The following is a 136,131-nucleotide window of genomic DNA, read 5'->3' as shown; positions in this document are numbered from 1 at the left end:
AAGTTTGGTTCGTAGCCCTTCTCCAACATGTTCTCGCGCAGCTGCCTCGCCTTGCTCAAGCCATCAACCTGACTGGGTGCATTGGCACATGCATTGAAGAGGGAAGTGTAGGTTCCCCCAGTGACTTTCAGTCCATGTTGACGCATTTTTGTGTACAAACGGAATGCTTTGCGAGTATAGCCCGCCTTGGCGCACCCGCTGATTAGCAAATTGTAAATATAGTTCTCTGGCTTCACACGATCCTCCCGCAGCATGCGCACTTCTAGCACAGCAATGGCATCATTAATACGGCGCGCAATTAAGTGCTCCTTTATCATGCGTGCGTATTCTTTGGTTCGAAGTTTTCGTGAGTGTCGCGTGGGTCTGCTAATAAACTCTTCTTCCTGCGCGTCGCCGGGATCTTCTGGTTGTGTACTGCTGAACTTGGCATCGCCAAATGTATCTGGATCTCCGAAATTTGTCACCGTTTCCTTTTCTTGCTTTTGCTTTACTTTTTCTTGTTTCTCGGTCTCCTTTTCGAAATGATTAGAGCTTTTGAATTTGTTTCGGTGAGCGCGCTCAGGCGACTGCCTTCTCGGGTCCTCATCTAAAATTGTATCTTGAAATGGATTTGTCGGCCTGTTTGCCTCCCTTTTCGTCTGCAAGCCGGCATCCTGATCCGTAATACGCACGTGTAGCAGAGATATTTGTTCCCACTGCAAAACCGGCAATCTTGATTGCAATTGAAGTATGTTCTTTAGTTGTAAGCCATGCTTCGGTGTGCGTTGCTGTATGCGGCACATATGCGGTCTCAGCGTTAAACTGAAAAAACGCAACGCCATTTTAAAGTGCGGTAATTTTCTCTGAATTTTATGTAATTTAATAAGTTTTTTAAATGTGCATGCCGCTGAACTGTTACTGCTGAGTGGAAGAACAAGCATTGTCATTCGATTGCGTACGTTGCATGTGAATGGCATACAGATGTTTTTAATCAATGTGGCAACATCAACATTCCCTTTGCACTGCTAAATAAAATTTCAGTTTTTTCACCTAATCTGCTCGACCTGAAAGCATAAAAAAATGAATTATTCTGTTGATCCGCGTAGAAAAGAAAAAATCAATCGCTACAAGGCACCGAAGAACCAGGGACAAGGCGGTGGTGCCAATGAGGACATGATGCCGGACTATATGAATATTCTGGGAATGATTTTCTCGATGTGCGGTCTGATGATGAAGGTAATTTCCGCTTCTTAATTGACATCAATATAAATTTACATGATGTGCTTCTCCCCTAGCTTAAATGGTGTGCCTGGTTTGCACTCTACTGTTCTTGCATTAGTTTCTCCAGCTCACGCGCCAGCGACGATGCCAAACAGGTGCGTACAAAGACTATAGTATTGAGGTCACTGTATTAATGAGCAATTTGCAGGTGTTATCTTCCTTCATGTTGAGTGTAAGTGCTGTGGTCATGTCATATCTGCAGAATCCAGCTGCAATGACGCCGCCTTGGGCTTCGTAATAAAATGTGTATCACCATTTGGTTGCTGCTAGTTAAATGAATGAAACTTTATTATCCAAAAACTCAAAACAATGGCTTGGATGTGTAGAGAGTAAAGTTTTAAATAAATTATCTGCGGAAGTTGGTAAATTGTAAATTTAGCTAAATAATTTTCAAATATAAATAGTTGGCTCTAGCTGCGAAACTCTACGTTGTGAGTATGTAATAAGCAAACAGAATAAAAGCCAAAATATAAATGGTGCCAAAAATCAGTACGTATTAAATTTCTCCAAAGTTCGCATGACCCGTAGCTTTGGCGTGCTGTTGGGCCTGTGTTTGGCCCACAAGCAGTAGATCACACTGTAAGCAGCGAAGATTGAACTTATCGACATTTGTAAATTGTCGCGAGGACTTTGCTTCGTTTGCCAGCTGCTCCGCTTGCTGGTAAACGCCCAGCTCCTCTACAGGGAAGATGGTAGCTGGGGAGGCGCTTTGTGATGTCTCCATGTAAAGTGGATCATAGTGTATGCCATCGAAGAGTAGGAACACTCGCAGCCCGAAGTTCTTATCTTCACCAAATCGATTGATAATGGCATTTTGTATATCAACAACGTCGATTTCTATGCCATAATAATTAGATAAAATCGATACTTCAATGGCACCACCCCATGAGTCCGCCTTTTGTATCCAGGCGCAATACTCGGCATTCGATTTACCAAGGACGGCATCATTATATTGCTGTGGATCGGCAGCTACCTCCTGGGCGATTATATGCCGCATCATTTCGCTGCCTTCGTTATCGACTTTGCCATTCAGCACGAAGCGTATGCTCGTAAAGAGACATGAGTTATCCGCTGGCACAACCTTCTTCAACAGAATCCCATTGAAGTCGCCATTGGGCCCGGCTTCCGTGGGCGCGGACACAGTTGCGTTCTCACTCCCACTGTTGCTGGACTGAGCGCCAGTGCTAAGGGCGTTCAGTTCAGTATTGCTTGTTGTTACCTGACGCAGATGCTCTGCATCTTCCTCAGCTTGAAGACGACGCGCCAGCGCTTCGTCATCCTCCATGATTGCAGAATGGTCGACTACAGGCGCCACCTTTTCTTCCACAATCAACGTCTCGCCACTTTGGATACCAATGGAGCGCAGATTACGTTGCTCATCATTGAGGTCCAGCGGTCGCGGCGGAAAACCCACCAGAACGTGCAATTGTGGTTGCTTAATTTCCGTAGCTTGACATATCCGTGTTTTAAGTTCAGCTATTGTTATATTTTCGTTTAGGTCATTAACAATGAATTGACCTTTCTTCGTTTTTAGCTTTACACTAAATGATCCAGTCATTATTATGATTCGAGGTTTGTTTTTTGCCGAAAATTAATTGCGTGGTATTTTATAAATTCTCAATTTTGAGGTTTTGGAATTATGCCCTGATTTGGTTAAGAGTGTTTATTGTCTAATAACTTTTATTTTTATCGTTCTTTTGCTTATTGTTTAATGCGAGCTAGAGATGGGGGCAGAAAATATTATGTGGCTATCGCGAGTCTCAGTGCTGCCACACTGTTGCCATATTGATGGAGGGACAGCCGATACGCATAACCATAAAAATGCACTAAAAAATCCCTTGCAGCATTTTTAAAGCGGTAAATATTTGAATTTTAAATTTTGTCACTTACATATTTGTTAAAAGTAAATAGTAAATACTATTTACAATGGGAGTCAAAGTAATCGTCGCCTAGTTAAGATATGTATGTTTCCGAATGAATAGACTGCTACGACCTCGACTAAAGAATGTTTGAGCTTGTCAAATATTTTTAAATGATTATTCTATGCCAAATTGAGTTTTGATCATTAAGGTGATGAAATGTTAAAATCCAACGAAAATGGCAACACATACATATGTATTACCAAACTGAGCCCAACAATGAAGACGCTAATAACTATTCAGTGAGAGCGAGAGTTGGGTTAACGATTAGCTAATGGTCAAATCAAATAGAACTCAGAACCAAGGAAACACATATTAGCGAAAACCCACATCCAGATGTTAGTCAATACAGCAATTTGCCAGCCGACTAGCCCAACATTGGGGCCTATAACAACAAAAGTGGTCTTTACGAAAAAAAAAATATATGTATATATCAGTTTGCTTTATATTTTATTTTTCCACACGTCCGACCGCCTTGCGTGGTACACTAAAATCACATTTAATAGTCCAAACAAAATTTATTGTTGGGCTACGCAGTTCGTAGATACGACAAAGATATTTTGGAGCTTCCATTGTGACGATGTGTTGTTTTAATATCTATGAAAGACGATCGCGCTTGCGCACCGCATCACATCGCACAGACCGGCTCGAAACTCTCATATAAATAGGTGGTCAGCGGTCTCTAAGATCAGTGCAAGTCTGTCAACGCGAACCGCGAGATCATCAATCAACACTCAGTTACTTTTCAGTCAAGGAGTCAAATATCAAAACTCAATCACCATGAAATTCATTCTTTTGGTGCGTGCCTCACTAGACGTCTTGCTGCTATGGATATAACGTTCAACTAATTGTGGATTATGTTTGCCTATTTACAGACCGTATTTGTTTGCCTGGTTGTGTGCTTCATGGCCGTCAGTGCTAAGCCTTTGGAGGAGGCCATTCCTGAGGGTATTGAAGGACCTGGCAATGAGCCCATCAACCCAACCGACGATCAGTCCTTCCTGCTGAAGCTCAAGCTGCTGAAGAAGCTCCTCTTCCTGGGTTAAATGCCAACAGCAAATGGACTTAATTAGCATATTTTGTGTTTAGTTCTTAAGAATGATATTAAAAACTGAATTTTAAAGTAAAACTTGTTTTTAAATTAATAGAAATTGCCAATGAGAAAGTGATGAAAAATAAAATAAGGGATATTTAAATAAAAGAAAAATATTTAAAATAAATGTATAGTCTTTTATTAAAAATATCTAAATGTAAGTGTAAAAAAGACGAATGGAAAGTTCAAGAAAATTTAGGAATACGGAAATCAGATATATACGATATAGAGAGATGGAAAAAAGGTTAAGGAATATATATGTGTGTATATAAAATAAAATCACATTTATAAGAAAACTTAAAGCAAACTTAGGTTGCTCGTTAAATAATTTGAGTCTTGAAAAATTAGCATTTATATTAGCTGCTAGTTGCTAAAAACAAAATTTACAGCCATGACAACAATTCGCATTTATAAATTAGTTATTTATAAAGGTCAATGTCAGCAAACAGTTTATATGTTTATATAAGACACATATAATGCTATATACAAAACGCAATTCAATTTAGCTATGATCAAAAGAATTAAAAAACTCATTTTAGATATATATTTGAGCAAGTTAATAGCATGTAAATCGTTAAGACAAATAGCAAACAAGCCGCCTTTTAGACAAAATTCACATAATGTTAATCAGGCAGTCAACATGGTTGATCAGCGCTTGGTTCCCAGTGAAAACTATTCCAACTGAAGCCCAATTGTTAAAGCAGAAGAGATTGCGTTTGTGTTGTTGGATTTTATGAGAATTACATTTATTGTGTTACGTATACAGATAGGATGAGTATGCAATTGATTTGTGCGTTTACGACTCTAAGCGAAGCGTTTAATGTATTCCAAGCGGAGAGGTTTAGGTTCCCAGTTTCATACGTGGTATTTAGACTAGAGTCAACAGGTTTAGTTGGCTGGCAGGCATTTGGACCTAGCCCAACAGCAGCTTCTTCAGTTTCTTCAGCTTGAATATGGCCTGAGCATCGTAGGGATTGTGCACGTCATCAGCCTGGCCGTAGATGTTATCGCCCTGCAAGGTCTCATCTACTGGCACAGCGGCAACCAGAGCCACAGCCAACAGGCAAATGAAAAGGGCCTGTAAAATGTTGGAATGTACATGTTATCCTTGAAGCCAGAGAGACGCTTGGAATGCTGTCGATTGAACACTTACCAATGCGATATACTTCATAGTGGTTAACTGTAGAGCTGCTTAATCCAAAAATTTAACTGCACTTGGTGGTCAGAGTGCCAGTGGCTTTTATACCCAAGAGTTGACGCCCGAAAAAAGATGAAGCACAAAAAGAAACCCATCACTCGATGATAATATAGTATGTAAACTACGCATATTACATTGTCAGACATGTTTGGCGATACATAAACAAAAGCGCATAAATAAACGAGTCTGGTCAACAAAAAATACAGGCGGCAAGAAAATAAATAAAAATAAAGAAAAACTGACCAAAATTGCAAATTGCAAATTGGTCGAACGTGGCGCAGTCAAGACTTGGGGCCCTGCTGGTCACCTGCTCGTGGCACTCTTTGCAAATAAAGCATATATTTATAAGGCAGTGCAACAACAACAGAGATGAGAGACACGCCTGCCTCTGTTTGCATTGGTTAAGTGAGAGGCAAAGTCGGAAACGCAACCGGAGACGGAGACGGAGCCGGAGCCGGGCCCATGTGAGCTGCTTGTGCCACTGAAGAAGTTTTAGACGCTGTTCAAATATACTCTATACTAAGTACGATTACTTTGAAGGCGACAACATGATTATTGATGGATAAATAAATACTTTTTCACAAAAACTCATCTGCTTTTCGAACGCAGTTTTGTGCAGCTAAGCGTTTCAGATTTACATAGCTGAACTGAAGGTTATGTCAATCATAATACAGGGGCTCTCTAATAGATCTCTGTCACAGATCAAGGGGACTAGATTATTCGAGAGCTTTTAGTACATGCTCCAGACCTGTTTAACCAGAGGTCTGCTGCAGAAACTCATCTGCTTGAGTGACAGAGCCCTGTAACAGGATTTAACAGGTTCGGTAACAGAGCTCTGTACCAAGCCGCTCTACTATAACAGCCCTCTGCAATTCACCTTGAAGAGCACCTTAACAGAGCTTCTAGAATGATGTAGCCGAGCACTCTTCCAGTGTTAATTATCAATTAGTCAACAAAACGTCGGCAATCATGACTTTTATTTTTTGTCTTTTATTTATTTAAGAACAACGTTGCAATATGCGGAAACAGAATTTGTATCTATGCATACGATAAAATACCGTATCATAGCCCATTAAAATTGACATTAATTGATTAACACTTGTGTGTGTGCTCGAGTTTCTCAAATGTCGTAGCTAAAGGAAATCAGGTAATCTGCGTTTCGAGCTAGATCAAGTATAATTCGCACCTCAAGTAAATCCATCAATGGACAAGGCAATTAAAATTAATTTGGAAGTTTTAAAGACATAAAAAGAGAAAAACAGATCCATAAATATTTGCGGCTCTTAGAAGCGCCAAGACGAAATATTGAAATCAAAACCGAAATATTATAAACGCTAGCTGGTCGCTGGGCGTTGTCGAAAAAGCTGCCGAATAAAGACAAACGCAGCAGAGAATATGAATGTCTGTATATTTGGGATCAGTCAAAGTCAATGTCGTTTCATATTTACCTTTTCTTACTTTTTTTATTTTATTTTTTTATTGTTATCGAATGTAGTGCAGCGGAAATGAATGGAGACCATCAGAATGAGTGAGCCGACTCAAGCAAGCAAGCATGACAAAGCATTTGCTAACGAAAACACCCAAAAAGATGTAAATTTGTTTAGTTTTATCTATTTATGCAAATGATACTGAGCTAATGCAAATAGTTGCAGCTTGTTTGGTTGGGCAGCAAAATTGTTTGAAAGCTCTTTGATCAAGTCATCATGATCAGCGCAGCGTCTTGTCACGTCTTGTCGTCGAGTTGTCTGTGCGCGCAACGCCTCTTGTTAACCCGTTTCTGTGCCCATGGGCATTTCAGTTAAGGGCGTGGCTGGCCCGAGCTGGCAATTTATTTATGTTATATGCCCCCTCTATGGACATGTGATTCGCACATCTCGCAAATGAAGATTGTAAAGTTGTCGCAAGTCGTCTTGGAATTAGCTATAAAAGTGCGTAACATTCACTTCACATTTGTCGCCTCAATGATGTAGCACAAATGATGGTCATATAATATACAGATATACAGATATGCATATACAATATATGTAGGTCAGATGGGAACTGCTGGCGACCTTTGCCTAGATCGTAGAACACTCGACTCAGCACATACAAATTAGTGTCTAACCGTTTAGCTGCTAAGCTGAAACAAATCACGCACACGCCCTCGCCCTCCGCCCAGAGCCTCGTTTAGCCCGAATATACAAATGAGTTGATAAGCATCGGGGCATCCAATATGCCCAAACGTGGCTGGCAAACAAATCCATTAGGTCAGGCGACGTGGCGTGACTGAACTGAAAACGAAGCGAGTCGCTGGGAGACTCTAAAATGAAGTGCTCACCCTGGCCATTTCGCTATGAGTTCCTATCGCGGAGTGCTGGCTCTGACCTGGCTGGCAGCGCAGGCATTGAGTGTAAGTATATCATATAACGGCAATTAGACTCTTGTAATAGCTCTCTCGATTGCCACCTTTATCTCTTTCTCTCTCTCTCTCTCTCTCTCTCTCTCTCTTCCTCTCTCTCTCTAGCTGAACATGCAAATTGATGAGTTCTACTCCAAGTCGTTTGTGCCCAATGACATGCTCGTCAGCTATGATGTTCGTAAACCTGACGCTCTCGACTTCAATTTGACTGTTTTGGTGCACTTTCCTGGCAAATTGCTCATTCAGGTCTTTGTGCGGCGGCTGGACGATGTGCCGGGCGGGCCGAACTCGTTTGAGATGCTCAAATTAAAAAATGTGGACTTCTGCAAGTCGCTCGAGTCGCTGCGCAACATGACAAATGAGAAATTCCACGGCGAGCCTCTGATTCCGTCCACCTTTCTGATGTCATGCCCACTGATGTCGGGCTTCTACTACGTGGAGAACGCCTCCTTGGATGTTAGCGTGCTGCCGTGGCTCATCAAGGATGGCAGATACTTCGCACTGCTCGAGCTGGTGCAGGTGTACGAAGAGGTAACCAGATTAATAAATTTCAGAGTAAAGGTCAGCAAGAAGACGCCCGAGTTGGAGCTGGCAGGCGAAAAGCAAGAAGCCAGCAATGAGGATGGCTTTAATGACTTTAACTTTTGATAAGCACTTAACTTGATTGGGCATGTAGAATGTGAGGCTGTCGCTGCGGCTGCAAATCTCGCTAAATACATTCCAGACCTTTGTTTGCGATCATTTGGCTAATTTGTCTTCGCTTGGAATGATAAATGCATTAAGACGCAGTCGGAAGCTGAAAACATTATTCAGATGATGTTGATACTGAGCTGATGAACTTGAGCTAAAAACACTACGAAAACGAGTATGAATTATGCGAGACAAACAGAAAAACCGAAAACAGAAATCGGGCCAAGCAAACGCGATCCCGAAAATGTCTCAAATAAATCATAGCCCAAAGAGAGTCGCACGCACGCAGCCATAAATTAAAGCACGAGTATTTTTATTGCAATTCACTTGTTTGTACCAACAAATAACTAGTACAAACAACGACAACAAAGGCAGCAGCAGCAGCGGAGGCAGCATGGTAAACAGAAGGCGGACTGGGCGGGGCTTAAGCCACAAAGTGCAGTGAAAGTGACGTAATGCGGCGTTGGCCATGGCAAAAAATCAAATAAAAAGAGGAAGAGCCGTACAAAAAGAAGTTGAAAATAAAGAGCATTAAACGGGCGACAACAAAGTAGAGCGAAAAATGTCAATGTCTTTTACAGCACCGGAAGAAGAAGAAGCAGCAGCAGCAGTAGCACAGCAGCAGCAGCAGCAGCGGCAATCCCTGACCATTGATATGGACATTGGCAGACGCTGCATATACGTAATCTGTGTGCTGCCAGTTGTTGCTGTTGTTACTTTTTGCACAAACAAATTGCACATGCATCGCACATCCGACAGCGGCTTACATTTATTTACTTTTGCTGGACTCTTTCTTCTTTTTGCTGAACTCTTTTTTACTGTCCACTTTTGTCTTTTGGTCTTTTTTTATCGCCTGCATTTACAATTCAATGTCATAGCATTGTTGTTTTATTCCCATTTTATTTTATGTTGTCGGCTGTCGCTTGTTGCTGTTAATGCTGCATGTGTCGCAATTGCCAAATGTAAGAAGACAACCGGTTTGCGCGCCATGTAACAGACTGCAGTTTCAATGTTAATTTGGCTGCGGCCGCTTGACCTTGAAACCTGTTGGCAACTGCAATGTGCCTGGCTTGTCTGTGGTCATCTTTGTGGTCAAGCTCATGCATTATGTATCCACGACTCATCAAATTTTATGATGCTGCCAGCCCTCCTTCCAGCCGCTGCAGTAATTGTTATTAAAGCTAAATATATACATTGTTGGATGGCCAGCCGCAAAGATCGTTTACGCGTCTCGGCCAGACATATTTAGCCATGTGGGCATTGCAATTCGTTTACTGCTTGATCACAGCTAAAGATGTAAAGCGTAGACAATGAGCGCACTGCTAATTAACAGCAGCCTTGACGTGCTCTGTTAACCGCGAAAGAATTCTGTAACTATGAACAGCAAACAGCTTAGGCATGTTAACAACATTTGATGTTAAGCTGCTCTAGTAAAAGAATTCTATTGTAAGTGAACAGGAAATGGTTAAGCCAATGATTGAGTAAATTATGGCAAGGTAATATGATTTACTATAAATAGTATAGAGAAGGTTAGAATAAACATACACACATATGAGTATGTATAATGGCACTTAAAATAAAATCAAAATATTTAAATGCAAATGAATATACGAATTTATATACATATTTGGTAAAACATGTTCTGTAGTGAGCAAAGAATAATTCACAGAAATAGAAATAATTGGTATATATATATATGAATATATATATATTTAAGAACAAAAATAATATTAGTCATTTATTCTGTAGCTTATATCTACATTTTGTTTAATAAATTGTTCAATTCTGTGAAAAGGTCGGACTTTACCTTGTAATTCTCAGCTATCTAGCTATGATTTTATTCATGATTTTTGTGAATATTGTTTTCATGTGCTTTGCTTTGACGAATTGTTTACAATGACGGTATTTAGTAAACATTGGTATAGTTGATTGATTTCAAAGATCAGAGTTTGCAGCTGTAATAAAAAATGTGCACAATGCCAAATAAACAATGTTTTTAGCTGCTTATTTACTTAGTGCTCAGCAATAGCAAATATGTTGCCAGAGAGAAAGAGAGGGAGAGAGAGAGGGTGGAAAAAAGAAAAGAACTCTTGTCTAACGCGGGCTCGAAATGTGGTTTACTATAAGCAGCTCTTGGCGTGCTAGATTGTAGGTGTGTGTGTGTGTGTGCGTGTGTGATATGGACTGTGTTTTTAGATAAAATGCAAATTCCCGTTAATTGAACGCCAAACAAAAGCGCCGAGGCAGCAATGCTGCAAAAACATAGTTGGGTTTGAAAAATCAATTAGCAGCATAAAATACTTTGGTTTAAAGCCGAGACCCGGTTAGTTTGTAGCTGCTGCTGATGCTGCTGCTGCTGCTGGTATCAGTGTGGCATGTAAACATCCTCGCTCCTCCTTCGCCCCGCATTCAACGTGCAAATATCGAGCCAGCCAGCCAGTGAGCGAGCGAGTGGAAGCAGTGGAAAAACCGCAGCTGCTGCTTTAAATTTATGCCATCGCGGTATTAGAAGCATAGTTTGCGGTTACCGCAAAGCGAAAGGCGTTCAGCTGTGGGCGTGGCATATTGGTGAGGTATTTGGCATGGAGCATAGCAACAAAGCGAAATGCAAGAAATCAAGGCTTTAGTTGTGGGCGGGCGCCCACAAAAGGCGAACAACAACAAAGACAAAAACAACAAAAAATGGCGCGCTTTTATGAATATTTATAACACAATGGAGCATGAAAAAGTTGTTCGGGGCTTTATGCAATGAATGTATGCATACAAGTATCCTTCTGAGTGTGTGTGTGTGTGGGTGTGTGCGTGCATGTGTGTGTATGTGTGTGTATGTGTGTGTGCATGCATGCATGCATTTAAAGCGCCCAAGGTAGGGCGCAGTGGCCCAGTGAATGTTATCGATATCAATGCATTGCCAGAGGCAGTCAACAAAAGGGGCCCGTACAAAGGTAAGCAGCGGTGAAAAGGCAATGCAGGGAAGCCCGTTTTTATTGTTGGGAATTAATAAGGACAGCTTATACTGTAATGAAGCTGTTAAGAAGTGCACAAAAGCGCATTATGAAATGATCTTTCCTTAACTCGATTATCGGACGAGCTGTTTGTTAATGCGATAATTATGAATTGAGTTGCTTCTTAGCCTCAAATAGCATGACAATCGAGCACTATATTAAATATATTTGTATGCAGCAAATGGAAACGGGTGAATGAATATAAAGTCCCTCTCAGCTCAGCCACTGCACTTCAGACTCCTTCTGTTCCGCTCCACTAACAACGTGCGGCAAGAAATCTCAGATTCTATGCAAATTGGAATGCTAAAGCGAAAGTGCATTCATTTTGTGAGTTGTCCATTTTGAAATTGAAAGCTAAAATGTTTAATTTTCAAATGCTAAACTGCTCGGCCAGCAGCTGTGTATATATGTGTGTGTGTCTCAATACCATCAACAATATTGGCCATCGGCTATGCGTATGGATAATAGATATATTATGCATACGACCTGTGGGCCGCTGCCATTCCGAGTGCGTTGAGTAGGGCATTAAGAATGCCGTTTGAAGAAATGCATTCGAATAAAAACTGCCAAATGGAAATCTTAAGTAAATTATGAAATTTCGTGTTTGCATAAAATTTCTAGTAGCTGCTGCTGCTGCTGCTGCAATGGAAATTCCGATATTGATTGTTGCCGCTCGTTGCGATAGACACGTTCCGCTGGTTGGCGCCATCTAGCGGTCGCTGCATGCAAATTGCAAAATCAGTGCGTGACTTGTGAGATTAAAGAGCGTTTCTTTGCCAAAATACTACAACAGTTTCCCCCTAATGCCAAGCGAAAGGAAACCAAAAAAATGCAAACAGTAAAAAGTCCAAACTGCATTAGCTATGGCAACGCACTCAGTTAACGCTACTTTTTCCACACTGCTCAATCGGTGGGGTGGAGCGGGGCGGAGCAAGGTGGGGAGTGTGCCGAACGCCCTTCAATGCCCGCCATTTCGCACGTGTAATGCCCCAGACAATGGGCCAACACACAGAGAGTCGCTAATCACGCATCGTCAGCCTTACAAAAAGGGCTAATAGCGAGCTAATTTGATAGAGCTGCCCAGCCGTGGCTTTTATGTGCTGCACAGTTCGGCTGGCATATTTCTTGTGTGCGACACCGTTTACAAAACAAGCCAGCAACAACAACGTCATTTCGTGTTGCCAATTTGACAGTTACAACAACAACAGCAACAACAACAGCAACTATTATAAGTGACTGTAACGATAACAATTCGTACAAAGTCAAAGACTAACAAGAGTCGCCGTCATCACTTCAATTCACTTCAATGACTGCCCCACCCGCCCCCTGCCAACGATCCCCTTCAACAAAAGCCTTAACGATTGCCCAGTTTCACTTTGTATTCTCAACTCTCAATTTTGATTTCTTTCATTCATATATATATGCATATTTATGTATGTGTGTATATACATATATCTCAATTTGGAAACATGTAGTTTTATGCATTTCTTGAATTTGATTTTTTGTGTTTCTTTTGGGTTAGCAAAAGTTTTCGTTCGCTGTTCTTTTCATACACGTGCAGGTGCGACAGGTGCGACAGGTGAGGCGAGCTGCACCTCATCAGAGTTATTCAAAGTTTTGTCAGTTGTTCGGTTTATTGGCACACTTTATGGAAACTTTATTGATTTTGGCATTGCTTTGCTTTGCATTGCATTGCCCCGGCTCAAAGGTATTTTGCATGAATATATTCAATTGTAGATATAATACATATTTCCATGTGAGTTGAGTTTCCTCATTTTATTTTTCTTTGCATTTTACAGTTATGGCCATCCACAGTCCACTTTGCACAGTTTATGGCCAGCCAGTCAATTTGATCATTCCAAGTGGAATTTCATTAGGCAATGCAACTAATTCGCATCGCATGCAGTGAAATCATTTTCTTTGGAGCTGGAGTCCGTCATCCTGGCTGGGCAGTGCCTTTGGCTAACCGCAGGCTCTATTCTGCATCGGAGCATTTAAAATTTATGTCAAATTAGCGAGCGCTTCAATGACAAATGCGAGTGCCATAGAAATGGCGCATTTGCAGCGGGCCGGAGGCTCAAGCGAAAGCTCAAGCCCAAGCCATGGAGGAGGCTGTGCATCCTGTGGCATCCATTGCACTCGGTCTGTCTCTCTCTGTGTGTGTGTGTGTGTTTGTGTGTGGATGGCGGCGGAAATTAGTTCAACGGCACTCAAACTGCGGCAGTTAAACGTCGCCAACCAGCCACCCGCTGAACCACCCAGCATCCGGGGGGAGCAGCAGCAGCGATATAGACATCTAGCTCGTTGCTGTACAACTGCACACAACTTGTCCGCCGGCACTTGTTTTTTATGGCCCAAAGGGAGCGCAGGGGCGCAGGGGCGCAGGGGTGGGCGGACGCTGCGCCTGGGTCTGGACATTTGAAGATGATGTAGTGCGGACATAAACATAAATAATGGCAATGCGCAGTTATTACTTTCTGCCTGTACCACTTGTGCAGCGTCTCGTCTCGTCCTTGGCCACATAAAAATTAAATGTGAGTGCGCGACGGAGAGGCTGAAGACGCTGAGACGATGCGGAGCACGATGTCTTCTTAGTTGGTTGCATCCTTTAATTGCATTCTGGGCAGCCGCATCAAATGGCTAAGACGCGCTCGCCTAATGGGTTAATTGGGTTTAAGGCGACTCATTGCGGCTGCCTCGTCGCAGTCATGTGATTTATTGCTGCACAGCAAATTGACAAACGAACGCAGCAAACTTAATGGAAATGTTGTGCATACGCCGTGTGGAACGGGCGGACAGGGCAGGGCAGGGCAGGGCAGGGTAGTGTTGCAGGGAGCTCCCCATTATTAATATTAATTTCGTAATTTCAATAACGCGCATTCATATATCAGGCAAGTGCCACGGGCCGACAATAAAAGAAACGCTGTCCGCTGTTGGCCGACGGCAATTGCCATGATTTGCAGCTTCCATGAATTTCGCATCCGCCGACTGCCAAAAGTCAAGGCTCAAGCAGGAGCAGCAGCAGCTGCTGGAGTAGGAGCAGGAGCTGGTGCAGGTGCAGGCGGGTGTGGTACTCTCTGACTCGTCGCAAATGCAGATTGCATGTCCTGGCCAAGGCAATGCATTAACAGTACAAACACAAACACACACACACCCACACACATACACGCACACACAACAATGCAGCTCTAAAGCCAAACATAAACAATAAAGAGTGCACCTTAGCTTGACGACTGGGGGGCCATGGTGCTGTGAGAGACGCAACGCACTTGCCGCTAATGCACCAAAAACTGCAACCCCGACAACCTGCAGCCCTCCTACCGCCTCACAGAATCCCCCGTCCGTCCCTTGGATTCGTCCCGCTGCGCTCCTTTGTGCAGTTTACTTAACAATATTTTTCATTGTTGTTGAGACGTTGCAGGTGTTTGCTGAAGCATATCAAAAATATATACGACTACGACTACGAGTATGCGAGTCTATGGCAAACGAGCCAACAGGCAGCGCAAGTGTGCCAGGAAATAAGAACTAGTTCGCTGAACTGTTAAGTAAAGTGTGCCAAATGAACTATGTAAAAGAAAATGGAAAACTTTTTGACTGCTTATTGGACTGCAAGTTCAAAGTTTGTGCATAAAATAATGAGAAATTAACTGTGAACTGAACTAGTTCCAGCATAAGTGTCATTTGAGATTTAATCTCTATGCACTAAATGGAATGGAAGGTAATTATATATATTTAAATAGTACTTCAAACTGAAGTTCTCCAAATAAGCTTGCTAACGTTCACCTGAACTAGCTCGAAATGTATTTAAGCCTTCGCTGCTAATTGACAAGCGAGTGGTAGAATAGTGACCGGAACTAGTTCATTTAATTAGAACTACTCCGAAATGAGTTTAAACTACCTTAATAGGAACAACTAAGTACCAGTCCATTGCTGTTGAAGCTCGTCGGAACTGGTTGAGTTGAGCGGAACCATTTTGAAGTGGCTTTAGCCATCACTAATGCGAACTACTTAGTAGCATAGCCCAAAAAGTAGGCAACAATACGCTGGCAATTGCCATACGAACAGAAGGAGCTGCCTGCCGGCAACGAGTGGGCTCTCCTGCTCGACTTGGCTCTGCTAGGTATGCGTCCTGCGGACTGCTTGGCTCTTGGCTGGCTTGCCTTAATTATGAGTTACTTTTGTGCATGCATTTTCTTAGTCGTACCGTTTTCCCCATTTTCTCATTTTGTGTAGCCGCCTTCGTTGTCCTCGTCGCCGTCCTCGTCGTCCTCATCGTCCTCATCGTCGTCGTGCTGCTCGTTGTTTAGTTTTTTGTGCAGCTTAAATCAACTGTCGGAGGGCAAAGGGCGGCAGCTGAGGTAGAGCGAGTGCAATTGGTTGGCGCTGCTGTTGCTGCTGCTGCTGTTGCTGCTGCCATTGCCTTGTGTTTGCCTTTGGCCACAATGGGTTGCACAAGGCTCGCTCGCTACGTGGGCACAACAAAGCAGACAAGTCGCCTGCTGGCGTTTGCCGCATGGTGCGAGTGGAACTGCGGTTAACTGGGGGTGAGAGAGAGATGAAGAGAGAGAGAGAGAGGAGCAAGTGGGCAGAGTGTTGCCTACTGTGGCAGCTGCTTATGCTGTGTAATTCCGCGTAAAATGCACAAAGGGATCTTAACCTGCACGGCTCTCACACCGGTGTCATCCTATCGAGGTTGCCTGCATGACACCTGCCATTGTTCACAAAAAAGACAATAGATAACCGCAGAGCGGCGACCAGAGAAAGTGAGTGAGCGAGAGAAAGAGAAAGAGAGGCAGAGAGAGTGAGAGAGAGAGAGAGAGAGAGAGCTCTATAAGTGTGAGATTCACAAATTGTATAAAAGATTTAAATGGCTACGCTTCGCTCTACTCATTTTCATTGTTGGCTGCAGCCATTGAAATTGATTTCTGGAGCATTCAAAAATCTGTTGAAGCAAAAAGATGAAATTTCATCACAATGTCAAACAGCTGAGCAAAGACGTCGCGACCTCGACGGATCTCTGACCCAATTGCTAAGCGACTCAGATGACAACTGAAGAAGCTCGCCTTGCCTCGCCTCACCTCGCCCCGTCTAGCAAATGAAAGTGGAATTCATTCAATGCGCCATTTTGTTTAAGTAAATTGCATAGATTAAGATAGAAGAAGAAGCAGCAGAAAGCAATAAAACGGTGAAAATATATGTCAATGCCGCTTGAAGGTACAATGGGATTAATTCAAATGCTTCAACAGCATTTTATAGAGCTAAACTCGGGCTGGAATTTTCAGCTGAACTTTAATTCAAATGCTAAAATGCCCTAGATGTTAATGGAGTTGATTCGATTGATATGTGGCAGCAGTTTGAGCAGTAAATGCAAAACATATTTGATAGACTATATGTATGGGAGAAGCAAATCTTCCTTCCGAGCGAATTCAGCTGGAGGTGCTCATAATCCGATTGCCATTAGGTTAATTATAGGGTATCGCTTAGTCGTAGCCTTGGCATTTGACAGATTTCAGCTCGTCTTGTCAAGTATTTGAATGCAGTTCGACTGTTTGGGCATTATTAAATTCCTGCACTCAACACTTTCGACTCACGCAGCAGCAACTGCAGCTTGAAAACATTGTTAAATCAATTTTGGCGAGCAACTGTTGAGAATCTATTTTGCAGGTTAATTTCAAATTTCCGTTAAAAGTGCCCCAAATTCGATTTAATTTTATTACTTTGCAGCGGAGTAGCTCACACACACACACACACACACACACACACGCACACACAGTCGCATTTTGGGTCCGGAAATGCAACAGGAAATCAGCGTGCAGCGTTAGTGCAGCCACGCCTCCTCGTGCCCTCGTGATGAACCGCCCATCCGATGGCAATGGGTAGCACATTCTCATTGCACATTTTGCGTTGAATAAACTTTGCCATTTACTGCAGCAAACTACAATAAAGTGGGCGTGGCTGTGGGTGCTCTGCTAGCTTGTGGAGTGTGGGGGCCTGGAGCTCGACTCTTCGACGCTGACGATGGCTGTGCCACTGCCTCTGACTCTGACTCTGGCTAAAGGGGAAACATACAAAGTCAAAATAAGTCAAGCTGGAAATATGTTACATGCGCACACTTCCCAGCCAGAGTGTGTGAGTGTGTGTGTGTGTGCGAGTGTGTGAGTGCAGCAACAGCAACAACTCCGGGGGCCATTTTGTTATTACAGTTGCTGCAATTTCTGCTGCCTGGCGCTGCTTTAGCAGCAATTACAACAGAGACGGCAACGGGTACGAAATAAAAATACAAAAACTGCGAACACAAAAGCGCAAAAAAAAGTGGTACAAGAAAAATAGAAGCACCCTGTACTGGACTCAATGTGGGTTAGTGCCTGTCTCCGTGTCCTTGTCCGCATCCATGTCCGCCTTCGTCTCTTTCTTTTCCTCTGTCTCCGTCTCCATCTCGTTCTCCTTCTCCTTCTCCGCCTACAACTCCGTTTGCATTCGGCAGCGGGTCAGCGACTTGGCGCCACTCAACTGAAGCAACAGTCCGCAATCACAACACACCGACACACACACACACTCATTCACTCACACTCCCGCATTCGTCTTCCGGCCATGACAGCGCCAGTAAATTGAAAATGGCGCCCAGCGAGGCAGCCAAAATGTGCAGAGTTAGGACTAACCAGCTACGAGTTGTCCGAATAACAACGGCACTAGTTCCGGACGTATTCGCAAGCATTTCCAATTCCCGTTACAAGCATGCATGCTCGCAGCTGATATTATCACTGCCACGCCGGGTAATACGGCGTAATCCAAATATGCCTTGCTCGCCTTGTCGCGTGTGCCTGAGAAATCGAACGATGCACTGAACTTGACTGATGCGAACTATCTGTTGATCTATCTATCCGATATAAATTATATAAAGATCTAGTTAGTGCTCCTGGCTGGGCTAACTACATATAGGCATAACAGTTAGATCGTGACCTATTTACGATATCTGTAAGTGGATTTGAATGATCTTTGATCTTCAAACCTTATGCCTTTCAGGCTTCAATATATGTATAACGCGCTTAAATATAGTGAGATCTTCTATTAAATTACTATTTAAAGCTCCAACTCAAATCCTACTTGCACTACTTGTTAACCTGGTAGAAACTATGTTTTTTAATAACTATGCCTTTCCGAATACTCAAAATACAATTCTTATTTTCAAGCATTAATTACAATTATGCTTTTACTAAGTTAATAATTATGTTAAAAGTAAATCTTTTTTATTGTTATTCTTTTTTTTTTTTACCTTCATTTTATTTATTTATATTTTTTATTAAAATTTTTATATTATTTTTGCTTATTTATTTATGTTTATTAATTTTATTTAATTTAATATTAGATTATTTACTTATATTAAATTTTATTTATTATTTTATTTCATTTTTAAACGATTTTGATGATTTTGCAAATCTATCTAAAGTTAATTTGAAACAATATTTTGAATAGAGCTGAGCCCACTTCTAGTACCTACTTAACCTGGCTATCTTCCCAGTTGGCAATGCCTAAGCTGCATCGTTGTTGTAACCTGTCTGTTTGCATTCGCTCGTTAATTGTATGCGACGGCGATGGGCAGTGCAGCTCCAGCTGGACATTGGTTACTGGGACTGCATCGATGCTCACGTAGCAAGGCGATTGACAGTGATCAGCGTTGACCTTAGCAGGAGCACTCGATGCTAGCCTGAAGTGAGCTGCTCGACAGTGGGCTACTTAATGCGCTTAAAATGATGGCCATTGGGTAGAGCTGTTGGGTGGGTGACCGGGGAATGGGGCTCATTTATATGGAGATGCGAATCGAACTCAAACTGGACCCTTAAGGCATGCAAATGGAATACGCTTCAAATGTGAAAAATGCTGACAGTGCTACCAGCGTAGACAGGTGGAGAGAGAGAGAGAGAGCGAGGGGAGGAGCAGGGCAGGGTTTCTGTTCTGGTTGACATGCATGATAATGAGAATGCCACGCCCATTGCCCAATGTTGTCCGATGGCAGCACTTGCGCCTGCAGTAATTGCGGAAAATGAATTAAAGGCAATTTGCGGTGCAGAAGGCAGCAGCAGCAACAACAATGCAAAACGAAAGCAAACAACATAAGCGGCTCGGTGAGTGTGCGAGTGTGAGTGAGTGTGTGTGTGTGTGTGTGTGTGTGTGCTGCAGGAAACAGTCATTGCAGGAACTGCTCGAGGAGCAACAGCAACAGAAGCAGCAGCAACAGCAGACAACCCCCACACATGCAAATGAATGCCAGCTCTTCTTAGTGTGCGTGTGTGTGTGTGCGTTTAAAAGCTAAAAGAAAACGGATGCAACAATTTGCCGTTGTGCATCAGATGCAAGCCAGGAAGACAGTGGGCTGCATCACGACATGTTGACACAGCCGTGGGGCGCAGCAGCAGCTGGGTCGGCGGAAGCGTCAGGTGCAACTGGGTATAGAGAGCATTGAAGCTTATGCCAATGTGGGAGACTCAATCTTTCTTCGCCTGACTTTCTACTGGCAATTCAAGCGATTTGAAAGTCAGCCGAAGAGACAGGCGCAACATAAGCACCAAGCTCAGCGAGAGGAAGTAGCTGGAAAGCAAAGTACAGGATATACACCAAGTGCCAGGTGCAACAGCAAATCAGTTGAGATGTCATACAAGATTTTTTAAAAAGTTGACTTTTTGTTACTTAACAGTTTTTGATTTGAGAACAGATCCACAGATTTCCTGTTAACTATATTACAGCGCACTTAACAGCTTAAAGCTGCTGATCTAAACAGTTCGCTGTTAACTAACACTGCAAGCTTAAACAAGCTGTTAATAGACAAAACTGTTGAAGTTCCTCAAAATGTACTATTCAATTTGTTAATCAATCTTTATGTTATTAAATTAAGTTAGTTGAGGCACACAATTTTAGTGCTTTGACAGCTAAGCCTAAAGCTGGAAGACTTTGATGCTGGCTTAATCAGATGCCATGTTGCAGAGTATTTCAGGACGAAGCCAGATGAAATGCCATTGATAAATGAACTATTGTTGCAAAATCTTCAATCAATATGTGCTGCAATTTATCTCCATCAATATGCAGCAATAAAATGCAGAGTTTTTGGCTGGAAAATGGACATTAAGCTTGGTTATTTTTACGCTAATTTGATTTTCATTTGTTTATGTTGCTGCGAATTGTTATATGTATTTTGTTGTTCATGTTTAATTAAAAACACATTTGATGGGATCCGACAAGCACAGAGATACAGAGCGAGAGAGAGAGAGAGAGAAAGAGAGAGAGAGAGAGAGAGAGTCACATACAACACTTCATTATTGCAATCATGCGACGCTTTATAAATTAAAAAAATAACTCAATTACGTATACTGTGAACGTCCCATTGCTGCGCCCTTTCCTGCCGCTGGTGCTGGAAAACAGTTCCGCCTTCCGTTTCCGTTTTTAACAGTCTGCCAAAATATGTAAAAACAGGCAAGTTTTTATTTCCGCTCCGATTGAGCATTAAATGCATATAAATTTTACTAAAAATAATGCAAGCAAACAATTTGGCAACAGCAACTAAAGCGATTAATGCCTAACAAACAACAATACATAGATAAATTACTCACACGCACACAGACACATACTAATCGACTAACACAGTTAGTTACACAGACACAGAGCAATGAACAATGGCAACTGGCATGCAAATAAACAGTAAATTTGCATAATCAATTTGTTTATTGATTCGTATATTCAGCTATTTTAATTACGTTTACGCTTCAACCTCATTTCACACACACACACACACACGCAGACACATGCACAGGCACACACACAGAGGGACAGACACACAGCCTGTCAGTCAGGATCAAAAGTCGTTCAGCTGCAATTGAAGGATTATTTTTTTTTTTTTAGCAACTTTTGGCCTTTGGCGATTTTTGGCTTTTGTAATTTGCATAGACAAAAATTTTGCATATCTATGTATATACATTTTTTACATTAAGTGAATCAAAATACCACAACTACAACAACAACATCGGCAATTAGCAGAGCAACAGGCAGCAATCACATGTAATTCGACTGAGCGCAAAAAAGTTGCATACTTTTAGGCTCAATCAACAAAAAAAAACCCTTTAATGGCGCGCTGGCTCTGGGCTCTAGGGTTAATTTCGAATGCATTGCCAATTATGTAAAGGTTTCAGCTCAGGCGTAATGCGCGATAAATTAAATTAGCCTAAGGTGACGGCTTTTTATTGACAGCTGGAAACAGCTGGAAACGTTGCACAGAATTTGAAATTAGTCAAAATGGCAGTAAACTGATGAAACGTAAATTCGGCCGTTGTTAGCCCTAATTTAATACTTTGACACGACTCTTTAAAGGCTTACGAATGTTGTGATGCATTAACTCAGCTCAGTCCACCAATTGAATAAGTGTTTTCTGTTAACAGTCTCAGCTTCCAATTAAATAAATGTTATCTGTTAACAGAGCTCGGAGCTCAGCTAGCACTTGGAGTATTGCCCGCTCAACTGCAGTCTCAACGCGAAGCTATCAATTGGGTAAATGTTGTCGACACTTCAATCGTTTGTTCTCTCAATCGTTTGAGTTTCGGATAACGTTTTCGTTTCCAATAAACTAGTTTGCAGCCCTGCTAAAAGCATAGTGTGTGTTTTTTCTAAGTTGCTGGCGCTGCTGGCACTGTTGGCCATCAACGTTAAAAGCCACCTTCGGCGCATCTCAGTGACAGGCACTTGTGGTGCTAGCTGCAAGTTGCGAAGGGTTGACGAGTGGGCTAAGTACTCATATCCATTCGGATGGCGCTTTGACAACAGCCTAAGCACTTGGGCAGCGTCAAAAACACGCAGCCAGTCAATCAAGAAGGCTAAAGGCGAAGCTGACGGGGCGGAGGCTCGGCCAGGAGCAGGAGCAGGCGGCTCAGTCATTTGTCAAAAAATGCGAAAGCGACGAGACAGCTTGAAAACGTCGCGCTGCCAAAATTGTTAAGTGCCACAAGTGGCCACAGGACACAAACGCCTCTGACCAACAGCGGGCACAGCAGGAGGCGACAGTAGGCAGCAGGAGGAATAGGGGTAGCTGCAGTGGTGCCTGGTGTCAACCGCAGCAGAAGTGCAAAGTTGAAAATGTGCGCAAAATGAATATTTCGAGTTCGAGAGTAGTTTTTGTGGCTTTGTTGCTGTTGCATTTAATTAAATCAATTGAAAGTTTCGATAGTGCCCCCTTCCCCTCTCTCTGTCTGTCCCTCTGCACTCGTCCACAGAATGCAATCGTAACATAAGCCCGGATAATGGACATCGGCGCACTTAAGAACGAATCTATCCACGAATCTAACTCAACTCGTCGCATAAATTTTATGCGTGGCTAAGAGAAGAGCCATAAAAAAGTAGAGAGAAAACACAAAAGATAATTAAATCACAGTGAGTGATGGCATATAAATCTGCAAGGCACAGAGCCAGGCAATGAGTGCACTCAGTTAAACCAAAAAACTTAGCACGCCAAGCGAGAAACCATGGCTCTGAGAAAGAGAGAGTGAGAAGGAGAGGGCGAGCTCTAGCGAGAGAGCAAGACATTGTGCCACTTAAAAACTTTGATTAAAATCCTTTTGAAGTGCTAACAAATAACGCGAGACAAAGACTTGCACCCAGTGGAACTGAAAGAGAGTGGAGGATGGCGGGGGGAGGAGAGGTCGGGCAGTCAATGTGTGTCCACACTTTTTGAAGGCTAAGCTGAAGTAGCTGTGGGCTGACAGAGGCGCCAAGGGGGAGCTCGGTTGGCGTTTGCATTTCTTGCATTGCATTTGCTTCTTGTACTTTTCTGTGTGCTAAGCGCCACTAAATCCGTCTGACGCGGCAACAACAACAACAACAACAACAACAGCAGCTTGGATCAGGCAGCAGGAGTGGCAGCAGCATTAGGATCTGCTAAGGCCGCTAGCCACAACAGCAACAACAAGGACAGCTACAACTACAACGACGACACTGGCGACAATGCAATAACTCATGTGTGCAAGTTGTTGCTGTTGTTGCAGTTGTTGTTGTTGCTGGTCATGATGACACTTTTGCTTGTTTCTGCCTGCTCTATGCTGCTCTGCGCTTTGACTGAAAGTTTTGTTTGATAGTCGCCGAATTGTGGAACTTGAAGCGCTTAAATACATTTTAAGTTGCGCTTAGGTCTAGCAACTGCTTCGACTTTAATAAAATGCCGCACACGTTACTTGCTGCATTTGCTCTTTGCTGCAGTTGTTGTGACCGCTGCTGTTGCTGCTGCTGTTGCTGTTGTTGTTGTTTTAAGCAATGCTCCGTTTTAGTTAAGTGCACTTGAGAGCGCTTCAAAGTTGGCCAGATAAGCGCTTGCTGAATCGCATAGCATGCCACCGTACACCGTGACGTATGCGCAACGAGCCAACGAATTTTACTTGCGTTTATCATACGCACTGTATAACGCGCGCCAGTTACTCTCCATGTGTGTGTGTGTGTGTTTGAGTGTGTGTGTGTGTGAGTGTGTATGGCATATGATAGCAGTCATGGCAGCTAAGAGCTTGCTATTCATAAGGGAAATATATGCAAGAGGCGAGAGTTTCAAGAGTTCTCAAGTGAAGGTCGCTTAAGTAAGTTTGAACAAAAAGCCAAAGTCGAGATATAACACACACACACACATACACACACATACGCTGCTCAAAGCGCACACACACAGCGCTAACAATTTTAAAGCCAAGCGACGAACAGATCATGTGCGCGTGTAAATGGAGTTTCGCTATTAAAATTTGTTGCTCACATTGCAAGTAACTTGAGTTTTGTACTTCAACGAATTGCTGCATAGTTTTCGCTGCCAGCTTGGACAGCTATTGCCCAAGTCAGCCAGCCAATGGCCAACAGCAAGACGTTTTATTAATATGTCTTAGAGTCAGAGAGTTGGTCTTGCACCGAACTCTATTTAAATTTAAACAGATGGCAGAGGCAAACTTTTTTAAAGAACTGTTCACATACAAATACTTCTTGCAGCTGCAGCTTCATCTTGTTAAGTATTCTATGTGACTATTAACATTGAGTGGTATTTCGATGGGTTTCCTTTAGAATTCCGTCAGATAGTAGAGATAGGCATATATTTTGTATTTATATTGATTGGGTAATTTAAAGAGTATTCTTTCTAAGCATCTTTCGACCTTATATTATATTTTTAAATGCAAAAGAATTCAAAGTAAAATCACTTTTGACTTACTGTCGTAGATCTGCTGACAGACTGGCAAATAGTTTTGCTAGTGCGTGCCTCTTACTCGAGGCGAGTGCGAATCTGTGCAGAGCTCTTATGCCCATTTCATGATGTTGGCTGGCACTTGAGCGGAGTCTGTGTTGGCCTGTGCGCCCAACGAGTGTCTAAATGTCACGTTGAAATTTATGTTAGTAACAACAACAGCAACGGCAACAATAACAATAACAGAGCCAGCACTGAACACGCATACGATGCGACTAGATGCAACCAAAACGCTATCACAAAAAAAAAAAAAGAAAGGGGAAGAAATAAAAAAGCAAACACAAACATGGGAAAAATGGAAAAAATGCAGCATAAACAAAAACAGTTATGACAACAATAGAAACAACAAACAGCAAAGAGTTGCGACAACAACTACAACAAATTGTCGTCATGTGTGTGCGTGTAGGTGGGTTGGTGTGGTATAGGAGCGAATGCCATCGCAACTGTCAACAAAACATTTTTAACAAAATGAAGGCGAAAATAAAGAAACCGAAAACCAGAAAATTGTGATTGGAAAACATTAGAAATTGTCTATGGCTGAGTGATGGCATGGAAATTGAAAGTAGCGAGCGAAGCGTATGGGACAGATTTAATGGATGCCGAACAAAATGAAAAAAAAAGAAAAAAACGAAGAAAAATGCATGCTAAAAGCATATCGATGAGCTATTGAAAAGGGGCTTAGTAGGCAACTGTGTAGGCAGATTAGAAAAATTAATGTGCCCTTAGATAAAGACTAGTTATTATCAAATAGGTTTGTAGTGAGGCAAGTTATATGCCAATGAGGCAGTGGAATTTGGAGAGAAGATTAGGATTTTTAGCTGCTAAATATCTATGCTAATTTTTTGTAGTTTTCCTTCGTATAATTAAAAAAAAAAAAAAATCAAATAGTTGAGTGACCTGCTGGATAGTCAAAGTCAGTTTGATTAAGGATTTTGGATCTATAAAGTGATAGTTTATATTCTTTACTCAGGCAACTTCTATGGCCATAGAGCTTCTCGTATTTCAATATGTAACATTTATGCTATAATCAACAATAAAATCTATCCCTGCTTCATTCTATTGGTACCCATTTCTTTTGACTGCAAAAAAAAAAAAAAAAAACAATATTTAAGATTTAGTTAGACTTTAAATAATTAATTTGAAGGCTGCCACTTACGAAAAATTGTGCATAGTGTGCGCTATTTAAGAGCTCAGACATTTTGCATGGACATTTGCCTAGTCGCCCGGCTCTTTGGTCCATTTGAAGCGGACGCAGTGAAACTATTTTACTTTGGCTTATAAAAAATGAATATGGCTAAGCCAAGTATAGGTAGTTGAGCATTAATTTGCAGCATTTCCTAGACTAGTTGCCCAGCCAGAGCCAAATCAGCAATGTGCCAAGTGGAGAGACAGTTGAACGGACAGAGGCAGCAGCAGAGGCAGCAGAGGCAGAGCGAGCAGAGCAGGCAAACAAAATGAAAATGGTTGCAAGTATCTTTTAGTGCGGTGTCTGCTGCCATCAAATTGTAGTTGTTGCTGCTGTTGTTGTCATTGCGTTTTACATGTGGCATGCAACAATGTTGTTGTTAGCATTGTTGTTGCCGCTGCCGCTGCTGCTGCTGTTGCTGTTGCTGTTGCTGGTGCTACACAACAATACAACGGGGTCTAGCCATTATTATTTTTGCTTTCAGCTTTGCTGTTGCTGCTGTTGCTTTTGCTGTTGCTGCGTTGTTTGTGTTTCAACTGCCATTGTTGTTGGCATATTATTTTGCACGCTCGTTGAGGCACGCTGCTGTAGCAACAACAATTGCAACAACAGCAACTCTCAGGCTAACCGCAACGAGAAAAAATGTTTTCATATTTATTTGCCGCGCTCTGTGCGCTTCACTCCCGACCGACCTCCAGCCCGAGCGCCAGCTCAGCAGCTCACAGCTCGCAGCATCTCATCCTTGACACGCCCCCGCCGACGCCCTCGCATAACTCTACTCAAGTATGCAACTTTATCATTTTGATTTAAATGTTTTGTTGTTGCCTCCGCTGCAGCGCTGTTGCTGCTGCTGTTGCTGTTTGCCGCATTGTGACATGCATGCCTCAGCCTCCTCATCTGCCGCCCCTTCGCCCTCTCTCTGTTCTCTCTTTGCATGTATGCGTGTTATGTTTTAAAGTTAAAGAACTGTGCAAATTGCTGACAAAAGCTCCGCTCTGAATAATGGCTAAAACATAAATGTGAACAGGCGGCCCCAAAAAGTAGGCAACACAATTATTAATTGACGCCGTTTCGCATGGGGCACAAGACACAACGTGGCCCTAATTTATTAGTAGTAGAAGCTGTCAAGCTGCAAACTGTGGAGCCGAGTGTCTGTTACTATTAATGTGAAAGCTGCATATGGAGTGAAATGGGGAGCATATTTATGCTTACATAGGTGTACAGCTGTCTAGTCTGAGGATACTTTTCTGTGGCTAAATAATAATGAAGTTCTGTAAGCTGATAATGAGTTTGCGGATGATACAGACAGAAGGTAACTTGATCTATAAAGTATACACATTTTTAATGAGAAGCAATAACAGAGCAGAAGTAAATCACTTTGTGAGTATTCATGTATGTATATGTGTAATATTGGTTACTACTAACTACCCTTCCATCCACCACTTTAGGCTATTTGTTTGCTGAATCTCCTCTAGCCTTGCCCCTGTTATATATACAGAAAGAGTGTGGAATTAAATAGCGACTGTTCCCGCACGCTCCGTTTAAGTTAGTTATATATAACGGATAACTTTTTCAATTTACATAAAACCAATTGAAAATATGATTCAACTTTAGTTATTCGAGCATATTTCGCATATTTTTAGAACTAGAGCCAACGAATTTTACTTTGGATTTCTCTATTTAGTAGAGCTAAATTTGATTTATATCATAGTTTCACAGATTCACAACTTCACAAATTCACTTACATAAACATATATATATATATGAAACCAATATCAGATTTTTATATATTTGCATATGGATATACGCTACAATGATTCGAGCTGCTGTTTGATTGGAACTCTGCTAGTTGTGTTATATAATATCATGTGATTAACTCCCTCTCTCTCTCTCTCTCTCTCTCTCTCTTTCTACTTATTTTGTTCTCTTTAAATCTTGATTTATATATCATATTATTGCTGCACATACGCTAATTGGCTGCTGTTTAATTAGCTAACGAAATTGCTCAGGCATTGACAAGCCATAAATTATGCGCATTTGTCATCATATTTTTTTATGTTGCGCCTGTCACATCATTTGCCTCTCATTCGAACACACACACACACACACACACACACACACACACACACACACACACACACACACACGCACTTGACACAGTCTTCGTGCTGTGCGCAGTCGAAAAATTAATTTAATTAAGTAATTTCACACATGTCACGCCGCATATGATTTATGCGTTTGCTTCTATTTGAGTTAATTTCACAATTTTTATGCTTTTGTTTTTGTTTTTGCTTTTTTTTTTTTAATTTTTAATTCTTGACTTTTTTTTTTTGCAGCTCTAGCTTCATTACGCTATTTGTTTCAGTTCATTTTTTTCTGTGCTGTCACGCGCTTATTTCATATTGTTTTGACGCTTCACTGAATTTGCAGGAAAATGCTTCAAATCGAATTGAATTTCCTTTTTTTTTTTTTTTTTTTAATAATTTTTGCATTATTTTTCTTTTGTTGGCAACATTTACAAAATTAATTTTTGCAAAAACTACGCTTAAAAAGTTAACTCTGTGTGTTCAAGCATAATTTAATAACATTTTCGTTAGGCTCGCTGCGAACAGTGCCTGCAAACGAGCTCCGACTGATTGACTAATGCAATTATTCCAAATTGCATATGTAGATGTTCCGAACGTGTGTGTGTGTGTGCGTGTGTTTTGTTTATAAACCACAATTGTATTGGCCAATTCGATTTACAATCGGAGCTCTAATTGAATTGTTTAGCTGCAAGCGTGCCTTTGCCATTGATTGGCAGGTGAGAGCATCTAAATTCGTATTTCTATATATCTGATTCTTTATGCCATCTGCAGCATGGCACGCACAGCTAACCATTAGAACCTGCTGCCAATTAGTGTATTGATCTCAATTTCCAATCTTTGTTCTGGCTATCAGACAGTTGTACTCCCACTCCCCCTCTCTTTGTCTCTTTCTCCCTCTGGCTGGACATTTCCGGCTTGCCACTGCAGCAGCGACAATAATGACATACGAACAATGCGCACATTCAAGTGATTCGAATGACAATAACAACCAAGTTGTTAGCTCTCGGTTGTTAGCTCTTGGCGCTCTTCTCTTGGCTCTTGGCTCTTGGCTCGTCTGGCTGGCTCTCTATAGGTGCAGCAGGTTTGTCTGTCGCGTTGCTCATCCCAAGCACATAAATTTCAACTCATTTATCGCCGCAACGTTGCGCGTTGCCAAAGTGTGCAAAATCAACAAACAAACAAACAAACAAAGAAGACAAGTTAAACAATGACGAACCATTAACTGAGAATGTGCCGAACTTGAAATGCTCTAGCTGAAATAGCAGAAATACAAGTAGATATATGTATGTTTTACAACTTGAAATCTTGTTTTATGTAGCTATGCATGTCATATAATGAGCTGCATAAGTCGCTTTGTTAAAACTGTTTTCAAGCTAAAGTTTCATTTGATATAGTTTTATATAAGATGAGTATTTTTATATTAGATTGTTCTCCAAATCTTCGGCATTTAACCTGCCTATGTATGTATATAACTTCTCAAGAATCTATACTCCATTTCATCAGGCACTTGTAAGCTAGGCTTAGCCTTGCTTTCGTCTAGTTTTTTCAAGTCTCAGCTGAATCGAGATATATGTATATGCCAAGCACATATCTAACCAGCAGCTGAGAGAGATTTTATTTGTTTTCATTTACATTTTTATATGTGTATATATTTAAAATAGATATAGCTAAAGACCTTAGGCATTCCAAGCAATATAGCTATAATATAACCAAGCTAAATTCTATTCCATTCTCATTTTTAACAAGCTGAGTAGACAAATGTATGCTGCTTAAGACTCCTTAGCCTTATCAGCAATAAATACCCCTGCTACACTCAATTCACCTTCATGACTCAGTGATAATACCCTGTGCAAGTGCCTGGCGCCTGGACATGCCGCTGCAGCGAAAACATCCGCAAAGTTAGTAACTGCAAGTAAGTTCCCTTTGGAACTTAGGTTCCCGTTCCGGGGCCCGCCAGCTGGCTAACTGACATTGTTTATGGCCAGAGTTTTGTTTTTTAGTGCACGCATTCCCGTTACTTTGTCCGTCAAACTGGCTGTTCTATCGGCCTGCGCTGCAGCGCTGCTGTGCTGCTTTATGCAATTAACTAATTCGATGTGGATCCTGCCCCAGCACGACAACAATGGCCATGCACGGCGGGCACGCAGTGCAAAAAGTTCAGGCCACAGCCAAATGAATGTTGTCCAGGGTCAGGGTTCGGCTCGCATCGTTGCAGCGCGAAGCGAAGAGCGCGCCACATTGAAAGCAGATTGAAGCCGATTGAAGCCGATTGAAAGCGAATTGAAAGCGATGGCAGCAAAGAGCGCAGCAGCAACGCAGTTGGCGCTCTTCTGTGCGTGTGGAATGCAATGGAATGGAACGGCAGAGACTGAGGCAGCTGCAGCGCTTGCTCTTACTGGAAGCGATGCAGGCAAAGAGCAGCAGTTGCTGTTGTTGCTGTTGTTGTTGCTTGTTGTTTGTGTTGTGTTGTGTCAATCAGCAATGCCTGGCGAAGCAGCGCAACAAATGGGAGATGGCGCATAAAAAGCTGTTGCCTACTTTACGGCATTTGTCGAAAATCGTCTGTGTGTATGTGTGTGTGTTGCTATTGAATGCAAGCAGCAACAAGTAAAACACAACAGCAACAGCAACTAAATGCTTGCTTAAGTGTGCGTGTGCGTGTGTGTGTGTGTGTGTGCTTTGAGTGCTTGAATAACTGTCTGCTCGCTAACAGCAAAGACAAGCCTGACAAAACACAGGCAAACTCATTAAATTGCATGCCAAATGGGCCTCCACTGCTTGGCGGCGGCATTCAGCTGCCTGCGCTAGTTTCAGCCAGCATTTCGCATGCACTTCGCACCAAAGTATGCAGATAATTGCATTTGCTGCACTTTTCTGGCTCATTGTAATGCGCAGCACGCTGGCAGCCAGACGGACAGAACGGACTTTGTCGCCCAGCTTGGCCAAGCTGACTAAACTTGGCTAGCCAAGCAGCTGCTGCTCTGTCAATTCTTGTTGCTATTGATGATGACAGTTTATTATTGTTATTAAGGCAAACCCAAATATGCAGCTCCTTCTCTCTGTACGTGTGTGTGTGTGTGTGTGTGTGGGCGTGGCTGTCAGCGAGCGTGTGAAATGTGCCTGCAACGGAAATGAGGTTTCAATTATGATTTATGCAGGCAACAAGACGGCAGAGACCACACAGACACAGACATTAACATTTGCCGACGACTGCCAGGCCAGTTATTAGCCACACACACACGCACACACACACGCACACATAAGCACATTTAGAACTTGACACGCATATTTAGTGGCAACAGCAAACCTAATTACGCATGTCCAAAAGCGAGTGCTGCAGTCCGAGTGGGATCGAGTTCGAGTTGAGCTCTTGTTGGCCCCTGGGTCGCATTTATGAGTTGTTCCAGCACTTGTCCGAGTGTGCAAGTGTGTGAGTGTGTGTGAGTGTGCTAGTGTGGCTGGCAGTGCATTTCAATAAGAATAAGTGACCGATGCAGTTGCAGTTGCCGTTGCAGCTGCAACTTGAGCCGGACCAACTGCCAACTGCCAACTGCAATTCCAAAACATTTGCAACATTTGTCATCAGCAAAGATTTGGTAACGCCCCCAGGTCCCACTCCCAGCTGCTGCTAGCACAGATTTTATGATTGCGCCGGCAACTGCCCCGAAACGTTTCGCATATGCTATTCCCTCTGTGTGAGTGCGGCCAAGTGTGTGTCCGCGTGTGTGTGTGTGTGTCCGTATGTGGTAGCTGAATTAGCTCTGATTAGGCCTAATCGAGCTGCAGCTGCCACTGCAACGCCAACTGCAACGCCAACTGCAACGGCAGCAGCGGCGCATTGCCAGCCAACCCCACTTGAAATTGCGGCTAAAATTGTTAAATGCCTGTTGCTGATTTACTGATTGCAACTCGGTTGCAGCTGCCTTCCAAATCTTATTTGCCAAACTGCTCCGCAAATGGAACTTTGATGAGCTGCCCACTGCTGCGTGCCTAATGCGATAGCTCAATCGACCCTATCCCCTATATATATATGGATATATATGAGTGTGTGTGTGTATAATTGCTGCTTTGCATTAGGTTTCGTTTAAATTAGGCCTTGCTTTATGAATATCCTTAGTCATATATGCAGCTAGACGGCTAGGTAAGTGAGTGGAATATCCTTGAAGCTCTTAATGTCGAGTGTAGCGGTAAAATGTTAACTAGAATTGCATGTATTATAAAAAGAGAGAGAAATCTGACTCTGCTCTCACAAGGTAATGCCCACTAGATGCAGACCTCCCGCCGTCCTGCGTGCCTGAGAGCAGCTGAATTATGTTTTATTTTATTTGAGTTGTGTGTATCTGCCTTTCTATGCAATTCTCATATAATTTAGTAATGCATATATGCTCTTTTATGTGATTCTAGTAAATATACATATGTATGTTAGAGTTCCTCTGCTCTTCTAGGCGGTTTTCATAAATGATGACCATCAATTCTCATAATTGTTATGTTTGTATGCGCTTGAATGCGATTCTCATAATTCAAGAATTTGTAGGTCCTTCTATGCGATTCGCATTATTTCCAACAAGTCTAATTCGTAGATCTTATGCGACTTTTATACGATTAAATAGGAATCGTTTGTCCTGCTTAGAAATTGAAATGAATTCTAGACAGGTTTCTCATATAATATAAGTAATATTTTTATTTTGTTGTTAATATATTATATATGTCTTTTCAGAATATTTATTTTCAGATACATTAGACTAACTTCTTTTTTAATCGAGTTGCTATTTCATTTAATTTTGTTGTTAATATTTAACTTTAAAATGTTTGTTTCATTTTTTTCGTATACCTCGGATAGATTCTTTATATATAACAGTTAATGTAGTATTTATTAGACTTGTAGCCGAGCTGTAACCACACTCTGTTCACATTATTTTACCACTTTCATAGGCAACTTAAACTTGACTCCGCTTCAGACTATTCACAATTGAAAAGAAATCAACTTTCATTAGCAGCAATAATAAATAATTTGCATTTTGTGTATTTCTATTCATATTGCCTCATTAACAAACATTATTCAAAGTTTCGTTGCACTGCTGCTTGGGGCTTGGCAAATAAATTTAATTGTGTGACAGCTCTCACACAGCGCACAGTTCTGCGGGGAGGGAGGGAGGGAGGGCACCGCAATGCATGTCAATAGGAAATTATGTTTGCAGTCTGTTTACGGCTCACACACTTGAGCACACTTTGTCCGACTGTTTGGGTCTCCGTGTTGCTGGTTGTTACGTAAAATCAAATATTGTGGTTGTAGCCACTTGACTCAGTCGTCAGCCACTGTCCGAGCAGCAGCAGCCGCAGCTCCCCTGCCTCCCTCTCTGCCTCCCTTCAAGCTGTGGACACTCGTCAGGCCTCCCGAGTTTGCCGCTGTCACATGCTACCACACCCACTAAAACACTTGTCAATTTGGGCAGTTGCATTGCTGTAGAACAAGCAAATGCATAAAATGGCCATAACAGGGCTAACAAGGCATAGCCACACGCATGCACACACATACTCACACATGGAGGAGGCAACCAAATGCCAACCAAGTTGCAATTGGAATTCATATGCTGCAGCTGCTGCCTTAATTATTTAATTTAATTTATTGACTTATTTAACTCGATTTAGTGGCAGCTGCCAAAAATTATGACCACAAAAGCTGAGCACGCAATTTCCGCTTTTACACACGCACACACACACACAAATACAGAATCCTATTAACTGGGACCTAGGGCAGACAGGCAGGGGGCGGGGAGTGGGGCAAGGCTGACAAAATATTGGTTTAGTTTTGGCTGCCAGCAAAATAATGAAATGTTTGTTTGATTGAGTGCCCAGACAGCAACAACAAAGCGTCGACGTGGGCGTGGGCATGGGCGTGGCAGGTTTAGCAATTGGCTGCAAATTTAGTTGAATTCTTCATGTGTAACCCTAATAAGTTGTATTTGTGTATTTTTTGGTTTGGCACGTTGTTGTTGTTGCTGTTGTTGTTGCTGTTGTTGCTGTTGTTTGTCAAGGACCGGCAACAGGAAATTGTTGCATGGCGTTGCCATATTATGCAAATCACAGCTATTGAGCTGAGTTAAGCACAGTCAACAACCGCAACAACAGCAACAACAACAACATCAACAGCAACAACAACTTCGACAAGCAAAAACCGAAAACCGAAAACCACTTTGCCAACTTATTTGTGGCAAGCAAAATTTGCATGCATTGACGCATCATCATCGACACTCTGAATGCCTCTCAATATGTGTGTGTGTGTTTGTGAGTGTGTGAGTGTGTGAGAGAGAACATGTGAGTGTAAATGTGCGTGTGTGTCCCTGTCAAAAAGTAGCATTACATATGTACTGGAATGTTGCTGTTGTTGTTGCTGTTGCTGTTGCTGCTGCTGTTGTTGTTGCTGCTGCTGTTGTTGCTGTTGCTGCTGCTTTTGTTACTCTAGCTGCTGTTGTTGTTGTTGCTGTTAATATTGCTGCTGCTGCTACTGCTGCTGCTCTTCCTCTGTTTGCAGTTGCTGTTGTTGTTGTTGTTGCTGTTGTTGTTGCTGTTGTTGCTGTTGCTGCTGTCCACTTTTCGGTTGTTCGTATTTTCATTTTCAATTTTTCTTGCATTGTTGTTGCTGTTGCTGTAAGTATTGTTGTGTTTGTATGGCCATGCGGTGCTTGACACACACACACAGATACACAGACAATCACACACACATACACACACACAGAGAAGCTGGGGATAACACAGGGACTTGACATGCCAGCAAATTCATCCACACAAATCAATTGAAGTTTGCCAAAAGGGCGTGGCAGACCCCAAATGTGTCAGCTCATATGTCAATTTGCATTGCATGCCACATGCCGCATGCCGCATGCCACATGCCGTATGCCACATGCTGCCACGCTCGCAAAGTAATAAAACCCATTGAAGTGCCACAATTTGGCAGCGTTTAAGCGGCTCAGCCATAAGTAGACCATCGAAAGCTCAAATACACACTCACACACACACATACACACACATATTTATAAATATAAATTGGTATAGATATAAACCATACATGAAAGCGAGATACAAATAGCTGAGAGCAAAGAGTGAAAGTAATGGCATAAAAATAGCCGCTTTTTGCATGAAAAAGTGAGAAGTGCATTCGATATGCGAACGAGATTTAATTAAAAACTATGCTGGACCACAAAATGACATAGTAAACCAAATAAAATATACCCAATTTGGAAAATATATTAGAGCATCAGAAGAAAAGTGAATGGAAGAAAGGAAGGAAGAAAGTCAAATATGTATGTATATGTCAAATATAAATACAATATATGTATGTATATTGTGTATACGTATATTCACAGTGACTAATAATAATGTATATTGATATTTCAATATCACTTGCATGCTGAGCATTTCGTATTCCCTCGCTCTCAGTCTGGGCAAAAGACTTTGGCTCTTTTCTTTTTCGATTTCTGTTGAACTATTCGAGTGACGCTCATTAAGCGAAGACCTTTTAGAGAGCGATGCAATGGACGATCGGCAACTAATGCATACAAAACTCATAAAGTCAATGCAAACGCTCTTCTCCTTTACATTCACAACCGCGCCGAACCCTCGTACACTTACCAATACATGCACAGAAGACTTATTTACTAATTTAACGAGCGAAGGAGAAATAAACAACATCAAAAGTTTCTAGCCGATCGTGAAGTCGATGAAGAACCGACGCAATCGGTGGCTCTCTGAGTTTTTTCTGGGAGCGGGAGTTGTAGGCCCTTTGTGGCAGACATCGATAAACGCTCAACAGTTATATTTGAGCTATAATGTATTACCATTTGCAATAGATTTAAGGTATATACAAGATTTAGCTATTCATATAATATTTCTTATGATTTATGCGAGATTTTCATATATTTATATCAACTGCTTATCAATTTAGAGCTAGGTCGAATAAGAATAAGAATATGTACAAAGCTCGCTGTGTTTCACTCAGTGCTCGATTTATGCCTGAGTCTATTCCCCACCTTCTTTCTGTCAGTCTATCTCTCTCCCGCTCTATTGCTCACTCTCTTTTACTCAGTCTATCTCTGCTCACTTTCTGCCTATCTCTACGCTCCTCTTAATTAATCTCTGTCTTTCGCCTGCCTCTTCTCCAGCTCCCCTTTCATTGCGCCTTTACCCTAGCCAGCCCCTCTCAGCTCCCACCAGCTTTGCATTTCTCTCTCAAGTGGCCTGTGATACAATGAATGTATTCGACACTTCTGACACAACTCGAATAGGATTAATAAGCCATTCAGGTTAAATTTTGCACAGTTAACAAATTGAAAGCAGCTTTGCTTTTACTGCTAAAGCAAAGCCTCACTCAAAGGTGTTTCCACGTGCGTGTGTGTGAGTGTGTGTGTAAGCAATCATCGCATCCATTTTGAGCGATTATATTTCACAGTTGTCAGACAGACACAGACACACACTAAGCACTCACACACACACTCACACACACAGCTCGAGGCCCTCGTTCGAGTGCTTGTCGAGGATCATTTTACATTTTGTGTGCCAACACTGCGGCATGTGGTTGCGTTTTTCAGGATGAGGCCGTGGCGTTTCATGGCGTGGCGAGTGCTCAAAGTATTGCCTCATTAAGCTGCACAACAATGCACAACGAGCACACACACACACACACGCACACGCACACGTGCGCAACTGCAGCTTGGTTGAGTATTTGGGGTCTAATTACAAAACACAAATGCTCCATAATTTCAAAATCAAGCCGCCCCTCGCCCCCCTCAACCACTCTTCGAGCTGATTGTAGGCACATTCTAGTGGCTGCCATTGACATGCATGATTTCGTAATTTAAACGGCAATCAGGCTTAGCTGCCTCCTGCCACCTCCGCCTCCTGTCAACAGCTAGCAAAACTTTCTGTCAGCAAAATCATGCAAAATGTCGTTGGCAGGGGGAGGGGAAGGGAGGCATTTGAATTGAGCTGCAACTGCGACTGCACTGCACTGTCTGTCACTGTCCGTCTGTCTGTCGCTCTCCCTCTCTCACTCTCTCCGGTCGTCGCCTCATTGAGCCTTCATTGATTTATCCCGAAATTGACACTTGTGCATATTTTGTGCGTTGCACTTTTTGCATGCTCCAGCGCTCTTCAATGTCCTTGACAACATTTTGGCCAATTGCTAATAAGCCTAGGCATCTGCTGGCATTGGCCAGGCTTAGCACTGGCCTAGCGCTGCCAGTGGCGCCTCCTGCTAAGGATTACTTATAATGGCCCGGCATCTCAGCAGGCAGCAAACCAATGTAGTCTTGCAATTACACAGACCATTTAACACGAAAAATCATCCTCGCATTCAGCTCCCGCCCCTTGCCTCGGCTCAAGTTGCCCAAGTTCCGCAAGTTGCGGTGGCTGCAGAAGTCACCTGTTGGTTTAAGTCTTTCGCAAATATGTTGCAGCCCAAATGCCAAGCAATTTACGCAAAAGTCTATTATTCATTTTTGTATATACCCTGCCAAGAGGGTATACTGGCAATGCGCAAGTTTATGCAACAGGCAGCAGGAGGCTGAAAGGTAAAGAGGACAGAGTAAACGAAGAATAGAAGAGTTGATCATAGAGCATAAGTATACAAGGTACACTTTTTTTTGGAGAGTTTACATGGTACTCTCCTTCATTGCACTTCATACAGGGTATCTCACAGTCTGTAACTTTCTCTTCACTCAACATCCCTCACTTATTTTTGCTTATCAATGCGATAGCTCTGCATTTTACATTTGATTTAAGCTATCAGCAGCAAAAGACCAGCTGCTACACACACACACAAGCACTCACACAACCACACACTCACTCACACACACACACGCACATGTATACATGAGGTGTCAATTGCCAGCAGAAAGAAACAAAGATGTATTGTTAGCAGAGTAGTATATGAAGGGTAGAGCAGGACAGAGCTGGAATTCATATATACTACATTGTCAAACAATTTATTGCTATTGAAATCCAAGCAGCTTGTGTGACCCTTGACCTCATATGTAAGGCTTCGGCTGGGCGTGACAAATGCAAGCGCAGGTCAAATGCCAATTGCTCTTTTCCATTGAATATATCAAATGGCATATATTCAGACGATACAGGTGTGAGTTAAATATAATTTACATGCAGTGCAGCGACAGTGCTTGACCGCAGCTCCAATATACCTCACAAAACATGCAATATAAATATTAATTCAATTGAATCCAAATTGTTATAGCAAATTGGTTGAAGTACAAACTAGGCTTGAGTTAAGCTTTGCGGTTAGCAAAGTTGCAAACCAAAGCATTAGCTACAAGCTATTTCGGCAGCTTTATGGTTGCAACGAAACTTGATTTTCACTTGCCATAAAATTATGGCAAGCATCTAAAATGTGCTATAAATTTGTATATAAACTTTAGATTGCAATATAAGTGGAGAGTTCTAAATGGCAGTTGTTATACGAAAAATTAATAGAATATAGTATATATTATAGTAAAAGTATAGTAGCAAGGACTTTAACCATAGCACAACAAAGGTTGAAATAAACATAGAAATTTGATATAGCACAAAATGCATGACCAGCAGATACCCCGTTTAAAATTCAAAAATAAATATTTTTTTGAATTACTTGCCTTTATTTCATATTGAGCTCATCATTAGGTCAAATAACATATTTTGTACTTGCGCTAATTATCCCACGGTAGTAAGAAACAATAACAAATTGAATGCCATTGCCAAAAATATAAGAGGAAGTACTAATAAAAAAATATATATATGTATACATAGATAAACAGACAAATAGCAGTTCAATAAAAACTACGCAGAGTCAAGCAGCAGAGGCCGCCTTGGGCCAAATGTTGTTTACGGCCAAGACAAACGCAGCCGAGCTACAAATAGACAGCCAACAACAATAACAGCAACAACAATGGCCGGTTGCAACATCAGGCGCTGAGTCATGCAACAACAGCAACAACAATGCGAGTGGCTAACTGAAGGTGTCATCTTCGATCAGCAGCTCGTGATTGGGAGGCGTCCAAGTCCAACGTCAAAGGTCGCGTATCCATTGCAGCTCTGGAAGCTGATCTCGGTCTCTCGCCTCGCCTTGCCTCTCCCCGCCCCTCGCCTCGTCTCGGCTGCAGCAGCTAGTCGACCACTGAACCATTGATTCACACGATTCATTGCTGCGCTGTAAGGTCTTTTACGAGTCTTACATAAATTTACAGCCCAATTAAACGAACGCGTTCTGAGGCATCTGCATCATCATCATAATCGAAATATAGTCTCTGACCTTGTTGGAATTTGTTCGCCTAATGTGCTATAAATGAAATTCGATTTCAGTGCAGCCAACAACAAGTCGTGCTTCAAAAGTTGACCAACTACGTATGTGAGCGTGTGTGTGTGAGTGTGCACCACATGGCGTATGCTGAATATTTAGCAAGTGCTACAGCTTGTGGCTACAGCTACAGCTGCAGAGCTTCCACATTTCGATGCACTTGCAGAGAGTCGCTTGATTATGTTAGCAGTAGTAGAAGTATGCAGTATAAGCATGAATATAAGTATGAGTATAAGTGTGAATATATATATAAATATGAGTATAAGTATAAGTATAAATATTAGTATAACTATAAATACATATATAACTTCAAACTTCGACATTAAGATCATAATACATCTACTACTATTACAACTAAATATTAGTACTGCTACTATAACTACTACCACTACTGCTACTACTACATTGCTGCTACTATTACTACTATAACTACTTCTATTATAACAACTCCTACTATTATAAATACTCCTACTACTATATATTACTCCTATTATTACTATAACTACTCCTACTACTATAACTACAGTGCTGTCACTATTACTACTATAACTACTACTATTATAACTACTTCTACTACTATATACTATTCCTATTATTACTATAACTACTCCTACTATTATAAAACTCCTATTACTACTATAACTACTCCTACTATTATAAAACTCCTATTAGTACTATAACTACTCCTACTACTATATACTACTCCTATTACTACTATAACTACTCCTACTACTATAACTACTCCTACTATTATAACTACTCCTACTACTATATACCACTCTTATTACTACTATAACTACTCCTACTACTATTATAACTCCTACTATTACTATAACTAGAGCTACTACTATAACCACTACTACTCCTACTACTTCTACAGCTAATACTATTATAACTACACCTACTACTACTATAACTACATCTACCACTACTCTTTCTACTACTACCCACACAACTTTGTTCATCTAGGGTATTCACTGTTCCATCACTGCCCCAACATAGTGTCGCTCACATTTAGTTTGTTTGTCGCCGACAATTTATTGAGTGCCGCAGTCTGCAGACTGGCCAAGAAGCGTTTTCTGGCCAGTTCGCCAGCTCCATTGACCCTGTTCGCGCATCGTTATAGATTCTATTGCCCGCTCCCCCCGCGCACTCTAGCTATCCCCCGAGCCCATGTCCTTCGCTGCTGCTGCTTAACCAGTTGCTGGCATTTTCAATATTCGACCAGCCGCAATTGGAGCTGTAATCATTTTTGTCTTCTTTGGCTTTTCGGCTGGCATTTCGTGTTAAATTTCGCCGAAAGCGTTTGCCTATCATCGTCTGCTCTAAAGCGTCATGATTATCATTTGTACTTGTCCAACCATTTTTCTTCTCCTATTCTTCTTTTTTTTCAATTTCAATTTCTGTTTCAGTCTTTGTTTCATTATTTTTCAATGGAATCTTTGCTCGCTTCGCTTGCATCGCCCCGCTTCGCTCAGAGCTGACTGCAATTGCTTTTCGGTTACTTTACTTTTTTTTTTTTCATTGTTGGCCTTCTAACTTTGTTCAAGTCACTTCAATCATCTTCAGTCTGATTGTTGTAGTTGTTATTGTTGTTTGGCTGTTGTTGTTCTTGCTGTTGTTGTTGTTGTCACAGCTGTCCATCAGCATCGCATTCATCAACTGTTGTTCAATAAAATTTTATTTGGCATTTTTCGTCAATTTTTCAGCTCTAATGCCCTGAGAATTTATTGAAAGGGTATAAACGATTTGTGGAAATGAATGTAACAGATCAGTGCATAATGTATTATGATGATAATTATGATAATGATGATTGTAATTATCAGGATGATAATGATGCTGTCTGCCTTTTAATTTTAGTTTTCACTGAGCCTAGGGTATTTCCCTGTCGATCAGCTCTAGCGCAGCACTCTTACTTGTTCTCGCTCCCGCAGTTCATAATTCATGTTTGTCTTTTGAAACTTTGAAAAATTGACAAATTTGTTAACAACAATTACGTTTTATTGAGCAGAGTTATTGACAGCTCAACAACGCTGGGAAGCATTTGGATGTGAGCAGAGATATGAAATGCCAACGGAGATATGAAATAACAAAAGAGATATGAAATGCCAAAAGAGCCAGGTGAGAGACTCGGCTTCTAGGAGATACTGAGACAGCTATTTGAGATGGAAGATTGATTACAACTTGGAGCTGCACAGATATGTCTATATGCTGTCTATATATCTATATAAACTGCCCTGCATTCCATTGTGTAATATGTGAAGCCGAGACTTTTTGCAATTCACTAATAAATAGTTTAGCAAACCCATCAAGCATTGTCAGTCTCTGGCTCTATCAATTGTGGAGTGGAAAACCCCCTTTTAAAACACACTCAACCCAATTTCAGCAGCTTGGCACAATTTAAAAGTCACTTTGACTAACAACTGCAATTGCCAGCTGAAAATCAATCAGGGTATCAAGTCGCAAGGGACCGAGCCACAGTGGGCCAATTCAGAGAGCCGAAGTGGGCCAACACTTTCGCTTAGCCCTCGATGAGTGGCGCAAGCCAATGGTGACAAAATCTATATTTGAATTCCATTTAAATTGGATGAAAAATCAACGGCGCTAAATAGAGCCAAGGCGAGGCTGTGCAAAGGCGACGGCGACGGCGACGGAGCCAGCAGAAGTTCAGCTTGGGCGAAAAAGTCAGCGTGTGTGAAATTGCTGGGGCGCAAAAGAAGATGGGCGAAGCAATACAATAAGCGAGTTTGATTACAAAACTTCGACAATTTGCTACAATTTCAATGAGACGGAGGGAGTGGGAAAGGGAGAGCCAGAGGGTGAGCGAGAGTGAGAGATCCAATATAATTTAGCAACCTTTGCGATGATGTATGATATTTGCTTTGATTTCGGTTTTGGTTTTTGGACTGCGGCTCGGACGCGGCTTTTGGCTGTTGCGCAAATACCTGGCTACCTGAAGTGGATGTGGCTATTGCTGTAGATGCTGCCCTCTGCAAGTTAACGGCTTCTGCTTCTGCTTCAGCTGCTGCTGCTGCTGCTGGTGTGGCGGATGCGGCATGTGCCACACGGGATGTTCTCGACTCGACTCGACTCGCCCCGTCTCAGCTGTTTAGCATATTCATTGCTGATTGCAGCGCCATGATAATTATAATTCCTCGTTTAATTCTGGTTGTACATCTCGTTTTCTTCTTCTCTTTATTTTTTTTTTTTTACTACTTTTGGTATGCACTGCCTTTAATTACCTTCCACTTGATGTTGCTTTGCATAATTGCGTTGTTGTTGCCGAAATCATCATTAGAACTTTTATTTGCACAATAATCAGCTAACTGCAGCTGCATTATAAGCCAAAAAAAGAAAACGAGCCCATTCAAAGGAGCTCGTAAAAAAAAAAACAACCAAAAATGGCAAAATGGCAAAAAATCTGCGCTGCAACCAGAACAATAAGAACTCGAAATGCGTTTATCAAGTTGCGCTCTGTTTAGGAGTTGTTTAAGTAGGATTTTAAGCTTGAATAATGTGCGCTCCGAGTGAATTAATGATATGTCGTGAATTGGGACTGGGCAGTCGCTGCAATAGCTGGCGATTGCAGTAACAGTTGCATTGAATGCACTTGTATGTATATGTGCAGAGGGTCAGAGATACTTAGGAGTCGCTTCCTGCCTGCATGCATACAGAGTGAGTCTCTTGGGGCTACACATATGTATATAAGAGGAAGCAGAGATCTTGCGACATGAAGAGCTCTTAAATGCAATAATTAGTTATTTTACTTGACACTGAATTGGAATAATAAGAGAGAAAGAGAGAGAGATATTCTCTACCCAGAAACACTCTGATACTACTATTTGTCTGCTCTTCTCTAATCCCATTTTAATATACAAAATATCATTTCCGACCAATTCAGATTTGAGATCCAATTCAAATATGTCGAAAACCTTCAGAAATGTCAACGCCCTACCCAAGAACCTCTTCAGCTACTAGCAAGGACGGCTGGGTAATGCAGCTTCAATTAAAATTAGTACATTGCTTAAATAAAAAATAATAAAATTATTTTTATTTACAAGAATATAACAAAATTACGCCATTATTTTCAGAGATATTGTTCTAAGTAAGTAAAATTCCCAGCACAGTTGATGAGTGCCTCTAGTCAGTGGGTTTAAGCACTCGAGCCTATATTAAAAAAGCATTTCGTAACAAATTTAATAAATTATGCTAAGCACCACAGCGACAAAGAAAATGACCGCATTAGACTGAAACGCAGCACAGCAAAGAAAAAACCATTTAAATAGAGCTAATGCTCCATAAAGCTGACAGCAGAAAATGATGCGAGGCAGCCTCAAGTGTCAACAACGATATGTGTATGTGTGTGTGTGGGAGCATAATTACTTTATTATTGTTTTCGTCACGTATCTAAACCAATTTTCAAGAAGCAGCTGCCGTTTGGCTGCTGCTGCTGGTGCTGGTGGCACCTCGGTTCGGCTAAAAGTCAAGGTTAATGCGGCCAGCCAAATTATCCGGACGTTCGAGCTGATGGCACATGTTGAGTCTGCGCAGCCTCGTCTCAAGGGCAGCCCCGTGTCGAATTTTCAACGGGCATTCGACGAGAAAAGCACACACATAATAATCCATGGCAGCGTGTGAATCGAGTCTTGAGCACTAATAAAAATATGGCCACAAGTCCATTGGAAAAGAGCAACAACGTGGAGCTATATTAATTACCGTTCAGCTCGGATTGGCTGAACGCAGTTTGGGGATCATTATGAAATGGCAGCACCAACGCCTAATGATAATGGTCATATGAAATATCAAGTCAGACAGAGAGACAGGTGGACAGGGGGACAGGGAGACGGACAGACGGACAGACGTACCTGCTGCCTTTTGGAGCTGGCAGTCGCAGCATATTTAGGCTTTTCTTGTTTGCAACCGCCGTGTGGCAGTTGCAATGACTGCGCTGATTAAGGGAATTTCTCACAGACAAACAGCAATAGCAACAACAACAACAACAACAACAACAACAGCAACAAACATAAATAAATAACTGAAAAACTAAACCAAAAAGCAGCAGCCGCATTGCCAAACGTTTGACGTTGCTCTTGTTGTTGTTGTTGTTGCTGCAGTTGCTGCAGTTGTTGTTATTAGTTGTTGCTGCTGCTGCAATGCTTTTCTCGAAGGTGAACCAGAATGAGTCTCAGTCTCAGTCCCAGACTTCGGTCTCCGTCTCAATCTTAGTCACAAGATTCGTCTCTGCATGCGCCTCAATTGAAGCGCATTGAAAGCCATTTCAAGTCAATATATACATATACAGCTATGTATGTATGTATGTATATATATGCATGTATATATTCCTTAGCTCAACCGGATTGCTGCCACTGCACATCTTTTGAAAGTGAGCGGCTGCTGTCGCTGCCTGCATCAATTCTAGAGCGAATGTCTGCTGTAAATTTATTGCTGCGATTTGATTTTAATTAGTTTAATTTATGATAATTTATAATAAAAATGCATTTGCAGCGTGGGTTACGGATTTGCGTAATTAAAGTGCTTAACAGCATCCGACAGCTACTCCAGTTTGAAGACCTATCCGAGATTGTTTACTTAAGCCGATTATCAAAATGAATAACTGCATTTATGAAGTCTTTCATTTATCATATGTGCACCTCAATTTATTTACTATTATTCCTATTATTATTCTATTATTCACTATCAAGTTCGTTGCCTAAGTCTTTTGATTTGTTGATATTTTGCTTGACCATGCATAAGAGCTTATTCTGCCAATTATTTATCGTTGTTATTATATGCCCTCAAATTATTTCAGAGACCATCTGATTTTTCTAATATAAAAGTAGACTACACTATATATATATATATGTATATATATATTATACACACATTCCATTTCTATGATACGATATGTATCCCAAGTCGTCAATTTAATTTCATTACAAATATTTATATTTCAGCTCTTATTTAATACCAATCAAGTGTCAAGTTCGTTGCCCAAGTCTTTCGTTTTGATCACAGTTGAACGGTATTAATTGCAATCATTTCGCCGCAAGTAATCGCTGTGACAGTCTTACAAGCTCGTTGCCTAAGTCTTTTGTTTGGCTTTCATCAATAGCTCACAAACCAAATGAAAATTTGCACTAATTTTGTGATATTTGTTTCTTTCATTTTTATAGTAACAACACAAAATGTGCCAAAATCATAAACAAACAAAAGCCGCAAACAAAACAAGGCAGCCCAACAATGCTGTAACGCCGCTGCGATGCTGCGATGCTGCGAGGCTGCGAGGCTGCGGCATCTGCCACAGAGCTCCAAATATTTGGCGATGAATGCGAAGCAGCGAGAAGCACGAGAGCCGAATGAGCGCCAATTGCACGATGATTTAGCTTCAGTTTCGGCTGCTGCTCGCCGAATGATGACGACGACGACGACGACGACGACGACGATGACGATGAGTTTGCTCTTTGGCAATTGCGGCAGCAGCAGCAGCAGCAGCCACAGCATTGACGATGACTCTGTGCATTTGGCTTGTATTGCGGCGCTCATCTATTGGCCCCCAGCCGAGTAGCAAACGACGCCGCCGCGCTCGACCTGCTCTTGAGTATAAAACTAAAATTGATGCGAAATTTTTTCTAACTTTTGCATCAACTCCAAACGCGGCAACACGTGCAGCTCGCAGCTCTCGCGACCCAAAAACGTACGAACCAAACAGCACAAGCAAAATAAAACAGACAAAGTCAAGAAAAACTCAGTAAATATCAACAAACATATCAAGCGTTGTTCAAGTGTGCGGTTAAGTGCGTGCCTCTTAAGCTGAGAGATTAATTACGTAAAGCTTATAAAGAAAAAACTAAACTATATAATGGCTTGGAAATAATTTAATAATAATGCAATGTGGCCTGGCAATTGCTTAATTTTACAAGATTTTAATGGGCATTGCCTGGAAATTAAAAGGAAACTGAACTTTTCATTCAGTGTTTATAAGAATAAAAAATAAAGAAAGTATTTGATAAAGAATTTGTGTACTTGATGAATTTTAATATAATCAATGCATAATATTAATATAAACATGCATATTTATTAGAGCAACCAAAGTGGACCTTAAGTGGACCCCAAATGGTTGTGCTAATTATAATATGTTGGCTCATAGTTAGAATCTCTGTAAAGAGCTATATATATTATATATTTGAGAGGCGGCTCTGCTAGAGCTTCAAGTCAAAGCTCCTGACTTAAGATTCTGTTAGTGTATGTTTACTTCTTCACATTTATGAGAGCAGGATTTGCTAGAGAGTTTGGCATAAATAAAAGGGTCCAGGATCAAACTGTACTGCACAAAAAAAAAAAAAAAAAAAAAAAAAAAAAGAATTATAGACAATATTGAAAATATTATATTATTACATCTACTCTAGTAGTAATACTTAGAGCAAGTCCATGCATTAGCTAACTGTCCCACATGTCTCACAATTAAGTTCAATCAAACGTAATTATCACCTACAACGTTGAGTTAATCAACCATTAAACGCAATCAAAAAGCAATACAAGCCATATTCAAAAGCCAAGTGGCAAGAAGTGAATGTTGTTGCAACAACAGCAATAGCAGCAGCAGCATCATCTACTCCTGGCAAGGCAACCGCAAGCATTATAGAAACCGCCGCAGCTAACGTAACCACAAATGCCCATTACCATTTGCGGCAGAGCATAAAATTCCAAACAGAGCCCAGAGTCGCATGCATCAGAAAATAATAAAAATATAAAAATGAAATCTAATTACATGCCAAAGCCGAGAAGAAACACTTGAGAAGGCATCTCAGCTTGTCTTGGGCCCAATGCAATTTTCCAATTGCAGCTTCCTTTCTAAAAAAAAACACACACACACACATACACACAAATTGGATGTTGTGTATATAACATCTAATAGCACTTAGCTTAGCTCGTCTTTATTTTTCTCTTTTCGATTTTGTATTTTAGATAGCAACAACAACAGCAACAACGAACAGCGAAACAGCACACACAGACAGACACACACACACACACACACAAAATCACATTTAAATTACGTATACGCCGCGTAGCCGTAAAGCCCAAAATCACAGACATCATGGCAGCCGCAACAACCGCGAACAAATCACCACAACAACAACAACAGCAACAATCTAGCAGACAACAGCAGCAGCATCTTCATCTGGCAGCCAGCAGCAGCAGCAGCAGCACCGCCTCCTCCTTCTGCTCGAGCAACTTCATTGCCTCCTGCATGTCCATCGTTTTGGTTGTCGTGTTCGCTGTGCTGCTGGCAGGAAACTGTGTCAATGGGGTAAGTTCGGCTGAGGGCGCACCATGAAACCCAACTTAAGTGTCAACTCAACTCTCAACTGCATGTCCGCCCCTCTCACCCTTCCCCTCTCTCTCTTCATCTCTCTCACTCGTTTTCGATTTGTCTATTTATTGCTCTTTGTCAATTATCTTTTTTCATTTATCGTTGAAATATTTGACGATCATAAAACTGTATAGGCCTGGGAATAAAATCGCATTAAAAAAAAAAATTGAAAACAATTTGATAGCTTCATTAGCGTTAGAATGGATATATCATGAGCTGCAGCAGCAGTAGTAGCAACAGTAGCAGTAGCATCCACGGCAGCAGCTGCTAAAAAAGTGTCATCTGAGATAATTTCTATACTCATTCAAAGTAAAAGATTGCGCACACCATTTGTCTCTTGTCTGATTGCGATCTACACACAGCTAACATCGTCAGCAACTACAACAAACTCCCACGCAAAGTTGCAGTCGCAGTCGCCTCAGTGGCAACAGCAACAACAACAACCAGCAACAACAATGCAATTGTTGCCAAGACAAAAATAAAAGTGGACCAAAAAGTCTCTCGATTTTGCAAGTGCAGCGACAACGCCGTCGTCGTCGTCGTCGTCGTCGTCGTCGCCGTCGCCGTCGAGCTGTCTGCAAAGTGTTAGACATCTTCTCACGTCCGCAAACGCCACACCAGCTTATACGAACCCGATGGCTCCTCCATTGGCCAGGCCGCATTTCCCATTGCATGCAGACTTGGCTGGCTCAAGGTGTCGTCATCGTTTGGCTTTTTCTTCGTCTGTTAGTGCTGCTGGAGCCTCTTTACTTAAGTCTTTTATCAATTAGCCTTGGTGAACTGCTCTAAACAACAACAACAACTAGAGCAAAGAAAGGCAAATTGCGCGCTGTGCCGTTGCTGTTGTTGTTGGTTTGGAGTCTTCGTCGTCTGGTATTTAAACAGCCAAAGAGCCAAGAGCCAAGAGCCAAGAGCTAAGAGCTAGGCAGCTGGGTTACTGTGGCACTGGGCGTCTATTGTTGTTGCAGTTGCAAATGTTAAACCCTCATGAAAGTTATTAGCGTGCAGCAGGAAATTGCACAGGCAATAAAAAAGCTGTTAAACTGTTTGGTAAGAGCTGAGAATTGTTATCGAATAGTTAGCAAATAGCCGCTGCATGGTTATCGAACAGGAATTGACAAGCTAATGAACAGCTGGGGATCAATAAAATGGTCACCCTAAGCACAGTTGCCACTTAATTACACAAAATGCACTAAAATACCAATTTCGTAAAGGAAAAGGACTAAAACACTCCTGTCGTATTTTTTGTGGTCTTTTATTTAGTATTTGATTAAAGCACTTTAAAAACTTTAAAGCATTTTAAACTTAAATAAAAAATTTAAATCATTACTAAAATCGTTTAAATTCCCTCTACAATTTAATTTATTATGTCAGTTTCACATTTTGCAACACTGCTCATCAGCATAAAATAAACATTAACCTCAAATTGAACTATAACAATAAAATATGCATTTTGACATGGACGCCTGCAAAAAAAAAAAAAAAAAAAAGAGTCCATCCAAAGATTTTTCGTCACACGCCTTGCAAATGAATTTATTTAAGCGCATCGCAGCTGCAGCAGCAGCGGCAACAATACGAAATTGGTGTGGAAAATATGTATTTAGATTGGAATTGAGGCAAGATCAAGATAGCCGAAAGATAGGCCAGTGACATGCAACATGTTGCACAGGAATACGAAAATGGAGTGGCGCATCGAACAAAAGAACAACACAGCTGTAGAGCGCTGCTGTCGAATGTCAGTCATGGGAATGTCATCGTCTGTTGGTACGTGTGTGTGTGTTTGTGTGTATGGTACTTGTGGTGTTGCCACTTGGTCGCGCTTTGGTGCTGTGTCAGCTTTTCATGGTTTCATACGCATGAGATTGACAGTTCTCTGTTGTTTTTATTGTCACACACATACTCATACACGCACACATACATAGATAACCACCCACAATTGCACATTTTTCAACACTCACTGATTCTTTTGTTGATCTTTATTCAGTTTTTTTGTTCATATTTTTTGCTGGTTTTTCGACAGATTTTTCGGTTGATGCATTTGCATTTTAAATTTTCGGTTTCTGTTTCTGTAGCTTTTTTTTATTTTTCGCATGTACTAAAATTGAGTGTGTGTGGCAATTGTTTCAGGCTCGTAATTTGTTATTGTTTAGACATCATTTTGCTGTTTGTTTTGCCGTGATTTTAAATGTGCCCTGCTTAAGCAAGCAACAGCCAAACGAAGGTCACCCGCTGCAGTTGCACTCGATGAGATAATTCACATACCCATGCACGAGCTGTACTTGAAAGTCGCATCTCATTTATGGTTTACGATTGCAGCAAATTGATGGCTACATAGCTGGCGAGGATTATCCCATCTATGATGCGGTGCCCAAGGGTTTGTCATTCAACTGCCAAGGACGTCAGCCGGGCTACTATGCGGATACCGAGACGAGGTGTCAGGTGAGCTAACCAGAGCAACGACTTGGCTGATTCACTCAACAAATATTACTCAAACAATCTTCTCTCACACAATGCTCTCTTCAAGGTCTGGCACTGGTGCCTGCACTCTGGCCATCAATACTCGTTCCTCTGCCCCAACGGCACCGTCTTCAATCAGGCTGTGCGCGTCTGCGATTGGTGGTCGAACGTCAACTGCGCCAGCTCCGAGCAGCTCTATCAGAATAACGATGAACTCTATCGCATACCGGAGCGCAGCCAACAGCAGCAGCAGCAGCAGGAGCAGGCTGAGGTATGATATAAGGCTGATGATGAGTATAAGATTGGGAAAACACACACAACAACGGCGGAGGCAGTGGATCGGCAGCGAGGCAGCAGACAGCGACAGTTTCTGGCACAAAACAAAAGCAGCAGCAGCAGCAGCAGCAGCAACAGCAACATAGACAAAAGCAAACACAACAGCAATAGCAACAACAACAGAATCGTAGATAGCACCTCACCAACCAACTACAGTAAAATGACCAAAAATAGTTTTAGAGGCAGCATGAGATACAAAACCAATCAATCTCAATCGTCATACTCATCATCACAGCAACAGCAACAGCAACAATTTAACTCTAGTAAATATAGCGAATATCAAAGTAGACAAAATAGTAGTGGCAGTAGCCGTAAGCAGGGCAATAGGAATAGCAGTAGAAATAAAGGAAATCAATTTAGCATAGCAAACACATCCTCTAGAAATAACACAGCACAGCACAGCAATCACAGCAACAGCAGCAACAGCAGCAGCAGCAGCGGCAACAACAACAACAACAGCTACAAAAGCAAGCAACGCGGCAGTATGCGCTACAATTTGAATAAATTTGAAAACGACGATGAGCTCAAAGATTATAAAAGCAAAATTAAAAACAAATATAATATCGATTATGATCATTCTTTGGATGAAGAATATGAAATAATCGAGGCCATTGAATGAAAAGCAACATACAAATTAGAAATTACTGAATCAAATAAAGAACAAGGAACCAAAAGCTTTGTAATTGTTGTCGAATTAAAAAAGTGCTGCAAATTGGCGCTAATTTGTAAACCATCTTAAAATACCCTCACCAGTTGGCATGTTGCCCAATGTAAAAAATTGTATATATATATGTATATTCCCAATTCATCTAAAATTGATATACCTGCAAATAAATATAAAAATAAAATTATACAAATTTGTTGTTGTTTTCTGTTGCATAGTTTTAGACACTGCGAACAAGCTTTGCTTCTGTGCTTCTGCTACTCTCAAGCTCGTTGCTATGTAACTCACGCTTGCTGCTCATCATTTACTATAGTCATCTCTTTCTCACGCACTTTGCTATAGTTACCTGTTTGCTTTGCAAAGCTTTGCTTGCAGATCAGCTGTTGATCATATGGCTTTAAGATTTGCCTAACTACTGGAAGCGCAGTGCTTCCAGTTTCCAACTGTCAAAGTCGGCTGCGTGTGTGTTGGCTTCTCTTCTTTTTGTTTATTTATATTTTACTCAACAGAATGTGAACGAATAGATAACAATAAGGTAAAAATATTAATATAAGATTAGCATACGCAAAAAGATGCTTGAGTAAAGTAATTTTTGAAGAAGATTGATAGTGTTTAGATGTGACTGGTTGATGGCATTTATTTAGGCAATTTGTTGCTTCGTGGAAGACAGCCTCAGAAAGTTCGGGAATAAGCAGAAACAAAGAGAAGATACCGGTGATGTGTGAATGTGTTTGGAATGTGAATTTGAAGTGGGTTTCGTCGGCTGTTGTGATTTCATATGTAGAAATAAAATTACTTCTTGGTTCTTTTATTCTAGTAGCATATTTCCAGCTAGAGTTGCTGTTCGAGAAGAAATATACATAAATGTGTCTGGAATGTAGATTTGTAGTTTTAATATTTTGTCATGTAGCTTAAATCTATGACCATAATTACAGCTAAATTCCAATTTCGATATTTTTCCAATAAGAATCTCGTGGCTTTCCACCAAATCAGAGAAACACTTTCAAAGAATTACGGAAACAAATACACCATAAAACAAACCCGGTTATACAAACAATAAAAACATGTTCAAGCCTCGGGCCTACCTAATTAAAAGTCAATTGTCAACTTTTGGTCATTGAGCAGCCGCAGCTGACACAATTTAAGCAATTAGCGAGTAGAAATGCGTGTCAGACTGTCCACCCCCACTCCCTAATCCGAGTAGACCCTAGCAGGCCCATACAGCGATGTCTATCTATGACGGCATCTACTTAAATGTTTTCATATCATGTTTTCAACTGGTTTTGTTGGCTTGGCACGACATGCCTGGCCTGGCCTGGCCTGGTCTGGTCTGGTCTGTTCGCTGGTCACCCACATTTTAATGGGTTACTGCCAAGTGGCCAAGAAATTAACGCCATTTGCCTTATATAAGTACGAATTACTCAAAAAAGCGTTTAATGTCTATTACGCTTTGTGGGGAAGTAACAAATTTGCTAATTAACATGCAGCTAGATAATTTACTATGTGATGCAAATGTCATATAGCCAAGAAATTGAAATTATTATATGGCCATACACATAAGGCATATGCCATAGGTTGAACAGAAAACAAGTAGTAAATTTGGGAAAAGTAGACTTTTAGATATCGTGTAAATCAGATTTTATAGAGCAGAGCTGGCAAATATTTGTGTATGATTTGATGTGGATTTAGTTATTAGAATTTTCGCTATAACAACACAGAAAACTCTCATCCATCTGCCTCCCCTTCTATATACCCCAGTCATTGCCCACAATTACAGGGTATCTACCAAAACAAAGTGTTTCATGCGAATAAGGTGAGAATGTCAGAGGGTCTGACGCAGAAACCGGTACGCATCTATATGGACGAGTACGCGCACTTATCAGAGACTCAGACAACTGCCTTGGCTACCAAACAAAATAAAGAGACGAAAAGAAACTCATTTAAGCGAATCTTTTGAGTCTGTTGACGACTCAAGTTTTTCAGTTTCGCATCTTGAATCTAGTGTCTAGTTTTTGGTTTGACAACTCGACAGCCGAGCAAGAGGGTGGGCAGGAGGAGGCCAGCAGAGACCGAGCTGCGTCTTTGTCTGTGGCTCAGTTTATGCGACAGTTCAACTTCAGCATTTACATATCTCACGTTGCCTGCAGTCAGGAAGAATTCGATTGGCGAGTGGAAGTCAGGTCCGCAGGCATTGTGAAGGCAATCCACTTTTGTCCGTTTGGCGACTGGTTTCTTAAAGACATTTTCATTTTTCTCTCACTATCTGCCCCGCTCTCCCTCTCTCTCTCTCTCTCTATCTCTCAATGGTATTGCGACAACTGCGGAGTTTTTTGCGCGTACATCTCGAAATTAATGTAATATACTTTGGTTGGCTTTTCGAAAACGGCACGACGCCTGCCACACCGGTCAGCCGCATAGACCCATCCAAGTTGAAGTTGATTTGTGCGCTTTAAATAATTGCTGCATTTATCAGCGGCAAGTGGCAAGCGGCGAATAGTCGTAGTCGTCGCTGCAGATGCAGCCAAAGTCAAAGGAGGAGCAGCAGCAGCAGCAAGAGCCGCGCATCGTAAGGTTAAGCAGATTTTGTTAAGCGATTGTCAAGTGTATTGAAGATGCAATCGAGTTTTTGTGGCTCGCTCGCAACTCACTTTAATTTGTCAAACATGGCTAGCAGACAGTGGTGTGGCCGAAAGGGGGGCGGCGGCCACTGACTCGCCGCTTGGCGCTGGAAGGTTGCTGTCAAGGTCAGGCACAGAGTTTAAGTAGCTCTACCTATAAATAGTCCACAGCCAACAGAGATTGACGGCAAGAGAATGCACAGCGAATCAATTATTCATGGCTTCGTTCATTTATTAACTGATTTGCAAGTCTAAAAAGCAGATCTTGAGACTGCAACTTAAGCTGGGCTCAAGCCACGCTTGTTAAGATGCGCTTCGTTAGCCAGGCTTACAATATCCATGGATTAGAGACTAGATTTTGTAGCCATAGACTCACTTTTCGAGCTCAGCTCTTAACTCTGTTTTTCATTAAGTCTTAGCCTTAGCTTTTAGTCATGGCTCTTGATCTGAAGTATTTAATTTGTTTTGACTCAGACTCAGACTCAGATCTGGATCTCTGATCTTGCTATATGATTTTAAGATCTTTGTACCTGGCAGATTCCTATCTTAAATGTCTCGAATGTCTGTACATTTCACACTCTCTCCCCTTTCTCTCAGTGAATTTCATGTTGTACCGCTTCACTTAACACACAGATTGATCAAAATCTTTGCAGCTGATATAATATCTGCCCAAGTCACGCCCACTGCTACAGTTGCAGTTAGCAAACAAATGCACGAAGACAGGCCAGCTTTTCGCAATCGAATTTGTTTATGGATGCTGTTAATCATTTATCTTCATCAATTTGAGCTGCCCGCCCCGAAACCAATTAAATTACAAACACATTACAAATGCGTTGAATATATTTAATTTTTCAAAAAAAAAAAAAAAAAAATTATATATATAATATATCTTTTTCTTTTACAGGGAGCGCAAATAAAAGCAGAGCCAAAAGCAACAACAATGGAAACCGAAAAATAAAAGCGAAATAAATTGTACAAAGCTGGTGCACAAATTAACATAATTAAGCGGCGCGCATAGTGATCAAATGACAACGTGAGACCAACAACAACAACAGCAACAACAACAATAAGAGGTAGCTAAAAAAAAACGGAAAGCGGCAGCAACAATTATTACGAGCGTAAAAGGCCGAAATAGCGAAATACGAAAACACGAAAAATCGAAGAGACGGGATCATCAACACTATAAAATTCAAATGAGGCGACAACAACCATGAACACAGCAGCAATAACACCACCAGCACCAGCAACAACAACAACGACGGCAACTTAGGCATCTGTCAGAGACGAAAGCGAAATGTGCATCTTGAACGCCACACTAATGCGCTGCTCCACACAATCAATACACATCAGCAACAGCAACAACATTGACATCGACAACAACAACAACAACAACAACAGCAACAGCAATACAACATCTACCACAACAGCAGCTACAACAATTGCATAAGCCACAAAGCGATCCAAAGCGACGCCTCAAGCGACCCCATTTCAGCAAATCGCAATCTTTGCCCAGCTCGCTCGACCCTACGCGTAGGCACTCAGCCGGCAAGCTGCGAGCGTTTTACTCTGGTTATATTTTTCGTAGTCAGTCAGTCAGTTAGCCAGCCAGTCAGTCTTTGAGTGTATTTTCTTTTGCATTGCGCATACGCAACGTTAGCCGGCGTTAGCAGCAATGGATGTGCTGGAGCTGCTGCATCAACTTGGCCTGAACATATTTTGGATATTCAAGATCTATATTAAATTTGCACTAGTTACGCTCGTCGTCTACTTTGCTGCCGAGTGGTATATAGTGCGCTATGGGGCCGAGCTGGAGGATCAGCTGGACGCTCAGCTGGCGGCCAACGAGCGTCCGGCCTCGAACAGCACGTTGAGCAAAGTGTTTCGCTTCGTGTTGAACTTCTTTATCATCTAAAGAACTAGATATACCACCTGATATACACATATATATATATATATATATATATATGTATAACTGATTCAAAAGCAAGGTCAAAACTCAACTCGAATTGGATATCGAATCCGAATTCGTATATGAATCGATTGCGGAATTGCAATTCGTTGCGGGCGCTTTGCTTTTGCTTTTGTTTTTGTTTTTGTCTTGTTTCTTTTTTTTTCGCCAAGGCCTGCAAGAGAATGTAAAACCCGATTTGTTGTCATAAGAAAAACAACAGCAAAGAAGTACACAAAGTGTATACATATTTATATGTACATATATAAAACAACAAATACATTCTTTTCCATGTAATTACGTAGTAACAATAAACAAACAAACGGGTTGAACGACTTTTTGCTCCTAAGAAAAACAATAAAAATTATTTTGAATGCATTTTGTTCTTACAAAAGAGACAGAAATCATTTCGTTTGTTTATTTTTTGGGTGGGGCTTATTGTGGTTACTCGAAAATTGGCACAAATGTAACGGTTAATTTTGATTCTTTTTTTTATACATGAAAACTCAATTGGGCTCGTGACTCGCGTCAGTCAGGCTTAAAATTTAAATAATTTCTTAATGCAAGTTGAATTTATATATTATATATATATCTGCCGATTTAATAAATTAGTTTCGATTTCTTAACAGCTTAGTTAAACATGTTTTGGCCTGACTAAAAACAGCTGCCGACAATTGCCAAACGCAAATTTGACTTGCAAAAATATTTGCCAAAAAAAAGTAGCTTAAAAATAGAAAAAATTATCAGAAAAAAATATTGAAAAAAACTTTAAAAAATTGAAAAATGTTGACTACGTTTTTGACAGTTAACAAAAATTAAAATAATGTTAATATACATATATGAAACTGTTCGACTCGCAGATACGCTGCATGAATCTGTGGATTATTTAAAAATTATGATTATATACTTTTTAGATAAATAATTTAAATAAAAAACTAAAGCAGGCTCAATCATAAAAAAAAAATAAATAAATATAAAAATAAAAATGAATTAATTAAAAATAAAATGAGTAAAATATGACTACATTTAACGATTTTGTTAAATATAATAAATTCGTAAAGATAACTGAGATACAATTAAAAAATTTATGAATAAAACTTAAGTTAAGCCAACATTTAATAGCTGCAATTATTATTAAACTTAAAGAGTTAGGTTCGCTATTAAAAACGTGATTATCCTATCAACATTTGATTTGCTATATGCGAGTTTTCGCATGTCTAAAAAATTGTAACAAATTTTGTTTATCAGAGCAGACATCAGAAGCAGCTGGGCGATTGGCAGCTGGAGGCAGCGGGCAGCCGACCAGGCTGAGAGCCGCTTAACAGTTACAACATGTACTAAAAAAACTGCAACAAGACTTGGATAGTATGGCACATACCGGTTCGGTTAGCCGACCCACACACACACACACGCACACACGGAGAGTCGACATATTGCACTCATTCTCAATAGCGAGCACACATACATAGAGCATAGGAAACAATTGCATGAATATGAGTAGGTGCTATTAATATAACATCAATTTAAGGCACAAGCCATGTATGTGTCTCTGTATGGTATGAGTGTATGTTTGTCTGTATGTGTGTCTATGCCTGTTGCTCCAATTTGAATACAGGCAACGACAGTCGCCATCAAATTCAACTTTCACATGCGCAGATGCAGTGCAACAGACTCCAAGTACTTTAGCTCTGTGACGTAACACACACACACAGACACATACACACACACACACACACACACACACACACACACACAGAGTCAGTTAAATAAACTGCAGACACAGTCTTAAGTCGTTTGGCTGTTTAAAAGAGAGATATATAGGTATGTATATATGCCATAATCCCCAGTTAGCGCAGCAACAACAACAACAACAACAACTACTACTACTACAAAAGCCTTATGGGGAGCAGTTGTTGTGACCGTTGATTGATTTCATTATGAGCCGCTTGAAATGCTTCACATTATTTTGCATTCAGTCGATTTTAGATTTAGTCATTTAATATACGGGTCTGCCTCTGTGTGTGTGTATGAGTGTGTGTGTGTGAGTGTATGAGTGCTTATGCTTGTGCCTAACTAAAATTTAATTGTGCTCCGCACCATGCGGCGTATGCGCAATAATTCATGAGCCGTTTAAGCAATTTATGTGTCTCTGGACAACGTCCACGACTTATTGTGTTACGGTTGCTTTCTGTATGTGTGTGTGTGTGTGTGCATATCCATGACTAATAGCAGATGGCTTTGGCCTACGTTGGTTCATTAATTGAAATGCCCGACTCTCCTGTTGTTGTTGTTGTTGCTATTGTAGCTGCTGCTGCAATTTGTTGTGTTATTGTTATTATGTCATTGCGGTCACTCAGCAAATCAAACGGAAAGTATTCGAAATAAATTAACGAGCACATGAATATCAATTGTGTATCGTTAATAGATCAGTCACAATTAAACATACATAAAGTGCAATGCGGAAAAAGAGTATATGGGATGTAAAAAAAAGAGTATTTGAATATAGGAAACTGCAGCAAACGCTGTTAAACATATGCCAAGATTCCAAATAATGAACAATGAAAACAGAACTTTAAAAAAATAATAAAAACAATAATAATTTATCAATTTAAAAAAAAAAATACAAATACAAATTCTAATTCTCACTCAATAAATTTTGCAAGAAATTCAATAAATAAATTGTATAGAAAAAGAAACAAATTAATATTTATATATAGCTATACTAAAATCTTAATAAGCAAAACCTGTTAAGCTGCTTATGAGATAAAAACAAGCGACTAAACAGCAAATGCTGCAAACTAAACTCAACAGCAAAAGCTAAACAAACAGTAAAAGCAAAAGCAAAAACAAAACAAACTACAAACTATTGCAGAATGTGAAGGAAAAACTGTAACAAAAACTGCTACACAAAGAAAAGCTTTGGCTTAAGCTTAAGCTCGAGCGCTCTCTCAAGCAGCGGCTGCGCACGCTCTCAGTTACGCGCTCTCTCCGTCTCTCTCTCTTGCTCGGTACAGCTCGTTCGGCTGAGCGCATGCGCAGTTGCCGATGTCGTTGTCGTTGTCGCTGTCGTTGCCTTTGCTGTAGCGGCCAAGCGGCAAGAAACCAGTTTCCAAGACATGCGACTGGAAATCAAATTAGCGAGCTAAAAAGCTTCGTTTCGTTACCAAAAAGACGATTTTATGCCAACGCAAAGTTGGCCAACAATCTGCAATTTCAGTCTGCAAACGGTCAGCCAGGTGAACGGCAGCCAAGACAGGTTGGCAACAGTAAGTGGGCGTGGCTAAGCAACGCTGCGCATGCGCTGCGTTCGCACAAGTGTATCTATGTGTGTGCGTTTCTGTGTGGCTGTGTGTGTGTGCGTGTTTAGCATTGTGTTGTAAAAAATTATATAAAATTTATATGACCAAACAAAAGTTTTGCATGCAAATTGATAGTGGTTGATGATAAAATTAATTTTCGTCAAAAAAATATATATGTAATCAAATTAAACGCAATCATAAACGCCTTTGGGCATAAGTGTTAAATGCAGCTGTATTGGTGTGAAAAACTAATGCGCAAGTGTCGTAATACCCTCAGAGTTTTCAATGAGAAAGCACTAAAAACTAAAGTTGAAAATTAAAGTAAAAAACAGAAAATAGTTAATCTAACGAGTGTGTTAAAAATATAAAAAAAATACACACACACATAAAATTAAAAACAACAATAATAATTTTCACAAGTGCACGCACACTATGCAATAAAACTGCAATGCACGCACACACATACATATGCAGGCATATGTTAGTCCCTCCCTCTCTCTCTCTCTCTCTGCCTCTCTCTCTCTCTTTCAGTTGTGTGCGTGTGTTTTGCAGTTTATTGTATAAAATTTTCCATTTTATGCTGCATTTTTAGCAAAAATATAAATGTATATATTGAAAATTTATTAAAAAACTAAAAACAAGTTTTGGATTATTTGAAAAAAAAAAAAAAAAAAACATACAAATATTTTGCTAATTTTAAGGTAAGCCATGTGTCTCTATTTGAAATATTATGCAGCATCTTTTTTAGCCCAGCAGCCTCTTCAAAGCTCATGGCCAAAACTCTTGGCAAAACTTTGCAAAATTATCTCAAGCGTTGCTAATTATTTGCCATGTACAACTTTTGCTGCAGTTGTTGTTGTTGTTGCTGTTTGCTGTTGGCTCAAAACACAACCAACATATTGTTGGTGTTGCTGTAGCATTACTTGCTGAAAATACACAAACAATTGCCATCATTTGTTTATACACAATTTGTTGCTTTTTTATCTGTGGCGGGCGCATCTCTTTGCCAAAGAGCCCAAACAAAACATCGCCGATTTTACTTTCATCAACAGCTACAGTAAACACAACAACAACAACAACAACAGCAACAATAGCAACAACCGCAACAACAACAGTTACAGCAAACAAATTTTTAAATTTTACTTTCATTCATCTGCGACCAAGCGTATGCGAACATTATTTTTATTTTTTATACATTATTTTATTTTTATATACTTATATATATACATTATTTTTTCTCTTGTTTTGTAATTTCTTCAAGCACTTTAGTGCTCATTTTTTCCATTACGCCCAGTTTTCCTAGCACTTAAATTTTTGTTGATTACTGGGAAACACCTAAAAGGCCTTTTAGATGCGTGTGAAACGGAGATTTCTCATTGAGCTGATGCTGCTCTCTTTTATTTCTGTCTCACCTTTTTTTTTTTGCATATGCTCCAACGACTTTACTCGAATAAATCGCAACCGGAATCGGCGATTAGCTTATTTGGCCATAACAAAAACAAAAAGTAAAATAACAACAACAATTGACAAGCACACAGATTGAAACTGAAAACTGATTTTCCAAAAAGAAAACTTCGGTTTCACTTGCCACTCGCAAACGCGAGCGAACGCATTCAAAAGTTGTGAAGATGAGAGCAAACTGAAAATCATGTTGATATACATACACATATATCATTAAACTTTGATGAAGTGTGATATTTATTTTATATTTTTGAAATATGTAATACAAAAATTTACATATTTTTCATGTTTATATTTGGCAGTAAGCACTTCTGGTAATAGAAATAGTTGCAAGCATTATCATATTCATTAGCATATAATAATATTCTGTAGGAAGAACATTCTGATTAGAATCCATATTAATGAGCCGTAGACATGCTATGCGTTTTTAAGGTCAGAATTATAAAAACGTCAAGGTCTTATATTATATATGCTTTTTTTTTTCAAGAAAATATTTAAGTAGGTAAATTACATATATACTTTTATATACTAAACATAGATACTATTGTTAAGAAACGACCAAGATTTATGGCTTAGCATTGTGAACTTGATCTATCGCCATAGGAAAAATATCTCTTGGCAATAAAAAAGTTGCTTTCAGTCAAGTTTAAAGTGTTATTATAGGTTTCTAATTAATCATCGTTAAGCTATTGAGATTAAGTGCTGATGCATGCCTCTTAGATCTCTATCAAATAACTTGTGATAGTTGTACTTGAGCTACTCCCATACGCAGTTGGCAACAAGTGAGCGATAGAGTTTAATTGTCATAAACTAATCTTGGCAATCTGCCCAAAATCGATTCACGCTGACAAATGGCTCTACAAAGGGCAATTAGCTAAGCCCACATTAATATTGTATAATAGCATGCTAAACAGATCGAAGAAAACAAAAACAAAAACTGCACCACAAAATTCAACAGAAACACGAAAACCACAACAGCTGAGGTGACCTTGAAAGCAAAACACAAAAAATACAACTAAAAAAAAAAAGTCAAATGAAAAGTCCAAACACCGAACGGAGATGCTAATTTTTTGATGACAACGCAGCAGCTCGAGTCAGAGTTTGGAACCGGCATCTATTGAAGATCAGCAGCGCTCCTCGAAGAGGCAACCGGTTGACTCGACTTGATGCATAAATTAAAATATATATATAGTATATATATATAGTATTATCAAGCCAAAATAAAAAGGAAAAACTGTGTAGCGAAACCAGTTGCTGACGTCGCTGCGACGACACATTTCACAGAAATTTTGTGGACTGCTCGCATTAGAAATGCAAATGAAAACGAGAGCTCTTTTTGTCATCCGAAATATAGGGTATAGTCACTCTATATATATATATACATAGTGTATATATATAGAGTATATATAACTGGCAGCTCCAGACGAAAGTCTGCGGCCTTTGCAATAATATATAAATTTCTGTATTCTGATTGTGCATTGTCTCTGACTGCGACTGTGACTGTGACTCTAACTGTGACTGCGACCTTAGCCCAGCCGCCTGCAGCTCTGCCTCCCCTAGCATCACTATGTTCATTGTCTCTGTCTAGCTAATATTTTAATTAGTTAACGTCATTTGCCAAAATCAACTTGAATAAAAACGGAGAAAAAAAAAATAGACAGAGAACAAATATTTATAGAAAAAACCCACACACGCACAATCACAGATTTTATTGCTAAATTATGTGAAAACTCAACAAATTTGAGTTTTGAGATTATTTTTCTGCCAATTTGCACAATTTCAAGGCACTCGCGCTCATAAAAAGCCCCTAAAGAAAACTATAAAATTAGATAATTCACAGAAATAGAAATAGAATGGATATAATAAATAGTTTCACAGAAATAAAAACTAAAATTTAATTTAATTAAATTCACATTTGTTAACTTCCTGTGATACATAAATTGGTTCTTTAATATTTCCGAAGATCTACTGCACAAGCTTTGACTCTGATTGCAGCACAGGTTCATTTTTGTGTTTCCCTTCACATCAGCAGCAATTATAGATGTTACTAAATAGGCAGCTGTGACTGTGATGAAAATTGTGACTATGTTGTAGCTCTTATAAATAAATTAGCCAAATTATATTTTAGTCATTAGCTAAAAACAAGCACACACACAGACAGTCACTCATAGCAGCTGAAGCTATTGCTGAAACTGCTACTGTGAATGAAACTGTGATCGTAGCTGCGACTGCGACAGCGACTGAAGCTGTTATTAATCAGATGACAACAATAAATTCTTATGCTGACTAATTGCATACATATATATTTTACCTATATAAGTGTATATAAAATTGCTCTACTTTAGACAGCATAAAACAATAAAATTATAGCTATTACAGTGACTATGACTATAACTGTGACTGCTACTGCCACTTGCCTGCCCATCATCAATAATTTGTTAAATTGAAGACAAACGAAAAGCAAAGACAATAACAGCTCCAGCAACAGCTCCAACAACAACAACAACAGCAACAACAATTTTACCGGTATTCGTGTGTTTGTAAGCGATCGTGCTTAGCCTTGAATTTGAACTTGGCTAAAAGGCAATTCAACAGCACGGAATCTTCGAGGCATATCAATACAAGTCAGCGACATCCACACAGACAGACAGAAAGCCGCGCTTAATGGTGGGCCGTAAAAAATTAGATGCTCATCTTATTATTATTGTCATTTGCGGCAAACAATGGCCAGATATTAATATATAGTATTGTTTATGGCAACACAAAGTGCGGCCAATATAAGGGAATCAGCAGAATTAAAGATAAGCCATAAATTAATAATTTAACTTGTTTAGTATGCCCATATATCATACCATAACATAAAAGTCGAAACGCGCTTGACCTTAGATATTTGGAATGAGAGATGGAGTACTTATTACATATATGGAACAGAGAGAGAGATAGAGATCGAGAGAGGGAGACAGAGAGAGAGAGGGAGTGAGAGAGAGAGAGAGTGAGAACAGTAAAGCGAGCTTAAATGCCAACCATAACTTGATTATCTATAATAATATATATAAAATATCTTGATTATCTATAATGTCTGCTCATTAAATTATTTTATTATCAACGATTTTAATTCCCAGCTTTATTCTGCTTGAACGCTGCGTAGCTGAACCCTTTGACATTTAAAAAATGTATACAAGCCTGCATCATGTTGTTGGAGGTTGCATGAAAAGAACCAGTTGGCTGCATTCGGCTATTATCATCATTTGTCACATATTTATCTAAACTTAAGCTCAAAATGTCAGAAACTGCAAACACGCAGCTGGAGACATCGTCAAGAGACATCATCATAAGCAACAACAACAAACACCAAGAAACCAAAAACAAAAAAACAAAAAATCTACTTAAAATGCGCGACACATTATTTTTGTGGAGCGGGGTGTGAACGGCAAAATCTTTGAACTCCGTCGCATTGGTAAAGCACACCAAAAGAAGAAGAAAACGACAGACGATAAACGACAGACGCCAGCGACATACAAAACAATGAAAAACAAAATTGTGCCATGAATAACTGAAAGGCTGAGCAGCTGCGCGGCTGAAGCTACAAAAATCCATTACCTAGAGCAATTCCATTGAAGCTTCCTCTTTGCCAAAAAGTGAAGAAAGAAAAACCAAAATAAACAATCAGACGTCGCGTTGCGCTGTCTGACATTTCGAAATGCGCATACGCCCCGTTAAACGAATGGCTAATCAAATTCAAGGAAAATCAATAAACAATGCATAATAAAACTATTATCCGTTATATATATCTGCACCATCTGCATATATATGTATGCATGCAAACAATGCCAAACTGACGAATTACAATGCTCCAATGAACCTTTCGATTTGTATCACTAAGCTAAACCCGCCTCTCTTACTCTATCTGTCTCTCCCTCTCTCTCACTGATTTTGCAATAAATCAGCTGCAAGTGTTTGGCAGCTTGGAATTTGCAGTGAATATATATATATATATATATATATATATATATATATAGTATATATGTATGTATACTATGCTTAAATGATATCAATATAAATAATTAAAGCACTTACTTTTTATGGCAGCTGCCGCTTTTGAAATTTTGATTTTTGCTTTTGATTTTGCTTTTGCTTTTGATTTTGGCTTTTCTTTCATATAAATATATGTATATATCTACATAGATATATTTGCACAGCCAATTAAAACGCATTGAAAATGAAAGTGTTGCCGCATTGTAATTGTAATCTATTGTTCACTTTTCAATTTGATATAGTTATGCATTGCCCGACTGTCTGTTCGTCTGCCCCTCTCTCTCTCTCTCTCTCTCTCTCTTTCTGCCCATCTGTCTTGCTCTGTATTTGCTTTTGTTGTTACCCTTTCGCTGTGCTTTACGTAAGTGACATTGAAGGCAGCGGCTAATTATGCAATTACTAACTACTTCAACTGAATCAAAGTGTTTAAATTAACGGAAATTCAACGGAAATAAAAGCGAAGCAAAAGCGTTTAAGTCTATCATAAATTGAAATTCATAAAAAACTGCAAAATGTGCAGTCATTCCATTTATTTACTTTTTTTATTTCATTAAACATAAATTTATAGGCATTTAGTTTTGTTACCAAAATAAAAATATTTGTTTTAAATGCTTTTATTAGCCAATAAGAGAGTACTACCAAATGCCAAATTGCCAAAAAAGCTGCAGAGTAAATATTATTAAACTTAAATTCAGCTTAAGGTGAGCAAGAAAACTTTTTATAAGTTAGGTTTTCTACATTTCTGATCAAAGAGCAAACCATAAATATTTTAAATCATAAACGAAAAAATATATATATTTAAATATATATTTAAGTTTGTAAGCGAAATACATGACTAAGTATATCTACTAAACAATTATGGAATTCAACGTAAAGCAGTTTCACTTCTTCCATTTTCATCGTTTAGCCATAAAGACGAAGCATATAAAATCAGACGATTTGAATGTCTAGAATACTTTCTATAGCCATATTCAGATATATATATATTCATATACTCATGTATGCTAAGTTCAGAAATCAATTGACTGAATGACTGCCGAGCAGCTGCAAAAGTAACGTTAATCAATATATACATATATATATGTGTGTAATGCAGTTAGGTATAGCTCCGAAAAAAATCAGAAATACTTGAGAATTGCGTGCCGAAACTGTTAAGTGAAGAACCCAACGGAATCGAGAGGCATTTCTTTTCTTTTCATTTTATCGTTCAGTGACTCTTTTAAAGCATAAATCTTTGACCAAGTACATGGTTATGACTATGAGTGTGAGTGTGTGTGTGTTTATTTGTGTGGGCGTGTTAATTGGCAAATTCTCGCATTTTTGTTACAACACTTTGTGTTTTTCCTTTTGCTTCATTTCTTTTTCTTTCTTTGTGGAATTTACATAATAATGTTATTATATTTGTTTCTTTGTTTTATTTCTGTTCAAAGCATACCAAAGCGGAAAATATAAATACAACAGCCACTGAAGAGTCGTCATAATGAAGAGAGCCACAAGCTGGCTGATCATAACAGCGACAGGTGAGTCGAGCCGAGTTGCTCAAGGAAAGGTTGCATTAACTAAATTGTTGTCCCGAACTGGATTATGGAACAGCAGCAGCAGCTGCTGCTGCTCTGATATAATTCAGGCACAAAAACTGCTTCGCTTATGCAATTAAACAAAAAAACCAGCTATAATTTAACACATTTATTTCTTGTTTTTTATGGCCAGTGCTGTTATTGGGTCTGCTCAGCTCTGCGGATGCTGCGCTGCCCTTCAAAAAGGTTTCCATTGCCAAAACTCCCGCCTCTACAACCACAAGCACAACGACCACCACAACGACTCCAGAGCCTGTCACAGAGAAGGAGGAGCCGCCCACTGCTGAGGGCGAGGAGGGCAAGGTGAGCACTGCATAGCACTCTCATGGCTTCAGATCGGCAATGAAACTTCTCTAATTTGCAGTCGGAAAATGGCACGATCTCAAAGAGAAAACTAACGGGCATACCCCAAATCGATTATGTCTGGGATCCAAATCTGCCGAGGGAGCTGAGAGGGTGAGTTTACACAACATATAAATAAACAGAATGTTTTTCGTAAGGAAACCGTAAATAACAATTTTTTGTGTACTTATTTTTTTTTTTTTTTCTTGAATGCAGCTACAATCTCTCGACCTATCCTTTCTTGTCCTCCGTTCCGCCCATGGATGAGATCCACTTTAAGTGCGAGGGTCTACACGATGGCTTCTATGCCTCCATCGAGTACAAATGTCAGGTGAGTGAATTCGTCAATGATAAATTACTCAAATAAGACTCTTAGGTAAATGCTCTTCTAAGAAATTTTCAGGTAATGCATAATTTAGTGAACAGAAGTGAGAAGCAATGTTCTGATTTTCATTCTCCCATATTTAATTTCATTTTCCATCCGTCTCAGATTTGCCATCGTTCCTCATGTTATTAGTCTTCCCACTCTGTCCCTTTCCATACGACTCTTGCTTTGCTCTCATTATGCATATATGCATACAAAGCTCTCGTCTCCTATATTTTTCGTGGAATAGTTCTTATTCCGTAGCCGCCCATTAAAACCTTCAAATCTCACTAATACTCGAAGAATATCACATAATAATCTGTAACTAACCGACTATAAAATATTCCCTAAGTAAAGGGTCACTGGGGCCAGCCAAATTATATGTTTTGCTAACTATGTTATGTGTCGGTTGACCTTGTGTTCACAGTAGCGCAACGGGGAATGCGGTCTGGGGACTGGGGCTGGGGAATGTAGGAGGCGACGTTATCCAATTGGCCAAGTTGAACAGCCAGCTACCACGTAACTCGTGTCCAGTAATTTCTCTTTTAGCCGCCGTCGTGTGGCTTACGTGCCCAGAGGCGAAGCCAAGAAAGAAAAACATTACAAAAATAATGATAATAAAAAAAACTTGTCTGCGTGTCGATCTTGACCTCAAAATGAATTTTGTTTGCCTGGCAAAGAGACGTTAAACAGACTTTATTCACACCTCCAGTGGGAGTACCTGATTCAGTTGTACGCAAATTACACACTAACAGCTCTCCCAACTATTCACAGATCTATCATCATTGCGTCTATGGTATACGACACGATTTCCTTTGCGCCAATTTCACGGCCTTCGATCAGCGCACCTTCATTTGTCACTTTGCCTCCGACGTGGACTGCGAGGGCTCGCAAAAGTATTGGAACAGGTGAGTGCGAAGCACAGGTGACCTGCTTAGCGCACCGTGACTAACTGAAGTTGTTGCCCCATCGCGCAGAAACGATGAGCTGTATATGGCCACCACTACGTCTTCGACGAGTACCACCACAACGGAGCCACCACCGCCACCACCGCCGCCGCCCAGACGTCGAGGTCAACGTCCCTACCATCGGCCCTACAACCGCCGGCCCGTGGATGACTATTACTATGACGAGACTGACGATGAGTACTACGATGATCGCTATAGTCGTCGCAATCCACGTCCCCGCCCACGCAAGCCACAGCTGGACTACGACGATGAGTACGATGAGAAGCCGCTGCGACACAATCGCAATCGGTACAGGGACGAGGAAGATCTAATAGACGAGGACTACGAAGATCGTCGTAATAGACCTGGCGGCCGTCGAGGAAAGCCCCCAGCGGGCGCAGTCGGACGTGGTAAGGCAGTGCCCCGCAAGCCCGGACGAGTGGATGAGCGTCGCAGCTTCAGTGAGGATCGCGATGCAGAGGAACCACGTCGTGCGGCTGGCAGACGGCGCAGCAGCGATAAGCGCCCGACGCCCTCGACAACAGCTGTGTTGGACGAGCTCGATGAGTACGAGAAGCCTTACGAGCTGGATCAGGAGGAGGCAGCCGAGGAGCAGACTCCACAAAAAGTAAAAACCACGCCCAAGCCGCTGGCCGAGTTCGTCACGCCGAAAGCAGCGGCTTCCTCTGTCTACGCCCGTCCACGTGCCCCACCCCGCATAGCCCGTCCCGTGCCCGTCAACGAGAAGAAGAAGTACTCCTATCCAGTGCAGAAGAACACGGCGACTACGCCAGCTTCAGCTGGTAACGAGCAGGAGGACGACGATTACTATCAAGATCGTGAGCAGCAGGAGGATGACTATGAGCAACCCGTACAGCCAGCGCGCTCTGCCTCTCGTCGACGCACTGCAGCGCCCAAAGAGCAGAAGCCCACGCGCTCCACGCTGCGCAAGCCGGTCACAGACAAGAAAACCCTGCTGGATCTAGAAGAGGACTACGAGGCGGAGCAGAGGGAGGCGCCACGGCGCAAGCGTCCGCAAGCCATCAGAGCGCGTGTTCCACCTGCCGATGTGGACTTTGTGGATGATGTGGACTACGAGGAGCGACCAGTGCCTGTACGAGGTCGCGTGCGTGCCAAAGCAGGAGTAGCACGTAAGCCCGTCGCGCGTCCACGCCAGCCCATTGTCCACGAAGAGGAAGAGGAGCTGCTGGAGCCCGTCAGCGAGGAGCTGTCGGAGCAGCAGCGTGCTCCTGCAGCGCGCACCAAGTCCAACTCCTTGGCGAGCTTAACTCCGGCGCGTCGCAATCAGAAACTGGCGTTGGCCGCGCGTCAGCGTGCGCTGCCAACCTCCACGACAACAGCAGCACCAGCCCTGGAAGAGGAGCTTGCCGAGGAGGAGCCAGTGCAGGCGGAGAATGAAGAGCCTGATGAGCCACTGGCGCCCGCAGCACCACCCAAACACCTGCGACCCGCTTCGGTACGTGTGGTCAAGCGACCCTTCCTGCCGTCGCGTGGCGGCAGCCCCTATTTGCCGCGTGGCCTGCAGCCGGTGGGTGTGGCAGTGCGAACGGGCCAGCTAGCCAATGAGGCGCGCACCACAGACAGCACGCCCATTGACATGGGCTCGACCATATCGGGCGTGCGCCTGCTGGAGCATGGAGCTCCACTGCTGCGCGGCGAACAGCCAGACAGCGATAGTGATGAGCTGCCGGCACCGTCGCCCAACCCACCGCGCACCACATTGCCGCCACGCAGTGCATTGCCCACGCCGGTAACGCCGCGTCGCCCCGAGCCACCACAGCCGGTCAAGCTCAATCTGGACGAACTCTATGAGAACGACTACGATGTGACGCTGAACGATGCGCTCGATCCCACGCTTAAACCGCTTACGCCACTGCATCCACATCAACAGCATCAGCATGCCAACTATCAGAGCCGGCCCTATGCCAGTGCGTATTCAGCACCTGCACATGGTAGCGGGTCGTATAATCCATTTGCCGGCCATGCCAGTGGCAACAGCAACTATCAGCAGGCATCCATCTATCAGAATCATTCGCCGTCATCATCCATTGCATCCGCTTCGCAGTCTCAGTCACTGTCACAGTCACCGTCACAGTCACAGTCACAGTCGCAGTCACAGTCGCAATCGCCACCGAACTATCATAGTGATTCCTATTTCTCATCGACAGATATACGCCGGCGAGCGATTGTCCCGGCGCAGAACGCGCGTTCACATAGACACGAATACGCTGCCCGAGGAGCAGTGAGTGGCGCCCAAGTGGGCACACGACTTGCCCAGCATTACTACGATGAGTTTGCATATTAGAGTCGCGGTTACAAGTCTGTGAAAAACTAAGGTACATCACATTGTGGATCTACGCATGCGAATACAATCTAATATATGTATACCCGTATGTCTACTTTCAGTTTCTTCAGCTGTATATAACTTTCAACAACTAGAAGGCAGATCGGTTGCCCAGGCAACTGCTTTTCTACACTATCTTTTACGCTATCTAATTATAATATATTTTTTCTCTAGTTAAAGTTCAAGCAGGCATCATTTTATCAACTCAATTTGCGCTTAACTTTCTACATGAAACAAACAAAAGAAAACAAAAACACTAAATTTAATAATATACACATTGTATAATACTCAATTGTCGTGATAGTAGCCGAGACAAAAGGTAATCTTCAAATTTTGTCTGCTAATTTTTATGTAGTACACAAACAACAAAACAATTCAACATTATGAACAACAAACAAGAAACATCAACAATCAACGTGAACAGCCTCTGCGCTTAGCTAAATACTCGGACAAGAAAATTAAAACAAATTAATTTAAATTTAGTATGCAAGACAACATTTTGTGTGCGTGTTAATATTTAAGCTGTATTCTAGGCTCAAGTCGAGTGCTTAAACAAAATTAAAGATATGAAACAAAACAACTAAAAACTAAATGAGTTCCCAAATCTTATTTACATTGAACTTTATTGCGCTTCGCTGGTACAGAGGCAGCTCTTCAGAGCCTCCGTTGCCTCCTCCAAATGGTCAAGCTTCTTCATAAGAATTATCTGGGCACAAATATATTATTTAGCTATGATTAAAGTAGGTATAATTGGACTTACCTTGGCAGCTGATATTATTTCGTTGGCCACCTTAAGTGGCATGAATTCCACAGCTTTCACCAGCTCGAACGGTCGTGTCTTGGCCACATCTTCGATGGTTCTAAAGCCAGCGGCATAAAGCTGCTTGGCGCGATTCTAACAAATACAGCAGAGTTACAACACATAATATGGCTCAATGTTCCGAAGCACTCACAATCTTTACAGCGGGCAGCTCGAGCAGTGGTTCCAGTTCCTGCGTGCCACAGCGATCCATTTTATGATTGATGCGCTCGAACAGAGGCTTGAAGCACCAGAACTCGTCAATTTGCTCGCACAGACGAACGATGGCACTGGCTGCTGCGGTGCTTTGGCTGATCAGCTGCTGCAGCGTTCCACGCTCTACATTGTACTTGCTGGCGATGCTGGGCAGAGGATGTAGGCTGAGCACATCAGCTAAAATGAGCACTTTGTAGAGGCGATTCAATTGCAGTGCCAATGGACCCTGCACGGACTGCGTCTTGGCTAGCTTAGCGGCATGCGCTTCCGTAAAGCCCAGCTGCTTGAAAAGCGCCTGAGTCTGGGCTGGAAGTAAATTGTACTCGCGGAAGAGTATGGACGCATCGGCAGGTATCAGCTCATCGCCACGCTCATTTGAATTGAAGCACACGACCAAATACAGCAGATGCACATAGCTGGTGAGAATGAGCTGCTGTTGCGCCAGCTGCAGTTCCTTGTGTATGGCAAAGGTACGTTTGTAGTCTATGCCCGCCTTGAAGGCGGCGCGACCAATGCTGGTCAGCTGAAAGCGCGTAGATTGACTAATGAGCAAGCGACGATCGGGCGCCGAGCGACCGCTCTGGTTAATGTCTTGCGTGGTCATTATGTCCGAGCTGTTGGGCTTGCTCTTGGGCGCACTCTCTCTTAGTTGCAGCACTTTGTTTTTAAACATATCACGCAGAATGCGCAGCACCAGCTCATCCACAGCAACTTCCAAGGCGGCGGCCTGCACGGCTAACAAAGTGCTGTTCACTAGCCGATTGAGATCGCGTCTGCAGTCAGCAAGGTTCAGGCCAATGACGCTCAGTATTAGAGACTAGAAATAAGCTTAGCTAATAGAAGAATTCGAATAACAGATTGCATAGCCATACCTGCAAGCCAACAGCTTCGAACTGATCCAGCGAACTCAGTGCCTTGTCCATGGGAGAGAAGAGCATCTGGCCAACCAGAGCATTGTCCTTGCTCTGGGTAATGAGAATACTTTCACCAGCTTCACCAAGACCAGCACGACCTGCCCGTCCGACCATTTGCTTGTACTTGCACAACGTCATGAACTCTTGACCCACATAGGGCGCACGAATGATTACACGCTTGGCTGGCAGATTGACACCCGCAGCCAGCGTGGAGGTGCAGCAAATGACTGTGATGACGCCAAACCGATATGCAGTTTCAATATATTTGCGCTCGTCCGTGGTGAGGCCAGAATGATGATAGGCAATGCCATACGGCAATGTTTTGGCCAGCACCGGACTTAGAATGCCACACATCTTGTCCAGAGCGTTCATGAGATCAGCTTTTTCGCTCTGCCGATGCTCAAAGAACTTTTGCTTGGGCACAATGCGGCTTAGTAGCAGCGCTACATTCTCACAGTTTTTGCGCGTGGGACAAAAAACCAGACAGCAATGCTCCGGAGCACATTCGGTTATCAAGCCAGCCAAATGATCAGGATCGGCACGCTCCACAGCAGCGCTGTACTGTAAAAGAGTAAAATTATAAAATATTTATGGTAGAGAGAAGCCACATTCCTACATTGTAGTTAACCGTGCGACTAGGCACAAAAATCTCCTCAACCGTTTGTCCAGCTGAATTGATTTCCAGCAAATCATTTCCACATTTAATGAATTCCTTAAGCTCCACCGGACGAAAGCCCCGCGTATACACATCCGCATTGAGAAAAGATGAGATTTCATTCAGATTGCCAATGGTGGCGCTCATGCCGACAATTTGAATGTTGGCTAAATTCGGAACAAAGTAGTATACTTATTACTTGAATACTTATCTCTCTGTGAATACCTTTCAAAAACATGATCTTCGTTAGGAAAGCCTCTAGTGTCGCACCGCGTCCGCGTTCGCCAATCAAATGCAGCTCATCAACAACTACCATGCCGATTTCATGTGCCCTTTGCGCATCGATCAGACTGTCCATTAGAACGGCGCCCTTCTCGATAGATGCTACAAACAGGCTGCGTCGCTTGCGTTGCGGCTGTGGCGGGCATTTGCCCTTGCCCGCCGTGTACTCATCCACAATGAAGTCGAGTGCAATGGCAAAAGGTGACATTGCGCTCACCTTCTCCTGCACGATGGACACATATGGCAATATGAAGAGGACATTGCGTTCCCGGCAAAGCAGCTCGCGCAACATTAGGATTTCGGCAACCAAAGTCTTGCCACCGCTAGTGGGCAAAGCATAAATAAGATTCTTACGCTTGTGTATGGCAGGCAGATTCAAACATTCATCCTGCCATTCTGAAAGAATTTTAGTATTAGCTGTAGCATGCCATGAACAACTTACTCACCATATAAACTTTTGATGCCCTTGTGCTCGAATATTAACTTCTTCACCTTATCCGGCAGTCCATAAAAATCTCCTTTACTGGGAAAGCTGTTGTTGTGCTCTTCCTTAGAGGTTTCGAATTCGGAAAACGCCTGCGTCTGCCAGTCCAACTGATCGAGCGCTGCAATTTCTTGCTGTGCCTGTAGCATGGAACGGTTCTGTAGCGCTTCATATGTTGCATACTGTGTGCCCTGCACAATACCTTCCAAAATGGACTTGGATATGAAGGACATTGACATGGAGTCTTCTTTGGTTTGAGTAGCGGGTATTTGTAGTCGATCTGGAGATTTGGGAACTTTAAAAGCCACTGCGTCCATAAAAAGTTGTGTATTTTGTACAAGAGGGTCGCTATAATCATCACCACCATGGAAAATATTCTCCATTTCAGTAACTGTCAGGTCATTGAGATTGATCTCTTTGAAGCTCTGCTCTTTTATGCTGTTCTTTTCTTCAGTCTTCGCCGCCACCTGCGCTGTTTCGTCTGAACTGGGCATTGAAATATCACCAAAGAGACTGTCATCCGACTGGCTCTGATGAAACTTATTGCTGGTTTGACTACTGAAAGGTGCAGATACGACATTATTTTGTCCACTAAACAAATCCTCCAACTTTGCATTTGAAAAGAAACTGGCATCATTGTCCGGCCAAAATATACTCTCGCTCATTTCCATGCTTTGTTCGGGTCTATTATGGTCGACACAAACTCGTTTAATAGGCACATTATGTTCTGGTGTTGAGCCTTTGCTTGTAAATTTCCTTTTGGACATTGTATAAAGAAAACATTACTCAAATGCAACGCGCCAAAAAGTGTAAGGCAGCTGATTTTCCACATGATAGTGGTGCCACTAAGATTCCCAAATGCACTAGTATTTTATACAATTGATGGTATTTTTTCGATATTTTGCCTAATTTTAAGTCCAGAGAAAATCGAAACTCCTAGAATTTTATTTCATGTGGCATATGGTCACACTTATAATATCAGTTTTCATATTGTTGAGCGCAGAAGTTTTTGCATTGCAGTTTTGCATATATTCTGATTCCCAATTCTCTTCAATGTACTTCCGGAATGGCTGCGCAATGCAGTTATTGGTACTTGGAGCACGTCAGCACCGGCAAAAAATTAATTCTGCAGTCTGGCGACAATTTAGTAGGCAGGCACTCGTGTTGCAAGATTGTCTTAAAGGATTATGATTTTTTGTCTCGACAGCATGCGAAATTTATTATAAATAGTGAAAATATCGTGAGTGTGGAGCAGTTGGTAAGTTGTCTATTTTATGTACAAGTATAAACTATTTATAATAATTATTTCATATTCATCATTGCAAGAATGCGTTAAATGGCATCTTTATAAATGAAATTAAGCTCGAAGTCAAGATTCAATCGCTTACGTCCGGCGATAGAATCGGCCTTGGGGTACAAGTTGAGTCCTTGGATGCTGTGGTTCCCCCGAACTATGCCATATTTCATTTAAAACAAATGTGTCCCAATGCTGCCGATATTGTCATCATATCAGATGAGGAAGACATTGATCTGACACCGCCCAGAATTGTCCCAAAAATGGTCAACAATAATAATGGGGACGCCTCTGAATTGCAAAAGCCAGAGGCTAGCAATGTTGAAGGCTCTACTGATGAATGCACCTCAAATGCAACTACAAATCGCCCAATACATTTGCCAAAGCTGCCAGAAGTGAAGCAGGAGTTACTCTCTCAGGCAACCAAAGAGATTGAAAACATATTCGGCGAGCCCGATGAGGAACTGCTTGAATCGGTGTTTCAAATTAATCCTTATGTCTACAAACAGCTAAACAACAATAACATTGCGCCATCTGGTGGTAAAATACATGATGGCGATGTAATTGAGCTGCCCGAAGAGGTTAACTCGCCACAACTAAAGGAGAATTTCCAAAATCCAGACATGCCTCCTCCTAAATTGTCTTCCGCATCAGACAAGATATCAAAAGATGATAAGATAATTGTAGATGACAACGAGGATGACTATGATGAGAATTTTGAACTGTCCCAAGCTGTTTTGCGCGAAATGAAAGAAGAAATGGCGGATAGTCTGCATGAGGACTGTGACAGCGAACAGGAAGAAGATTTTCAGCCAGCTGCGCCGTGGGTTAAATCAGAGATAGCCACAAAAATTGATGACGATGAAATTATAGTCATTGAGGATGAAGACGATGAACTCTATAGCAAAGTGGCGGATTGGTCATCCAAACTGCTTACCCAAAATATAATGTCCCAGGTATATCCACTAGATGATGAAAAGGACTTAGATGACGTCAATAATGAGGTAGACAAAATCAAAGAGGACAATAATGTCGAGGAACAGGCTGTGAAGTTATTAAATGATAATAGTGATACTGATACCGACAATTTTACCCAGCATCCGCTTTTGATGAGACGCAGATCCAAAGCGCTGCGAATTGAAAGCAGTGAAGATGAGTCTCCAGGTAAATAAGATCTTTACTTATTTCTGCAATATTTTCAAATCGTTTTCTTTCAGACGACAGCAACATCATAGACAAATCCTTTCCTACTCAAGATGAAAAAGACGAGGAAAATAATATGCAGGAACTGGAAGTGGTTTTGGTGCCATTTGCTAGTGTTCCAGATAACGAAATAGATACCAAAAAAGGAAAAAAGAAGTCCACACCACGCAAACGTAAAAAAACAGTTTCAGAACGCTCTCAGGGCAACAAGGTGCCAGTTCCATTGTCTTCTCCTACACGATCTTCAGCTCCAGAACCAAAAACACCTGTAGCCAGTCCAACAGCATCTTCATCTGCAGATCTCAAGACACCTGAGAAGTATCGCAGCCCACGCATGTTAAACAGATCCAAATCCTGTTATGCGGAAGCTCCCACATCTTCGTCTCTAAGTTCACATATACCAGTTACGTCTGACAAGAAGGAAGACAAGAAGACATGTGGTAAATTGTCAGATCCCAGAGTATCAAAAACAAAATGCAGACCGCGCTCAGGAAATACATCCGACCTACCAAAGTCATCAACTACAAAGAATCTTAATGAATTACCAGAGTCTAAACTACGCCCAAAAGAATGCAGTCCACGCATGATGAATAGATCCAAATCCTGTTTTATTGAAAACCCCACGACTTCATCAAATATACCAATTGCAGATAAAATAAGCGAGGCTCCTATTAATGAAAATGGAAATGATGCCACAGTCAAGAAACCTGATAGCGGACTTTCCGAAGGCATGTCAATAGATCGCGACTGCGCCAGCGTAGCGTCACGAAATGTTGAAAATCCTCGTGGACCAACTGTAATTGAGGCACCACATTTGCCCATTTATCGAGGCAAGCTGCGTGGCATTTCAGCAACAAGCAGGAAAGAAGAGCGCAAAAATATAATTCTGGAGAGGCAACGCTCTGCGGAATACCAGGCAGAGATGAAAAGGAAATGGTATCAAATTCGGCAAGCCAGAAAACGCGAGTGCCAAGAAAACAAAGAAAAGCGCCGTGAGCAGCTAAAAAAACTAACCGATAAGCCCAAGCCAGATGAGACGACGGAACGTGCTGATGCGCGTAAACGAAAACTAACCAACGTACCTACGCCGAGTAATTGCAATCGTGGTGATTTTCTTACCAAGGACATCCAGCCACCAACAACAAAGAAGCCCAGACTAGAGAAAGTCCCAGCAAAGCCTGAAAAACCAACACCCAAGCGACGGGCTACTATAGAGTCCTTCTCACAGCAGCTGAGTGCTATGGATTTAATTAGAAATCTACCTGAACCACCGAGCCGCCCGAGAGTACGCAAAGATGCCGAATTGGCGCGCAATCAAAGGACCTGCAATCGCGTTACTTTTGCCGAAATGGAGCGCGAATTTGACTTGCGCCAAGAGCGAGAGAAGCGCGCTAAAAGTAGTCGGCACGTTCGGTTCAACGACAACTTGCAAATCAAAATAATCGAACGGGTTCCGGGTGCTAATCGCAAAGTGGGCAACTTCAAGGACACCAAGAAGATAACGTTAAGTACGTACGCGGAGCGGCGCGCTTGGTCGCAGGCAAAGGGCAGATTGGAGAACTTTAGCGATTTGATAATGGGCAACATTCTGAGCTGGGCAAACCAATGGCTTCAGCTGGGCAGCGCCGATGCAGTGGCTGAGTCTGAGGTCCTAATACCCATCCCAAATGAATTCAAGAGCTACAAACAGTACAAAGAGTATGTAGAACTCAATTGACATTGTAATGCAAAATGACTTAATTCAATTTCAACTTACAAATGTAGGATTGTCATACCATTGATGAAATTGGAGCTGCTGTCCACCATAGAGCGCGACTACAAAATTTCCAGCTCGACGTTTGAAGTCAGTTTGAAAAACATTTCAGGTTCCAACTCCCGCAACCGACCTCGCTATGTGTTGAACACTAGATGTAAGTCTCTTTATTCCATTTATATTTGAATTTCATAATGGCTACTCTTTAATTTCGTAGATAATAGCAGGATCGGCAAGAGATTTGATCTCTACACTATTAGTAGCGAAGACAAGCTGAAGGAGACGTTCGCATCACTTCCTCAAGTTCAGCGCGTTGCTGGTAAGTAAATCAAATATCAGATTAATAAAATCATATAATTTAAATACATTTACAGGCAACGTCTACGATTTGTCTTTTGAGATTTTGCAAGAGGGCATCAATTTAGATGTACTCAATTCGTGCAAGATTTTAACTGTTCGCCCTGTTGTGGATAATATTCGCGTGGAGATGGGCGCCTTCAATGCAATTTATTTGATGGGCCGCTCACCGCTATTTCATCGAATCCTGCATCCCAGCGAGACTGTGTTCTCGTACGACAACAAACTAGTACAACAAGCTGATTACAAAGGATTTAAGAAGTTGAATGATCATCAAATGGATATTTGCCAGCGCACTTGGAGTCGTTTGATTGACGACTCGACGCCTAGTGTAACGCTAATTCAGGGTCCGCCCGGCACGGGCAAATCGGCTGTAATCTCAAATCTAACGCTGCAGTGCATGTATGGTAGCAGCAGTATTTCACTCGACCGAAAAGTTCTCATATGTGCTCACAGCAACGCAGCAGTAGATAATATCACAGCGTATTTAAAGAAAGCTCGCTCGGCTATGAGCCACTCACATTTTGAGCTCATACGCTTTGGTTTCTTTGAGAAAATGGATTCAACCGTGCGCGATGTCTCGCTGGATGCCTTTCTCCACAAGAAACTTGCCGAAAAACGCAATCGTCTATCAGCCGAAAATATTGAAGCGCTAAAGAAGCATCAACAGATGCTGGAGAAAGAAATTGCCGATATTAAAAAGCTTCCTGGTCAAATCAATTATATACAAAATCAGCTAGATAGCAAAGAGAAACAATTACGCCTGGTCATGCAGCAATTAAAGCCACAGCTGACCCCACGGGAAGAGCACGAGTATTCCATGATGGTCTTGCAACGGGCTAATATAGTTTGCACCACACTCTCCAGCTGTGTTAAGCTAGCCAACTTCATAGACTACTTCGACGTATGCATAATTGACGAGGCAACACAGTGCACCGAACCCTGGACCCTTCTGCCATTGCGTTTTGGTGTAAGAGGTCTTGTCCTGGTGGGTGATACTCAGCAGTTACCTGCCACGGTACTGTCCCAGAAGGCAATTGAATTTGGTCTGGGTAATTCCATGTTCGATCGCATACAGCGCAATTTGAAGCAGCAGCTGGACAAGCCGGGAGGCAATCACTATGTTCATACCAAAATATTTAAATTAAGCAAGCAGTATCGTATGCATCCCGAGATTTGCAAATGGCCCAATAGTTACTTCTATGATAATCAGCTGGTGAACGCCGAATGCACCCATAAACTGATCTCTCCCTTTATACCGTACTGTGTCATCAATTTAAGCTATACAAAGGACACCAACGATGCGAGCAGTCGTAGTATTAGCAACGATGAGGAGGCACGATTTGTAGCCAAGTTGCTCCTCGAGATGGACAAGTTGATGCCTGTTAAGCATTTTCATTACGGACTAATATCCCCTTATAGCAGCCATTGCTATACACTTAGCCAGCTGATTCCCAGCCACATGAAGATTACGCCGCAAACAGTGGACGCGTTTCAAGGACAGGAGCGGGATGTCATAATCCTATCGAATGCACGGACACGCGGCGTTGGCTTCCTCACTAACTATCAGCGTCTTAATGTGGCCATCACTAGACCGACTCGGTGTCTAATTATCTGTGGAAATTTTGATGATCTGCAGGTAAGCATTATAAATATAAACCAAATTAATATTTCATTAATATTTTAATAACTATGTATGCGTTGGCAGTCTGTCAACATATGGCGTCATTTGCTGGACGATGCTCGAAAACGAAACGTTTACTTTCATCTGGAACGCGGAGATGTTGAGGATTTGCAGAAATCCCTAATTAGTAAGATACTTATAAAACCAATAGAAATTGCGGATAATACACCGTCGACCTCAAAGTGATCATTGCAAATGATATTTGCATTACCAAAGTGCCCTAAAAATTTGTACAAATTTAAAAAAATAGAAACTATGTACATATATAACTTACATAGATTAACCTAATATTTGTTGTCCTGATTTTGATTTTCCAACACAAATAAATTTAAGTTTTTTTTTGTTTTATTAATTTTAATTTAGTTTTGTAACATCAATAGAGACTGATCTTATATTTAAAACAGTTGCTCGATTCTAATTTGCACTGGATGAGCTAACGGAATTTCTCATTAAAATGATATCTCATTCTCAAAAGGAACTATGCATATATGTATATATTAATGCACGCAGAAACGTTTCTAGTGCATATAAGAACTGAAAATATTTGCGTTGAAGAATTAAATAAAAATATTCAACTATAGTTTTTATTGCACTAGAAATAAATATAACATAAATTGAAAGTCTTTAGATACTTGATCGTACGTATATTGTTAAGTAACAAACTAAAATGCTCATCCAAAAAATGATGTTTTAAGTTACAAATATTTACTAAAGAACATTTCACAATCTAAACTAGGCGCGCCTCTTCTCTGGCATGACTAAACTCGGCTCTCGGCGTAGAGGCGTAGAGCTTTATTATTTTAATAGTAAGTAAAGTACACATAGATGTACTAGATATACATATATATATATATATATACATATATCTATATATATATATTTATATATTTTGTAAATTCACACACGGAGACATAGACATTAAATTCATTTCATTGGATCGCTCTAATAGTTGCAGTTGTTGTAGTTGCCTTTCGCTGGCTTTCATTTGCAGTGTTTAATTCGATTTTGTAAAAATGTCAATCTAATAACGCAAGTATAGTTTGATTAAAGTTAATGGAATCGCTTTATAACAAATCACCGGTAATCGGATTGCAATTGCACTGTATAATGCCATTATCATAATAATATTCATAATAGTAATTGTAACTAAAATAACTTAAAAAAATCGTAAATAACAACAAAATTCTAAAGTATAACTAAAAACATAACAAAAAAATTATGCTCAAGAAATTAAAACTATTCATATAGTGTTCGATTCAATTGAATCACTTTTTGGGGCCCTTTACATTATCCAATTAGCGCTTGGCGAATGTTCATAAACAGAAATAAGAATATCAATGTATATACACATATGTGCATATATACATGAATATAGATTTCCTTTTATAATGAATATATATAGAGATATATATATAAAGAGACGTACGACTAAAGCAAACAGTTGTTGTTGTCTAATATTTTTAGTTTAGCATGTCGCCAAGCGAGTCTTTTAATGACTGATAAATTTGGTATTGTTGATCCGGTTTAAGATTATAAATCTGAAAGGAAAGCATAGGTTAAAATCTGATTATAAGACATATTAAATGCGAAACCAACCTGTGTCAATAGTTTTGACGGAGATGGAGTTCTAATGAAACTTGAAATGTAAACGTTGACAAAGGTGGCCATCAAAAACTGGCAGTCGAAACGATCCATAATGCCGCCATGGCCGGGAATCATGTCACCAAAGTCCTGAAAATAAAGAAAGATGTTTCAATTACAGACTCAGATATTATAAGCAAGGGCAAATATGGACTTACCTTAATTTTAAATGCACGCTTGAAGCCAGAAGCAAAGAAGCCGCCAAACGGTCCAATTATAGAGCTAAACAGACTCAGCGAGATCGAGTGCCATACGAATGGATAGATATTCAATGATTTGCCAATACCGAACTGAAATAGCAAAGAATGCACAAAAACCAATCAATACTAATTAGGGAAACCATACTGTGCACGTATAAATTTGTTACTTACCAATTTCAAGCTGTATTCCTGTGGCGTAAACAGATAACTGGGCACGCAGGACATTGTCATGCGACCCAGTTCCTCCGAGTATTGAATGGGGCATATAAAGTATTGGTAATTGCACAAAATATAAGAGAATAATATGCCGAATAGAACGGTTGCAAAACCACCACCGATAAAGCCCTCCCAGGTTTTCTTGGGGCTTAGCTTGATGAGGGGTGTGCGTCCAAAGAAGAAACCAAACACATAAGCCATGACATCATTGCAAACAATCATCGAAACGGGCACTATAAACCAAATAAGTCCCTCGAATATGTTTTGTATAATTAGATAACTTTGGGTGACGACAATTAGCAGCGAGACGTGCGTCCAGGCAAATAGACTGAACTGCTTAATATAATATTTCTTGACCAGCGATAGCACGAACCAAACGAACCCAACGATGTACAAGGCAAACGATAGGAAGCGATGATAGGTGACTAAGAACTTCAGGTATTCCTGCAATATAAATTCATTAAAAATAGGTGAATTCCTAACAAAGCTGTTGAGGACAGTGTAAGCCACTTACCACACGATTGATGACCACACCGAAGTAGTCAACTAGATGCTCGCCATAGAAGAAATAGTTGGACGTAAGCAAGAAATACCAGGAGAGACTGCGAAACCAGGGCAGGCCATGTATGCGATACACTTGATAGCCAATTGAGATAATCTCCTGAAAGCACTTCACCTGCACGAGCAGCGTCTATAAATGTCGATAAGTGGTTAATAGTATGTCACCGTTGGCACCCTTTCGCATTCGAGTTCGTTAACGTACCGTAATCATCAAGGCCAGGGGGCCGCCATAGATGATTAATGCAAATCCGCAAATCATAATCCATGTGAATATGCCCCGGATGACCCAGTTCTTCCAACTAAAACAACATTCGCAAGTAAAATAAACAAATGCATATGAAAGCAGAGCTATTATTATTAACACTGTGCCATAATTGGATAATTTAATGTGCCACGTGGGTATAAACATAAATATTAATATATTAGGAATAATTTTTAGATAAAATTATAACTATTTACCCACAATACTAATAGCCATAAATTATATTTACATTTAATCATATCTTAATGTTATATACGATAAAAATGAAATTAAATCAAAGACTGAAAAATTGGCGGATGACCGCACCTCGAATAGTAGCTTGAATATTTATTTTTGTTTTTTTTTTTTTTTTAAATAAAAATGTGGGATATGTAAAAATGATCATAAAAAGGACGTATAGATAGATCCTAATCAAGATGTTTATATTTTATGGTTTGAAAATTCTCTATCGACGCATACATTAATTTAAATAAATCATAATACCCTTTAATGAACCCCAATTTTTTGCAGGGTATAAAAATGGATTATTTTTGTTTCTTTATGATATTACTACGCACCGATTGCACACATCTGTATAGTGAAATAATTTTGGAATTTCGCACATTCTTTCACTCGCAATATCATTATTTATACACATCATAAATCATTGTTTGCACATACCGATCGGGTAAATCCTTAAGAGCAGAGTCCAAGATTTCGGGCGTTTTGTCCGTGCCTTGGGGCAAATTTTTGGCCAGCTCCTCAACGAACTTCTCCTCTGGGATTTTTTCTTCCTCTGAATCGACCTGCAAACATTTTATCAGATCCAAACAGCCACTCAATCATCAAAGCGATATATAGAAATTAAAAAAATTGAGACTGTTCGAATTCAAAGTCCAAAGACGTCGGGTAATTTATGTATATAGTATTGCGCAAAGTATAATCGGAACATTTGGACTATTTATCCAAGTTTATTGTTGTTTGGCTCTGGTTGGTTGTTTCAGTGGCGTGTTTTGTTAGTTTGTCGAAAATTTGGCGGGAGTGATAAGAAAGTTGCAAGGCTAGTTGGAGCCTATGCCTGGGGTCTTATCATTATCATAGAGACAAACAGAGGAATCATATTGTCAAAGCACGTCTCTGAGGTCGATGGGTGGTTGCTAGGTGGTTGGGTGGTTGTTAGGGACGCTTTTGTAATGGTCACTTAATTGGATTTGTTTGCAATACACCGGGGTCTTTGTTATTGTCATTTCTGTCTGCGTGTGGGTGTGTGCCAAGTATGTATGTCACAGTTAGATTTGTGTATGTAGTATATTTGTTATTGGTTTTTCTCCATATGCGTCCGCTCTCCTTCTCATTTTCTCAATACACACACTCTCTCTCTCTCTCACTCCCTATCTTGATGTCTCTCTGGATGGCGCTCTTTTACCACCTGCTCGTGCGTCAGAGAATAACAAAAACACTGCACACAATGTAAGGCACACGTACAAACATACGTGTATATAGTAGATATCTTGTTGTATTGGTATACATAAAATTCGCTTTTTTTGTATGCGCTTCAATGAATTATGCAAATTATGGAATGCAACTACTGAATGCACGTATCAACCGATAAATGTAGATATTTACAATCTGAATTGACCTGGATAACTTACATGATCTGAAGAATCAGCTGCGCTGTTTGCGGCAGTCAGAGCCGCAGCAGCCTCGTCAACATCGTTTTCTGCCTTTCTGCGTCGCACTTCGGCCATGTTTATGCTTCGGCACGCTCTACAAATTTATTTTAAATGCCAATCGCTTTTTCCTTAATTGCAGTTGACGCGCAGTTGTAGTGCTGCATAAACAAGAACTTAAAATTTAAATCGTCCGTTTTCTGCTTCTACACAACACACATACAAGCTATTACTACAATATCAATTAAAGCGGTGTGACCGGGTATATAAATGTTTGAAATGTGATATTTTATCAACAGCTGTACCGATAGACTACAAATTCGATGACAGTTTGCGTTCGGTACTAATTTGCGCTGTACAGCACTGTTTTCTGTCAATTTCTATGTGTATGTGTGACCGGCGGCGTCATTATATTTTGCATTGCATTAAGTGAGAAATCATCAAACAAAAAATAAATAATGGCTGCAGCAATTGATGGTGTCCTGCCCGCTACGTTGCAAGAATTGGTCAAGAAATCAAAAGTATTAGTAGTAGGCGCTGGCGGCATTGGGTGCGAAGTGCTCAAAAATCTTGTGCTCAGTGGATTTACGGATATTGAAATTGTAAATTTAGTTTGAATTTTCAATTCTTTTTCTTTAACTATGTGTTTTATTGTGCAGATCGATTTGGATACGATTGACTTAAGTAATCTGAACCGCCAATTCCTTTTCCATCGCGAACATGTAGGCAAGTCAAAGGCGCGTGTAGCACGTGAGAGCGCCCTCAGCTTTAATCCTGATGCAAACATTACGGCTTACCATGACAGTGTTACGTCGTAAGTATTATGTAGTATCCTTCACATCCATAGAGATCTCATTTATCTGTTTGTTTTGCAGCACTGACTACGGCGTTAATTTCTTCAAGAAGTTTGATGTGGTGCTCAGTGCCTTGGACAATCGGGCGGCGCGAAACCACGTAAATCGGATGTGTCTCAATGCAGATGTGCCGCTCATAGAGAGCGGCACCTCCGGCTACAATGGTCAGGTGGAGTTGATTAAGCGCGGTTTGACCCAGTGCTACGAATGTACTCCCAAGGAGAAGCAAAGAAGTTTTCCCGGCTGCACCATACGAAACACGCCCTCCGAGCCCATTCACTGTATTGTCTGGGCCAAGCATCTGTTCAAGTAAGTTTTGCTTATTGTTGTCAATTAATGCGTTAATAACAATGAATTGTTTAGTCAACTTTTCGGAGAGTCAGTTGAGGATGAAGACATCTCGCCTGATGCAGCTGATCCGGAGGCACAAGAAGCTGCAGCAGAAGCTAAAGATACTGGTGCGGCTGGGGATGCTCCTGATGGGCTAAAGGAAAAGGAATCAGAGCCTGCCACCGCCAATGGAAACATCGTTCGCATCAACACTCGTCAATGGGCCAAGGATTGCAACTACGATGCCGGCAAATTGTTCAACAAGTTCTTCAACGAGGACATCAACTATCTGTTGCGCATGTCGAATCTATGGAAATCACGCAAAGCGCCTGTGCCCGTACAATGGGATACGCTATTGGTTGACGGCGCCGGCTCTAAGGGGCCCGAGCTTGCGCGTCAGACGCACAAGATTTGGTCACTAGAGGAGTGCGCACATGTGTTTGCCAACGCGCTCAAAGAGCTGAGCGCTGCTTTTCTCAAACTGGAGGGCAACGACACATTGGTGTGGGATAAAGACGACCAGCCAGCTATGGACTTTGTCGCAGCTTGTGCCAATGTACGTTCTCACATCTTCGACATTGAGCGCAAGTCACGATTTGAAATTAAGTCAATGGCAGGAAATATTATCCCTGCCATTGCTACGACCAATGCGATAACTGCAGGCATCTCGGTGCTCCGTGCTTTCAGCGTGCTGCAGGCTAAGTGGGAGCAGTGCAAGGCTGTATATGCTCGACTCCGCCTCAATGGCCGCAATCAATTTCTGGTGCCGGACGCCTTTTTCCCGGCCCCAAATCCTAACTGTTATGTGTGCGCCAGTGATCCAGCCATTACGTTGCGCATCGATACGAAACGCGTCCAAATCAAAGCATTCCGCGACGAGGTGCTCATCAAGACGTTGAACATGGTAAATCCGGATGTGACAGTCGAGTCCACTGGCTCCATTCTAATATCCTCGGAGGAGGGCGAAACTGAATGCAATGAACAAAAGCTGCTGAGTGATATGAACATCGTCGATGGCGTTATCTTGAAATGCGATGACTTCTTCCAAAGCTATGAACTCAGCATTATCATCTCGCACTTCGATGCGGAAAGGGACGATGTCCTATTCGAAGTAATTGCCGATAAAAACCAACTCCAGCCCAAAGAGGAGAAACCTGAAGAGCCCGAGGCGGAACCGAGCTCTCGTAAGCGTGCGGCAAATGGTAACGATGCGACAGACGATGGTCCCTCAACCTCGAAGCGAAGTCGACCAACGGAGGTGGAGGATGACGATGATGACTGTCTCGTTGTTGAGGATGATGATGATGCTGAGGAGAAAGTGCAGGAGAGCGTTGAGGATACAGTTGCAGCTGCAACAAATAAACTAACGGTAGACTGCCCACAGAAAACCGCAACAAAACGAAAGCCTAGCAAGACGTTGGATGATGAGGATGTTGAGGACATAACTGAAATATTAGATTCTTCGGATGAAGAAGTTGTCGGTCCCACTAAGTGCAAACGCACAAAGCTAGAGGAGACAAGGGCGGGCGAAGTAATCAATATCGACTAATATTATTAGTAAAGCGATTCTATGCAATTCTCAAAAATAAAATAAACAACTGAATTTTATTAAAAATAAAACTGCTATTTTTTAAACAAGACCATCTTAATTAAATGCGAACCAGTTCAGTTTATTCTCTTCCAATTCGAATAGTGAATGAAGTGTGAATGGTTGGCAACGCGGACAGCAGTTCAATTTTGATACTCTGGCAACTCTAATGTAGGTGAAGGTGCGTGTTTGTGTAATTATTGGAGAAACATAAATTAAAACTCCCTTTACAGATGTCTTTTACTAGTAAACTGCTACAGAATACTACACGGCTATGGAATAGCATCAACGCCTCACGTGGTTTCCATGTGTTGATGCGGCCCACAGTCAATGCCACAACAACCACAACGCCGGTTCACAATACAACTGGTCAGCAATTGGTGCCCTCAACTAATCTAGTATCATCCCTTCTGGCGCCTTTCAATGCATATGTCCAGCAAGTAGCAGGATTTAAGGTGAAGGGTCGTTTAAAGCGACGCTGCAAGGATTGCTACATTGTGGTACGGCAGGAGCGCGGTTATGTCATCTGTCCCACGCATCCGCGTCACAAGCAAATGTCAATGAAGAAACGTGATTACAAGTCCTGGATTCTGACGCACGCCACACAATCTAAGGAGAGGGGCTATTAACTCATAATATATTTATGTGTAAATACCCAATAGTTTTTTATTGACTTCAATAAAATAATGTGTTGAATTAAGGTCGTTCATATTTTTTTTATGCTGTAATGGTACAGCCTAGTTTGCATAGAACTTTTACGCATTTAAATCAATGTATTTCTATCATCAGTGGGTTAGAAAAACATTTAAAAAAATTTTTAAACAAAAATTAAAGTATTCCATTGCTTTTTGTATTTTGGTAGTGTTTCAAGGCATTACTCAACACTGGTTAACAGCTGGCGCTTTGTTTATCTATAATTTTTGTTAGCCGCAATTGCTTTGCAGCTTAATTATCTAGAGCTGGTATCGAACTAACGCCATTCGAAACTCAGTTGACGTCAGAGAGAGTAATTTCTGGTGCATTACGGATAAAGCGAAATATTTTCGCCAGTTCTTGCGGCAATGACGAGCCATTTTGTAAGCGTGTTGCGCCAGGCCTTCAAGACTTTCGACCGCGCCAATCTTGCCAGCTTCAATGCCAATTTGCAGCTTCTGAAGCAGTTAACTGATGAGCTCACTTATCGTGATCTACATATCAAAGAGGAACTATTCCGTGACGATGCCACGAATGTGACCCGTGCACCATGCAGCTATATGCACATCTTCGAGGATGAGCGCTTCTCTATGAGTTTATTCATTGTGCGCGGCAGTAATTCAATTCCACTGCACGATCATCCCATGATGTACGGCCTGCTGCGCTGCATCTGGGGCAAGTTGCATGTGCAGAGCTACTCCCAGAAGCTTGCCGCCGATGAGATGGTTCAGTATGAGAAGAATCCAACAATGGTCAAAGTAATCGCTGAGGAGCCCAACCTGGTGACTGCCGAAACATCTAGCGCCTTGTTAACGCCACGCAAACGCAACTATCACCAGATTACCCAGGTCGGCAACGGTATTGCCGCCTTCTTCGATATACTTAGTCCTCCATACGATGCCAATATGCCGAAATATGGTCCACGCCTTTGCCGCTTCTATCGCCCAAAGTCGGATGGCGACGAACTGCAGTTGCAGTGCATTCCGTCGCCCTCCAGCTACTATTGTGATTTAACCCCAACTCCCAAGTCTGTGCTGAAATGTTGCTTCATCTGTGCCGCCGAAGTTTATGGTGCCACCGTCACCGACGTTCAGTGAATTATATCCTTACAAAATGTATCCTTAAATATAAACTTAATTTATTTCCATTCAACGTGAACATCACGTGCTGCATACCAGTAGGATCCATGATTAAGCATTTTCTGTGTTATTTAAATAAAATTGCCTCTTTTTTTTAATATCGACTTTCAATTGGTTAGGGATATAGACAATTAAAACTTAAACTAACAAGGTCGAGGTAAAATTCGTCCGTTAATCATCTTCTTCAGCTTGATATATGCTTTGATTTCGTCTCTTAAGTTTCTTGATATTGGGACTAGTGCGAATGGCTGGAGTCTCTTCAACTTTTGAATCCTCGATTATAGGCATCGCCTCTTCGTCGACTTCCTCGGGCAGCTCGATGACATTTTTGTCTGGCTCGACTGCTGCAACTGGCGCTGGCAGCGACATATTTAGTTTACGTTTCGGAGGCGTTGCCACATGCTGGACTATTGTGGGCACATCCTCTATAGACTGCTCCAGATTCCCTTGATCCGTTTTGATGTCGGCAGAGCTGTCCAGCAAGCTGGCAGTTTGTGGCAAATCCTTCCCACTAGCCAGCATGGCCAAGCAAAGCGGATCATCGATGCCCAAAATGGAGCAGAATTCATTGGACTGGGGATTCAGCAGTGGATTCGCCTGCTCAATGTGCGTCTGCTTATAATTGTAATCCTCTTCCGGATCGAATGGCGGCACAGTACGGCAAAAGTTCTCGGGCACTGAAAGGCTTTCGAATTTAGCGCGTATGTGCTCCAGCTCCTCGTCAGTGGGCGTGAAATTGCAGCGCTCTTCAATGGCGCCTGCCTTCTTGCCAGGCAAATAGTAATTATTATCTTTCACAGAAATCAAATGATTCGTTGTACGCAGTATCGAAAGCCATTCGGCATCATAGTCTAGCGACAATTTGCCTTCACTATTATCGTTAGAAGGCATGTCCAGTACTTGTAGGAAGCGTCGCCTTGGTAGACATTTGTCTAGAGCCAAGAACTTGGTTACAGGCACTGGTGTTGCTGGTACATTCTGTCGCGCTGTCCTGCTGTCATCGTTGTCTTCATTTTCGTCTTCACTTTCGCTACTGCTGCTGCTGCTACTACTTGCATCACCAGGATTATTTCTCTTTATATGATTTCTAGTGTGTGGCACCAGCGCAGCGAATTTGCAATGTAAATGAGCAGCAAACCAATATGTAGGTTGCAACGCTTTTAAGAGTTCCTCGAGCGGACGGCTTCCCAGCTGCCCGCTTTCGATGTCTTCCGTAAAATGTGGCTTAAACCGTAGCAGTTGAGCCTTGTTGCCATACTCCTGTATTCCCCTGGGCCAGTCATGCGACATGAAGATGTCCACCTTGCCAGAAAGTTGTTTCAGGCGGAACACTTCCAACTGCCTCACGTGGTAGACGCTGCGACATGTTTTGTCGGTGTATGGCGGGAATTCGTGGTGGCCGCGCAAAAAATCGTGGCCCTTGTATATGCCGCTGATGCCCGCAATACGAATACCATTTACCCTGACAACGCCTGCATATCCAAGGTAATATATGTTAGGCGCTACCCAACCTCCATAGGGCAGCTCTTGTAAATAGTTGGACGCTTCGTGGTTGCCACCAATAAATATTGTCAGAATGGGCGCTACAAGCTCCCCGCTGTAATATCTGTAAAGAAGTTGATTGATTAAGTGTTGCACGCGTTACAATCTTCGCTACGCACTTGTAGAAGGTACACATGTCCATGTACTTCCTTGGCACAGCCATTGTCTGTAAGTCCGCAACATTTCGCGTAGATTGAAAATCCCCGCAGCACAAGAGCAGGTCGATTTTAATGTTTTGCTCCTTTTCGATGCTTTCAATGGTTTCATATATGCGCTCCAGTTCGCCATGGGCACAGCCTTCAATAGCAATTTTCATATCGGCGCCTTTTTAGTTTACGTTCACAAAATATAAACAAATGCGGCATGAATGCATTCGCTCTCACACGTGAATGGCAAACCCAAAAGAATATTTATCAGCCTGCCACCACAATAGTGTGCTTACTAAAATAATCATGACATCACATTTCACAACACTTAAATTGGAGGCTCAATTTAAAAAAGCCCATGGCTCAGCGATGTACCATGGAAACAGTAATACTTGTAAACAACAAGAAAATCAAGTTAAATTCAAACGTTAAAAATGTTTTTATTTTTCAAAAATATCGCTTCGTCTATTACGTTATATAAGTGTGTGTAAAGACAATGTAAGTGAAATGCTCTACATTGAATTCTCATTCTCTGACCACTTCACGCTGGAGTGTGTATGATCCATGTTTAGCTGGGCGCGATCTCATTCTATGAGACGACTTCTAAATAGTTTTTCTTTTTAGTTACATACAATGATATACAATAGACTTTCAACTTATGTTACTATAATTTAGTTGGCATGGAATTGCCAAAAATAGAAATTTTAAATATAAATCTACAATAAATATAAAGCGATCACCCTACCCATCCATCGCTCAACCGATCGATGTATGCAACACGTGTAAATGTGTGAATGTGTGTACATAAAATATGTACGAGAATCTATAGATTGCCTCAACAGCCGTCATATCAAGTGCCAGCTACTATTTAGTTATTTCGTTTTCTTTTTTTTTTTTCGTTATGGAAAGAATATGAGAAACAATGAAGTCAAAAGAAAAGCGTACTAATAAGTCGGTGTCCCACAGTCAATTAAGATCCGAACTTAAATGATGTCGGCACGGTGGTCTGAGGGAAGGCGAACCCGCCCTGTTTCTCAATTAGTTTCGATTCCTTGGCCGCCTTGCGCTGGTCGGCGGTCAAAACGACCTCCTGCAGAGCTTTGGCCTGTTCAGGTGTTAGGTTCGATGTTAGCAGCGAATACCATGACTGGTCTTGGGTAGAAAGTGCTAAAAATGCAGAAGATAAATAAGTAATCAATTATTTAGATATATGAAGCTTTGTTTTGATTTACCAGTTATAACTTCCTTGAACGTCCAATATTCATCAATAGCACTGTCGTTTTCTTCATCGTCAATCGGCGTGGTGAATGTTTCGAGACCAGTTTCATTCAAATCACCAACGGACTCTTCCGCTTCATCATCAGAATCCTCATCATCGTCTTTGATTTCGGCCTTCACCTCAAAACCAGATGCGGCACCTTTCGTTTTCGAGTAATCGGCTAACTTGTCCAAGTAATTGGGTGCCATCTCATCCATTTCATCCTCATCGCTTGATAGAGCCTCTGTAGACAATAATTAATGTTAGTTTTACATGAAATTGATTTTCAGTCTATATTTTCTATCTTACCCTCACAATCATCACCATCCTCCTCTTCTTCTTCCTCTTCCTCTTCCTGAGCACGAGATTCGTATGCTCGTTTAAGGCCGTCGAACAGCAATATCAGCGATGGTACAATCTTACCCGCCACTTCGCTAAGCACTTGAGGTTTGGCATCGCCTAGTGAAATGAGTGTACACAGACCCAAGACACACAGCTTGCGATCGTGTATTCTACATAAATATATTGGTAAGTTTACAATTGGAGTTCGTAGAGTAGTAGTTGTAGTGGTTCACATACCCAAGGAAACAGTCTGTATCGTGCAGCCATTGCTTAATGAAATGCGAGCTGATTGGTTCGTTGTTTGGTTGCGACATTTTGTCCAGAATCGAGAGCAGTAGCTGTGGGTTGTAATATAGGGCTGCAATGACCACCTGTAGGCACATAGTACGCAGCTCGGATGACTGCACCTCGCGTGTCAAACGCGACAGAGCTAACTCCACAAACATGTGTATCACCGAATCAATTTGTCCTTTACACTGCAAGATAATGACCTCCATCAATTTAGCAGCATGACATTCGGGATCTTCGCCAGGATTGCTAGTTAGCATCTAAATAAAAAACAATTTGAATAACATAAAACATGGCTAGCAACGTCCTCAAATCAGCTTACAGTTTTGCACATGTCCAGTATGGCCAGGAGACGGTTCGGATTGGAGAGGAAAGCTGGCGTATCAACGGTTACATAGTTATGCAGCGCCGGCATAATGTCAATGAAGTAATCAACGCCATCCTTCTTGAATACTTGATAGATGAGCTCTAGCATTTGCCACATTTCAGCCGAAATGGACTTCGATGTTAAATCATACACAAGTGAGAATGTTTCCTCATAGAAATCTGTGAAATAAGCAGAGTAGAATCAACACATCCTTCACGTTTAGGAGGATTAACTTACCGGTAATGTTTTGCTGGAATATGTGACCCACAACGTTAATCACAATCGGATGCAAGTTAAGCAGCACTTCCGGATGTTCCTCCATAACGCTAAGCAGAGTTTCTATTGTATTCAAGAGGCCCATAGCCGTAATGGCCTTCTCATCAGATCCCTCCTCCGATTCTAGTACTTGACTAAATGTTGTGGCTAGATGTTGACAAATTTCTGTTGCAACTGGCAGCAGTTGCTCCGTGAATGTGCAGACAATCTTCTGCATGACGTTTGTCAAGTCTTCGTTTTCAGTTTCGCGTATGATGGTCAACAGCTCCTTGGTAATCTCTTTGATTTGTGACTCCACATATTTTGGTGCTTCGTCTTGAGATGATAGGAACATTTGCAGGCCAATGGCAGCTTCTACCTTAACGGGAAGCTCTTTATCCGTCAGCAAAGCGTTGGTGGTCAGGCGCATTGTTTCAGCTAGCACTTGGGGGTTCTTGATTTGCACATCGCAGAAGTAGTGCAAAACCCAACAGGCACGAGCACGCATATGACCAGCGGGATTCTGGAATTCCGGAAACACATAGGTGGTCAGCATGGACTCCACCTGATCACGATAGAGCGCCTTCTTCAATAAAACATCCGCCAGTGTACCAATCATATGAAGTGCGCCATCCTTTTGCTTGTTGTCCGCATTGGGTGAGGTAATTATTTGCATTATTGTGCTCATCGCTTTAGGCAGAATGCCCTTACGCTTCTTACAGACGGAATGCAGCAGCGACTGGGCAGCCGGTACAGGTGTCGCGTAGTCCTCAAAGATATCTATATAGGAGAGGACATATGATGAGTTAAAGAAATCTAAAGAATGTAATTGTTTTGGTTGCTTACCAAATTTGAGGCGAATGTATTCATAGGGATCGCTCTCCCATAACTCCTGATCAGAGTCGGTAAATGACATAATAGGGAATATGACATCCTGAATAACAGCCACCATGTGCGGTTTGATCAGCTTCCAGGTATAGGCGTGGCTCACACTAACGACGAAAATTCTATCATTTTTGGCGATTTAATATTCGATTTAGAAAACTTACGCAATTTTTAGATAGTTTAAAACATCCGTTAGAACACGCGGCGACACGTAAACGCGATTGCGGTATTGATCCAAGATTTTGAGCAGGACCTCCAAGACACCTGAGCTAAAGGTGGGCAGATACCATTCAGCGAATTTCTGATACTTTTCACTAACAACATTGCTGGGACTGCCATAGCTGCACATTAAATAAAAGGAATTAGATTTAAATCTGATCAAAGTCTCACATTAATTACCGCTCGAACATGCGGACCATGATGTGCAACGCCCATTTCTTGGTCTTCCAGTAGGGGAATTCTGTGCGCTCATCATCTTCCAAGTGGGAACAATCGGGCACAGCACGATCGGCAATCTGGCGACAGATTTCCATCCACTGAGAGAAGATCTCTTTAGTGATGAGGTCAAGCGGCAGACTGTACTGCGTTAGTGCATAATAAATTTTGAGTATTTGTTTTTGCAATAGCACCGATTGTTCCGACTGATCGTTGAGCAACGTCAGCATGAGCTGATAAATCATTGGCAACAGCAAATTCATGGCTTCGTTGAGCGGCGTGCGTTCTTCGAAGCGCTTGTATTCGTAAGTCTTGACCAGCTGGTACATGGTGACCAGGGCGCCATTCCAGCCATTCACATCTTGATTTTGCAAGTATATGCTAATATTGTCCACCACTTGGGGCCAACGGCCAGGGAAATCGCTCTTAATGATATGGTTCACACAGACAGACAGTTGAACTCTGTAGAGCACACAGCACAAGCATGATTATATTTATCAATTTCTGAAACATTGCATTATGTCATTGCATCTTACCTAATCAGCTCGGGAGCATGTACAATAGCATCCACAATGGCGCTGCGTATCATGGCGCGATCCTGTTCGTGAATGGAGAATGGTATGGGCTCTCCAGGCTTTGTCTCGTGATCCGACCAGCTGCTGTTGATCAGATTCTTTAGATAGACTGCACCCGCCTGCCGCACCGGCTGCTCCAGTGTGGTTTGCATGACGATTTGCAGAATGGTCGGCACAAAACCAATGATTTTGTGTATCTGGGCGAGAGAACATTTGTAAATAGGTTTTCCGTCTGACGATTTGTTTATACAGCTGCCGCATAACGTGGTGTACGGCGAATGAGTAATATAATTTGGTGGCACACACAATGGATACAATTTCGCATGCCAATCCAAAGATTGGAAAACGTGTATTGATAAAACAATAGCAATGCATGTAGCCACCAGCCGCGAGGCTCCTCCCAATTCGCAACATTTAAAATTCTAGGCACATTCCCTACATACATATATATGTATATATTCTAATGGCATGCGTTTGCCCATTAAAGAAGCTTCGAACAGTGTAGTAGTAATTTGCAATATATGCTGATAAAGTTAATTAACCGATTGAATAAGGAGGGGCATGGAAATCGTTAGAAGCTGACTCAGCCACAAAATAAGATACTTTTGAACAGTGGTACAGAATGCTAAGCTAATTGAATAAAATTCATTAGTTATGTCTCATAGCGCGCGCTTCCGAAGGAACTTAATTACTGTCAATTAAATATACATTTTGCTTAAATATAGTATTACATTCTTGGTGTTTATCAATTTTGTAATTAGAATTCCTAACATTTTATTAAATATTTTGTAATCTGAAATGGGCTAGAAAATTAATCTTTAAGATATTCAAATACCCGAAAATTAATAGGAATATAAACTTGTTGCCACCGTGCAGCACACATACATACATACACTTACTCACGCATACATGTATGTATGGATTCGTTCTGTGCATTGGTAAACGCACCACCCGCACCTAGCCCATCTGCAGTACTTGTTGCCGCATGGCCAATGGGTCGCTGGGCGAGCGGACCATATATCGTGGCCTAGCTAAATGTATGGCAAACAAAAAATAGTTGCTGCCTTCTGCTGTTTTTTGGCTAATATCAATTTACTATTGACACTAGCACGCCCGCACATCGACGCATGGGCACACATACACAAACATACGCTCATTCCCACACACATTTTTATAGCGCACAGATAGGCAGAGAGAGGGAGGTTAAAAGCGAACAATTAAAAAAGCACATGGTTTTCTTCATGCTTTGGCGATGGCGCCAGTGGGGCTCAATATAGAAGGCCGCGTCGGAGCACTTTAAAATTTATTTAGCTAGTCACTTACTTGTGCTAATTGATCCTCGGCCGCCTTCCTTTGCTCCGGATTCGGATCAATGGTTGCGCGCAACAGTTCCGTCAATTTTTGTGCCTCCATTTTCGTGTATGTGATTAATCCTATTCGCCGGTTTTGCTGTGATTGCTGCACAAACAAAGAAGCACCCACTAATCACCCGCAATTCGCTAAGGTTTAGCTAAATTATCGATATAAATGATGCACTGGCAAGGCCAATTGCAAAAATATACGCTAATAGGAAAAACGTGGAAAAAGGCTGTCGCAGCCACACACACACCGCCGAAATTTGCGAGTCCGAGCGAAGCGTGTGATGTATTATCGTTACCGACACTAATCGTTTCGATTATTTTTGAGAGTGCTGGAAAACGTATCGCACACCAATGCAACGCTGGCTATATAGGTGTTGCTAATGTGTGTGTGAGTGACAAAGAGCGAAGTTTTTCTAAATGACACATCGTCGCTGGAGGAGGTGTGGTTGAAAATTTATAAAGTTTGGTGTTTATCAGCAAGGCAATCGAATTGAAAGTTGTCTAAAACTCAAGCTAAAAGTGTAATTTAGACTGTTAAATAGCAAAATCAACCAAATCCTCAGTCAACATGGCAGGCAGGCTACCGGCATGCGTAATCGATGTGGGCACCGGGTAAGTTTCGTGCGTGGTATTCGTAACTGGTGCCAGTGGAGGAACGTGCCATATTTGTACACAAACCTGAATGTTCCACTAATGACACAATGTTTACGTTGACAGCTACTCCAAACTGGGTTATGCTGGCAACAAGGAGCCACAGTTTATAATACCCTCGGCCATCGCAATTAAAGAATCTGCAGGCGTTGGCGACACTAGTAAGCGACGCGTCACAAAAGGCATCGAGGATCTTGACTTTTTCATTGGCGACGAGGCGTTCGATGCCACGGGCTACTCCATTAAAGTGAGTAAGCAGCATTAACTATGCAGGGCTTATGCGCACGCATTTGCGACGATATCGCAGCTCGTGAATGACTTCGTGATATGACAACAGCTGATAAAAAACTGTTTATCAAAAATTTTTAAACCCAAAATAATGTTTTGTGATCTTGTGCCTTTGCAGTATCCTGTGCGTCATGGCCTGGTGGAGGATTGGGATCTTATGGAGCGCTTCTTGGAGCAATGCGTGTTTAAGTATTTGCGTGCCGAGCCAGAAGATCATTACTTTCTGTTAACCGAGCCGCCACTTAACACGCCAGAGAATCGCGAATATACTGCGGAAATAATGTTTGAAACGTTTAATGTTCCTGGTCTTTATATTGCGGTTCAAGCCGTGCTAGCCCTGGCCGCCAGTTGGGCATCTCGATCCGCGGAAGAGCGAACCCTAACCGGCATTGTGGTAGACAGCGGTGATGGTGTGACGCACGTTATTCCCGTGGTAAGTACATTACAATACTTTTTATTTACCCTGCATATCTTATCTCTGCTTTCTGCTCTACCCCAAATTCTTCGACAGGCGGAAGGCTATGTGATTGGTTCATGCATCAAGCATATACCGATTGCCGGTCGCAACATTACGTCGTTCATTCAGAGTTTATTGCGTGAACGAGAAGTGGGCATACCGCCGGAACAGAGCCTCGAGACTGCCAAAGCGATTAAAGAGAAACACTGCTACATATGTCCAGATATAGCCAAAGAGTTTGCCAAGTACGATGCGGAGCCAAACAAGTGGATACGCAACTATACGGGCCTGAACACTGTCACAAAACAACCGTTCAACGTGGATGTGGGCTATGAGCGTTTCCTCGGACCGGAGATCTTCTTTCATCCCGAATTCTCGAATCCAGACTTTACCATACCGCTCTCGGAAATTGTTGACAATGTTATACAGAACTGTCCAATTGATGTACGTCGCCCTCTCTATAACAATATTGTACTGAGTGGTGGCTCGACTATGTTCAAGGACTTCGGTAGACGCCTTCAACGAGACATCAAGCGGTCGGTGGATACGCGTTTGCGAATCAGTGAGAACTTGTCTGAGGGACGCATTAAGGTATATGCTGATGACTTATATTATTAATCAATAATGAATCATAATATCTATTCGAATTTATATTTCAGCCAAAACCTATCGATGTTTCGGTGATTACGCATCATATGCAGCGCTATGCCGTCTGGTTTGGAGGCAGTATGCTGGCCTCAACGGTAAGCATTGATTGGGAAAAAATGAGTTATTTGAACTTAATAAATATTTTGCTTTGCAGCCCGAGTTTTATCAGGTGTGTCACACGAAGGCTGCCTATGAGGAGTATGGTCCCAGCATTTGTCGTCATAATCCCGTCTTTGGTACAATGACATAATCATAATCGTTGTCTCTGCGCAGCTGCCTGTGAAATGCTGCGTTTAATTACTTATTATTTTCGTTTTGATTTCGTTTTCTATTCTATTCTATATGCGATCACGTATTCCACGCTATAGTATTGCTTAGCCGTTAGTAATGATTTTCTATGTGTTAAGATCTAAAGTTGTCCTAAATGTTTGTATATCAGCAATACGCGTAAATCATATTTGGCCAAATGATTATTTTCTGTGTGATTCTGATTTTGAATTTAAGCTAAAAGATCTTTAAACAACAATGTCTGCCAGTTAAACTTTTTATAAGGTGCATTACTTCTACAAGATTATATGTATATGTGTAACTTTTTATAACCTACACTCACAAACACACATACACACTCGACAAACAATACAAAACATACACACACACACCAAACGGCGCTCCATTGAATCCCGCTCTAAACACAATTATATATGAAATAGTACTTGTCATAGTAATATTTATATATTGCAATAACTGCAAACGGTTTATATTTAAAAGAGAAAAAGATGAAAACTAATATCTGTTTGTTATATTGATAAGCGTAACTGAAAAGGCATTCATTAAATCAATAAAACATTCTTTAAGCTCAAGGTGACATACTTGACAAGCTGCAATATTTTTCCCTTGTCCCAAACAGTAAAAATACCCGATGGATTTGTTCTAAAGCTTTGACAAGGAATTTAATGCAATGGATACACATGTATATAAGAAATTTGCTATAATTAAAATTTGTGACAGCTACGCCGATGCAACAGAAAGCGAAGTGTTTTTCGAAAACACTGACTCAAGAGCTCCGCTCTAGGATGCTCCAAACAGTAAGCGATGCAAATTATTAAACCCATTCGACTGGATAGAAGTGTGGTGCATTGTTGTCTTTAAGTGTCTGTGAAGGATATAATGGTTTGTTGTGTTATTAATTGACATTGACTCTAATCCACATAGTCGCTAGATCCTTCTTCTTCGTCGTCGTTGCTGCTGCTTGACTGAGCAACGGCTGTTTCTGGTGAGCGCAAATGCTCGGCAATACGGAAATTTTGTAAAAACTCGCGCATAGCGTCCATCATTAGAACCAATGATTGCTGAAGACCAGCTTCTGCGGGAGTAAATGAAGATGCATATGCAGATTTTATAGAAATAATTTTTGATCTCTAATTGACAAATATAAAAAAAGATGAAATCACATCAAAATTTAACCTTCTGCTTCGCCTTGAGCGTTGGCCTGGCGTTGCGGTGGTCCCACTATTTCGGGTGCGGCAGCGCCAGCTCCGGCAACAGCATCTGGTTGCTGTTGTGCGGCTGCAATGTTGTTTAGATTGAAAGATGGCAGCAACGACTGAAAAAACATTGATACAGAGTTGTTGGTGTTGGTTGTGGGGCTGCTGCTCGAAGACGATTTGCTGCAAGTGAAGAAAGCTTCCTTCAATGATCATTTTGAATAGTTTGGTCTTTAACTAACCGTTGGTAGCAATTGACACTGTCAAGGGGTGGCAACGGGTCGTAGGTCATGATAGCCTGTTTCTCTTTCGAAACAAACACAGCCAGAGGCACCTTCTCCTTGAAATCGGAGAGTATGACATGTCGTAAAATGGGACGCGGTGGTGTGCCGCTATAGCGAAGTGAGCGCTTTTCCTTGTAATCATTGATGATAGGATCCTTGCTGTCGATGCGATCCAAGACAGTATTTACAGTCGATTCCAGCCAAAACAGAACATCATTTTGCCGCCAAACGACCTTGGCTCGGCACACATACAAGCACACAAGCTGGTGAAGCGCTGGCGATTGACTATTGCAGAGAAAAAGAGAGTTTAGTGATTAGATTGGGACTGGTGCGCATTGATATGAATTAATCGTGACTCACTCGCCAGACACGTCGGTAAAGAAATACGATGAAGCCAGCACACGCTTATCCGTTTGCACAGACATCTCTTCCAACAGCGGACGCAGAACGCCGGGGAACATGAGCAGCGCATATTGAAGAGCCTCGTTGGCACGGTCGCACTTGCCGTGCAATGTGTAAAGCGCCAGTGCATAAGAGTATGCCATATTGGGCAGCTGGGCAAGATTCCGGGATGTATTGTACTGCTCATAGAACTCCACAAGCCAACCGAATTGTTTGCTGCGCAAGGCATAATAGTCGATGACTAGTACCATGGCCAATGGATCAACATCTGGTTGCAGACTCAGTATCAGTTTGGAGATCTCAAAGGCTGTGCGGCAACAGGCACGCTCTTCCAAGTACTGAGTGTGCTTGAAGAGCACAATAAAAAAGGCTCGATTCTCCTGTCTTCGGTAATCTAGACGACAATTTCCCGACGTCAAGCTGAAGTTGATGTGCAGAGAGGATTCCAGCAATAGAAGCGCACGCTCAATTAATTCGGACGCCAGAGCAAAGTCCTCTGTCATTTTGCAAACCTCACTCAGCTGAACCAGCGAATCGACATGGTAGGGACAGCGCTTAATTAAAGTAATCAAGAATTCGGAATCTATGCGTTCCAATGCTGACAAGAACATGTGCTGAACTCCCTGATAGTACTGACTATGCTGGAAGGTAAACCATTGCACATTTTCTTCGTCGCTCTTTTGAATTTTCGGACTAGTGGAGGAGCCTGGCGATTCGGTTGTTGGTAGAAGCTTCATAGTGATAATATTCTTGGTCAATGGCGGCCATGAGTCCCTGGCAGTTACCATATAGGTGGATTTTAGCGTGGTCTTTTGGCGACCACGTTTGTTTCTAATGGGAAAATTGTGTAATTAGATCATCTGGTTTCGCCAGTTAAGAGCCTACAAACTTACTCAACCTTGACAACGCGCCTGCCAAATGTACGTCTCATTTCGTTTTGTTGATTTAAGTGCTTGAGTTCTACCGCCAATAGTTTCTTGCTGGCCAATTTGCCACCCCCTTCAGCTCCTAATGGTGCTGTTATAGTCAGTTGTGGCGTCTTGTCCAACTGTTTGGGCACTGCATCGTACACTTTGCCAATCAATGGATCAACTTTTTCTAAATATTTGTCTTGGCGCTCGTTATCCTCACTACTGATATGATTACCATGCGATTTGACTTTCTTCTTGCGCTTCTTCTTCTTTTTCTTAGCAGCGGTACTGGCCTGTATAGCCGCAGATGGATGTTCGGTTTCGTTGTCATCCTCTTTGAATTCGCTCTCAGAGAGACTCTGCTGGTTGAGCTGTAAGTTCCATATTTTCAACGTTAGCAGCACACATTTAATATGTATGGGTACTTACCAAATCAAATGGATTTAAATGCGATTTTCCCCTGACCGTATCGAGTTCGTCATTGTCAGTTAAATGGTCGTTGTCTAATTCATCATCTGGCGGCGGTGCCAGAATATCTGAGCCGCCCTGCATCTTCTTTAGCATTCGTGCGGACATGATTTTAGTTGTCACTAAGCAAATTTACACATGTGAAAAATTATTTACAAAAAACCACAAATAAATGTCGTTTTCCTGTTCTAGTTTATTTGTTTTTGTCACGAAGACTGACGTCCCTGTCAAAAAATTTAGAATGTTAAATAAGCACAGCATCGATATTTATGTTAAGAACAGTGCACAGTCTGGCAGCTCTTCGTAACATTATCATGAACATTAACAGTAACATTAATACATTACAGCGGTCACACTCGATTCCTGCTTCTTGGCCAGTAGATGGATAAGAGGATTTGCTGAATTACCTTTCCTTTTATATTGGCAGAGTATTTTTTTTTATTTTGGAAAATCGTTTTTTGTTGTTGATTCTTACGTTATTTTTGTTACTAACTTTGTTACGTGCTACTGTCAGTCGATCGAAAATAGGGTCGAAGTGAAGTGAAATGTAGTTTGTAAACTCTCCCAGATTTTCGCGCCATTTTTTGTATGGGTAATCATTGTATACTATAAATATGGCAGCCATAAACATTGAAATCAACAACAAGGAAGCGGTTAAGCTTGAACCCGATATAATATATCGTGTTGGACGTCGGCCGGGTCTTGAATTTTCAATTGACGATGATGTGAGTTGCTTTGATTGATTTCAATGCAATCGGCATTAAAAGTTGTTTCAATTTGTAGTCCGTTGAGCTTGCGCATGCTACAATTGTTTGGGTAGCCGGCGGAATCGTGCGTTTAGCAGCTGTAAATGGCGATGTATTTGTGAATGGCCTTAAAACGGGACTGGAAATCAAGAGCATTAGCGAAGCAGATGCCATCAATGGACTCGTCGATTTGGCCTTCGGCAATGTGACGGGCAAATTGCGATTTAACGATGTCCATCGCTTGGATACCGAAGAGGTGAAGCACCATAGAAATTGAGACGCATAATAATAATGGCTTTTTCTTTTATGGACAGGCTAACGATTCCAGCGGCTTTGGAGAGGCCACCAGAGGAGATAAGTCGACTAATATAACTGATGGTAGCTTCAACATTCCCGAATCGGAGCCTCAATCAGCCAACAATACAGGAATTACAGATAGTTTCGTCATTCCTGAAACGCAGGCGTTTTGCTTGGATCGACCTGCAAAGGATAGCAAATCATCGAAGATATCATTAGGCGATGATTTTATAATACCTGAAACTCAAGATATTCTGCTCAATGCTAGTAATAATCCTATTCCAATGAATCAGGAGTTAGATATTATCAACGAGGATGATTGTTCAGAGCTCGGTACTCAAATACGCATTTGCACTCAAGATTTCAATGAATTCAATGAAGATGCCATTGACGATTTTGACGCATCGCTTATACTTGGAAATAGAGAGTTGGAGATGTTGCCACCTGCCAAGCAACCAAAGGGTAACTCCAGCTTAAATCTTATCTTATCTGTAAATAGTTGCTCAAACTATCTGCCTTTTAGATACCACTGGAGCTGATCCGGATATGAGTGCCTTGAATTGGTCTGCATCCAATTCAAAATGCACTGCATTGAACAGCACCAAGGCTGATGATTTGTCTTCCCGAGGGGATATCTGCTTAACTCCAGATTTATCTCTAGCAGAAAAAGGTTCAGGAGAGCTTCAGGATGATGCTGATTGCACTCCAGATATATTTGATGTGCTCAACGCTATTCAAAAAGGAAGTTCACCGGATTTAAATCTGCCTGCAACCGTGCTCTGCAGTCCATCGACTAAAGTCGTTGACAAACAGAAGGAACCAGTAGTTGCCAGCTTGCAGACGCCAGATTCCATTCCGACGGAGCTACTGGATAACTGCCAAGATTTCGTAGCGACGCAGGCATTTCCAGCAACAAATGTAGAGCCAAAAAGCTTTGTATCGAATACGAAAGGAAATGAGGAGGACTTTCTTGAAACGCAACCATTTCCCAAAGGATTGCCACGACGAAAATCGAGTACATCTGATGATACTTTGGAAGACTTCATTGCCACACAGGTCTTTGTCAGACCTGGAGCTCCTATGCCAAAATCGAAGGAGTTGATGGGCACACGATTGAGTATTACTGCCCAAGTCCATAGCCATAATGAGGATTTCATAGAAACTCAAGTATTTCCTACGAATAAAATCCCTTCAGATCCCAGATTGAATGCAGCCGATGATAATTTGGAGGACTATATAGCAACACAGGCGTTCATTAAGCCCCCTACAACTTTTGCAGCAACTCCTAATAAAGCAGTAGACGCAATTTTGAGTATCACTGCCAAAATAGCTGACAACACGCAAGATATGTTGGAGACTCAGTTGTTTATATCTCCCGTGTCAATCAGTGCTAGAGCTCCAGGTAAAATTGCAAATGTTAATGTTAATTTCTAATTCTTTGAAATGTTTTTCTAGCTGATAAAAAGGATGCTGACTGCCTGCAAGTTCCTAATTCAATTAAAATTGGAGATGAACTTGATAAAGACCTCAGCCAACTGATTGGCCTTTCTTCATCCGATGATGCTGAGGAAAGTATCGTTGAGCAAGGAAAAAACACTATCGAAAATGCTGGAATCAAGGTATATTCTGAAAGAGTCTCTTAGTAAATGCCTTAAGAGTCATTTCCATTTATTTAATTTATTCTTTTTCTCAGAGTCCACAATCCACAGAGCAGGAGAACCAGCGTAACTTAGAAAGCAGTCGCAAACGTTCTTCCTCTCGTTCAGAATCACCAGAAGCATCACGTATGTTTTAATAGTTTATAGTCTATTTATTTTTTCATACAAGTATTTTCTACATAGCTTGTAAAAAAATACGCACAAGACGAATCTCAAAATCTTCCGCACCATCCGAAGCAGAGGAGAGCAAACTTGCAGGGCCTACGAAAGAAAAAAGGACGCGATTGAAGCGACCTTCAATGGCTGACGAGGATACGCGTAAATATTCAAGAAATAGTTAAATACTAATTTGTATTTAAGTAATAAATTCGTATTCCCTTGCAGCTCCAAAGAAGACACGCGTTAAAAAAGATCAGCTAACTACTGAAAGTGCCTCAGATGCAAAGACTCAAAAGACTAAGGCATCTGATCAAACGGAAGTACGAGTGCGGGGCAGACCACGTGGCAGCAAGAAATCTGGACAACAGAGCAACGATGCTAAGAGTGAAGTTAAAACTGCAGAAGAAAATGGAACAACGGAAATTGAAGAAGCTGTAACTAAATCAAGAAAATCTAAGAAGGCAAATGACTCAAGTGATGATAAAGTTGTCAATCAGGATGTACTACCCGTTAGTCGACAAACAAGAAGACACTCTCAGTTAATCGACAATATTGTTGAAGAAAATGGTGAAGAAATTACCAAAGATAAAAAAGAGGAGGATATACCGATCCCAAAAAAAGAAACCCGGCGTGCAGCTAAGGGAGCCAAAAAAGACAAAGCTGGAAGTGCGCGCGCAGCTACGAGAAAATCTGATTGTGAGTTTATACGGTTTACATACATGATTATATTATAATTGTATCATATACAGCTGCCAAGCCAACATTAAAAAATGTTAAGGACACGAAAGAGGTTAATGGTGATGCATCTGACAAAGGTTTGCGGAGTAGCAGTAGGTCATCATTGGAAACTATTGAGGACGAGCCAACAACTAGCTCTAATGCCCGAAAAATGAGTATGCACAGTTTGGATCAGTTAAGATTTCATATAAATCAATTTGATTTAATTACAGATACTCGTAGAAGTAAGCAGGCTAATAGGAATCCACTAATAGGTAATATATGAATGTATTTGATAACAAACAATTTCTAATACATTTCATGTTTTTCAGAAATCAACGACTACATCAAGAAAATAAAAAGGTCGGGAAAACTTCGTTTAGCATTATCTATGTGCAATCACGCTGAGCTGACTCCGGTCTTGACGGCCTTAAAAAGTATTTTCTTAAATATCTTTGATTACAGCAAAATTTCAATATCTAATATCTCTCACTCTTTATAGATGCTATTGAAGTTACCAATGATCCAGTAGAATGTGATTTGCTCATCATGGATAGAGGAGAACGCACTTACAAGTTTTTGGTTGGAGTTGCAGGGAACAAACCCATTTTGTCCACTCAATGGCTGCATGCCATGAAGAAAACGTGTTCCATTATTGTGGAACCGGATCATATATTCAAGGACGAGAAATTTGAGGAGACTTATAAGTTTAAGCCGTTATCAGTATTTGAAAATCCCAGCTTATTGAAAGGAATCGAATTCATGCTCGGTGGGGACATCCAGCCGAGTCCCAACGATATGAAAGGTAATTGAATCTAACTTCATAATTTCAGTTGTACTAAGATTCCTCCATTTCTTCACAGCTATTATTGAAAGCGCCGGTGGAACCGTGCACGCGAAGGTCCCTTCGATTGCGAGCAATATTAAACTATATGCGATTGCTAGTAAGAAAGATAAGCACGTCTGGTCGCTTCTCAGGAACTACAAAGATGTACAATATATTACAACAGAGGGTGTCATGCAGGCGGTTGTCCAGCATAATTTGGGGCTGCTGGACGAGCACAAGCTACATTTAGTAGATATAAGTAAATAGATATAAATAGGCGTAAAATCACTCAACTAAAGTGTATAAAGCCCGTTGTCAGATTTACATTGTTATTGGCTAGCGTTTAATCCGATTATATATTTTCTGTAGTCTGTATATGTACCGATTGTATTTACCAAATTATGTTTTTGTAAAAATTGTTTGCCAGTTATGTATTTGGAGATTATATTCTAATTTGTATTTATTTTTCCACTTTACACTTTTATTTTTATTATTCCAACTTCTTCCGTTTGGAGCCCGTTGGCTTCTCGAATTGCTGCCTCATGCCGCCGGCGCGCTCGTTATGAAATTTCATGTTATTGGACGTCTCAGCATACCATGGTGAATCGAATTTTGTGGTATCCTGATCAACTAAATGCGTGTACTTGGTACGACCACAGCGTCCAAAGTTCTTCACTTGCATCACCTTGGGCAGAATGGTTTTATCAAAGTGATCTTCTAGCGTAGCCTGGGCAAAGTCTCGCTTCAGCACTTCATTCTCCTCGTCCAGATAGAACGCGCCACGATGATAGTATTTTTGCAGGAATTTATATTTGCCTTTGGTTGCTTTGTTGGTAACGAGTTTGGGATTCGACCGGAGCTCCTGGCGTCTCTCCTCTTCGGTGAGATTGCGCATACGCTCGATTTCCAGTTTTTCGTGTTCAGCGCTGCAAATTAAAATAGAAAGATTTTCAGTTAATATTTACATTCCTGACATACTATGACTAAGTAGTTAGCTTACTTTTCGCGCTCTTCTCGGTCTCGTTTCATACGTTTCAATTCGCGCAATTTCCATGCCTCGTACTCCACCTCATCGTTCTCATCGGCTGTGCACACATCGTCTATGCATGCTTCGTTGGTCTCTGGCTTGATCTTCTCCAAGTCCTTCTTTACACTCTCCTCCACCATTCGCAATGTGGCGCGTCTTCTCTCTTTTGCAGCTCGTTTGGCCTCGGCTTCCAATTGCTTTTGTTTCTGAGCTTCACGTTCCTTCTCTTGTATGGTCGCTCGATCTCGTTTGCGCACAAAGAGCGGCTTCAGACGCGGTTCGTTTTCTTCTTCGCTCTCTGTTTCTTCTTCGTATTCGGAGCTCTCCGATTCCGATGATTCCGATTGTTTCTCGTCTTCTTTTTGGAGCACTTCTTCCTCTCGCTGCTGCTGCAACATACGTGATCGCAACCTTAAGCGACGCTTCTCCAATTCAGTGTCACTTAGCTCTGAGTCCGTGTCGGACTCTGATGCCAGGGTGATCTTATTGGTAGTGCGCTCTAATCGTCGCTGCTGCTCGCCGTTTTCGTCTGCAGCAGGTTCTTCATCTTCGCTAGCGCTTTCCATTAATTCCGGCTCATGAATGTGTCTGTGACGCTCGCGGCGTTCGCGCTCCAAATCTTCAGTATCCACTGGTCGTGCACGCAGACGCCGAAGCCGTGGATCATCTATCTCTGCCTCATCCTCTTGCTCTTCTGTCTTCTCGTCTCCACTTTCTCGACGCGACAGCTCGAGTTTGTGGCGCTCCGCTTTATGTCGCTCCAAGCGCTTTCGAGTATCCACGAAGTCATCATCATCACTCTCATCCGAGCTGGAGTCAGCGCGTGCATAATCGGGTCGCTTACCAGATATATAACGCTGTACCTTAACCTTTTGCATAGAAATCTCCCCTGGAACAAGGCGAAAATATTTGTTATTTGGTTTTGCTTGCCCGAGGATTCCCGCTTAGCTTACCTTTTTCATTTCGAATAGGCACCGCACCCGCGGTGCACTGTATGCCCATCGGGGCTGCTGGAGCACTCATAATTCGCAAAAATATCAACAGATATGTTTATTTTTACAACAAATTTTATATTTTCAGCAAGATTCACAAGTTTTGTTTTTCCTTAGAGCTGTGAACGTTTGACGATACTATCGTTTGCTGGGAAACAATAACCGCACCATTTTGAGTTTAACATTTATGTTTACAGCAGTTATAATGGCGCGCACTGTTAAGTTTGAATAAAAAAGTGAATGTGACTTAGCAGTTGTTACCTGATGATCTCTGTACAATGAGTCATATAAGCTTATATCAAGTCTGCTTCTAATTGAGACAAATTCAATAATTAATGCTATTTATGTAAGACGCCGTCAATTTTTGCAATTTTAACGCCCACTTTCATTAATAGGAACAATTAACAATTGACTTTTACGCTTTCTTTTCTATATGTTTTTCTTCCAATTTTCAGGGGCGTACAGACAGCAGCCCAAAGGCCAAATGCCAACGAAAAAATTTTCAATTTTAGCGTATACATATTATATTATTAAAAAAGCTAATATTGTAGCAGTACTCATTTTCTTGGTGAAGAGTCAATCAATAAAAATGCACTTTAAAATACACTCTGCCACATAAATCCCATCAAGCTAATCCTAATTTTATCAATATGCGTCGCTCTTTTAATTATTGCTAAAATTATTGCACATGGGGCGTACATGTGCAAAAGTGAAACCCTTGTGACAATTACTACATTTAAATAAAAATTTATTGCTATGTACACGATTTCTGCTTCTTTTATTTCGTTTTGATGTGACAAATGGTTTCAATTCCAATTTCTAATACATTTCAATTAATATTAAACACTTTAGCAACATTTTGCAAGAAGAGCGAAAAGAACATAAAAATAATTGTAAACAAATAATTTTCTATTAACATGAACACAAGCCCATTGCTGCCGCTTGCTTGCTGTAAATCGGTACCAGATCGAACTCGTTATCGTTATCCAAACATCAGACACCAAATATATGTATATGCCTGTCTATGCATAACCACGAGACGTAAGATATCCCCCTCGCACCAATTGAGATAAAAATCGTGTAGACATATGGTCAAATATTAATTGCTGCAATTTTTTTCCTTTGTCAGTTTTTTGTACTCACAAAAGAGCGTTAGTGGTGGGGTTCAATCTCAAAGTCGTATAATGAAACGGCGTTAAACCGTTTTGCGTAAAACGCTCTCTGATTTATACTCTAATAGGGAGTCTTAGTAGGAGGAGGAGAAGGCGGAGGAGGAGGAGAAGGCGGAGGAGGAGGAGAAGGCGGCACCTTCGATTCAATTGCTGATGAAGTTTCCGCTTCAAAGAAGCTGTCTCCAGTATATTCCGCAAATCCCTTTTGCATGTCCATATTAGAATTGCCTTTTCAACACGCAAATATCAACAAGAGAGAGTTGACAAGTCGGGCTCGGGTGTGTATGAATAATTATATATGAATATAACAAATAACCGTAATCATGTGCTGAGTTGCTGTTGTCTAACTGAGACACAGGGAGAATGTGGCAGCTACTCTTTTTCTCTATCTCCCAAACCTTGTAAATTGTAAACCATTTTATACCTATCAAAGTTTAAAATGATATAGATAACGAGTATGATTCAAGTTCTTGATGCGTAGGAGATATACTCAAATGACTCGAGTTTGATAGCAACTTTAATCTATTGAAGTGGAAAAGTTGGAACTGGGGGTGCTATAGAAAAAAATGATATGAAATCATGTCTTTATCTTAATAGGTTTCGAGACGATGTATAGACAGATAAATGAACAATGTGACAGACGGACAGATGGAACTAGATTGATTTGACTTTTGCTTCTGGTCAATAATATATATACTGTTACAAACACTTAAAAAAAAAAAATAAACATTTTCTCTATTCACGCAATTTTTATGGGTGTATAGAAAATAGAGATATACATATTGAATATCTGCTCACAATATTATAATAAAAATATAAAAAATAATGTACACTACATTATTAAGAAAGTTCTTAAATTGCATTTGTTAATAAAAAAAAAAGTTTTTTTGTTTTGTTTTTTTTTTTTTCAACTTAGTGGCACAATCCCAAGTTTATAAGTGGAAAATATAAAAATTACAAAATGCATTTATTTATTATGAATTGCTTCAAGATATCAATTAAGGCTTCAGCCAGGTCTGCGTCGAGTGCGCTGCTCCCAAACTCTCTCTTTCTCTCTCTCTTTTTCTGATCTTTTTGCCAATTGTTGGACAGACTCTCTATTGCTCTCTTTTTAGGGCTTTTGCAATACTCTCTCTCTCTCTCTTTCTCTCTTGCCTCTTGTCCAAGAAACTGAGGCACTGAGCGATTTGGCGTCGCATCGATCGGCTGCTGGCCATATAAAAGCCCCTAACGATCCGCTGACAAAGTCATTCATTTGAAAACATTCAATTCGTTCGAGCTACGAGAAATACGAGAACTACGACAAACAACAATCACAATTTGTGTATTCAAATAGGCAACAAGGATTAAGTTCAATTCACAAGAAAAAATAATAAACAAATACTTTGTGACTTTGAAATTCTAGTGCTCAGTGCTTTTTTTGTACTTAAAGGAAAGTTGTAAAGCCGCGAATATAATATTAATGAAATATAAAAACAATCGCGGCTTTATTTTGCAAATACAATTCAGAACATTTTTAACTTAGTTTGTGCATAAAAAGAAACAACAGCGCCGTTTTTGAAAGGATTTTACGCCAAAGGATTAAATAATTTTATATAGTTGTGAGTAAAAAAAAATAATTGAATTTTTTATATTATTTTGAATTTAGTAAACAAATTAATTAATTGATATTAAAGTTTAATTGAGCTGCACATGCAAAGCTAATTAATAAACAATAGAGCAAATAGACAAAAGACTGGATAAAACATTTCTGATAGTCATAAAAATTATATAATTATATTACCAAATGTAAATATGAAATTAAATAAAAATGTAAACAACTTTAATGAAATATTAAGTATAAATGTTTAATAATAAAAGAAATAACAACATAATATTGCTCAATGTAAAAAATCTCTAAATCAATAAATAGATATTAGGGTTCGGGTCTCACTGTAATGGTGGCTAACAATTTGATTATCTCAGCACTTTAAATATGATTTATAGAGTTTTCTCAAACTCTCTGAAAGTCTAATAGATACATTTTTTTAAGCTTGCTAAATTCTGTGAGAGAGCTGTCTATGCATAATCATGATATATTTATCTACAATTTGCATATATGTCTATATCTTCAAAAACTCTCCTTTCTTTATTTAAATCTGTAGTTTGGTTAACGTCGTAAATTGTGAAAAATATGATAATTGCTGATTTGCATTGGCAAATGGGCGTAAACCATAAATCTTATTTTGTAAACTTTCTAGTGAATCGTTTCAATAATTTGTATTCGTACGACGGATGAGCACTACTCCCATCAATATACCTTTTTCAATTGGAGCACATATAGTATATATAGTGGAACAAAATATATATATTTTTCGAAGAACTCATTTTTCACAATTTATAATTAGCATGACTGTAACTGTGTAAATTGTTAATAAATACTTCCAAACTATTATGAAACTAGAAGAGAGAATAAAATTGTGAATGGGTTAAAAATGAAGCAGAGAATCATTATATAAATTATAATCATACCGTTAAAAATGAAATATGTTAATGCAAATATTTACAGTTACAGTTATATACATTAATTGGACATCTGTCTTAGTATAGTAACTCATTCTGTCAGACGATATCTACAGAGTTTGTTTTCGCAATACTCGTAAATTGTAAACAGTTTATAAAAAGTTTTTTTTTTTTTTTTTGTGCACATAACAGCAACAGCAAATTTTAAATGTCAAATGGAATTGCGTACAGCTCGTGTGCAGCTTGCAGCTTTCCTCTTCGCTACTTTTATTATGAAATCATATATATCTGATATTATTGTTCTCAATAATGGACACACATCGTGATAGGCGCAGAGCGAAATGCTGTCCCAAGATACGCGCATATTAATTGAGCTTCATTTCACACAGATCGCAAACGGAAGGCGATGCTGAAGATGCTGAAGAGATGAAAGAGATCGATTAACACGGTGTGTGTGTGTGAGAGAGAGAGAGAGAGAGAGAGCGAGGGAGAGGTGAGGAGGGGAAGAGAGGGAGCGTGACAGGGAGAGAGGCTAAAGAAAATGCGATATAAGATGAAGGACCGATAAAGACATATTGAGAGAGTGTTAGTGAGAGGGAGAGAGCTGCTGCTCCGTTAAAGAATCTCTTTCCGTCTCGGCTGCCTGCCCGATCTACCCCAATTCTCTGTCTCTTTGGACTTCGTCTGGGAAAGTGTCGCTTGCTTGCGCCTGTTTCTTGGGCCCAGTCTCAGTTTCTAGCCAAAACTGGCACGAGCCGATATTTCCGATATAAACCAGTTAAGTTTGCTTAAAGCTCATTGAATCGCGTGCATGTTTCTCACTTGTGCCTATGGGCCAGGAGTTGCCTTTCATATATTGAATATTAATATTTATTTGTATTTTTATGAGTCAGTTAATAGAAGGAATTCAATTTATGATCAAATATCTATGACTACATTTCACAAAATAAAAAATGTTGTATAAAAATGCTTTATTTTATTAAATTACTAATTTAGTTTTAATTAATACTACGAGGTTGTAATTTCTTTCATTTAATAAATAAATAAATAAATAAATAAATAAATAAATAAATAAATAATTATGAATAATAAATATGTCAGACCCATAAAAACAAAATTTAGATAATATTAAATTGAATTCAGTTTTATCTTAATTATTTGATTAAAATTATATATATTTTTATATTATAATTTAAACTTACAAACAAAATGTTGTTCAAGAATAAATAAATTTTATTCATATAATTTATTAATCAGAAATCAATACTAACTATTTATTATGTCAATATCAAATCAATTTCCACAATCATAATACACTGTAAACAAAATTCCAAAATTCAAGTCTTCAACTGATTTCCATGTCCTCGAAGAATGTTTTACTTAGGGCTCATAAAAAATATGAATATTAATACATTGAGTAATTGACAGAGGCGGCTTAATCAAATTGTTTATGTAAGGAAATGATAAATTCCGAGTTGAACTGCGTCTCATTGGCTACATGAATTGTACATACATATATCTCGCAGATAAATTTACAGATACATATACAGATACAAATTCCGAAACTTAATTGATTAACGACGCCTACAGCAAGAAAACTTTGTAATTGCCGCCACTGCAAAGCCTTGAACTTATCAAGACTTTATATATTAGTTATACATATACAATATCTGAGCTATCTTTTAACTCATCTATAACTAAATTTTATTGATGTGTTATTTATGAATTCCTATGCAGTTTCTGGTTGAGAGAGCACTGCATCAAATCCACTCTAGTTGAACACCTCTGAGGAGACACTTGGGCAACATGTTCGGCACCATTTTGAAATTGTTGACGCTCTGCGCGCTGGCGCATTCTATTAACGCGCACACACTGAAGCAGGATCCGCAGCGGCAGCAGGTGCCCATCACACCTGAGCAGAAGTATTTGATTGTGCGCGGCGAGTCCTCGGCTACGTCCGAGGAGCATTTGCAGTTCGATGATGCAGCCACGCTGCTGCTGTCGGCTTTCAAGACCCAGCAGCTGAAGGCTGGCCTCGACTTGGAGGAATGCAGCGAGCCCACGCACAAGGCCACCTTCTCTGGCATTGACTACGTCATACTGCTGTCCATGTTGGTCGTCTCGCTGGGCATTGGCATCTTCTATGGCTTCTTCCAGACGGGCGGCAGCTCCTCGGATGACTTCCTGCTTGGCTCTGGCATGAGCTTGCTGCCCGTGACGCTCAGCCTAACCACGAGCTTCATCACGGCCATTGAGCTGCTGGGCAATCCCTCCGAGATGTACTTCCAGGGCACACAGTTTGTGCTGATTGTGATACCCATGCTGCTGGTCATACCCGTGGCTGTCAAGGTCTTCTATCCGATTTACTTCAAAATGGAGCTGACCAGCTGCTATGAGTATCTGGGCATACGCTTCGGCAAGGAGATACGCATCCTGGGCGCAGTGCTCTACGTTATACAGGTAAGATGACTGAGAATATATTCACTCAGCATGTGGCTTTATCTCCATTTCCTGTCTCTTGCTCTGCAGATGTGCTTCTACACGGCCGTGGCCGTCCTAGCTCCGGCCATTGCTCTGTCCAAGGCAACTGGCTTGGACACCAAAATCGCAGTTATTCTTATCTATGTGGTCTGCGTCTTTTACTCCTCGATGGGCGGCATCAAGGCGTGCGTCATAGCAGATTCCTTTCAGGTGAGTCCCAGGCTTCGATTTATCCTTGGCATCTGCTTATATCTTGTAATTATTCCTAGGCTGCTGTTCTGGCCGTCTCCTTGGTTCTGATCGTTCTCCTGGGCTGCTTCTATAGTGGCAGTCCCGTGCAAGTCTTTCAAACTGCAGCTGAACGCAGTCGGCTGGAGTTCTTCAAGTAAGTGACTAACCCAAACTACAGTGAATTCTCGCTAATCTTTGATCATCTGCCTTGCAGCTTCGATCCCAGTCCCACAACGCGTCACACCGTCTGGTCTGTGGTCATTGGCGGCTTTTTCTACTGGACTTCGCTGTTCTGCACCAATCAGGCGTCTGTGCAGAAGTGCATGTCGCTCAAGTCCTTGAAGCTGGCCAAGATTGCCCTGGGCTTCGCCATCATTGGACTGGTTTTCGTCTTCCTGCTCAACTTCTACACGGGTCTCATGGTCTTCACCCACTATGCGGACTGCGATCCGCTGAGCGTGGGGCGCATCACCGCCTCCGATCAGCTGTTGCCCTACTATGTGATCAACACTTATGATCATGTCTACACCATTGCGGGCATCTTTGTGGCGGGCATCTTTGCAGCTAGCTTGGGGTAGGTCTAGAGTAGCTTGGGTTGAGGATCAGCTTTAGCTGATATATATTGAGGGTATAAAAATAACTTTTCATTTACTTTACCGTATTTTATACTTGCAGCACTGTTGCCTCCGCTTTGAACTCTCTTTCGGCTGTCACCTGCGAGGATTTGCTGATCAATGGCATGAACATTAAAATTTCGCCCGAGAAGGGCGCTACCTATGCCAAATGGATGTCCTTGGGCTATGGCGTCGGCTCCTTTGGTCTGGTCTTCATTGTGGAACACCTGGGCGGTGTGCTCCAGGCCACACTGACGCTGAACGGACTTATTGGCGGCGTTACGCTGGGTCTATTCGTCTTGGGAATTGCCTGCAAGCAGGCGAATACGAAGGGCGCCTTCTATGGCGGCCTGCTCTCACTGGCTCTGGTCATATTCGTGGGCGTCGTGGCGCAAATAGCCAATGTGGAGACACCAGCACTGCCCACATCCGTGGAGCATTGCGATTGCCATGTGAATGTGACGGGCATCATCGACGACTTGCTGAGCGAGAGCCTATTGCCACCGGCGGAGCACGGCTTTACGTAAGTTGCGCGAGCTCTAGAAGACTTTTTAACCATGCGATGCTAATGAATACTCTACATTCTTTAGCTCCTGGCCCATATTTCGCATGAGTTACATGTGGTTCAGCATGGTGGGCTGCCTGCTAACTGTCTTCCTCGGCTGGCTTATATCGGTCATCATTGATGCAGTGCAGCGACGCAGCGTGCTGAGGCTCACAGCCAAGGGCATTGACAATCCCGCCGTCAGCGAGGACGTTTTCAAGTGCGATGAACCAGTGATCTTTACCACAATGAAACCCATTGAGCCGACCAGCGGCGAGGGTCACATTAATTTGGCCATACGGCTAGACGATGAATACAGCCCGAAGTAGATGTCTTTCATACGCAAATAAGATTCCTGGTGCAAGCGTAACCTCCATGTACAAAGCCTTCCTAGTTTGCCTTAACTTAGTCGATTGAGTGATTTCTAGTTTGTAAGCTTCTATCTGTGGCTAATCGCGGACAGTATTTTACTAATTTTAATATTATACTTATACTTTTTAATGTATGAATTTATTCTAGATAAAGTTGAATTAATAACGCAGTTCTTTGCGTTAATAAAAAACTGTTAAATTGTGTATTCGTTGTGAGCGGTACATTTATTTAGGATGCCACTGTAAGTGCAGTCAGATCAACGCTTTAGTGATGACAGAAACCAGCTGCTGTTGCCATACTTAACGAATGTTCTATATTCTATTGCTGCATTTGGTTGTTGGGCAGCACTGTAATCGCCGTTTTCCTACTATAGCGATGACACAAACCACCTACTGCTGAAGATAATTGATCGGCAGCTCAGCAAGGACAAAACCCAATTGCTCTGGCTTCAGTGTACATAGCTTAATTGCTATTGCTGTGCCTCCCCTATCTATCTATCTCTCTCTTTCGCTTTGACCCCTTTTCTATTTCGCTTGTAAATTAAAACATTTCTTAACTAAAATCAGTTGTGAATTGTTCAAAGACCTTTATTTTGTGTTGGAATTTAAATTCGAAAAAATATGCACACATTAAGTACAATAATTAATTAATTAATTCATTAGCTTTATAAGTAGGTATAATGATAATTATGCAAAATGTACAATTAAAAATGCTAAACATATATTTACAAAATAGTTTCCCCTGGCCGCATGTCCTGGCAATCACGTTACGCTTATTTCCTCATCGCTGTCCGAGTTGGAGTCCTCGTAGTCCTCATAGTAGAGCTTCATGAACTCTGTACTCTGAAAGTGGGCAGCCGAAGTGGGCGTGCCGCTGGGCGTCGCCTGCTGCTGCTGTTGCTGCTGTTGTTGTTGCTGCTGTTGTTGCTGCTGCTGGTGATGATGATGCAGTTGCGCAGCTGCTGCTGCGGCTGCCAGCTCCACTTCGCGCATGGCCGTAAAGTGAGGCGAGTGATGGAGCTGCTGCAGTTGCTCGAAGCGGCGCTGTTTGGCCTCCTGGATGCTGCTCTCCAGCTTGAATTTCAGATCAGCGGCCACCAGCTGCTTCTGCATCTCCGCATTGATCTTCGCCTGAAACTCAGCGGCGCTGCCAATGCCCGGCGGCGAAGAGGCTGCCGACGACACGGTGGGCGTTGGTGTGGGCGTGCCCGATTGATCGCCCATCTTGATGCTGGTGAGCAGCGGCGGCGGTGAGCTGATTTGCATGCCATAGCCGCTCGGACCGGTTGGGTGGTTGCTGATGGACGTCGGCGTCGGTGCACCCTCCACAGGCGAGCTGCTGGTGGCAGATTGCGGTGATTTGGGTGTGACAGCAGTCGACGCACTCGCTCCACCTCCAAGCCCTGCGCCTGGCTCATCCTTGGCAGCAGCTGTTGACGCCGCCAGGGGCGGTGGCGTGGCACTGCCGCTGGGCGAGAGCAGCGTCGGCGACAGCGGCGTCAGTGGGCGATCGCATTTGGCGTCTGACAGATCCGGATTGGGATTGTTCTTGTTGGGCAGCGTCTGGTCGCGTGAGCCGCCATTGGCCAGCAGCTCGCGCTCCTTGGAGTTGCGCCACTTCATGCGACGATTTTGAAACCAAATTTTTACCTGCAAATGGAAGTGAAATGGGTAAATTGAATATGTCCAACTACGGATGGATGCCTGTCTGCCACAGCAGTGAAGCTGTCCCGGACGGAGCTGGTAGCTGGGAGCTGAGCTCCCTAAAAACTTTTCATGACCACAGGCGCAGATAAATTCATGGTCAAATTTCAACTTTTCTGGCCAAAAATGTTGCTTGCAAAGTTTCTGTGGTTGCTGCCACAGGGTGGTGCCGGGCTGGGGCTGGCGTGTGTGTGGGCGTGGCTAGGGTTAAAAGTTTGAACTGCAATGCCAACAGCAGACGCTGGCATATCCATAATAAATGCAAATGAGAGACATTTGCTAAGCGGCTACAAATTGATTAGAGGCGGCACAGTGGCCAGATGAAGCAGAGAATGGGAGTGAAAAGAGCATTAAGTGGATCTAGTTCATTTTAAGAATTCTCAGTATGGAGTTGTAAATAAGAAAATTGTGAACAGAATAGAAGAATAGCTGAATGGTGAAAACTAGTAAAATGAGCGAGCAAAGGGAATTGAAAAATTCAAGAGCAATGGAACTGGTTTCTCTTAGAAATTCTGAAGATGTACTTAGGAAAATTATGATCTCTGTGAGAGAACAGCTGAATAAGGATTGAGAAGGACCAAAACTCAAAAGGAATCAGAGAGTGTCAGGACAGGGAAGTGGAACTTGTTAATTTTATGACTAAAAAGGAATATTTTGAACTAGTGCAATCATAAAAATCTAGTTTATGAACTATACTTTTTGACAATTCATAATCTGCTAGAGCCAAAAGCAAAAACAAGCTGAATCAAACAATTTCTTAATTCTTCTCGCATCCCTCGCACTTTTGTCACACTGTGCCCAAAAGTTGGTCCAGCAAAAGTGCTGTAAGCCACTCTCTCTCTCCGTGTGTGTGTGCGTGTGAGTGAGTGTGTTTATGTATTGCTGCATTTGACAGGGACAGTGAGAGACAAGTAGGACGCAAACACTCAAAGCAAATTGCTGGCACCCTGACTACCCTGGCTGCCCGCGACTACCCTGGCCGTTGCCGAAGTTTTGCGACTGTTTTTGAGTTATTATTCAATGGGTGTTTACCTACGCTGTGTTACAGTTACAGTTACAGTTGCACAGTGACGCTGTCTGGGACACCCAGCGGGAGGCTCTCTCTCCGTCTCGCTCTCTCAATTGCAAAACCCCAAAGAGCCAAGCAAATTTGCAACAATTTATAGGGCTGCCCACACACTCACGCTCTCACACACACACACACTGACCATAACACGTAATTAGTTTAAATTTCTTGCTCTAGCACAAATTGATGCGTTAAATTGACTTGTAGTCAACGGCATGGAATAAAACCCACACTCAGGACTCCGGGATATAATCGGCAGGCATATAAATAAATAAACAACAGCGACAACAACAACAACAACAACAATGGGAACACAAACAACGCTGGAAAGTGCTGACATGTTGAACAAGCGATTAACCGCAGAGATTTTTGCCGAACGCCGTCGTCGCCTTCAGCTTACAGCTCTCAGTTCTCAGCTCTCAGTTCTCAGCCTTCAGTCTTCGTCTGTCTCGTCCTCGGCCACGTGCCGAGTTTTGGTTGCCTTTGCGTTTTCAATACGGTTGGGAGGTTTGCTGTTTCACTTACTTCCGGTCATTGAATTTTGCAGCGTCTGTCGCAGCACCCAACCCCACAACCACCCAGCCACCCAACCACCCAAAATGCCGGTCACCACCCACCACGCAGCAATTGAAATAATAAGCTCAGGCGGCGATAAGATTAATGATTATAGCCCAGACCGAAGGCAGAGCCGGAGCCACAGCCAGCGCCATAGACGCAGTCTTCGTCCTGGACCTGAACTGAGCTCGTCGTCTGTTTTTGATGGAAATTAATTATAAAGCGTGCAATTTAGTATGCGTCTACGGGTGGGCAAAAAACTCGACTGGAAAATGAGCCTGAGACTGGACCGCCAACTGCTCCCAGCTCGCCTTGGCATTCCACCTAATCCTCGCCTATGTCCAAGTTTAATGAGCTCGAAATTATGATGTTTGCTTTGGCTTTTAATAGCTTCCATTTGATCTGGCATTCAGCAGGCCAAGGCGTGCATATCTAGAAATAGACTCGCCAACTGTTTGCCTATGGAACCAGTTACTAAATTTAATCCCCTCTTAAATATATATATTACGATTATATACATACACAGCTCAATGGAGCGCTCACATGAATTCAATTAGCGGCAATTCAGTTATAAATGAGTTTTTAGCATGTTTACAAATATTGCGCTTGTTATGGCTAGCATATTATTAATGTATTACAACAATTTTGTTTGTTTGTTTTTATGGTCATTTTAACAAATCATTTATGCATATTATTTTTTAGAGGCATTAGATATCCATTGAGTGAGTCGGCGGCATGCCATTGGTTTAATTATTTTAGCAGTTGAGTATATTTACGATCTATATATGTATGTATAAATGAAAGTACGTGAGAATTTTCTGGACTGTAACATTATAAGCAGCTGAGCCAGAGTGGACCCTCTGTTTACTCTGACTGCTGAGAGCAGATTCCAGCAGCCTAGCCCACACACAGCCCCGCTGAGAGCTGCTACACAGTTGTCATTGAGGTAGAGTCTAACTATTGGATCCTCAAGCAGGGAGAGCGACGAGAGTGAGACAGAGACATGGCTATTCGGCTGAAATGGTTACTTCGGCTATTCGTTGTGGTTGTCGGCATAGAGAGGCGACTATATCAATAACATAGTATTTGTGAGACCAGCATTTGAGGTTGGAGAGCCTGAATATCGATCTGCCTGTGCTCGTTCTGCCTATGCACTCTCCTCATATACGAGCATATTCTATTTAAGGCGCGCTTACTTAATGAATAAAGGCATTCTTAAATTGAAGCTCAAGGCGATCGGACGTTGCTCTCATATATCATATAAATATTGTACATTGCGCCCTATATCAGAGGAAGTTGCTGCTTTCTTTCTGGTTTACATATTGATTTAAACATATATCATAAAAATATGTATAGTGCTTAAACAAAAACCATTTTCTGTATAATTGTGAGCTAACAATAGTTTAACATAGAGCTAAAAAATTAGTTGTTTTGCATAATATAGTATAATATAATATAATATAATATAATATAATATAATATAATATAATATAATATAATATAATATAATATAATATAATATAATATAATATAATATAATATAATATAATATATTATAATGCAATATTCATGCATAATTCTCCCCTATCATTCATCTCTCTTCTAGAACTTCAGTCACTGACAGTTACTAACATCAAGAGCTATTCGCCTGCCTATCTGCCCAGCTCTATCAGCAGTGCTGCAGACAGCTCTAAAGACCTTCAGCTATTAGCTACTGTATGCACTCCAATCAAGCGTTTAAATGACTCTCATCTGATCTCGTGCCATCCCCTATCACTACTCCACGCCGGCAGTAAGCAGTCGACACATTATCCTGTAACAGTTTCAGCCCCAATTGGTAAGTGAGTAACAGATTTTTCTGACACGCAGCCCGCCTAGCATTTGTTTGAAGTTTTTATAAAGCAGGCAGCGCGGCGAGCGTGTGGAAAGAGGCGAAGGCAAGTTGGCAGAAGGGCGGCTGAGGGGGAAGAGCTGTTACGCTCAGTCCGTTTAGCTACAAATTGTTTTGGCCGCCCTTTTTGCCGAAAATTGACTTTGGCAATGAGCACAAGCTGTTGTTTGTGTGGCTGACTTGGCTGGGAGTCTGAGTCTGAGACGGTGACGGAGACGGAGACGGGGTCGGAGTCTGAGATTGGGACAGGGACAGGGACAGATATTGGGTGTGGGTGCGGCAACATATGTTAACTAATGAGGCCGTTGCTAGCTGTGGGGTTGCTTTGTCAAGGCTCAGCTCGGCTCGACTCGACTCGACTCGGGCTGTCATTCGATACGCTGCGTAATAGCGTATTAAATAGTCTGCTACTATTTGCCAAAGTCATTTCAAGTCATTTCGTCTACGTTTTGGGTTACCATGGCCCACACTCCAGCGCAGTCCACTCTGCCTGACTGTGGTTATTGTTTTAGGGCCCTCGCTCGCCCCCTTCTCCACTTTGTCCCTCTGGCATTTATTTAGCAATTTGTCATAAATTTATTTTGTAACCAAAGCTGCAAATGATGGTTTTTAATGTTTCTCAATCGTTTTTGCCAGTCAAGGGAAATGGAATTCGAGTTACAAACACATTTGAGTAGGATTCAACTGCTTTTTGATAGTCGTAAATGTGGCTAAATGCTTCAAGCGACTTGCTCTTTAATAAAATATTTAAGCCATGCTTAAGTTAGATATAGCTTAAAGTATATATCTTAATGCATCTGCAGAACTTTTGTAAATCTGTCTCTGATCAAGACAAAGCCATTAAGAAGCCAGCAAGGCTCTTAAAAAAACAAGTTAGGTTGACAAAAAAGAGCAAGGCTTGGCTCTTTTATTATACACATATGCACTAAATACACATACACATATATACATTCTTTATGGCATTAACCCTCGTGTATGCACAGATTATTTATATAATACAAATTGATTTAAAGCGTTCGCGGTTTGAGTAAATAATAAAAAGCAGCAAAAGCAAAATGACAAACAAATGAAAATTCAAATGAAAAAAAGAGGAAAGGAACTGTCTGCCAAACCTCACACACACACGCACACCCTCGTCGGCGCAGACAACCGAAATAAAGATAAAAATATTTATAACGTGAAAATGCCAAAGAGTACCAAATGCTGAAGCACGCAGAGTTTTCACAGTTGATTGCGAGCCTTGCGTCGCTGTCTGTAAATCTGTTTTATTTATTTTTTTCGCTTCGGCTTTGGTTTGGCTTTGGCTTTGGCTTTAGCTGCTTCCATTTGGCGGGCGTTCCCCCATTTTTTCGACAAATCAAAAACAGACGAATTTGTTTTGGACATGACACTTAAAAAGTTGCTGCCGGCTGACACGTGTGTGTGTGTGTGTGTGTGTATGCGTCTATGTGCGTGTGTGTGTATTGTGCGGGGGTTGCTAAAGGGCCAACTCGTTTAGCGCGTTCCTCTGATATCAGCGCGAATCCTTGAGCTTTGCTTTGTGCATTGATTTAAAAATGCAAATCAGTTTATAGAAATTCTTGGCCTCAAGATGTTTACATTTCCGCTTACTGTGTTTGGCATGGTGTGGCTGTTGTTGTTGCCGGCTCTTGGTGGTTTGAAGTGTCATTAATGGCAATTAAATTTATAGCTGGCGGATTATGAGGCTGGTAACTGTCACTGCCAGGCAGCAGTCGAATGCTGAATGCTGAATGATGAAGGGAGCGAGCTCTTACACCATGGCATACACACCCACTCCATTCCCCACGAGCTCAATATAAACATAATCAAAGCGTTGCACGTGAGCTGCATGCAGGAGTACAGGAATCATCAAACGCACATAAATCGCGTGGTTAGCTGCGCGCGTTAATAAACGCGCACGCGTTTTCTTCTCCTTCATTTTTTGTACAAACGATTTTCAAGTGCGTTTGTTAAAATCGCAATAAACGTTGCAATGAACAACACTCGAAATGATGAATCACCTGCGCGGTTGGCATCAATGCAACCGTTTGTCAACCGCAAGGCACGCGGGCTGCAGCTAGGCTCACTGCTGCACTGGCCATATATTTATGGCCGATGGTGTGGCACGGAGGGCAGCGTGCAGCAAATGAACAGCAATGGCAGCGCCAATTGAACAACAAAAAGTGCAGCACGACAAAGGACATTGCGAAGCTCTTAAATCATATTGCATACAACTAGGCGCCAGGACACGCGCTGCAATGCAATACCCACACACACACACATACACACACATAGCCACACCACTTCTCATTCTCCGAGTGTCACTTGAGTGTGAATATCCGCACTCGTTCATCACCCACAGCCCACACCTATACACACACTCGACCACAAGCGCTGCGCTGCGACCCCCGCTTGGCTGTTAATGGAGCCGGTGTCGCCATCGCCGCCGGCTGGACAACACTTTGTCCTTTGTCCAGTCGCCCAGAGAGAGAGAGAGAGAGAGAGAGAGAGAGAGAGAGTGGGAGAGATGGAGCAGAAACCTCGGACCCTGGACTGGACCAACTGCTGCGATTTGACTGAGAGTTTTTCTGACATTTTTGCACATTTTTTAAACGTCTCTGCTTTGGCTCTTTCGGCTTTGTTTTTGACGCCATCCCGTCGACATTTTCATTTTCCCATTTGACAAAGTGCAATTGATGAATGCTTTGATTTCATCACTACAAAAAAAAAGTAACTGAAAAAATAAAAAACTGCTGCTTTGAACATTTTTGTACTTCAAAGATTAATGGCTGAGCTCTGGCCAATAATCATAAAATAATTGTAAGTCCGAGCGTTCTACACACACCAAAGACCACAATAGAAAATTTAGAGAAAAGCAAATCTTTGACGTTGCCTAAATGAAAATTCACAATATTTTCTTTGAGCGAAATAACTGTAGCTTAGCTAAATTCAGGAGTTGACTTTAGTCTTAGTCCTTGACTTTAAGATCAACTATGGTTGCGCTGGGAAAATCTAGCTATTCTTTAGAAAACTAAAAGCCATAAAATAAAATATTGATATTTTACATAGTTTACGAGCTTCACTTTTAGGCAGTATATCTAGAATCAATCACATTGATATAATCTATGATATTATATTCCATTACAAGCTACGGCTCCGATCATTTAACCATTTATTACAACAAAAACTTGTTTGGGTATATAGAGTATATAGCTCTAAACTTTTTGTTTTACACGAAACCAATGGGAAAATTAATCTGCCCAAGGAAAGCTAATGACTAACGACTTTTAGAAAGTCTATTGTCTTGACTTGACCAGCAATTCGCGATTCGATATTTTATCGCTTGTCACATCGAGCCAAGATGAATTTATTCTATATTTTGATCAGATTCTCATAAAGATAAATAATTTTCTATATCGAATTTCTGGTCTTTCGGGCATGTTACATTCTAGTTGCGTTTTCTATAACACTTATATTTCTGAAAAAAAAAAAAATTAGATATACTACGAAGCTTCTAGCATATACTTAATTAAAACAAACAGAGGCTAACCATAGCCTAGATCAACAACTTTTTCAGTAATCAATTCCACCTCAAAGGCTGGTTTTGTTTTGATTTGAGATATTAAAATGCACATTTCTATTTCCAATATGCCGTAATAAATACCTGTTTATTAAACAAACGCAGTTCGACTTACACTAGTTAGATAATTTAATACGTCAACTATCTAATTAACCTTACAAAGCAGAGCTGGGGGCAGGGGCAACAGCGCGGCCCATGCTAATGTGGACACCTTTGCATGCTGACGTCATCTGGCTGGTATTATACGATCATTAGACTGTATCTGTGTTTATTTGATGATCGATCGGCCGCATGCAGTGGCCTGTAAGAAAGGGGCGTAACCATGCATGCTGATGATGAATTCATGCCCCGCTCTCGCTGACAAATGCAACTGGACACGCTTATTGCGTAATTATGAAATTTTTATGAATCATATGCAGTTCGGCAACCAAAAAAAAGAGCTGCACTAATTTGGCGTGAGATTGTCAGCATCATCATCAGCAACATCATCAATGGCAGCGCAACGTCTGCTGCTCATTTACCCCCTCCTCCTGCTCCTATACATGCACCACCGTCCGATGACAACTCACAGTTGGCCCATTGATTGAGTTGTGATCGATTACATTTTGACAAGGCCAAATTGGACATGCCAAATTTTGCAGTAGCAGCAGCAGCAGCAGCGAACGGCAGCAGCAGGAGCAGCGGTAACTGCAGGAGTAGTAGCAGCAGCCATGTGAAAAATTCACTGGCGAAAATGTGTCCCAATTGTATTTTCTCTCATACGTTTTTTAAATTGTTCAGAAAGATGCAAGCGTTACGCATGAAATCATTTCGGAATCAATGTGGCATAGCATGCACATACGTATGTGTATGTATGTATATATTTGTATATAATCAGCCAATCTCCTAAGCAACTGAATTAAAGGGATTCAGGGTCATGTTCTATCCTTGATGTGGCCAAAGAGTTGATTATATACCCTATTTTATTCTATATATAATGTCATATCTACATTCATACTTAATAATTATTATATTGTCAGTAATAGTAAGCTTCAATTTATTGGTTATAAATTCTCTTGGAAGTAAAAATACCTTTCTCTTCAGTCTTTTGCTTCCAATCTGAAAGTTAACTTTTATATATATAATATAATTAACACAATGCACAATAACTATTATTATAAGGAATAGTAAACAAAAAGAAATCCCAAAGTCAATCTGAATCGACTTATTATCCTTATCCTTATTAACTTATTCCTGCTCTTACTTTTCATGCCTTGCACTTTCAACAATTTTTCTTTTCGCTATAAGGGAACAAACAAAAAATTTAATTTAATTATGCCGCGTTGGCGCAATCAATAAAAGACAGCCCCCCATGCCAACCCCCACCCCTTGGCCTGGCTAGCTGAAATGAATTTCTTATGGCTCGTTATAATTTCATTATATGTATTTCGATAGCAGGCGACCTCTCGCTCTCTCTATATATATATACACACACATACATATACACGGCTAAGATGAGCGACTGCGCATTTAAAGGAAGCACGCCCCCGCCCCTGGGCAACTAACCCCCCTCGAACGACGACGACGACGGCGACGGCGACGGCGACGACCTGTTATACGTTGGCTTGGCTTCCATTTTGCGCTGCGCAGCCATTGCTGAGAGCTTTTCGCAGTTTTTGAGGGCGGAGTTTTATTTAGCCCTGCTTTATGGCTGTTATTTTATGTGTCTTTGCTTTACATATTATTATTACTGTTGTTGTTGCTGTTGTTGTTGTAAAAGCTGATTTGAAAAGTTTTTGGGGGTAAATTGTTTATGCGTGGTTAAAAATCATTTTCATAATGGCATAATATTACGTTTATTATGAGCTCGTCTGCGAGCAGTTTATTGATTTCCATTTTCGGGATTTGTTTATGGTAAATTGGCAGAGCATCAAATTTTATAGTAGCAGAACCGCTTTTCTTTAAGTGCACCGATAGCTTAAGAAAGTTGAGAAAGTAGGTAGAATCTTTCAATGGAAAAAGGGGATACGGGAAATAAGTATTTATAATAGATGGTTAATCTGTTAAATTGTAATTTGTAAAAGGGGAAAAGTAAGTAAGTAAAGTGAAAAACCTTCTGCATGTTGGCAGAACTTTTGAAAGTTAGATCAGAGAAATATTCTAATTTCAATAGCTGTGAAATAGAATAGATTGAAGCGAGTGAGACTTTCAGGAAGATATAAATAATACAAAAGAAATAGATCATTCATATTTCACTTCAATTAAAGAACTGTTGCATCAAATTTAATTGAAATGAAGAAACCTATATGAGCCAGATAGTCAAAGAAGAATTCTAGAACCAGCAACATTTTTATAGCCATATATTAGACTGAGCTTTTCGAATAACCTGTCGACATTTCTAATATAGAAAGCAGCAACTCACCTGAGAGTCCTTTAGGCCCAGTCTCTCGGCCAGTTTCTTGCGATCTGGCTTGCTGATATATTTCTGCTGTTGAAAGCGTTTCTCCAGGCCCTTGCGCTGCGAGTCTGCATGGGAAAAGAGCAACAGTTAGCGCCGCAAAACCACAAGGCAAACAGAACGGAGCAGAGGAGAACAGAGCGGGGAGGGAGAGCTCCCACTACGAACCTGAGAAGACGGCACGCCGCATCATGCCACGGCGAGGCTTGCCACGTGTCGAATGCGCCCAGGGGAAGCCCTGGCCCGGCGGCAGGGGAAACACTTGGGCACCAACTGCAATTAAACATATTGGGGAAATGCATTAGACAATTTTGTGTGTGTGTGTGTGGGGAGGGGGCTTGGTCAGTGGGCACTTGTTAATGAGCGCCATGGGGTGTCCAATTGTTGTTAGGCAGAGCAATTACGAGGCATTAGATTGTGGCACCACCGCCACCACTGCCGCCAATCGCACTTACCACTCATGTAGGGATTGCGACAGTGCGCCAGCAGCGAATGCAAATGCGGATGGTTCAGGGTGTGGGGCAGAAAGGGAGTTGGCCGACTGGGCATGGGCTTCGCAATCACCGGATGCATGGCTGGTGGCGGGGGTGTCGGATGTGCTCCGGCCCCTGCCCCGACGCCGCCGCCGCCTCCTGCCGCCTGTCCAGTCAACTGTTGTTGCTGTTGTAGCTTTTCTTGCGTTAATCTTCGATTGTTGTTGTCCTCGTCGATTTCATGCGGTCGACCATCGAGGGCAGCATTGTTGCTGCTGCTGCTGTTGTTGTTGTTGCTGCTGTTGTTGTTGTTGTTGGAATTGCTGTTGCTGCTACTGTGATTGTTGTCGCTATCACTAATTGTGCTGCCAGGTGACGACGAGGATGCTGCCGTCGTTGCTGTGGTTTGCGGTTGACAACTATTGCCGTGGTTGTGCTGCTGCTGCTGCTGCTGATGCTGATGCTGATGCTGTTGATGCTGATGCGTTAGAAATGCGGGATGCGGAAAGTGTGCATGGGCATGATGATGCAGTGGGTGCGACAGGCCCAATGGCGCCTGCCCCACCAATGCCTGATGGTGTTGCTGATGGTGATGTGGCGCCAGCGACTGTTGCTGTTGCTGCTGGTGTTGCTGTTGGTGCTGCTGCTGCTGGTGTTGTTGTGCGTGATGATGGTGCTGCTGATACTGATGTGTGTGATGTTGCATAAAGTTCTGTTGTAGATAAGGCCATATATGCTGTGGTTGCATGAACTCTGTAAAGAGAGGGAGAGAGAGAGAGAGAGAGACAGGTGTTTAAATAAATTGAATTGTATGTGTTAATTAAATTTATAGATTTTCCATTTGAGCAATATATAAGGGAATAGTGATATGAACTAGATGCTGAATGGTATGTACATATAGGAAGCATATACATAGGTTTGTTAAGCTTTTTGGCTTTGAAATAAACTTGATTACTCTTTCAAATTGTGAGCCTTAAGATTAACTTAATTAGGTCAAATATTTCTCAAAACTTGAACTGTTTAGGAATAGAATAGGAATAGAAGATTGTCTTTAATGTTAGAACTGCCATCTTATGTTTGACTATCTTATTACTTTGTTTTTAAATTTTTGTTTATATGATCTTGAAGAAGTTTCGTTTCTTTTTAACCAAATAAACGACATTTTGAAAACATTTAATTATAAAGTTCTATAAAGTATCCACAAAGAATTTCTGTTCTTAAAAGCTTTTGCCTGGAAATATGTTAGGAGATTCATCGTACATCGGATAGAAAATACTAACTAGAAAGCAATACAATCATAAATAACATCTTTCACAAAATAGAGAGTAGTAATTATCATATTTTAAGCTAGTATTAAAAGTCCTGCACAATAATAACCATATCAATATAAGTATATATATATACATTTAAACAATATCAATATGTTTCCCCATAGCTCCCATCATTCATTCCCCAAGATCTGATAAAATGAATGGCACTTCAAAGTGTCTGCTCTTAAGCCTATCAACGCGCACTTCCAGAAGCAAGCACCCACAATCTTATAAAACACATACACACGCCCATATTATCAGCCCCCAAATATCTTGTCAAGAAATCAACCCTTTCGCATGTGTGTGCCTGTGTGTGTGTGTGAATGTCTTGGCTCTGACTGCACAGCAGATGCTGCTTTGAAGTGTCAAACTGGCATAATTAAACAGCTCGCAGCTCGCAGCATCCAATTTCGTTGGATCTCCCCCATCCACACACACACACACACACACACACAACCTCTCACACTCACACAGCTGACAACACATTCAAAAACTTTAAACACACGCACACACTCAGCAGACACACACCTTGAGTGCAGACACCGCCAACGCCTCCATTGTGCGATTAGAGTTCATGTGGAAGGCAAACAAAAGTTTTGCGCGTTTGATGCTGGAGCTGTTGGCTCGGTGGGGCCTGGGGAAAGATTTTGGCGCTTTGTGGCCGCATTTCAATTTCTAATTAAATTAAGCAGCAGACGCCACTCACAAATACACACACAGACACGCACACACACACACACAGTGCTTGGCGCTGCAGGATATGATTTTAATTCGATTAGAGCGACTGAAACAATTAACGTATTAACGCCTCTTTAGTTTGCTTTGTGTGTGTGTGTGTGTGTGTGTGTGTCTGTTTGTTTTATATGCTATAGTTGTGGCTAAAGTTTTTGGTGTGCGCCATTTGTTTGTATTTATCTGTGTGTGTGCGTTGGCCACATGTGTGCCTAATGAGCGCACAAATTAAGTTATAATTGTTCGCATTGTTTGTTTGGGCTCTTCAGCGGGTTTTCCTAGCGCTTTTTGCCTCTGTAGTCGCGGCAAATGCCAAAAATTGTCGCCACCAAAAAGTTTTGGCCAATTGGTTTATTACGCGGAAAAAGTTAATTTGTGGCGATGCCAAATATAATTGCCATGCGATAGCATTTCTTTTGACTGATGAGGATCTAAAAAACTCTTGGATAATAAGCTGAACATTTTCATGCATCAATAGTTAGCAATATTTATAGCTTTTAAAGAAGGAAAATAAAATGTAGCAGATTTATACAAAAGTGAGCTGAAGTGTTAAGGTGTAAGGGAAAAGTAAAGGCTAAGGGTAGAGCGCTGCTCATATATAATCCAAGTAAAGCAAATGTTATTTAAATTTTGATCAATGCAGAATATTTATATATAGTTTTTATGATAAGCCTATTGAGAAGCCAAATTTAATTCATTATATTAAATAAATTATTTATTCAATTAATTATATTAAAGTATATAAGCGAATAGATTTTGGCTTTAAAGGAGCTCTAGCATACTTTTATTAGATCCCTCAATGAAAATGGGAAATCAGAATATTATATATTTGTAAAGCTCTATTATTCATTTAAATTCTTGAATAAAAAATGTGTGTACAAAAAGAATATAGAAGTAAATTGTAATATGAACAGTTGAAACAGCAACGCAAGGAGAATTCAACTGAATACGAAGAGACGTTGATATTGAGGACCTACTTAAGATGTCAATGAATTCCTGTCAAAGAATATTTTCATTTCATCAAATATGCAATGTAATAAATATTGATATTATATTCATCACGGTATTTGTATACATATATACCATGAAAACATAATGATCTTGATTATGACTCACCAACCCAAAATACCAAAATATTCTTTCTCAAACTAGCTTATTCTATTTTGCTAAACTAAACATTTCTTAAATCAGTGCTAAGCTATAAAGATCATTATCAGTAATCAAAAACCATTTATAATACTAATCGCAGTACTTTCCCATCCTTTATAACAATCTCTGGTTATTACCACAAACATACATAATTTGGCAACCTTAGCCACGCTTTTGCCATAAAATCAACGCAAAAATCGTGCAGAAAATCGTTACTCAATAGAAATCGCATAAAAAAGGTGATAAAAAACAATAAAACAGAAAGGAATCAGCCCACTCATTAATAATGGAAGACACATTAAATCCCACAAGCCTAAACGGTTCAGTCGCAGCCAAAGAATTTGCCAGCTCAGTGCTAATAAAAAAGAAACTGGATGAAATGTGACGCAGTTACAGTGACTGATACACAATTAGACACGCCTACTTTTTGTTTGAGGCAGCCAGAGCGATACAAAGAGCAACCCAGGTCGAACCCTCGCACAGCTGAGCAGCACGCGCAGCCGCAAAAGGAACTCGGAAATCGGGAATCGGAAATCTGAACACGGAACTCGGAGCTCGGAACTGGTTTATGCGCATTTGGTTCTGGTGGCGGCAACGGATGGACTTAGCGACGGCTCAGATACAATAATTTAAACATGATTAGGCCTGGTTGTGTTTTTACAGCCGTGCAAAGCCGAGCAGCGCAGAGCAGAGCAGAGCAGCGCCGCCTCAAGGGCTTAAGGTGCACAATAAACTAACTGCATAAAAAATAGATGATAAAAACCCTTCGATGGGAGGTTCCTCCTCCTTTTGTTTGGCTCACAAAGTTGTTATTCTTTGGGCTTTTCATATCGCAATTGTATTTGAATTTCTGTTATTGTTTGGCATTAGGCACGGCAAATTAATTGGCAAGCCGCGTTTATTGCCCGCCGGTCTGGCGGGATGGTGGCCTTACCGTTCCTCACGCGCACTCCTTCGCGTGTGTCGCCCAGGATGGCAGATACGCTGAACTTCAGTATGGGCTTGCTGTTGTTATCCTTGAGGATGGTGGTGGCGCCGCTGCTGGTGCTGTTGGAGGTCTCCTTGGGCTCCACTTTGGGCAATTTGATTGCCTCTCGCTCCAGCTCGTCGTCCAGCTCCTCTTCGTCCAGATGGGGCGCCTCGACGCTATCGATGTCCGCAACAATTTCGTCCTCATCCTCGTCGTCTTCATCCTCATCCATGTCCATTTCCTCGATGCTGTCCACACTCTCTGCACGATTCTCACGGCACTTATCACATTTGTAGCCGCGCTTGCCACAGTTGCACGTCTTGCACAGCAGCTCGGCGGAGTTGCGCTCCTCCGGCGCCGGCTCGTTCGGGCCGCGGCTCAGCAGCATCTCGCTGAGGCTCGACTTTAGCTGGCTCTCACTGTAGCTCTGGGCGCGCTGTGCATGCAGTAGGCTGTCGACGAGAAACGCCGTCGACATCACGTGCCGTCTCAACTACTTGCAATAGACTAGTGTCTCTATATGTATGGCCACTGCTGTGTGCGCGCCGCGTAACCGTCGAGTGTTCGATTCGTACTGAAAGACAGCATCCAACAGGGATTGCTGTTGCTGCTGCTGCTGCTGTTGCTGCTGCTGCCTCTGCTCCTGCCCGGGCGTCGCAGCAGCGCCCCAATTTTTAGGGGTTGCTCTACGGTGGTTGGTCTGTTTCTCCTGCCCAGTCGCTGCTCGTTTATGTGGCACGTGACGGCCTCCTTATGTATGTATATGTGTGAGTGCGCGCGTGTGTGTGTGTGTGTGTACATGCCTATATCCACTCTTGGCTCTCTTTGTATGTGCTTTTGAGTCCTGTTGCCGTTATTGTTGTTCGCTTTTTATTTGATTTTATTTGTGTGAAAACAATAAAAATTTAATTTTCTTGTTTTGTTGCCTGCCTTGAACTGCTCTCATGTTTGATATTCTCTGTGTTGGTGTGTTTGTTTTTTTTTTTTTTTGTTGCTTTCTATTATTTATTTTGTATGTTTTGCCACCATTTTGTTGGCGCTCTCTTGCCTTCTCTGTCGCTTTCTCTTTCTGTCTCTGTCGCACAGCTGATCCTTTGCTTTGAGCACAGTGTGATTTGTGCACAGTGGATTTGAAGAGAGTTATTTTAACTCTAGGTAGAATTAATTTTAATAAGCAAGTACATTTGCTTCTTTATAAATTTTAAATATTATGCTATAATACAAATATTTAAAAAATAAAAAAATATTTGATTAATCAGTAACTGTAATGTTAATGTAAATTTTTGCTTGTGCAAAAATATTTACAATAAATTAAATTTCAACAAATAAATTACTCAAAATTAATACCTAAAATTTAATAAAACTAATTTTAAGAATATTATAAATTTATATAAAATATAATATAATTATATAATGTAAAAAATTATGAAAAATTATGTATATATATTTTTTTAATAAATAATATATAAATATAAAATTATAATATATATTAATTGCATTTTTATTTTCAAAATTTGTTTCTTATTAATATGGCTATAAAATATTAATAAGTAGTTCCTCAATTTAATAAATACTACATATTTTTGCAGAAGTAATGCCATATGGAATACCCATGGAAAGTTTTACTAATTCAATATTTCTTTGGAAAGAAAGTTTTCTAATTTTCGTTTTAGTTCTAGCTCATAAGGTAAATTACTTTCTTGGTCTGCCAACTAAATTATTTATATAAATTTCAGAAATGGTCAGTTGAATTGGCTAGAACAAATTGCTCTGCTGCTGCTCAGTGTCCAACGTCCGGTGTCCAATGTCCACACACAATTTGGTGCAGCAGCGACAGCGTTTGGCAAACAGGCGTCAGGAGTCAGTAGATTAACTTTTATTATGACCGCAAATTAGTTGTCCTCGGCGCGTTGATGACGACAATCGACAATGATGACTTATTTACTAGACAGTCAGCAGCAACAGCAACAGCAACAACAACAATAGAGCCAGCATTGCAGCACTTTTGGCCAAGTACATAGAGAGTTGGCCAAGGATAACAGAGCTCTGCTTGGTTTACATAAGCTTAGCAACTGGCGCTGCTTGTCCTTTTGACTTTTATGTGTGCGCTGCTGCTCTATTGTACAATACATGCATAAGACTAGCTCACACACATACACGCACACACACTTACATGCACACACGCACACAGAGAGACATGGAGAAAAGCAACCCTTGTTGTGGCTACGCTGAGCAGCAAACGAAAAGTGCAAGTGCTCGTCCTTGTGCCCCTATTGCGATTGCTTTGTGGGCGTGGCCTCACTCGAATTGGAAACTCATCATCAAACAGCGCGGAGCACTCTCAGCGCCAACAATAAGAATAAGGATAACAAAGCCAGCGAGTATAAGTATATGTGAGAGCTAAACATATATATACACATATATTCATATGTATGTGCGTGTATGTGTGTGAATGTGTGTGTGTGTGTGTGTGTTATACTGGCTTTGTTTTGGCAGCCTTTTTGCGCTGCCATTTGTGGGTTTTTGCTTTGCAAAGGATTACTCCGCATCCTGCCACTGCCACTGGCAGCGAGTACATAAAACATGCTCATATAAGCGTATAAATATGTGATAATAATGATTAAAAGTTCTCATCATGCCAAGCCATCATCATTTATGCAAAGGATTTCCACCATGTGCCCTGTGTGTGTGTGTGTGTGTGTGTGTGTGTATCTCTTTCTCTCTCTGTCTTGCTCTCCTTTTCTCTGTCTCTTTCTTTCGGATTGTGTGTCCCAACATTTTTATTTGGCACCGCAGCTATGCGACGGCTTCTGCTCCACTATATGGGTGGCTTTGTCGCTTTGTGGCGCTGCGAGATTGCGCTTAAGCAGATGATTTCAATTTTCCACAATTTGGTGCTTTGCCAATTGTTGTGCCTGTATATGTGTGTGTGTGTGTGTGTGTAAATCTCTTTGTTGCCTGCCTTAATATGAGGACAATTATTTGATAAGTGGGCTGAATGTGCAGCAGCTCCTGTCGCGCTCCTTGACATGTGTCTGTGTGGGCGGGGAAGGAAAGGGTTCTCGCCATTCAGATTCTGTGTGGATCTGGCATCCCTCAGCCCTCAGCCCACAGCCCACAACTCGGGTGTTAAAGGCAAAGTTTTAATTGTTTTTATTTATATTTGTTTGCGGCGCCTATTTGGGGGCTCTCTGTGTGTTTCGGGCTGGCAAAGCGTTTGCTGAATTGGAAATATGTAAATCGTTTGAGTTTTGTGCTCCACTTAAATAAGTTTTATCAAGTCCTTTGTATGGGGTATTTGTTGTGTCTGTACAGTGGAGCTATTGTTGCCTTTTTAGGCAGCGAAAATTTATTCTTTGTCTAGCTAAATTCTATATAAAGTCAAAGTTTATTTGGATTTTAAAATATTTCCTTTTAATTTTATTCAATTTAGATGTTTGTACTTAAAGTATTTTGTATCGGCACAAAAGGTAACATTTAAGTGGAATCTCTATCAAGGTAAACTTCGCTGAGATGCTCGTCTCTCACAGCGACTGAAAGACTTTGTCAACTCGAGAGACTATTAAGAGGCGGTGGGGGGTAGATGACTGCAGCAGCAGCAGCAGAAAGACAGCCACTACAGCTACAGGCCAACAGGCAATGAGACTGTTTGCGGAAAATGCCAATGGAATGGATGTGACAGGCGCATCATTATATGGATATCATTATATCGTGTACTCGTATCTCGTGTGTATCGGCGTGGCGAGGACTACAATGGATGCCGATTGCACGCGGAGCCAAAAAGAAGGTTAAATGTCACAAGATGCTGCACACGGTTGTAGCTGACAAGCCTGGAGCACATATATGTTTCGAATGGGGGCGTGCATGGGCAATATAATAAAGAGCAAACATTTATACACGACACT

At 41.3% G+C, this 136,131-nt stretch overlaps 24 protein-coding genes and 1 long non-coding RNA gene across 28 annotated transcripts in view; 15 read left to right on the top strand and 10 right to left on the bottom strand.

Moving 5' to 3' along the window:
• Window positions 1–956, bottom strand: part of LOC108613229 (pentatricopeptide repeat-containing protein 1, mitochondrial) — a 6,958-nt gene extending 6,002 nt beyond the window's left edge. The window contains exon 1 of the mRNA XM_018006540.2: window positions 1–956. This exon is cut by the window's left edge and continues 1,057 nt beyond it. Within this exon, the coding sequence (XP_017862029.1) occupies window positions 1–956 (956 nt within the window).
• A 103-nt stretch (window positions 957–1,059) lies between these two features.
• On the top strand, window positions 1,060–1,634 carry LOC108613240 (protein Asterix). Its single transcript, XM_018006567.2, has 3 exons — window positions 1,060–1,215; window positions 1,275–1,355; window positions 1,409–1,634. Exons 1-3 carry the CDS (start codon window positions 1,060–1,062, stop codon window positions 1,496–1,498), a joined length of 327 nt encoding a protein of 108 aa, XP_017862056.1. The 3' UTR covers window positions 1,499–1,634.
• Yod1 (Yod1 deubiquitinase) lies at window positions 1,516–3,200 on the bottom strand. The gene has a single exon (XM_018006560.2). It carries the CDS (start codon window positions 2,816–2,818, stop codon window positions 1,757–1,759), a length of 1,062 nt encoding a protein of 353 aa, XP_017862049.1. The 5' UTR covers window positions 2,819–3,200; the 3' UTR covers window positions 1,516–1,756.
• A 619-nt stretch (window positions 3,201–3,819) lies between these two features.
• On the top strand, window positions 3,820–4,308 carry LOC108613243 (uncharacterized). The gene is made up of 2 exons (XM_018006570.2): window positions 3,820–3,977; window positions 4,055–4,308. Exons 1-2 carry the CDS (start codon window positions 3,960–3,962, stop codon window positions 4,223–4,225), a joined length of 189 nt encoding a protein of 62 aa, XP_017862059.1. The 5' UTR covers window positions 3,820–3,959; the 3' UTR covers window positions 4,226–4,308.
• Window positions 4,309–4,987: 679 nt separating this feature from the next.
• On the bottom strand, window positions 4,988–5,528 carry LOC108613244 (uncharacterized). The gene is made up of 2 exons (XM_018006571.2): window positions 5,426–5,528; window positions 4,988–5,350 (listed from the first exon to the last, which is right to left on the bottom strand). The coding sequence occupies exons 1-2, from the start codon at window positions 5,441–5,443 to the stop codon at window positions 5,186–5,188; spliced, it is 183 nt and encodes a 60-aa protein (XP_017862060.1). The 5' UTR covers window positions 5,444–5,528; the 3' UTR covers window positions 4,988–5,185.
• A 785-nt stretch (window positions 5,529–6,313) lies between these two features.
• LOC108612324 (uncharacterized) lies at window positions 6,314–10,157 on the top strand. Its single transcript, XM_018005203.2, has 2 exons — window positions 6,314–7,859; window positions 7,974–10,157. The coding sequence occupies exons 1-2, from the start codon at window positions 7,803–7,805 to the stop codon at window positions 8,514–8,516; spliced, it is 600 nt and encodes a 199-aa protein (XP_017860692.2). The 5' UTR covers window positions 6,314–7,802; the 3' UTR covers window positions 8,517–10,157.
• A 35,825-nt stretch (window positions 10,158–45,982) lies between these two features.
• Window positions 45,983–51,427, top strand: LOC108614419 (uncharacterized). The gene is given in 6 exon segments (XM_018008537.2): window positions 45,983–46,211; window positions 47,383–47,725; window positions 50,105–50,227; window positions 50,313–50,624; window positions 50,627–50,680; window positions 50,682–51,427. Coding segments are annotated over 5 exon segments (1,221 nt in total). The 5' UTR covers window positions 45,983–46,211; window positions 47,383–47,512; the 3' UTR covers window positions 51,201–51,427.
• A 201-nt stretch (window positions 51,428–51,628) lies between these two features.
• On the top strand, window positions 51,629–56,215 carry LOC108614421 (uncharacterized). Its single transcript, XM_089466971.1, has 2 exons — window positions 51,629–51,780; window positions 54,768–56,215. The coding sequence occupies exon 2, from the start codon at window positions 55,536–55,538 to the stop codon at window positions 55,773–55,775; it is 240 nt and encodes a 79-aa protein (XP_089323097.1). The 5' UTR covers window positions 51,629–51,780; window positions 54,768–55,535; the 3' UTR covers window positions 55,776–56,215.
• A 2,703-nt stretch (window positions 56,216–58,918) lies between these two features.
• Window positions 58,919–70,793, top strand: LOC108612323 (uncharacterized). 4 transcript variants are annotated; one of them, XM_089468203.1, is made up of 9 exons: window positions 58,919–59,077; window positions 66,037–66,126; window positions 66,317–66,486; window positions 66,548–66,639; window positions 66,742–66,856; window positions 67,664–67,797; window positions 67,867–69,785; window positions 70,026–70,193; window positions 70,264–70,793. In XM_089468203.1, the coding sequence occupies exons 2-8, from the start codon at window positions 66,087–66,089 to the stop codon at window positions 70,160–70,162; spliced, it is 2,607 nt and encodes an 868-aa protein (XP_089324329.1). In that variant the 5' UTR covers window positions 58,919–59,077; window positions 66,037–66,086; the 3' UTR covers window positions 70,163–70,193; window positions 70,264–70,793. The 4 variants fall into 4 exon arrangements, with proteins under 4 accessions (XP_089324329.1, XP_089324326.1, XP_089324327.1 ...); XM_089468200.1 differs by having other exon boundaries at window positions 67,867–70,193; XM_089468201.1 differs by having other exon boundaries at window positions 59,017–59,067; window positions 67,867–70,193.
• On the bottom strand, window positions 70,699–74,403 carry mus301 (mutagen-sensitive 301). Its single transcript, XM_018008535.2, has 7 exons — window positions 73,514–74,403; window positions 73,011–73,463; window positions 72,747–72,952; window positions 72,089–72,691; window positions 71,155–72,033; window positions 70,962–71,096; window positions 70,699–70,907 (listed from the first exon to the last, which is right to left on the bottom strand). The coding sequence occupies exons 1-7, from the start codon at window positions 74,316–74,318 to the stop codon at window positions 70,824–70,826; spliced, it is 3,165 nt and encodes a 1,054-aa protein (XP_017864024.1). The 5' UTR covers window positions 74,319–74,403; the 3' UTR covers window positions 70,699–70,823.
• A 95-nt stretch (window positions 74,404–74,498) lies between these two features.
• Window positions 74,499–80,194, top strand: Setx (probable helicase senataxin). The gene is made up of 7 exons (XM_018008854.2): window positions 74,499–74,809; window positions 74,878–76,009; window positions 76,063–77,746; window positions 77,813–77,958; window positions 78,019–78,120; window positions 78,176–79,797; window positions 79,867–80,194. The coding sequence occupies exons 1-7, from the start codon at window positions 74,618–74,620 to the stop codon at window positions 80,026–80,028; spliced, it is 5,040 nt and encodes a 1,679-aa protein (XP_017864343.1). The 5' UTR covers window positions 74,499–74,617; the 3' UTR covers window positions 80,029–80,194.
• Cds (CDP-diacylglycerol synthase) lies at window positions 80,170–84,610 on the bottom strand. Its single transcript, XM_018008470.2, has 8 exons — window positions 84,354–84,610; window positions 83,383–83,507; window positions 82,663–82,759; window positions 82,414–82,590; window positions 81,855–82,343; window positions 81,642–81,773; window positions 81,439–81,573; window positions 80,170–81,380 (listed from the first exon to the last, which is right to left on the bottom strand). Exons 1-8 carry the CDS (start codon window positions 84,447–84,449, stop codon window positions 81,303–81,305), a joined length of 1,329 nt encoding a protein of 442 aa, XP_017863959.1. The 5' UTR covers window positions 84,450–84,610; the 3' UTR covers window positions 80,170–81,302.
• Window positions 84,611–84,692: 82 nt separating this feature from the next.
• Uba2 (Ubiquitin-like activating enzyme 2) lies at window positions 84,693–87,175 on the top strand. The gene is made up of 4 exons (XM_018008469.2): window positions 84,693–84,973; window positions 85,031–85,185; window positions 85,247–85,534; window positions 85,589–87,175. The coding sequence occupies exons 1-4, from the start codon at window positions 84,830–84,832 to the stop codon at window positions 87,102–87,104; spliced, it is 2,103 nt and encodes a 700-aa protein (XP_017863958.1). The 5' UTR covers window positions 84,693–84,829; the 3' UTR covers window positions 87,105–87,175.
• A 39-nt stretch (window positions 87,176–87,214) lies between these two features.
• Window positions 87,215–87,843, top strand: mRpL36 (mitochondrial ribosomal protein L36). The gene is made up of 2 exons (XM_089468204.1): window positions 87,215–87,324; window positions 87,377–87,843. The coding sequence occupies exon 2, from the start codon at window positions 87,377–87,379 to the stop codon at window positions 87,770–87,772; it is 396 nt and encodes a 131-aa protein (XP_089324330.1). The 5' UTR covers window positions 87,215–87,324; the 3' UTR covers window positions 87,773–87,843.
• A 361-nt stretch (window positions 87,844–88,204) lies between these two features.
• LOC108614657 (2-aminoethanethiol dioxygenase) lies at window positions 88,205–89,073 on the top strand. Its single transcript, XM_018008878.2, has one exon. It carries the CDS (start codon window positions 88,205–88,207, stop codon window positions 88,931–88,933), a length of 729 nt encoding a protein of 242 aa, XP_017864367.1. The 3' UTR covers window positions 88,934–89,073.
• On the bottom strand, window positions 88,953–90,956 carry ldbr (lariat debranching enzyme). The gene is made up of 2 exons (XM_018008877.2): window positions 90,637–90,956; window positions 88,953–90,581 (listed from the first exon to the last, which is right to left on the bottom strand). Exons 1-2 carry the CDS (start codon window positions 90,831–90,833, stop codon window positions 89,147–89,149), a joined length of 1,632 nt encoding a protein of 543 aa, XP_017864366.1. The 5' UTR covers window positions 90,834–90,956; the 3' UTR covers window positions 88,953–89,146.
• Window positions 90,957–91,083: 127 nt separating this feature from the next.
• On the bottom strand, window positions 91,084–96,715 carry msk (importin-7 msk). The gene is made up of 11 exons (XM_018007833.2): window positions 96,392–96,715; window positions 95,030–95,265; window positions 94,458–94,955; window positions 94,223–94,399; window positions 94,020–94,165; window positions 93,156–93,953; window positions 92,874–93,097; window positions 92,501–92,811; window positions 92,231–92,433; window positions 91,896–92,165; window positions 91,084–91,830 (listed from the first exon to the last, which is right to left on the bottom strand). Exons 1-11 carry the CDS (start codon window positions 96,479–96,481, stop codon window positions 91,634–91,636), a joined length of 3,150 nt encoding a protein of 1,049 aa, XP_017863322.1. The 5' UTR covers window positions 96,482–96,715; the 3' UTR covers window positions 91,084–91,633.
• Window positions 96,716–96,823: 108 nt separating this feature from the next.
• On the top strand, window positions 96,824–99,342 carry Arp3 (Actin-related protein 3). The gene is made up of 6 exons (XM_018007836.2): window positions 96,824–97,041; window positions 97,147–97,327; window positions 97,487–97,801; window positions 97,880–98,416; window positions 98,485–98,568; window positions 98,628–99,342. Exons 1-6 carry the CDS (start codon window positions 96,998–97,000, stop codon window positions 98,721–98,723), a joined length of 1,257 nt encoding a protein of 418 aa, XP_017863325.1. The 5' UTR covers window positions 96,824–96,997; the 3' UTR covers window positions 98,724–99,342.
• Window positions 99,343–99,397: 55 nt separating this feature from the next.
• Window positions 99,398–102,286, bottom strand: Nulp1 (Nuclear localized protein 1). The gene is made up of 6 exons (XM_018007834.2): window positions 101,984–102,286; window positions 101,537–101,925; window positions 100,602–101,474; window positions 100,200–100,526; window positions 99,938–100,140; window positions 99,398–99,836 (listed from the first exon to the last, which is right to left on the bottom strand). Exons 1-6 carry the CDS (start codon window positions 102,128–102,130, stop codon window positions 99,673–99,675), a joined length of 2,103 nt encoding a protein of 700 aa, XP_017863323.1. The 5' UTR covers window positions 102,131–102,286; the 3' UTR covers window positions 99,398–99,672.
• Window positions 102,287–102,605: 319 nt separating this feature from the next.
• Window positions 102,606–106,901, top strand: mu2 (mutator 2). Its single transcript, XM_018007832.2, has 13 exons — window positions 102,606–102,747; window positions 102,806–103,024; window positions 103,083–103,527; window positions 103,589–104,467; window positions 104,521–104,684; window positions 104,759–104,849; window positions 104,907–105,041; window positions 105,108–105,578; window positions 105,632–105,775; window positions 105,833–105,874; window positions 105,932–106,036; window positions 106,102–106,404; window positions 106,463–106,901. Exons 1-13 carry the CDS (start codon window positions 102,637–102,639, stop codon window positions 106,690–106,692), a joined length of 3,339 nt encoding a protein of 1,112 aa, XP_017863321.1. The 5' UTR covers window positions 102,606–102,636; the 3' UTR covers window positions 106,693–106,901.
• Window positions 106,860–108,602, bottom strand: Mfap1 (Microfibril-associated protein 1). The gene is made up of 3 exons (XM_018007835.2): window positions 108,406–108,602; window positions 107,426–108,341; window positions 106,860–107,351 (listed from the first exon to the last, which is right to left on the bottom strand). The coding sequence occupies exons 1-3, from the start codon at window positions 108,473–108,475 to the stop codon at window positions 106,916–106,918; spliced, it is 1,422 nt and encodes a 473-aa protein (XP_017863324.1). The 5' UTR covers window positions 108,476–108,602; the 3' UTR covers window positions 106,860–106,915.
• A 2,476-nt stretch (window positions 108,603–111,078) lies between these two features.
• LOC149269159 (uncharacterized) lies at window positions 111,079–111,141 on the top strand. The gene has a single exon (XM_089466681.1). The coding sequence runs from the start codon at window positions 111,079–111,081 to the stop codon at window positions 111,139–111,141; it is 63 nt and encodes a 20-aa protein (XP_089322807.1).
• Window positions 111,142–113,924: 2,783 nt separating this feature from the next.
• LOC108614668 (sodium-coupled monocarboxylate transporter 1) lies at window positions 113,925–116,489 on the top strand. The gene is made up of 6 exons (XM_018008891.2): window positions 113,925–114,578; window positions 114,648–114,809; window positions 114,869–114,984; window positions 115,045–115,404; window positions 115,506–115,967; window positions 116,035–116,489. The coding sequence occupies exons 1-6, from the start codon at window positions 113,925–113,927 to the stop codon at window positions 116,315–116,317; spliced, it is 2,037 nt and encodes a 678-aa protein (XP_017864380.1). The 3' UTR covers window positions 116,318–116,489.
• A 433-nt stretch (window positions 116,490–116,922) lies between these two features.
• On the bottom strand, window positions 116,923–133,208 carry Dbx (homeobox protein Dbx). The gene is made up of 5 exons (XM_018009018.2): window positions 132,191–133,208; window positions 128,048–128,818; window positions 127,761–127,865; window positions 127,557–127,660; window positions 116,923–118,009 (listed from the first exon to the last, which is right to left on the bottom strand). The coding sequence occupies exons 1-5, from the start codon at window positions 132,702–132,704 to the stop codon at window positions 117,122–117,124; spliced, it is 2,382 nt and encodes a 793-aa protein (XP_017864507.1). The 5' UTR covers window positions 132,705–133,208; the 3' UTR covers window positions 116,923–117,121.
• LOC149269158 (uncharacterized) lies at window positions 120,456–128,929 on the top strand. Its single transcript, XR_016269675.1, has 3 exons — window positions 120,456–121,071; window positions 121,291–121,521; window positions 123,266–128,929. It is a non-coding gene; the product is annotated as an uncharacterized LOC149269158 (long non-coding RNA).
• Window positions 133,209–136,131: the final 2,923 nt, after the last annotated feature.

Source organism: Drosophila arizonae, chromosome 4 (assembly GCF_054131065.1).
Source record: "Drosophila arizonae isolate 15081-1271.41 chromosome 4, UAZ_ARI_1.0, whole genome shotgun sequence".
NCBI classification, from domain to species: domain Eukaryota; kingdom Metazoa; phylum Arthropoda; class Insecta; order Diptera; family Drosophilidae; genus Drosophila; species Drosophila arizonae.
This window is presented reverse-complemented; position numbering and strand designations above follow the sequence as displayed.

Coding starts and splice junctions, on each gene's coding strand:
- LOC108612323 (XM_089468200.1), top strand. CDS start 66,087: ATGAAGAGAGCCACAAGCTGGCTGATCATAACAGCGACAG. Junction 66,857..67,663: donor CCATCGAGTACAAATGTCAG/GTGAGTGAATTC, acceptor AACTATTCACAG/ATCTATCATCATTGCGTCTA. Junction 67,798..67,866: donor TCGCAAAAGTATTGGAACAG/GTGAGTGCGAAG, acceptor CCCATCGCGCAG/AAACGATGAGCTGTATATGG.
- Dbx (XM_018009018.2), bottom strand. CDS start 132,704: ATGTCGACGGCGTTTCTCGTCGACAGCCTACTGCATGCACAGCGCGCC. Junction 128,819..132,190: donor AGGAGTGCGCGTGAGGAACG/GTAAGGCCACCA, acceptor CTCTCTTTACAG/AGTTCATGCAACCACAGCAT. Junction 127,661..127,760: donor GCGGCGTGCCGTCTTCTCAG/GTTCGTAGTGGG, acceptor TTTCCCATGCAG/ACTCGCAGCGCAAGGGCCTG.
- LOC108612324 (XM_018005203.2), top strand. CDS start 7,803: ATGAGTTCCTATCGCGGAGTGCTGGCTCTGACCTGGCTGGCAGCGCAG. Junction 7,860..7,973: donor TGGCAGCGCAGGCATTGAGT/GTAAGTATATCA, acceptor CTCTCTCTCTAG/CTGAACATGCAAATTGATGA.
- mRpL36 (XM_089468204.1), top strand. CDS start 87,377: ATGTCTTTTACTAGTAAACTGCTACAGAATACTACACGGCTATGGAAT.
- mu2 (XM_018007832.2), top strand. CDS start 102,637: ATGGCAGCCATAAACATTGAAATCAACAACAAGGAAGCGGTTAAGCTT. Junction 103,025..103,082: donor ATCGCTTGGATACCGAAGAG/GTGAAGCACCAT, acceptor TTTTATGGACAG/GCTAACGATTCCAGCGGCTT. Junction 103,528..103,588: donor ACCTGCCAAGCAACCAAAGG/GTAACTCCAGCT, acceptor TCTGCCTTTTAG/ATACCACTGGAGCTGATCCG.
- Setx (XM_018008854.2), top strand. CDS start 74,618: ATGGCTGCGCAATGCAGTTATTGGTACTTGGAGCACGTCAGCACCGGC. Junction 74,810..74,877: donor TCGTGAGTGTGGAGCAGTTG/GTAAGTTGTCTA, acceptor CATCATTGCAAG/AATGCGTTAAATGGCATCTT. Junction 78,121..78,175: donor TCAAGTTCAGCGCGTTGCTG/GTAAGTAAATCA, acceptor ATACATTTACAG/GCAACGTCTACGATTTGTCT.
- ldbr (XM_018008877.2), bottom strand. CDS start 90,833: ATGAAAATTGCTATTGAAGGCTGTGCCCATGGCGAACTGGAGCGCATA. Junction 90,582..90,636: donor GACATGTGTACCTTCTACAA/GTGCGTAGCGAA, acceptor ACTTCTTTACAG/ATATTACAGCGGGGAGCTTG.
- Cds (XM_018008470.2), bottom strand. CDS start 84,449: ATGGCCGAAGTGCGACGCAGAAAGGCAGAAAACGATGTTGACGAGGCT. Junction 82,760..83,382: donor CTTAAGGATTTACCCGATCG/GTATGTGCAAAC, acceptor ATGTTGTTTTAG/TTGGAAGAACTGGGTCATCC. Junction 81,774..81,854: donor AGGAATACAGCTTGAAATTG/GTAAGTAACAAA, acceptor TTGCTATTTCAG/TTCGGTATTGGCAAATCATT.
- Uba2 (XM_018008469.2), top strand. CDS start 84,830: ATGGCTGCAGCAATTGATGGTGTCCTGCCCGCTACGTTGCAAGAATTG. Junction 85,186..85,246: donor TACCATGACAGTGTTACGTC/GTAAGTATTATG, acceptor TTTGTTTTGCAG/CACTGACTACGGCGTTAATT. Junction 85,535..85,588: donor TGGGCCAAGCATCTGTTCAA/GTAAGTTTTGCT, acceptor TGAATTGTTTAG/TCAACTTTTCGGAGAGTCAG.
- Yod1 (XM_018006560.2), bottom strand. CDS start 2,818: ATGACTGGATCATTTAGTGTAAAGCTAAAAACGAAGAAAGGTCAATTC.
- LOC108614421 (XM_089466971.1), top strand. CDS start 55,536: ATGGATGTGCTGGAGCTGCTGCATCAACTTGGCCTGAACATATTTTGG.
- Nulp1 (XM_018007834.2), bottom strand. CDS start 102,130: ATGTCCGCACGAATGCTAAAGAAGATGCAGGGCGGCTCAGATATTCTG. Junction 100,527..100,601: donor TTTACCGACGTGTCTGGCGA/GTGAGTCACGAT, acceptor TCTCTGCAATAG/TCAATCGCCAGCGCTTCACC. Junction 99,837..99,937: donor CGCTCAAGGCGAAGCAGAAG/GTTAAATTTTGA, acceptor TTACTCCCGCAG/AAGCTGGTCTTCAGCAATCA.
- Mfap1 (XM_018007835.2), bottom strand. CDS start 108,475: ATGAGTGCTCCAGCAGCCCCGATGGGCATACAGTGCACCGCGGGTGCG. Junction 108,342..108,405: donor GCCTATTCGAAATGAAAAAG/GTAAGCTAAGCG, acceptor GCCTTGTTCCAG/GGGAGATTTCTATGCAAAAG. Junction 107,352..107,425: donor GACCGAGAAGAGCGCGAAAA/GTAAGCTAACTA, acceptor TTTAATTTGCAG/CGCTGAACACGAAAAACTGG.
- LOC108614668 (XM_018008891.2), top strand. CDS start 113,925: ATGTTCGGCACCATTTTGAAATTGTTGACGCTCTGCGCGCTGGCGCAT. Junction 114,810..114,868: donor TCATAGCAGATTCCTTTCAG/GTGAGTCCCAGG, acceptor AATTATTCCTAG/GCTGCTGTTCTGGCCGTCTC. Junction 114,985..115,044: donor AGTCGGCTGGAGTTCTTCAA/GTAAGTGACTAA, acceptor TCTGCCTTGCAG/CTTCGATCCCAGTCCCACAA.
- msk (XM_018007833.2), bottom strand. CDS start 96,481: ATGGAGGCACAAAAATTGACGGAACTGTTGCGCGCAACCATTGATCCG. Junction 92,166..92,230: donor GGATGGTGATGATTGTGAGG/GTAAGATAGAAA, acceptor TATTGTCTACAG/AGGCTCTATCAAGCGATGAG. Junction 91,831..91,895: donor GTTCAAGGAAGTTATAACTG/GTAAATCAAAAC, acceptor CTGCATTTTTAG/CACTTTCTACCCAAGACCAG.
- Arp3 (XM_018007836.2), top strand. CDS start 96,998: ATGGCAGGCAGGCTACCGGCATGCGTAATCGATGTGGGCACCGG. Junction 97,802..97,879: donor TGACGCACGTTATTCCCGTG/GTAAGTACATTA, acceptor ATTCTTCGACAG/GCGGAAGGCTATGTGATTGG. Junction 98,417..98,484: donor TGTCTGAGGGACGCATTAAG/GTATATGCTGAT, acceptor TTTATATTTCAG/CCAAAACCTATCGATGTTTC.
- LOC108614657 (XM_018008878.2), top strand. CDS start 88,205: ATGACGAGCCATTTTGTAAGCGTGTTGCGCCAGGCCTTCAAGACTTTC.
- LOC108613240 (XM_018006567.2), top strand. CDS start 1,060: ATGAATTATTCTGTTGATCCGCGTAGAAAAGAAAAAATCAATCGCTAC. Junction 1,216..1,274: donor TGTGCGGTCTGATGATGAAG/GTAATTTCCGCT, acceptor CTTCTCCCCTAG/CTTAAATGGTGTGCCTGGTT. Junction 1,356..1,408: donor CCAGCGACGATGCCAAACAG/GTGCGTACAAAG, acceptor AGCAATTTGCAG/GTGTTATCTTCCTTCATGTT.
- mus301 (XM_018008535.2), bottom strand. CDS start 74,318: ATGTCCAAAAGGAAATTTACAAGCAAAGGCTCAACACCAGAACATAAT. Junction 73,464..73,513: donor GGGCATCAAAAGTTTATATG/GTGAGTAAGTTG, acceptor AAATTCTTTCAG/AATGGCAGGATGAATGTTTG. Junction 71,097..71,154: donor AGCTGCCCGCTGTAAAGATT/GTGAGTGCTTCG, acceptor TGTATTTGTTAG/AATCGCGCCAAGCAGCTTTA.